General features: G+C 50.2%; 1 protein-coding gene and 1 pseudogene across 3 annotated transcripts; both read right to left on the bottom strand.

Annotated features, from left to right (window-relative positions):
- Window positions 1-56,031: 56,031 nt before the first annotated feature.
- Window positions 56,032-96,344, bottom strand: WSCD1 (WSC domain containing 1). Of its 3 annotated transcripts, none has more exons than XM_037126736.2 (9): window positions 96,065-96,344; window positions 87,510-88,213; window positions 81,665-81,779; window positions 79,920-80,104; window positions 74,845-74,966; window positions 62,204-62,363; window positions 60,982-61,146; window positions 58,376-58,576; window positions 56,032-56,991 (listed from the first exon to the last, which is right to left on the bottom strand). In XM_037126736.2, the coding sequence occupies exons 2-9, from the start codon at window positions 87,934-87,936 to the stop codon at window positions 56,639-56,641; spliced, it is 1,728 nt and encodes a 575-aa protein (XP_036982631.2). In that variant the 5' UTR covers window positions 87,937-88,213; window positions 96,065-96,344; the 3' UTR covers window positions 56,032-56,638. The 3 variants fall into 3 exon arrangements, with proteins under 3 accessions (XP_036982631.2, XP_036982632.2, XP_053528574.1); XM_037126737.2 differs by lacking the exon at window positions 96,065-96,344 and adding an exon at window positions 95,608-95,860; XM_053672599.1 differs by lacking the exon at window positions 96,065-96,344 and adding an exon at window positions 90,464-90,705.
- On the bottom strand, window positions 83,250-83,420 carry LOC119035431 (uncharacterized; annotated as a pseudogene).
- Window positions 96,345-143,453: the final 47,109 nt, after the last annotated feature.

Here is a 143,453-nt window from a genome sequence, read left to right as displayed (position 1 = left end):
ACAGAACCCAGGGGGTCTGGACAGACACAAGGGGCAGGGAGAGTTCTCTGGAGGGGCCCAGAGAAGGTGGCTTGCACTGGGACCTTGTGACAGTGTGTGGTTTACATAAATAGGAACACACCTGCCCCAGTGGGGGAAGGTGGCTTTGCTTCCCAAATAGCCCTAAAGTGGAAGAGGAACTTGGAGCAGGGGGCCGATCAGAGACTAGAGAGGTTCCTCATTCATGGCGGCAGGGTTGGGGGCAGGCAGAAATGAGACCTTTAGGGGAAGGGTGCAGACCCTTAGCTGCTCCAAGAGCAGGAGGGGCAGGCCAAGCCATCCCACTGCATCCTGATACCATTCGGGGTCTGAGCACAGGCTGTGGGCTGTGCTGGGAGCTCGGTCTGGGGCTGAGATCAGTGTTAGCTGGGGGCCAGGCTGGATCTGTATCCATAGATGGGGCGGAGGCTTCACCAAAGACCATGGTTGGCATGTAGTCGGTGAACTGTTTATGGCCAACATCAGTGCCCACCCTGCAGCCAGGTCAAGGTCAATGCCTCCTGAACTTTAGGAAAATCAACAGGCTTAGTAGGGTAGGCACAGGGTTTGGCCATTGGACTCCAGCCTGTTTGGCCCTGGTGCTACCTCTGCACATGAGACTAAGGAAAAGGACAATTTTGAGAAGTTGAGGACTCAGAGCCAAACCCTCCACAGTTTGGTGCCCTGGCCTCCTCCTTGCCCCATCTCCCAGTCCAGCCTCCCTTGCATGACACGCTGTGAGCCTGGCAAGTTCATCATGGTGGAGTCCAGTGAGGAGGGTGTCCGGCCCCCACTGTGGGGCAGCTCACAGTTTGGTTTGGAGGGTTGCAACTTGGGGAAATAAGAACAATTCCATAGGCTGTGGCCCCAAGAAGCAGGAGCTCCAGAAGGCTGGGGCACCAGGGGAGACTTCCTGGAGGAGGTGGTACTTGCGCCAAATGGTGAGATTCTGGCAGACTGTGAGGCCAGAACCCAATTTCCTCAAGAGACAACACAGAAAAATCTGGCAAACCTCCCCAGAGCCTTTTCTGGGTGTTACTTTACTTCAGATACAATATTTTGATAGTTTCCACATAAGATGAATCAGAAACATATGCATTAATTTCCCCTTAAAAATATACACTGGTGCTTGGCAAAATGCAGCATGGGATTTGATGAATGTAAGGCAGTCGAAGAATTGTATGGGATCCAAGACGGGGAGGTCTCAGAAGCTGGAGCATCTTGCAGCCTGGACCTGGAAGCTGCTCCACCAATTTGCATATGGCAGGAGCTGAAGCACAGTCACCTGCCCCAGGTGCTCTGCCGGGCACATCCTAAAACCTGAAGCTCAAGTCCATAGATCTCAACGCATTCCTTCTGCAGAGGACCTGACACAAGCTGGCCCCATCCCGGCCAAGGAGCTGGTTTCTCGGAAAAGTCAGTGACATTCTGCTCCTCCGAACCTGTCTGTTAGCATTCATTGTGATCAGACCTCCCCACTCCTCTCAAGCAGTCCTCACATCCGGTGTAGGAATTGCTGCCTGCACCTCCTGATCTATGGACACGGAGCGGTTTGTCACGATCAAGGTCTGGTGTTTCCTAACTCCAGGCTCAAGATGAATCCCAAATCCCCTTTCACAGCTGCGGTGTCACCGCTGAAGACAGTGCACTCAGGCCCTGGTCTCTGAATGAGCTCCCTTCACGACAGGCAGGGTGATGCAGAGGAAAACGGTCGTTTCCGAAGAGCAGTTCTTCAGAACACAAATGCCGCCAAAGTGGACCTGGTGCTGTGGGGCGGGGGGTTTCACACCGGTTAGCAGCCTACTTCTGTGTCACAGATTGTTCCAAAGTAATGGCGAAAAGAACTCCACAGTCACATATTTTCAAGCTCTCATCGTTTCTATGGGTCGGGGTTTTGGAGCAGCTTGGCTGGGGGATTCAGGCTCCGGGTGCCGTCATCTGGAGCCGAACAGGAGCTGGAGGCCCTGTGTCCGAGGTGACTCACCCGCATGGCTGGCAGGCTGGTGCCGCAGTCCGCAGGGGCCTCCTGTCACTCTCCCGGTGGGTCTGGCCACAGGGCTGCTTGAATAGCCTCACAACATGGCAGCTGGCTTCCCCAAGAGAGAGCAGCTGAAGAGAAGCAGGCAGAAGCAATATTTTTTATGACCGAGGTTTAGAAGTCATATGTTCGGTTGATAACACATGCCTGATACAACATACCTGTGTACACGAAGGCATGAAACCAGGCAGGGCTGGTTTCATGGTTCACTGGAAGCTGTCTTGCAGGCTGCAGGTTCTGTTTCCAAGGTAACTCATGCCCATCCAGCTCTCCCAGGGAGGCAGCGAACTACCCCGTTGCTCTCTGTTGCCTGTCCAAGTTGCCAGCAGAGGCTTCTTTGCCCATGAAATGACCCACTGGGATTGGTCTCCCACCCTGGGACCAACCTGTAACTTACAATGTGTCATGTTACAATCAGTAGACTGACCCTTCCTCACTAATGCTTGGAGCCTGATGTTGGTGAAGCTGGAGCACTGAGGAGAAGAGTCCAAGAAGAAGCCAACAGGGGCAGCAGTGATGGACGAGGGGTCAGCAGCCTTGAGTCCCCTGGCAGAAAAGCAGCAGGCATGATGTGCGACAGAGAGGGAAGGGCCCCCTCAGAGGCAGTCCAGCAGGGCGGTTACGCAGGCAGTGCTGGAGTTAGAGAACTGGTCACCTTCTCACTCAGAGATGTAACTTCTCTGAGCCCTGCTCACTCACATGCAAGGGTTGTTGGGATTAAGTGTCCAGCAAGCACCGACTCCAGGGTGTGGGGCAGGGTGAGTGGTGAAGTGCCGTTGTCACTGGGGAGTGTCATCATGACAGGACTAACCCACCACCCAACCCCCCCGCCCCCGGGTCAGACCTTGTGGTTGGTGTTTCAGGGATTATCTCGTTACCTCTCCAACGGACCCCTTGGCGTCCTGCTTTCATTCCTGCCATCACTGCCTGTGGCCACGCCACGGCTGACAGCTGACACAATGCGATCAGATTCACATCTTCCAGAGTGTGGGTGTAGATGCAGGTGGGTTGGAGGAGGATTTGGTGAGGGATAGGGAAGGATGAAGTCTGATCTGGTTGCCTCTGTTTTCTCAGTGAATTAGAAAGCAAGGTCACCAGCTAGGAGAGAGAGAGAGAGCCATCCCTGGCCCTGGCCTGTGTCCCAGGCTGAGATCAGCTCTGCATGTTCTTTGTTCAACAGCCTCTGTGGTACAGCCCAGGCTGGCAGCTTCATGAAGACCACTCCGGAAAGGTGGTTAGGGCACCCCGCCTCCGGAACTGGGCCTGCCGAGTGCTTGGAACCGTGCTCGGTGCGTGGTAGGTGCTGTTTGAGGATGGGCGGCGGTTGCCATCGCCCGTGCCATCGCTCATACTGCTCCTCTGGCCACCTTCGGCCAGGAGACAGGGAGTTGTGGGGCATGGCGGCAGACAGCCCCAATGGCAGTGGGGCTTCGCTGGGGGTTGCTGACCCAACCCTACCAAGCTGCAGCTCGGGAGGCCTGGGAAAGAGCCCCCCTCAGGCTGGTAGTGCAGGGGAGGGCTGAGGAGCCATCCATACAAGCCAGGGTTCACGAATGGGGAAGCCGAAACCTAGCAAGAGGGAGGGACTTGCCTCACACACCACTAAGAGTCTGGTAGAACTGGGATGAAAACCCAGGGCTCCTGACTCCCTTGGTCTGGGGCCCTTCCCCCCACTCTGCTTTGCCTTTTCTTCTGAGCGTGTATCTGGGTTTAGGTCATTCATTCCTTCCACAGACACAAGCACAGTCTGAGAGTTAGGCGTGTTAAGCGTGGGGTGTTCCAAAATGAATGAGGTGCAGGCAGCCCCTACCCGAGAAGGGTCTGGCATGCAGAAGACTAACAAACACGTAAATAGCTAGAAATGAGAGCAGTGAGAAGCACAGAGGAGGTGAGGCACTGAGCCCAGGGTGAGGGTGGGCACTCTGTCTAGACAGAGTCAGGGACGGCTAGGCCAGGAGGTGCACCTGAGCCTTCGAAGAGAAATAGACCAAGTTTGTTAGATCTTTGGCCTGGCCCAGAACAAGTTACCAAAGTCCACAGTGCCTCAGTTTCCCTGGCTATAAAACAGGAAGGTTCAGCATCGTCCTCACGGTGATATTACAAGGATATTAAAAATGGTTATATTAAAAAACACATATAAAATCCTCAGCAAGGGGCTGGCACATAGCAAACACTCAGCAAATTGTGATTGTTGGTCTTCCTGTTATTACTACGAGGGCCCTTGAATGTCAGCTACTGTAGGATCATTTCCTTAGGCCAAAGAGGCCCCCTGGTAGCGTGGGGGTGGGGAGTGGCAGGCATGTTTTAAAGAAGGGGGAGCCCAGTGGGCCTGAACTACAAAGCCAGGACCAATGGAGAAAGAATTCATCTCAGAAAGAGCTGACTTATAATCACAGCTGGCCAGAGAGAGAACAGGGTCTCTCATCAGATAGTGAGCTCCCCGTCACTGAAGGTGTGTAAGTAGATGATGGATAACCACTTGGTAGTGATGTGGAATGTAAATGTCTGAATGTGTGGGGGTCCAGTTTTCTTTCCCGAATCTGGGCTGTATACTATTTCTTGAGGGTCTCTTGAGGGTCTATTGTTCTATTTCTAAAGCCCCTGGGCCTGGGTACCAAAGGGCTAGGTTAAGCTGGGCTTCCAGCTTTCTCACAACCGCACACAAGAGCTAAGCCCCTGCAGATCTCATGGGACAGGTATCTGGGGAAGCAAGGGGCTAAAAACTGCCCCTGGGTAAACCACCATTCTAGTCAACCTGGGGGCAGGTGTTAATTAAAGTGCAGATTAGTTGTCAGTCATGGGTATCAGCACCAGGGCTTAGAATTGCTTAATAAGAGGGTTTGTTACATTGTTTTGCCTTGAAAAAGCAATATTGATCAGGAATCCCTGGCCTGGAACTAATTGAATATTCACCCCCAAGTTGCAAGTGGCTGATTGCTTATAAGGCCATGTCTCTCATTGTTACTCGGGGAAACTGTGGCTAAGGCTGGGGCACAGTGAAAGGGAGGGGGGGAGCAGGAGGGAGGACGTGGTGGGGGGAGGAGACGGAGACGGAGAGGAAGAAGAAGAGATGGAAAAGGAGACAAGACAGGAAAGGAATGAAGGCATTTTTTATTTTTTGCTTCAAAAATCTGATAAGACAAGCCAGATAATGCCTGCATTTTCACAACACTTCTTCCCCCTTGGGGAGAAGCGTGCCCTCCAAGTTTACCGGGATGTGTTGGCAGTACTGCAATTTTAATGAAGGAAGCTTTCAGTATGTTAATCTTGGGAATAAACTAATATGAATTCGCTCCTCTCTGCTCTGTCTCCCTCCCCACTGCAGCCATAGGTTCTGTTATAATGTGCTCACGATGCGGTTCAGGGGGTCCTGCAGCTTCTAGGGGAGAGTGCGATCCTGGGAATGTCTGCTGGAGCTGAGATGGGGGCAAGTGGGATCCGGGAGTCTCAGGGCTCTGCAGGATCCGCTCCCACGATGTGGCTGTGGGAGGATCCCGAGAGTCTGGGAGGGCGGCGTGCTCCCTCTGTCGCCTGCGTTGCCTGTGTGTCGCTCTGGTCACAAGCTGATGGCCTGCTCACCTTCATGCATCAAAGGCAGACACGGCTGGACAGGAACTTCACATGCACACACTTCTTCCATCCATCCCTGGTACATCCGCCCTGGTGCCCGAGGCTCACGGGTGGGGGAGAGGATTAGAAAAGCGACGGCAGGCACACAAGCCACTGTGATGCCCGCACTGGGAAAAGAGGTCCACGGGCTCAGACACGAGAGCCAAAGCTCCATCCATAAGGACTAGCATGAGGTCAAGGCACAGAGAAGGGTGGAGGAGATGCTCTGAGGAAAGGACACAAAGTCAAGGGCACGAGAAACAGCGTGGTGTGTTCCGGAGACACGGAGGATCTTTTGGAATGCAGACGGATGTGGCTGGCACTGGACCATGAAGAGTCTAGAAGTTTAGACTTTGCCCTAAGTGTCATGGGGGTGTCGTGGAGATATTGCCACAGGAGGTGACTAGGCAGAGACAGATTGCAGACAGAGCACGGATCTGGAGGTTGGGGAAGGGGTTGGAAGGCAAGTCCGGCCAAGGAGATCACAGAGAAGGCAATTGCAACAATAGTCCAGGAATGAGCTGCTGAGGATTGGAGCCGGGGAAGCGAGCTGGTAGGGAGAGGAGGGCTGTGAGTGACCCATCGGGCAGGGGGAAAAGAGAGAGGGAGAAGCCCGGGATGACGTCTCTAAGTAGTGCTGCTGAGATGGGAACCAAGGCCTACAAGCGAGTTTTCTAAGGTCATGGTAGATTCATCCTTGGCCGTACTGAATCTGAGGTCATGGGGGCTGCCCAGGGCAGGTGGATTCAGGGCACAGGAGCTCAGGTGGCAGGCACAGGCACATGGGCCAGTGAGCTGGATTCTGCAACTGGGGCCGTGTGAGAAGGCATTTGCTGACCCAGGGGACTGCAGAGAGTGGGAAGTGGGCAGGAGATGAACCTGGAAGGAACAGTTACAGCTTAAGGCCAAGAAAATCCTCCGTGACTGAGAAACCCCTACCCGATGTCTAGGAGTCGGCCTAATGAAAGTCAATCCAGCATTTTAACAAATTCTTGGTCTACAGACAGGAGAGGGGAGGCCTGAGTTATAATAGTAATTTATCTCAATGTAGACTTTAAAACCTCAATTTATCATTGTCACTGACAACACTTGGATTAATCTGTTGTTCAGTGTCTTTGTCGCGGCTGCAAATCCCAGAAGGATAAAAGGGAATTGATACGCATTAAGAACTGAATTTCAATTAATGCAAGCTCGTGCTAATTTTCCAACACATAACCCAGAAACATTCTCATTCATTACAATTTTGTCATTGCTGATCTTCAAGAGGAAACACACCTACTGATTTACTTACTTTTTCTGGTGTCCACTTCATCACCAAGGGCATTATGAAGGGGGAGGGAGCCCACTGAACTCCCGGCTCCTCCCCAGCCATCCACGTTTTGCTGGAGAAAGGAGTACACACAGTTTCAGAATTTTCCAGACGTTTCTGGAGTGCTTTTAACAATTCTTCAACAGCTGGAAGTTTGAGTCCTGTGTGATTCCTTGTGGAAAGGGAGATTACAGAATTAATATGAACTCAGTGCCAGCCACACTGTCCCCAGGCCTAGTTCATGACTTCTCAGGTGGTAGACCCAGGGGAGGGCCACAGTATAGTGACTTCTTTTGGAGCTGGGGCCCTGAGAACCAGGGGCTTTAATTCTTCTGCGGGAGGCGGCCTTTGGTCGCATACACGGAGAGTGCATGAAGCACTGTAGGGGAGAGAAGGGCTTTCTTGCCTGTCCCTCCCCAGCACCCATGGGGGGCTGCTCCCTGTTTGCAGACACACCATCCTTGTGCCGGCCTCTGGGCCTTAGCACCGGAAATTGCTCTCACCAGGTGTGCTCTTTCCCCATCAGCCTGTCAAACCTCATTTGCCAAGACCTGGCTAAGCTCTTTTTCCGAGAGCTCTCACTGTATCCCCGCGAGCTTTTGGTGTCCACCTCAGTCCACAGGGTGCATGTCCCCAAGGAGAGAAACAAGCTGCCTGTGCAGGTGTGCTCTCCAAGTCCTACACAGAGGGGCACCACTGAGGGGCCCAAGGATGCTGTTCTCGGGTGCTCACTCTGCTCACCAAGCAGTGCTGTGGAAGGGGCAGCCCTTTCTCTGACCTAAAGCACCCTGGCAAATGTTGCCCCTAAGAAACTGTGTGTGCCCAGAAGGGCAGCTTTTTCTCCTCTGTCCCTTCTTCCAGTTGCCAAAGGCCCCCTGTGCCTGCCTCCCTGCGCCGCCTCAGCTGAGAATGCTTCCTCCCCACAGCCTCTGGGCATGTTTGGGGGGAGGGCAGCAGTCTCCAAGTTCAGGGCCTCCTGGCCAAGCCCAGATGCAGACACTGTCTAACCAGCTCACCGGAACTCCCCGTCCTAGCTGGGTCTTGCCTGGCCGCATGTGACTGGCAGGAGCAAAGTCCTGTTTAAAGTGGGGAGGAATCGGAAAGCCACCCCCACGTGGCCCTCAGTTGGCCTCCGTCCCTGTGTGCGTGGGAGCCCCTTCCTCCGCCACGGCTTTGATCCAGCTCCGGCCCGGACACTGGCGTGCCCCTGCCCGTGAATCACACATAGCTCGTGTCTGTCTGCCTCCTCCGAGGTCCCCCCACCACTTGTCCCTTTCCACTTGGGACTGTTTGCCCCTTGGCAGAGAAGCAATCTGGTGTTTTCCTCACTGGAATTAAAAAAGCTGTGTTCTAGGCCCGCCTCTTAGTTTTCAAAGGTGACTGAGAGACGACACAGAGGCAACACCATTGAAAGGAAAGCTTCATGTTACTCACAGCCCCCCTAGAAGCGAGAGGTTCTGCCCAGGGCCACGCAGGGTCGGGGGCAGAAGCAGAAGGGAGGGGAGACCTAGGTGAGAGCCTTCATTGGGGTCTCAGCAGGAAAGGTGAGGCAGGGCAGGGGGAAGAGTTTGGGACTGGATAGTGTAAGTTTGGTGCGCTTTGGGCTCCAGGGGTGGTCCCCAGGGCAGTTTAGTGTGGGGGAAACTTTGCCTGGATGTGTGAGTTAAATAAAACGATGGTTGATGACTGTAGACTCTGGATTGGATGGTTTGTATATAAAAGGTGTGCTCACAACCAATTCCTTTCCAATCTCCAAGAACTGGCTGGCCTGGGAGGGACCGTCTTTCCTGAGATTGTGCATCATCTAAATGCCCCAGCATCAAGAATACAGAAAATAAGAAAACAGTTCATCGAATTGGCCCTGGGATGCACAGATGCCAAATAGACGGGAACGAGAATCCAAGAAAGTACAGTCGGTAGGGGCCGCTGCGGTGACCTACGGCTGTGCTGCAACCCACCCCAGCTCAGTGACTTGGAGCAGCAACCCTGTTATCTATGATTCCGGCAAGGTGGGCAGAGACGGCTCATTGCAACACCACCTGGTGTTGCCTGGCCTGAGTCACTGAGGCTTTCTTCCAAGGTGGCTGCCCACTCCTGTGTCTGACCACTGGGGACTGTCTAGACCCCTCCTTCAGGTGTTTTCTGCAGCAGCATAGGCAGACCTCTTTCCAGAGTGGTTTGGGGCTCCAGAGGACAAAAGAGGAAGCTTCAAGGTCTCTGCAGGCTTCTGCCTGGAACTGGCACAGTCTCACTTCTGCAGTATTGGCCAGAGCCAACCCCGGGGGCCAGCGCAAGGGGGAGCAGACCAAGCCCCAGGAGAGGAGGCACTGCAGGTGCAGGCAGGGGTGGGGGCGGTGGATGGGTGGCTGTCTTGGCAAAGCAACACATCAGAACTAGGACCGTGGGTCCGTGGGGGCAGGACCACAGAGGAGAAATAGGTTCTGTCTTAATATGTAGAGGGCACATGTCCCGAGAGGCCACGGACTCCAGTACAGGAAATCGTTTCTGTGTCTCAAGCACCTCAGTAGCCAGCCGCCTGGGGGCAGCGTGGTGTGGCAGCAGGGAAAGCACGGGCTTTGGAAACACGCAGTCTTGAACTTGAACGCATCTCTGCCCTGGGCCTCGCACTTGCCTTCTCTGAGGAGCCCCAGGGCTCCCTCCGCCCATGCAAGCAGGTCTCTGCTCAAGCTCCACGCCCTCTAACTGGCCTTCTCTGACCTTTGGAGAAAAGCACGCCTTCCTGCCCTTGTCCCCCTCGCTCTTATTACCACCTCACGGTGTCATTTGTTGTCTATCTCTACTAGCAGTAAGGGTGCGGAGAGCTGGGTTCTGTTTTGTTTACTGCTGTACTCCCAGAGCCTTTTAGAGTGACTGGCACATAGTAGGTGTTCTGCATCCATGGGAGGAATTGACTCACATGATTGTGGAGACGAGCAAGTCCAAATCTGCAGTGCGGGCCCGCCGGCCGCAGACCCAGGGAGTGGATGGCACAGATGAAGTTCCAAAGGCGTCTGCTGGACAATTCTCTCTTGTTCAGGAAGGCTGGTCTTTGTGTTCCATTCAGGCCTTCGGTGGATTGGATGAGACCCATGCACGTTATGGAGGGCAACCTGCACCCAGAAGCACCCTCGTGGAAGTGCCCAGAAGATTTGACTACCTATCTAGGCACCCCACGGCCTGGCCAGGCTGACACATTAAATTAACCATCACACACATACATGCTGAGGAGTGAGAAGGTGTGTCTGAGCCTCTGATTTCTCACCTGTAAAATGGGGCTACCAATGCCCAGATCTCAAGGTCGTTGGGAGGAATAACTGAGACACTAGGTGGGAAGGCAGCCAGCCCAGCCCCTGTCCCCCAGGGGGGACCCTCAGCAGATGACACTACCATCCCCTCACTGACCCCCTCAGAGAAGAAGAGCTTTGAAGACCCCCACCCCATCCCGAGTGTCTGGGTTCAGCAGAGTGTCCGCTCTGCAGAGGACGCTTGCCTGCTGCTCAGGTGGTGCCACCCCCCAGCAACGACGTTCAACAGGCGCTGCCTCCGTTTGCCTGGAATATGTCAGCTGTGGCGGCAACACTCCACGCGGGAGGAGCACATCGTCTGCCTCCGACGCCAAGTGTGAGCGGGGCTTCCGGATCCTGACCCAGAGAGTGCGCGGTAATTAGTATAATTATTAGGATGGTTAATGAAGCTGGGAACCGCATAGCAAAGGCACATTTACACAAAACCTTCTTTAAACATAGTGGGTGGAGAAGTTTGCCTGCTCGACTTTCTCCTTTACTTAGAATTTCAGGGCTTGAACTCAGCACGTGGGAAAACGCACTCACTGCCTTCCCCACAACCCTTGGTCTGCAGGAGGCTCTTAGTGGCATCTCCGTGCTCAGGGGAACCCAGACGGTCTGGGACTTTCTCGCCAGCCCGTCTGGTTGGCAATCAAGGCCACCTCGCCAGGTGGTGTGCCCGTGTTCTCCCCTAGTGATGGCATCACCTCCTAGCGGCCCCCGCCCCCCAGCCTGCCTCTTCCTGGTCACTTTTTTCTTCGGCTGGGGTTGCCAGAGCAGGTCCCAACGTGAAGACTCCTGTGACGGTGGTGTACTTAGGAAGTGTTCCCAGGAAAAACCAGTGGGGAGCAGAGATGAGACTGGGAAGGGAAAGGAAAGGAAGGGGAGATGGCCGCATCCTATGGAGGGTAACTTTGGTTCAGTCGGCACAGAGGGGGGAGCTGGAGTGTTTATCTCCTACACCGTCTGTCAGAGGTCCGGCTGCGAGACCCATACCGCCTGCCGAGGTAGCCTGGGTGATACCCGAGGGTATCTTAACCTTGAGGGTGACACAGCCACGGCGGTCAGACGACACTCTCGAAATAGTTCACAGTTTCAACGGTAGATCACCCTACATTCCTCTGGATGGCGTCATATCTTTGGGAAACTGGGTGTGAGGTGGCAGCTGGGACTAAAGGCAAATACCGCGTGAAAGTCAAGGTGGGAAAGGACACGAGGGCGCTGTTGTCTCTGCTTCTAGGAGCCACAGAGCCGTGCAGCACCCAACCGGCACACGGGTCCCATATGTAAGAATTGTGCTCACTTATAAATGAAACAGGAATGTTATTTGTTGTTTTAATTCTTATGTATTTTTAAACAGCTGCTAATTCCGTGAGGCTATAAATGCTTGTTACATTGTTTGGACCTCACTACTTAATACCTGGAACTGTTAGGTATTTCTTTTGGCCTTGGAGTAAGTAGTGAGAAAAACATTACTGAGACAGCTTCATACGTGCAAAGTTCCAGAACCTCTGGGTTAAGGGCTGCTGCTGGGAGGACAGACATGTCCAGGTCCTTCTTGGCTTGCTGTGCCACAGGCCCAGGGCCTCATGCAGCCCAAGGGCAGCCCCCCAGCAGCGACCGTGATGTGGGCTCCTGGGATGAAGGCCCTCTAGGAGCCAGGGTCTGTGGCAAATGGCAGAAGGACCAGAGCAGATTCGTGCAGATGAGGGTTCTACCCCGTGAGCACTTCTCAAACCGCAGTGTGCACAGAAATCCCTGGGAGTCTTGTGAGAGGCAGATTCTGGTCAGGAGTCGGGGGCAGGGCCTGAGAGTCTGCATTTTCACACGCTCCCAGGGAGGTGCTGCTGCTGGTCTGTGACTCCCACTTGGAGTAGCAGAGCGACACCGTCTCCCTCTGCCATCACTCGTTAAACTCTCCACGGGTGCACACATTCCCCAGTTTCCCCTGAGGACTCTGTAAGCTAGGACGCTGTGGGTCTCTTGGGGAAGCTCCGGCATTGGGCGGCTCTGAGGCTCTGAGCCCAGCTCAGACTGAGCGATCAGAGGACCTTGAGGGATGGCGAGGGCCTCTCCTCTGAAGCAGGGTGCTTCTCAGCTGCCGTGTGCTCTTCCAGCAGGCCTGGGGGCCCCGGGTATTGACTCACAGGGGGAGATGGAATTGGAGGAGACAAAAAGGCAGATGGAGCTCACTCACCACACACTGTCAAACAGCAGTACCAAGGATGCGGGCCTCCTGGGGCCTGGACACTTGCGGGCTGGGAAGGCTCTCAGACATATGCAGAGGGCCACCCCCTTGTTATATGTGCAGGGAATTTGAGGCCCAGAGACGAGCAAGTCAGCATCAGGGCTGAGGCTGGAACTTCGGACCTCAGCGCCCACACCCAGGACACTGTGTTCTCTATGACTGTGATGTCCAGTTTAGGGACTCTTGAGCTCTAGAAGTTGGAAGTAAAGTGCCCCAGATATTGGTAGCGTTGCCCCTGACTTAGGTTCTATATGTTGGAACCCTGCATGAAATATTGTGAGATACACTGCCCAGAACACATGAGGTGAGATGCGGGGTCACTCATACACAGACCCTGGGGTGAGTGAAGAGTTTTGGTGGGCCCTGGGGCGCAGTGGCTGGTGTGCACTCTGGTGGAGGACGCTGGCTCCTACTCCCTGCCTCCCCCCCTGGTCAAGTTGATGTTTCACACAAGATGCACCAGGCAACCTGGGCCCACTCTCCTCCCGAAGGCTGCTAACTCTTTCGGGCTCCTTCATCCGTGCCCCCACTGCCCATGAGCCTTGAGCTCAGGCTGTACACATGTGGAGGGAACAGAGAAGACTGGGTTTTGGCATCTGAAGGATCTGGGTTTGATCCTGGCTTCACCTCTCAACTAGCTATGTATGCAGATGTTACTATTGCTCCCATTTCTTTATGCCTGCTACTAAATCTATGTATCCACACCCTTTGGCATGAGACCTTGCCATAGCTCCCAGCAGAAGAGATGAAATATATTTCCTCTCCCATGAATGTGGGGCTTGGCCATAAGGCTTAGTTGTGCTAACAGGCTGTTAGGTATTTGCCTGTATTGGCTTGAAATCTTGCTCTTCTACCATCTGCTGTAAGGGGCCTGTGCTCTGGGTAACCACTGGCCCCAGGAGAATGAGAAGACTCCTGAAATAGACTGAGTCCCAGCTTGGAACCAAGCCCAGCAGAACCACGGCTGTCTAGGAGAAGTGAATGGCTGTTGTCATCTACTGAGTTTTTGGATTATTTGTTACATAGCATTATGCCACAATAGCTGACTAATGGAGTATGGGACCTTTGGCTAGTTACTTATGTGAATCTCTGTGGGATACAGTTTCCTCATCTATAAAAAATGGGCAATAACACTTACCTTGCAGCCCTGGTATGATAGTTTAATGGCCTATGACATGAGTAAAGCACATGGCATCGTGCATGCTCCATAGGAGGCTTTCGATATATGGTGATTTTAAAGAGGAAAGGGTCATTCTATAAGAGCTGCATTAGACAAAAGGCTATTGGGTGCATACCGCTGATGGCTCAGGACCAGGCACCATCTGGACGGATTTAAATCCTATTCTTACACAATTCATATCAGGCTCAGATGGGTCTTTGGGTAGAAACCCAGGCCAGGAAGGGGGCAGAGGGGGAGTTTGGAACCTCCTCTCTTAAATCTCAAACATCAACTTTGTAATTGAATCTACATCCTCTCTTCTTGACCACGGATTGACTTTCTCTCTTATGAGTTTCTTGGCAACTAAAGCAACTTCCCCATCTCTTGTCCTTTTAATAGGAGAATAGCTATGGCATCAGTGGAGGGTGTGATACAGGGGACTCAGAGGACTCTCCAGACCTCCTGGTACTCCTGCTTTCCTGCTGGCTTGTCTCTCCAGACCTGGGGCTCTGCTCGGGGGGGCCATGCTGAGTTGAGCTCTGCTCCTGGTAAATTCAGTTGTTCCATGGGTGACTCAGTTCAAGAGTCTGCAGAAACGAGGAGGGTGCTCTTGCAGTGGTCCAGTGACCACTGACACATCTGGACCCTTGCTCTAGCCATTCTTCCAAAGCTTGTGGGCAAAAGGGGTTGGAAGTCAGTTTTAGCTGGACACCTGTTCTTGGCAGGTCTGGGTTTGGCTGCCTGGGACAGGTAGGAGGGTGCTGCTGATATGAGTTGGGTCAGAGGTCAGGAGCGAGGTCTGAGTGATGTCCAGGCTTTTAGGGGGTGGAGTACTAAATGAGGGTGCGTATGGATTTCAGCGGGGGGAGGAGTGGTCAGTGGCACTTGAATCAGATCATCTGTGTCAGATAGAACATTGTTTTCCCAAAAATAAAACTACAAAAATAATATATAAAAAATAAGAGAACAAAAAATTTACTCAATGTATTATTACCCAGAAATGACTACTGTTACCACTTCGGTGAACATGATTCCAAGACATGTTTCTTTATTTGTGCACGTGCGTGTGTGCGTGTGTGTGCAATGTATTGCTACCTATAATCCCAGCTGCTTCCTAAGGACGGTGGCTTTTGTTTTGGGAAAGGCCTATTCTGAGCTATCCCCCAGCTCCTCAATGGGTTTGGATACACACAGGGTGTCCTAGATATGAATTTGGGGGTAGGGGCAGCAAAGGAGTTAATTGCTCTGCTTCATAAAGTGAAAAGACCTTGGCACTCCTGGGGCCAATCAAGAGCTAGTGAGAGCAATAGAACTGAAAATAGAAAAAAAAATAAAGGAGCAAAGCACAGCCTGACAGGAGGCTGGAGCCCTGAGCATGGGAGTGGCTGAGGTGCTTCTGAAAAACAGGGACACCTAATTACTGAGGTTCGGTTGCTTGCTTTGTTGCTGTGAAGAGCCTTCGGTTGGCTTCCTTAAGTCTTACCCACACACTCAGCTCTGGTGTGCATGCCCTGGGGGAGCCAGGAAGGAGAGGGTTGAATCCATGTCTGAGTTGCCTGTGTGGGAACCAAGGAGGATGGTAAGACAATTCCGGCCTTGAGCTAATTCAGCAAAAGGAGGAGAGTAGGGAGGGAGCAAGTGGGTGATGGAGGATCCAGATTTGATTATTCGAACAAACATCCTTTGGAAATTCACAGAAATATTGGGGTATATTGGGATCAGTCATTCCTCAATTCATGGGTGGGGATTCGAGCCAACTTTCTGTAGGTGTGAAGCTGCAGGTTGGCCCTAGACATCTAGGATATATGTTTATGCTTATAGGTTTATTTAAATGAGATTTTTTTGCATTTGTTGTTTCATCTTTTTTTCACTCAGTCCTACCTCCTATGCATTATGGCTTGTCATTAAGTGTATATCTAACTCACTCTACTTGTAATGTATGGATGGTACATTATTGGAGGGAAATCAACAGTGTAAGTAGCTACTCCCTTCTCGATAGGCATTTAGGTTACTTCCGATACTTCTATTTATATCTCTCTATACCTTCATTTGTCTGTTGATGTAGCCACCTACAGAATTCATCCCAGGTTGAATACCAAAAACCAAAAGTCACATCGTTGATTTTTTTTTCCATTTTGAAGGCAATACCAACATTCCTGGCTGACCTCCACTGTTATGGATGGTGGTGACGATTTTAGTAAAAATGACCTGATCCCTTTGGCTGTTGACGGTGCCACGGTCTCTCAGCAATGACACCCCCTTGGCCTGGGAGAATCAAAGAAATGCAGAACCAGTTCTTCCCCTGACTTTGACATTGGAACAGGACCTGTTTGGGTCTTTAGCCCATAGTTCACAGTGCAAACCCGTGACCACCACGGGGAAGAAGGCAAAGTCTACCGAGGAAAATGGGTTTTGTGTCTCTGAAAAACTCACCAATGTGGGTGAGAAGTTGCCACCCTGTGCCATTGTCCATTGAGGGGACGTCAGAGCTGTAAGTCCCCTCCTTAGAGGTTATTTAGTCTGGTGTCTTTATTTTACAGATGGGAAAACTGAGGCCCATGATCACACAGTTTGCAAGAAAATAATAAAACCTAAAGCGATTTTAGTGTTTTTCATACGCATTAAGTCTAACATGTAATAACAACCCTGTGAGGTAGGCATCTTTCTGTCCCCATTTTTCAGTTGCACAAACAGGGTGAGAGGGAGAGAAGAGACCTGACCTCCCCCAATCTGCACATAAAACTGTTGCAAGGTCACTGCCGCTCACAACCGAGGAGCAGCCCGTGTCTCTGAGCCCAGTTCTCTGCTTTGTCTGCTCACCGGCGGCTCTCGGGCAGTGCTTCCCTGTGCGATGGGGCTCTCGGACTCTCTGTCCAAGTGTCTGTCGGTCACAGCCACGTGCTTGAAGGGACGTTGTAGGTGGACTGCACAAATGAATAATTCAATAAAAGCAGATAATTTCCATGGCAACCTTGCCAGCACGTGACCCTCTCCACTGCCTCTAAGGACTGGGTTCTCCCTAATAAAGAGACACATTTGTCAGATGACACAGAGTGGACTGGGAGGACACTTTCTTTTAAGGGAACTGAAATGAAACTGGGTCGACTGATGGCAGCAGGGCCAGGCTTGTAGGAGCCTTGTTTACACACAGCGTGGGCAGGTCAGGGTGTGGAAGGCCCAGTGCACCTGCAGTGCTGGGGGGAGAACTGCCCCGAAGTTCTACCCCAGAAGGGCATGAAGGTCGGGTCTGCAGAGCCCCTGAATCTGGGACAAAGAAAGGCAAAATCCTCTGTTCCTCCACAACTTACCAAGGACAACCAGGCACTAAGTTGCAGAGCCCTTTTAGTATTTTTTGTGGTGAGAAAAACAAACTGAGACTCATAAAATCACCCCTGATAACGTTGGCTAAGGTCACTTAGCTGGTTAGTTGCAAAGCTTGGGCTCCAGTGAGGTAGCCTTTCTGCTGTGCCCTGATGCTCTGTCTAAGCCCAGGGACATGATAGGGTTGCTGAACTCCCAAAGTGGGGGACTAACCTGTGCCATTCACTTTTTCTCTGTCTTCTTATTTAAACCAACAACTTACACTTATGGGCTGCATTAGGTTGGGGACGATTGGGGTCTTGTTTGGGGCTTAACTTGGGAGACCAGTCAGAACTCAGTCAGGAGGAAAGGCACAAATTCGGGGCAGAGTTGAAGGATTAACCTGGGATGAGAGTTGAAATGAGCCTGAGACTCAGACAGAGATCAAGGTCAAGATAAAGACCCGGGCCAGGGTTGGACCTGGGACTGGTAGGGTCAAGGCTCAGCCTGTCCTAGAGGAATTAGAATCTTCTCTATGTAGAATTTGCTGGAAGTACTTGGATAGCCAACTGTGGAGGAGCGAAACCCAGGCTGAAGGTCTGAAGGGCTGGCCAGGGTGGACACACTTCCAGGTGGGACTGGTTGAACAAAGTCACGTGGCAATAAAGTCCTCGGGGGGCCTGCCAGAGTCAGGGGAAAGCAGAAACACACCACCTGGCTGCAAGTGCAGGAGGGAGGTGGTCATGAGATAACACAGAGTTAGGAATAAAGGACAGAAGCAGGATGGGAATGAGGGTAGAAGTTCAAATGAATGTATTTTAGTGGCTTCAGGAGATGGATGGGGTCAGGAGAAGGACAGTTGGAGAGACCTGGACCGGAGACCTTTTTAGGGTTGAGCCTTTCTCCTGGTCCCACAGAGTCAAAGGGGAGGCACTGAAGAGACAGTAGACCTGAGCCTCACACCTCCAAGGCCAAGAGCACTTACCTCTCCCTAAAAAGGTAAAGCATGGGGCTCAATTCCTTCTGGAATTGTGCTCAGCTTCCCCACCCCACTCATTCAAACCAGCACTGCCGCCCCCTCCCTGCTCCAGCAGCCCTGGGACACTCACTCTCTTCCAGAAGTCTGCACTTCTCCCTGACACTTTCCTCTTCTTGGTCAGACCTGTGGATGCTGGGCTGCCTGAGACCCTGATCAAAGAATAAGGCAAACAAGATCCTGTTACCCTGGGCTCTTTGTGAACTGTAAGGGGGCTGTTGAGCTGATGGTTTGCCTCAGATTTTGCAGTGAACAGAGCTGGGTTTAAGGTTTGGTCCCACAAGCCCAATGCCTGTGGGGCTATTGCCAGCCTATAGGAGACATTAATGCAAATTAAAAACAAAAAGCAAAACACCACTGTTTCTTTTTTTAAGGTCTCTTTTATTTAGTTTTAGAGAGAAGAAGGGAAGGAAAAACAGAGGGAGAGAAAAATCAATGTGAGAAAGAAACATAGACTGGTTGCCTCTTAAATGCACCCCATCAGGGGACCAGCAACCCAGGCATGTGTCCTGACCGGAAATTGAACAGGCAACCTTTTGCTTTGTGGTGCGACACCCAGTCGACTGAGCCACACCAGTTGGGACAGCACTGTTTCTTCAAGTTAAAAAATAATGAGGGTAGGGCATTAGGAGGAAGATGGCGATGGAGTAGGATGGAGCAGATTCTACTACCTCCTACACGTGGGAGAAAACCTGGCCAATCTACAGAGGAACAGAGCAAACAGCCAATAGTACCCCAGCATATGTGAAAATAAGAAACTAGAAATTGTAGTGGACACTGAAAAACCGGATGGTAAGGAGACGGCTGCAAGATAGTAGGGTCCCAGGGACCGGAGTGCAGATGGGGGCGGGGGGGGAGGTTGGCAGCCTTGGCCCAGCAAATTTACTGCAGACTCTTTGGGAGCCCAAGGCCTGCCGCAGGGTTCTTGGGAGAGAGCCGGGTCATCTGCTCCATCCCTCCCTGGCCAAGCAAGGTTTGGGCAACACTGGGAGAGACCTGGCTGCTTGAGGTTGTAGAGAGGGGAATAAAAACAAAGGGGCAAACACAAGGTCTGTGACCACCCACAGAGTCTGGGGTCGCCAGCTTGGTGGAATTGAGAGGCGCAGTGTTGGGCTCTGACTCCGATAGTCACCAGTCTGGCTAGAGAATTGGGCTGTACTGAACATCGGGCTTGATTAAGAGGAATTTATCCAAAAGTAAACTGTTTGAAGGATTATCCTGTGACAGCTGCTTGGCCGACTCCCCACCCAGCCTGGCAGTAATCCTGAGGTTGGGTGGAAGGCCTTTCATTCCCCCATAGCACTGGGAAGAGTTCTCGCCCAAACCCGCGAGACCCAGGCAACCTGGCCGGGCACCTGCACCCACACCCGAGTCCACAGTGATGACCCCCAGGAAAAGAGTGCTCTGAAGAAGAACAGGATCCCCTGTGAGGGGCACGGGGGAGAGGCACCAGACTAGCTCTTGGGAGAGTGCTCACAGGACTGCCTGAGTACACATCGGGAAGGGAGGAAGGCCACACCAATTGCCTCTCAGCCTGCTACAGCCAGCAAGACCAGAAAAACCGGTTTGACCAGCTTGAAACCAACAAGAGATTTTTTTTAAAGTAATTTATTTTTAAAATTTTATTATTGTTTTATATTTCAATACCTTTTCCCTCTCTTTCCTTCTTTCTTCTTTTATTCCATCTTCCTTTTGTTCCAAACTTATTGATTCTTCCTCCCTTCTCCTTCCCCCCTTTTTTCTTTTTCTTCTTTTACCCACAAGTGAGACAAACAACTTGGAACTGCAAAAAGACCAGAGCTGGACCCAAAGAGGGGGCGTCCCAACAGGAGAGACAGAGAGACAGATTTCACTTTGCTGTAGCAGAGAAGCTACAAGTTGCTGCATATTTGTATTATTATTATTTTCATTATTCATACATCTTTTATTTTAATAGCATCTTTGTATTCCTCCTCTTTCTGTATCATCTTCTTTGCCTTGGCTGATTATATTATATCATTTGACAGGTTTCCCCTGTTCTCTCTTCCACAGTGTATTGCTAATTTACTATCCTTCACATCACTTGTGTTCCTTTAGCACACTACTCAAAGTTCTATACCCCCTATTCATGTTATCCAGATCACATAGATTCTGTCATATGATTGTTGCTTTAATGTTTTTGTAAATAACAGCTGTTCTATACAACTTTAAATACTTCACAACACCCCTCCCAGATCTTGGCCTGCTTCACAGTTTCCTGAACTTTATTACTGTAGTGGTTAACTCTATTCTCTCACACACTACACCTATTTGCTGTCCTTTACTCTCACCTTACCTCAGAATCTGACCTCTCACAACCTCACTGCTTTCTAGATCCAACTCAAAAACCTTCCCTCCCCAACAAGAGTCTTATCTTCTATCCATCCTTTCTTAAAAGTGGCTAGTTGGGTTGAAAATTATGGTTAACACTATACATAGCCTAAAGATCTCCTATCTCTTCTCTATTGGCTGCTACTGTAAATATCACAGAATACTCTCCTGCTGTCATAAACCATTTTGCCTTCCCCTCCAACTGATCACACAAAAAAAGAGTAGGCAGAAGTGGTAAACACCAGGATACCCACCAGGTTCACACCAAGTGGTGAACACCAGGAAGAGGAAACCCAACAACAAAGGAACCACCAACAGATAACAGCAGAAGAAGGTGAAGGAGGCAGTGGAAACCACACAAACCTCAATCCAGGACCTATCTGGAAATACAGCTAAATAGTGGAGAAACTACCCAGTACAAACAACTGAACAAGAGCAAAAGAGAATCCTCAAAACCTTGTACACACAGAAGAATTAGCTTCAACACAACCTGCTCTCACCAGCACAACAAATTAAAACAGGAGGTGGACAGAGTGACGCTCCGTTAACCAGCTGGTGGGAAGGACCCACCAAAGAAAGACCCCAAAACAATAAACACACAAACACAAACACAGAGCCAACTTAAAGGACAGCTCAAGACCAGTGAGCTTGGGAGATCAAGGAGACTTCACCACTGAATCTCACAGGTGTTATACCACAGAAGTTCACACCATAAACCAGGGAGACAGAACAAATCAATTTAAGATGTTGAAGCTAACAAGAAGAATCTCACAAACAATGGGAAGACAAAGAAACAATCTCCAAATGAAAAGAAAGGAGGAAGCCTCAGAAAGAATGCTAGATGAAATAGAGGCAAGTCAACTATCAGGTATTGAATTCAAAGCACTGGTTATCAGGAAGTTCAAAGAGCTCACAATGAGCTACCAGAAACTACAGGGGAACTACAATGAACTTACTGCAAACTATATCAACATGAAAAAGGAGGTAGAAAGTATCAACAAGGGCCAAGAGAAAAATGAATACTACAATTTCTGAACTGAAGAACACAGTAGAAGGAATCAAAAGCAGGATTGATGAAGCATAAGATTGAATCAGTGAGCTGGAGGACAAAGTAGAAAAAAACACTCAGAAAGAGCAAGAAAAGGAAAGAGACTCAGAAAGAATGAACAGAGATTAAGAGAAATGCAAGACAATATAAAACATAATAATATCTGAATGATAGAAATACCAGAAGAAGAAGAAGAGCAAGGGATAGAAAACCTATTTGAAAAAGTAATAATGGAAAACTTCCCTAATTTGATGAGAGAAAAACTCAAACAAATCCAGGAAACACAGAGTCCCAATCAAGAGGAATCCAAGGAGGCCCACTTCAAGACACATCATGATTAAAATGGCAAAATTCCAAGACAGAGAAAGACTTTTAAAGGCAGCAAGGGAGACACAGGAAGTAACATACAAGGGAGCCCCAATAAGGTTAGCTGCTGATTTCTCAATGGAAACACTCCAAGCAAGAAGAGAATGGCAAGAAATATGCCAAGTAATGAGAAACAGAGGCCTGCAACCAAGGCTACTTTACCCAGCAAGGTTCTCAATCAAGATAGAAGGCCAAATAAAGAGCTTCCAAGACAAAAGTAGTCTAAAAGAATACACCTCCACCAAACCAGCTCTGCGAGAGGTGCTAAAGAAACTGCTTTAAGGAAAGGAAGAAAAAGAGAGACACAGAGAAGAACGAAGGTACAAAAATGGCAATGAATAAGTACCTATCAATAATAATCTTAAATGTAAATGAATTAAATGCTCCAATCCAAAGACATAGAATTGCTGAATATATAAGAAAACATGACCCACACATATGCTGCCTACAAGAGACCCACCTCAGGACAAAAGACCATCACAGACTAAAAGTGAAGAGCTGGAAACAAATTTTCCAGGCAAATGGACAGGAGAAAAAAAAGCCGGGGTAGCAATACTCATATCACAGAAAATAGACTTAAAAAAAAAAGGGTCATAAAGAGAGACCCAGAAGGTCACTTCATAATACTCAAGGGAAGAATCCACCAAGAAGAAATAAACACTGTAAATATATATATGCACCCAACATAGGAGCACCCAAATATATAAAGAAAATCTTAGATGACTTCAAGAAAGATATTGACAGCAAAACAATTATAGTAGAGGATTTTAACACCCCACTATCAAAAATGGACAGATCTTCCAAACAAAATATCAACAAAGATATTGCAGCATTGAACAATGCCCTAGGTGACATGGACTTAACTGATATATATATCTTTACCCCAAATAAGGTAAATACATTCTCTTCAAATGCACATGGAACATTTTCAAAGCTAGACCACATGATAGGACACGAAATGAGCCTCAACAAATTCAAGAAAATTGAAATCATCCCAAGCATCTTCTCTGACCACAAGAAACTGAAACTGGAAGCCAACCCCAAAGGAAAAACCCTGAAACACTCAAAATCATGGAGATTAAATAGCATGCTATTAAATAATGAATGGGTAAAGAATGAATTCAGAAAAGAGATAAAAAAAAGTTTCTGAAAACAAATGAAAATGAACTCACGACAACCCAAAGCTTATGGAATGCAGTAAGTCCTGAGAGGGAAGTTCATAGCAATACAGGCCTACCTAAACAAGATAGAAACATTTCAAACAAACAACCTAATCCTACACCTACAAGAACTTGAGGAACAACAACAAAGACAGCCCAGAGCAAGTAGAAGGAAGGAAATAACCAAGATCAGAGCAGAATTAAATGACATAGAGGCTAAAAGCACAATTCTAGGAATCAATGAGTGAAGGAGCTGTTTTTTTTTTTTTAAAGATAAACAAAATTGACAAGCGTTTAAGCAGGCTCATCAAGAAAAGAAGAGAGAGGACCCAAATAAACACAATCAGAAATGAAAGAGAAGAGATTACAACCGACACCACAGAAATACAAAGGATTGTAGGAAATTACTATGAAGAACTATATGCCAAGAAATTTGAAAACCTAGGTGAAATGGACAAATTTCTAGAAAAATATAATCTTCCAAAACTCAGTGAAGAAGAAAAAGAAAGCTCGAACAGACCAATAACAACAGATAAAATTGAAGCAGTAATAAAAAAAAACTCCCAACACACAAAAGCCCTGGACCAGATGGTTTTGCAGGAGAATTCTACAAAACATTTAAGGAAGAGCTAACCCCTATTCTTCACAGACTATTCCAAAAAATCCAAAATGTTGGAAGACTCCCAAACTCTTTTAATGAAGCCAGCATCATCCTAATTCTAGAACCAGATAAATACACAACGAAGAAAGAAAACTTAAGGCCAATATCACTGATGAACATAGATGCAAAAATCCTCAACAAAATATTGGCAAACTGCATCCAACAATGCATTAAAAAGATCATACACCATGACCAAGTGGGATGTGAGGATGGTTCAATATTCACAAATCAGTAAATGTAATACATCACATAAACAAAAGCAAAGACAAAAGTCACATGATCATATATTGATGTAAAAAAAGCATTTGATAAGGTACAGCACGCATTTATGACAAAAACACTTGGCAAAGTGGGAATAGAGGGAGCATTTCTCAGTATAATAAAGGCCATATATGAGAGACCTACAGCCAACATCATACTCAATGGGCAAAAACTAAAATCTTTTTTACTAAGATCAGGAACAAGACAAGATCGTCCACTTTCACCACTTGCATTCAATCTAGTATTGGAAGTTTTAGCCACAGCGATCAGGCAAGAAAAGGAAATAAAAGGCATCCAAATCAGAAAGGAGGAAACAAAACTGTCATTGTTTGCAGATGACATGATAGTGTACATGGAAAATCCTATAGACTCTACCAAAAAACTGCTTGACTTAATAAATGAATTTGGCAAAACAGAGTGATACAAAGTCAATATCCAGAAATCAAAGGCATTTTTGTATACCAACAATGAAACATCAGAAGCAGAAATCAAGAAAAAAACCCATTTGATATTGCAAAAAGAAAATAAAATACCTAGAAATAAACCTAACCAAGGAGGTAAAAGACCTGTACACAGAGAACTACACAACACTGAAGAAAGAAATCAAGGAAGACACAAACAAATGGAAACATGTAATGTATTCATGGGTTGGAAGAATTAACATCATCAAAATGTCCATATTACCCAGAGCAATTTACAAATTCAATGCAATACCTATTAAAGTACCAATGACATACTTCACAAACATACAACAAACACTTCAAAAATTTATATGGAACCATAAATGACCCTGAATAGCAGCCGAAATTTTGAAAAAGAAGAACAAAGTAGAAGGGATCACAAATCTGATACCAAACTCTATTACAAGACCACCGTAATCAAAACAGCCTGGTACTGGCATAAACACAGGCACGTAGACCAATGGGACAGAACAGAGAGCCCAGAAATAAACCCAAGTCTCTACGGTCAATTAATATTCAACAAAGGGGGGCAGCAACATAAAATGGAGTAAAAATAGCCTCTTCAACAAATGGTGTTGGGAGAACTGGACAGCTACATGCAAAAAACTGAAACTTGAACACCAACTTACACCATACACAAAAATTAATTCAAGGTGGGTAAGACTTAAATATAAGCCGTGACCCCATTAAAGTCCTAGAGGAGAACATTGACAGGGAAATCTCAGCTATTTCATGCAGCAACATTTTTACTGATATGTCCCCTAGAGCAAGGGACATAAAGGAAAGAATAAACAAATGGGATCTCATCAAAATAAAAAGCTTCTGCATGGCTAAAGAAAACAGTATTAAAATAAAAGGAGAACCAACTGTATGAGAAAATATAGTTGCCAATGATACCTCAGACAAGGTATACAAAATATACAAAGAACTTACAGGACTCCACTCTAAGAAGATAAGCAACTCAATTAAAAAGTGGGTGAAAGACTTGAACAGACACCTCTCCAAGGAGAACATACAGAGGATCCAGAGACACATGAAAAGATGCTCAATATCACTAGCTATCAGAGAGATGCAAATTAAAACCACAGTGAGATACTACTTTACCCCAGTCAAAATGGCCATCATAAACAAAGCAACAAACAACAAGTGTTGGAGAGGTTGTGGGGAAAAGGGGACCCTAGTTCACTGTTGGTGGGATTGCAGACTGGTACAACCACTATGGAAAACAGTATGGAATTTTCTAAGATTACTAAAAATGGATCTGCCTTTTGACCCAGTAATTCCACTGCTAGGATTATACCCTAAGAACACTGAAACACCAATCCAAAAGAACTTTTGCACCCCAATGTTCATAGCAGCACAATTTACAATTGCCAAGAGTTGGAAGCAACCTAGGTGATCATCAGTAAATGAATGGATCCAAAAACTATGGTACATTTACACAATGGAATTCTATGCAACAGAAAGAAAGAAGGAGCTCCTACCCTTTGCAATGGCATGGAGAGAACTGGAAAGCAATATGCTTAGTGAAATAAGCCAGGTGGTGAAAGACAAATACCATATGATCTCACCTTTAACAGGAACCTAAACAACAAAACAGACAAGCAAGCAAGATATAACCAAAGACACTGAAATAGAGAACAGGCTGACAGTGACCAGAGGGGAAAGGGGAGGGAATTTCAGGGGAAAAGGGGAGGATTTATGGAAACTAGTATAAAGGACACATGGACAAAAACTAAGGGGGGAGTAGAAATGGGAGGGAGGTGGGGAACCCTGGGGGGAGGGCTGGGGTGGGAGTAAAAGACAGAAAACTGTACTTGAACAATTAAATAAATAAATTAAAAAATAATGAGGGTAGGAACAAATAATTTAAGCCATAACCAGAGCCACCTTGCATGGCAGGAAAGAGGGAGCAGGGGACAGTTCTCTCCAGTTATGTCAGGTGACCAACCGTGGACAGTCCTGCATAAGGACCCTAAACATGTAAGGAGGAGGAGGCAAGGGGAAGTGAGTCAGGGGGTACAGTGGGCACAGGCATGCGCAGGGGTGGGCGAGGATTCTGGGGTTTAAGCTGGCAGCATTGGCTTGAATTCTCAAACAGAGCTCTCTTAGTTCAGATTTATTTTCACACCTGAGGATGGAGCACATGCACCAGTATGGGGCACCTGTTTTGCATCACTTCCAGACCTCCTGGCCTTACCTGTTTGTCATTCCAGCCTCTGCTCTGCTGGGTCACTCCATGCAGTCTCTGGACAGCTTTGTACCTTGCATCTTAACAGGATCTCCCCTCAGTCTACACCCACAAGCCTCATCTCCTTTTCCAGGTGTGGGGAGCCTCAGGATCCACCCGATTACGACCTAGAAGTGAAGGAAGATGCCAGTCCCTACTTTGACCAATAGGGGCCCAGAGCCTTGGAAAAGTGCTTCCTCCTTTCTCATTGCCCCACTCCCCCCAGAGGCAGTTCAGAGATACATCTCACAGCTTCTCTGTGACCCCCTTGAATCAAGCAACTGATCTTCTGAAAGGGTGGCCAAGCATCCTCCTCTTGGCTTTTCCTCCTCCTCTTCATGCCTTGGGTGGGCTGCGTCGTGCCCCCCCGCCAAAGATATTCAGGTCCTGATATCAAAACCTGTGACTGTTCCCTTATGGCAAAAGGGGTTTTGCAGATGTGATCGGGTTAATAATCTTTAGGTGGGGAGATTATCCTGGGTTATCTGGCTCTAAAGGCAATCCTGACATTCTTATAAGAGGGAAGCAGATGGAGAGTTGATTACAGAAGACAAGGTGTGGACTGAAGCAAGATGTTATTCTGATGACAGGAAGGGTTGCAAGCCCGGAGATACATGGGATACAGGTAGACTCTAGAAGCTGGAAAAGGCCAGGAAATGGATTCTTTCCAGAGCCTCTAGAGAGAGCATAGTCTGCCAACATCTTGATTTCGGTTCAGTGGAACTGGCTTTGGTCACCTGGCCCCCAGAACTGCAAGACAACAAATGAGCGTTGTTTTAAGCCCCCAAGTCTGTGGCCACTTGTCACAGTGCCACAGGATCTCTCTAGTTTCCTACTGTGCTCTGTAGCCTCACACTCTTCAATAATAAGCTCACACACAAGGGTAAGACATCATCTGGTTAGGCACCAAACCCGGGCTTCATGCACATAGTTTTGTAAAAACTATGAGTTCTGTTCATAGTTTTGTGGATACTGGTATATACCTGTCCAATCCCCCCAAACGGGCAATTCTAGCTGTCTTACAGTCTGCTATGGGATGGGAATTGGGCCCCCAAGAGCCAGGGCAGTGAGAGAGGTGACCTCAAGGGGATGTCTGGGGCATGGTCAGGACCTGGTGCAGCCACTCTCCTGCATCAGTGGGTGTGTGAGCTCTTGTGCCCCTTCGGGGAAGCCTGGCAGGGTGGCTGGGTGGGCTTATGAAGGACTGGTCATTTGAGGACATGCCTGGGAGGCCTGGAAGCCCTGTTCCCACTGTATGCTCCCATATAAATTAGAACTTGTCAACAATGTAAATGTCATCTTCTTGTTCAAAAATATTTAATTAATTTATTTTTAGAGAGAGGGGAAGGGAGGGAGAAACATCATTGTGTGGTTGCCACTCATGCACCGTCTATGGAGAACCTGGTCCGCAACCCAGGCACGTGCCCTGATTGAGAATCAAACTGGACCTTTCAGTTTTCAGGCCATCACTCAGTCCACTGAGCCACAGCAGCCAGGGCTAGATGTCATCCTCTATGTATAGCTTCACTGTGCAGTATGCAACCTGCCCTCCTGAGCTGTTTAATCTTGGACAAAGCCTCTTACTTCTCTAAACCTCTATTTCTTCTGTAAAATGGGAATAATCAGAGCACCTCCCTCAGAGTATTTGGTGAGATAGTTCATGTGGGCTCTGGAATAAACAATAAATGGTAATACCTGTGGTAGCCATTACTATTATTTTCACAAAGGTGGTGTAGGCACCTCTCAGTGCCCTGCTTTTCAACATTCCTACACAGTTAGTTGGCTCTTTGATGAGAAAAGCTCCCTCAATATCCAAAGCTGCTGGTTGGACATTATAGGCCTCAGGTTTCTCCCTACTCCCAAGACAAAGCTGCAAACCTGGAGTATTATTACTGAAGAGATGACACATGTAACCAACCCTGGGGCCAAGGGGCCAGCAGGAAGCTTTGGGAAAGCAAAGTTAAAAGCATCAGACAAATAAGAGAACGGAATTAGGGTCATTACCACAGAGAATCATCACATGCTCCTTTCAACAGATGAGGGAAGAGGGCCTCAGAAGGTTCGGTGGCTTGCCCACGGTCACCCAGCCAGCTAGTTGCACAGCCACAATTCTAACTGGAACCTCTTGATTCCAAGGCCTTAACCCTCTCCTCCATACTTTACTTGGGCTTTTACGTGGAAGAGGAGGTCTTTTGGTGTTCCGTGACCCAGTTTCCAAGGTGGGAGGGGTTACCTCTCACCACCAACAAGCAATTCTCTGGCACCAGTGAGGTGTCTGAGAAGGCAACTCAGTTTAGGTACTGACTACCCAGAGACAGTGTCAGGTCCCACAGGCTGAGGGGTCCGTCCCACAACACTGGCCCCATTTCAGACACCGGTCTCGAGTCCTGGCTGTTACCTGGGCTTCTGGCCAACTGGTTATAAATCGGAGGTTCCCACGACTCCCTCCTCAGGATTGATTAACTTGCTAGAGCTGCTCACAAAGCTCAGAGAAACATTTTCATTACTAGATCACCAGTTTATTATAAAAGGATATAACTCAGGAGCAGCCAGATGGGAGAGCTGCCTAGGGCAGGGTTCATGGGAAGGGCTCGGATCTTCCCGATGTCTCTCTGAGGGTACCACGCGCCCCAAATCTCTATGTGCTCACCCACCTGCAAGCTCCCTAAACTCCATTTTGGGGGGTTTATAGAGGCTTTATTACTTAGACACTACGGATTAAATCATGGCCCCTCTCTCTTCCCCAGAGGTCAGAGTTCAGAGGTGGGTGGTGGGTAGGGGCTGGTGGGTTGGAAGTTCTAACCCTCTAATCGTACGGTTGGCTCCTTTGGCAATGTGTTCCTATCCTCAGGTAAGGTCCAAAAGTCAGCTTATTAGTGTAACAAGAGACACCTTTATTGATTTCTTTTTTATCTTGTTTTTATTAATGTTCAAATACAGTTGTCTCCATCCTCCCACCACCATTTTCCCCTGCCCCACCCACCCCACCCCCCATCTCCCACCCTCAATCCTACCTCCCTTTGGCTTTATATATGTTCTTCAATTTCATCACTTAGGAAATTCCTAAAGTTTTGGGAGCTGTGATCCAGGAAATGCTGGCACAGACCAAATACATATGAGAAATATATATTTAGTCTTCTGAGTGGCTAAATCTATATCTATATCTCTCTCTATATATATATATATAGATATATGTATAGATATATGTCTATATGCATCTCTCTCTCTCTCTCTCTATATATATATATAGATATATGTATATCTATATATATATATATATATAGAGAGAGAGATGCATATAGACATTATAAATTACAATATCATAGGAGGGAAAGCGGGAGGGGAAGAGGCTGGGAGCTGCCCCCACGGAGGGGCACCCACTTCGGCCTTGCGGATGACAGCCGTGACAGCCGTAAGAGCACAGAACGAGTGTGGCCTTTCGTTTTCCAATTTGACTCTGTCTGCCAACAGTAAACATCACCGTTTGGGGCCATGGGGGAGTTGCTTCTTTCAGGCCCCTTGTCACATCGATGTCAATCTCCCGCAGTTTCCTCCTGCCCCGGCAAAGACATCCCTTTAAATTACATGACACGCCCGCTCCCACGCTCGTCCTGTGCGTGGGTATTTTATTTGGCAGCGGCCATCAAACACACTCTGATTTGATTTGGGGCCTTTGCAGCCATTAAGAATAGATTTTTTCCTCTTGTATCCCTTTATGAGTCAGCTCACCAGCCTGGGGTAATCATAATAATAATGAAAATAGTGATAACCAATATTGTCTGACTGCTGACTCTGTGCCCAGCACTGCTGAACTCACCTAATACTTCATTTAATGACGATAATTGCTCCATAAGGTGGATGCTATTATTATTCCCATCTTGTGGTTGTAGAAATGGAGGCTTGGAAAAGTTCAGTGATAGAACTGGGCCTCCAGTGCAGGCTCTGCAACTTCAAATGCCCATTTGCTTCATATGCTGCCTCTGCTCCTCAGGGACTGGGTTCTTGGAGCCCTTTGCTAAGGTCACCTGGCTGGCAACCTCGGCTCGAACACCAGACCTGCATTCAAAACCCAGCTGCGCTCAGGGCACGTAGTCGAGAGGCCCAAGTCCTGAAGGCCCCACTAGGCCTCGGATGGCAGTTCCCAACCAGGGGGGATTTCGTCTCCCAAATTTGGCAAGAGGGAGATATTTCTCTTTTTTTATGATTTTGGGAGGGGAGCTACTGGGATCTGGTGAGTAGAGGCCAAGGACATTGCTCAAATACTGCAGCTCACAGGGAAGCCCTTACAAGAAAGAACTATAGATTCCAAATGTCAGTGGCATTGAAGTTGGGAAGGCCTGGCCTACTGGCAGTGCAGGAGACAGGGTGCGATCAGGACAGGCACGACCAGATATTCTGCCGACCTGCAACTACAAGTGCTTTTCCTGTGTTTCCTGTCTTCCAGACCCAGCTCTGAGCACTCTCATGGGTCCACTCACCCACCCCTTTAACTCCCAGACAGCTCTGGGAGGAAGGGATTATTTTTAGCATCTTCACTTTACAGAGCAGGACACGGAGGGGTGAGAAGCTAGGCTGTGTGTCCTGAATCACACAGCTCATGAGTCGCAGAGCTGGGGTTAGAACCTGGCAGCCTGGCCCTGGCCCAGCTGCTCCTCTACCTGCCTCTGAGAGTTGCAGAGCCCAGCCTTTGAAGATGTTCTAGACCAAGTTTGTTCAAGCTCCAGCTCTGACACTCAATATCCATATGACTTTGACAAGTTGCCAAATGTTCTGAGACTCCATTTCCTTAACTGTGTACTAGGGATCCTGTGTGTGTTTCCTAGGGCTGCCGTGCAAATGGCCATAAACACGGCAAGTGACGACAACTGACGTATCTTCCCTCATAGTCCTGAAGACCAGAAATCCAAAGTCAAGGTGTTGGGAGGGCTGTGCTTTCTCTGAAGACTTTAGGGGAGAGCCCTCCCTTTTCTCTTTCTGCTTCTGGCTCTGGGCCTTCCTTCGTTTGTGGCTTCATCTCTACAACCTCTGCCTTCGTCTTCCACAAACTTCTCCTTTGTGTGTCTTCTCCTCTTATGTCTCTTATAATAAGAACACTTGCCATTGGATTTAGGGATAACCCAGCATGATCTCATGTTAAGACACTTAATTCAGTTACACATGCCAGAGCCAGTCCCTCCCCCCACCCCCAATAAGGTCACATTCACAGGTTCTGGGGATTAGAATGCAGAAACCTTTCAGGGGCGAGGGGTGGGGGTCACAATTCAACTCACCATACAGATTTCACAATCCAGCCCACCATGCCTCCACCATTGAATGGAATTATAATGTAAAAGCACCAAACACTGCGGATAATAAATCACAGGTGACTCTGGGAGGCCTGTGGTAGGAACCTGGAAATGACTGTGGAAGAAACTGCGAGGATGTTCTAACTACACCCTGCCCCAGTGACGATATTCCTTGTGGTTTTATTCAGTGGATCCTGATTGTTTGATTCTGTTTGTGGTCTCTTGCTTCAGGCTGAGTGTCTAAGGTTCATGTGGCTTCTTCATGGTTTCTTTGGCCCTGTCTACTTATATCTGCCCTAGCCCAGCACTGCACCTCCCTGTGAGTGATTCCAGGACCCCAAGATAGGCATACAGACCCCTCAGAGCCCAGAGTTTACAGACCTGCCTCTCAATACCATCCTTAGCAGTGGTGGTCATCAGTGACATTTACTCAACAGGCCAGTTCTCCACACTTCTGGGCACATGGCGGGGTGGGTTGCACTTCCTGGCTCCCTTTGAATGGGTGCAACTGTGCGACTAGTTCTGACCAATGGGTTTAAATGGACGTAACATGTTTCAGTATGGGGCTGGGGCATTTAAACGCTGCTACACGAACCTGAAGAGGAGTTTTTCATACATGCAGAGCTCCAGAAAGTGGCTGCCCCATCAGCTTACATCTCAGGGGAGGAGGGTGTGAAGCAGGATGGCTAGATGAGCCTGGATGGACGGGATGTGCCAGTGAGGAACACACCCATGTGGTCCTAAGCCATTGGAATTCCCGGGCTGTCTGTAGCTACAGCAGAGCCTAGCTTCTCCAGACGGACACTCCGAGGAAGGGAAAGAAGTACAGGCTGGATGGCGCCCAGGAGTCAGCACACGGGAAACATTGACCGCATCAGGGACTCTGCATGTTCCCCTCCATGCCCTTGGGGGTAAGGGCTCATGGGCGCAATGGAAACCTCTCCTTTGGGTCAGGGTGAGTCTCAGGGGACCTCAGGGAGGGAATGTACAAATCTTGCACTAAGGATGGAATCCAAGACCGGTGTGCTATGGACTTGATTTGACTGTGGGTTTTAAAAATAATCTTTCCAAATGCAATGTGATATCCTGGATTTGACTGGGGGATGGAGAAAGAGAAATTAGTAGAGACCCAGGAGAGATCCAAATGTAAGCCTGTACTTCAGTTTTCTACTCATGTTTAGTTTTCTACCAGTGTCTCAGATTTGATAAATGTACCCTGGTTATGTAAGTAAAATGTTATTAACATCAGAGAAGCTGAGTGAAGGAAACTCTCAGCACTGTGTTTATAATTCTTCTATAAACCTAAAATTATATCCAAATAAAAAGTTTTGAAAATAATCTCTCACTGCTTAATTGGCCTGAGGATTCCTCTGGGGATGATGAAAATGCTCTGGAACTAGACGGAAGTGTAGGTTGTACAATATCATGAAAAGTACTAAGTGCTAGTGAATGGCACTTTAAAATGGTTAATTTTATGTTAGGTAAATTTTACTGCAATTAAAAAAATTAATTATAGGGAGAAAACCAATGATGAGCAGTAATTAATATCACAGGTGCGTGGGATGTGCATGAGCTCAGACTTAGGGAGGGCGCCAGACTCCCCTCTTTCCCATCAGCTCTTCGTTCTGTCCCCCCAGTACCACCTCCCACTCCCTACTCACCTTCCTAACCCCCAGTCTGAAAGCCACCCCCAACCACTTCCTCCTGGCTTCCTTACCGTCCGGCCAGTCTCACCTACAGGACTACTGGTTCTTTTAACAGAGCGAGAAAAATAGCAGCAATAGTGATAATGACTCCACTTAAATGCACCAGTCATGGCGCCAAACTTTTTACTTGTATCAGTTGATCTTCACGAACAACTCTGTATGTTAAATACTCTCATATCTCTATTTTATAGCTGTACAAACAGAGAGTTAGAAAGATTAAGCTCTTCCAGGTCACCCAGATGGTAAGCGGTAGAACTGGGATTTGAACCCGTGTCATCTCACGCCACAGCCTGTGAATAAAACAGTGCAGAGAAAGTCCTTAGGGACCACCAATGGGGATAAAAGTCCTCCTCTTAGAATGGTACAGTTAGGATCAACCAATGATAGCTTCTCTCATTCACTACCTTCATTAATTCATCAAGCATTTCTTATCTGCCTACTATGTTCCAGGCCCTGTGCTACATACTGGGGTTCTAGCAAGAACATGACCTTGCCCCTGACCTTGTAGAGCCTATAGTCAAGTGGGAGAGAGTGCAATAAGTGAACATTGAGCATGTAATGGTAAGTTGAAACATGTGCAATGAAGAAACGAAGCTGGTGCTACTGTGGAGAATGATGGAAGGGATCTGGTTTAGATTGGGAGACCCTAGCAAAGGAAGAGAGTCGGAGTCAGCCAAGTGCACAGCGGGCAGTGGGCGAGGATCTCACGAGAGACAATGGCCTGGGAGAAGGCCCTGTGATGGGCACACTGATCCACACAGGGTCAATGGTATAGCTGGACCTGGAAAGTTCCAGAAAGAGGAAGGCAATGTAGGGGAGAAGAGGCAGACAGAGGCCAAATCCTCAGAGCCTGAGAGACTGAGGTGAGGGGTGGGGATACTCTGAATTTCTGCAGAAAGTTCTGGCAGGAGACTGAAGGAACTTGGAAAATGCCCGAGGACAAGGCAGAGCACCTGAGTTCATGTTCCTGGTGCTTCCTTCCCTCCATCATCTACACATGAAGAGGCTCAGGACAGGGCCCAGGGGAGGGGCCCTTTCAATAGCGGTCTCAGTGGAAGAATAAGGGAGAGGAAGGTAGAACTGGGGAGGCTAAGAAGGCACTCTGGCCTCTCCCCTTTTGCTGGGACAGGTGATATTATCAAGAGGGAGAGACAGATTTGGAAGAGAAATAAGATGACCTCAGTGTGGGGCCTGAAGACTCTGAGATACCAATGAGACACCTGGCCCTGCAGGCCCCCTGGGCTGTGAGACTGGAGCTGGAGAAAGAAGTGAGGGGTAGCAAGAGAGTGGAAAAGTCAGCAGCCTAGAATCATGGCTGAGGCTATGGAATAAAAAGTTTAGAGAAAGAAGGACAATCCTATGAAATAGAAATTTGGGAGCACCTAGTCTTTGGTGCCTTAGGGGAGAAGAAGGAGCTGGTAAAGGAAACTGAGGCAGCCCATGAAGACAGGAAGGAAGTGTGCCAGTCTTTGGTGGTCTAGGATACAAAGGTGATGGCGGTGCCTGGAGCTCTCAGACATCACCAAGGCACGAAGATGGATGAGGGTGCAGAACAGGCCGTTAGACTTGCTCTTGGACATTGGAACACAGATGGAGGAAGTGATTCTCATGCTCTGATGTGGTGGAACCAAGATTTCAAGGAGTGGAGGAGGGAATGGGGTGAGAAGAAATGAGGCAGGGACGGTAAGCACTCTGCAGGAGGGGGTGGCAGTTGGTTGAGAAAAGGACCCTGTGGAGTGGAAGAAATCCGAGAGTGTTTGTCAGTTGAGAGGAGACAGCTGGGGAGAGGGCCAGCCTAGGGGCGAGGGTAGGGTGAGGATAAATATGAGGAGAAGATGGCTGAACAGGCAGAAAGGCAGGGTCTGTAAGGTGCCAAAGGAGAGGCTAGATACATTGTGGGCATTGAAAGGACAGTGAATAAACTACAAAAGGGTCAAAGGCTTTCAGGTCAAGTAGGACGTTTGTTGTAGACAAAATCATCACCAGGCTGTGGCCGGGAGCTGAACATGTAAGTGTGGAGGCGAGAGGCTTGCTCAGTCAGCAGATGGGTAGGTTTGAGGACTGTCCCCAGCACTGCTCTGCCGTTGAGCTGTGGTCCAGAGGTGGCAGAGACAGTGGAGGTTGTGGAGAGCGTGGGGTATGAGGTTAATGTAGTCATCAGGAGTCTGGCTTTGAGTATCTCCACTCCCCAGGACGCAGCTGGCACACGCAGATCCTAGCCCCTGGGTTCTCAGACCCTTCATGCTCCCAAAGGCCAGGGGTGGGAGACCCAGAGTAAGAAGAAATGTTGTGGGTGAGAAGGCAGGGTTAGGAAAACTACATTTGCTAAGTTGGGCCCTGTGCTACATACTTCCTGTGAGTCATTCCATGTAATCCTCATAATGTCTCTGCAGGGGAGATGGGAAAAGCAGTCTTCCTGAGATCAAATGGCACAGCTGGGATTCAAACCCAGGGAAGCCAGAATCCAAAGCTCAGGTGCATTTCCCACCACGCTGCTTCCAGGCCACAAAGGGATCCAGATAATAGAGCACCTTAGAAAACCTCTGTTACCTGAGATGGTGGGACTTTGAATGCCGGTGAGTTCTCTCTGCCTGGACAGGGCCAACTTCCCACTCAGCTGAGGGGCTGGATGAAGGAGCTCATCGTGTTCTTACTGACTGGCTTCTGGTTCCCAGAGACAAAACTGCTTGGGGAAAACTGAGGCAGCATAGTCCTTTGTCCTTCAATCACAAGGCACGTTTGCCTGGAATGTACGCATCAGTGCAGGCCAACGGTGGCATCTGTCTCTCCAGGCTTGAGGGCCGGGTGGACCCAGGGTGCAGCCCGACTTCCAGGTTGAACCAGCAGAAAGGAGTCAATCCCCTTCTGATGGGATGAATGGCATTAAACACTGAGAACCTCATCTTCTAATCACATTACCTCACTCCAGGGGGTGTTTCCTGGCCCATTATCACATGGTGAGGTTGGCTGAATCTCCATTTGTCACAGCAAACATCAGGCATATGGTAATGGTCCCGTAAAACATGCCCTGTTGGGTCTTAATGTCTATTTAATGACACCTGCTATGAAGGCTCCCATAACTGAACTTGTAATGGGAGATAAGGGGATATTAGATTCTGGAGAAGGAGAATTCTCTGAATGACAGGCTGCCTCTCCCCAGGTGGCTGATGCCTTGCTAGGTGGGGTGGGAGTGGCTGGTATGAAATCACAGGGCCTAACCGCAGGAGGGCTCTAATAGATGGGCTGGCCCAAAGCCCTCTCTGTTCCAATGGGAAGAGTGGGGGAAGCTAAGGCCCTGAGGGAGGGGGACCGAAATGGTTCTAGTGGGGAAACTTGGAATATTAGTTTGATTTATGTTTCTTCTTGCCAGCCATTGATCTATGTTCAAAGCGAATGCCAAACACTCTATTTATTATTTGGAGTGGGGAAGACAAACCGAAGTGTGTGAGAGTAGGAAATACCCCAAGGGAGAGAATTTCTTTCTTTCCTTCCCAAGAGTTTGAAATCTTCCTATCCCCTTCCTTCTCTTCCTCTCTTCCTTCCTCTGTTGTTCTTTCAGCATCTCTGGGTTTAACCTCAGGTAGGGAGGGCAGAGTGGAGCCTAGTGGACAGAAGAAGCTTTTTGAAAAGAAAGTAGAGAAAGATTTTACTTCACTTCCATGTCAAAATCTTGTCCTTGGAATGATGGCAGAGCACTTAGATCCCCATTCATTCATTCATTCCTTCATTCATTCATCATAAACTGGGTTAAATGCTGAGATGCTTACTATGGTAGACAATGTTTTCCAAAGATGATTGCATGAAAACTTTCAGCCTACTTGCTCTTCTATGATGTGGACCCATCAAGAAGCAGATCCTAATTCTCCACTCCTTGAATCTCTGTTGGCTTGTGACTAACTTGTAACCAACTAGATGTGGTTCAATGTGACACTGCATGACTTGTGAGGCCATATGCAGCTTCTATCTGGTTTCTTGGGATACTTACTCTAGGGAAACCAGCTACTCTGGAAATCTGACTGGAGACTCCAGTCAACAGCTCCCAGCTGACAGGTGGCATGAACTGCCAGCCACATTCGGGGGCCGTCTTGCACTAGGACATCTGGTCTACTCGAGCCTTCACAGTGACTGCAGCCTCAGCTACAGTGTGTCTGCAAACTGCATGGAGACTCCAGGCAAGCACTGCCCAGCTGAGCCCCTTTGGGAATTCTTGACACACAAAACTGTGAGCAAATAAAATAATTGTTTTAAGCCTCTAAGTTCTGGGGTAATTTGTTACACAACAGTAAATGGAAAACTCAGCCCTTGTACTCGACAGATTTAAATTTAATCAAAGATTGAAGATCCTTAACCACTGCCCAAACTATGACATGGTAGGTGCTTTCACACTGAAGCATACACGGAAGTTTTGCGGGCACCCAGGGTGGAAGGACATTCAGTGGGAAAGGTCTGACTATATGGAAGGGCAAGGAGATATCACAGAGGACCAAATAAGTACCATCTTGAAGCCAGGACAGGGGTTCCTGGCATGGCTCCTGAGCTGGAGAGCAGTATACAATGGGGTGCTCAGAACCATTGCTTTAAGACAGTGGATCATCCTAGAATATGAATTAAGCCTAATAGGAAGTAAGTTAAAATATTTTCATATTAAATCCAGCAAAAAATATATTAGAAAATAAAATGTAAAATTTACATGATTTCTTACAATTAAATTAGAAAATTTATTCTAATCTTGCTGAAGCCTCCGTGAAAGTACAGTTTTAGAGCCTAGGGGCCCTTCAATGGAAACTTTGAGAAACTGTGTAGTTGAGGGGTTGCTCTCATGAAGTTTGCATCTGGGGTTATGATGCAAGAAGATCCATTTTAGGAAGATTTCTCTGGAAACAAGAGTGGAAAATGGTCTGGGCAAGATTTAGAGCAGGAGGCCTGTTCAGTGTTGGAACGTCCAAAATAGAGGTTCCATAGAAAAAGAGGACAGTAAGGATAAGAGGAAGAGTCCACTCGGGAAGACCTTTCAATATTAGAATTGACAGCACTTCCACCCAACCTTCCAGGTCCCTTTATCCAAGAAGTTTTCATCTGGTCTGAAGTGGAACCACCTCCGAAGTGGTCTGACAGCTCCTTCATCATACCACCATCACAGTGCATGGTCATCACATCAACACTGAGGGCATTTATTAAATGCTTTCTGCATGTCAATTACTTGTTTTTAGTTAGGAATATGTTCATATGTAAAAACCAGAAACCTGCAAAGATTGGCTTAATCAAGAACTCTTCCTCCCATATGAGCAGTTTAGAAGTAAATTGAACAAAGTTTATGTAGGTGCCCAAGGATGTCATTTGGAAGCCAAGTTCCTTCCAGTTTCTATATCTGTTACCCCAAGTATATAGTTTTATTCTCATGGTCTCAAGTTGGCTGTATGTTCCAAATATGTGTTCTTGGCAAGAAGATAAACAAAAAATGTCACTCATGAAGTTTCGTTCTTTTTTACCCTTTAATTCAGGAAGGGATCTCCTCACCAAGATTTCCATCTACTTTTTACTGGCCAGAACTGAGGCATGTGGCTATCATAGCTGCAAGGGAGTCTGGGAAGGTGAGTATTTTGTCAGGATGCATTGCCACCCCAACAAAATCAGGATAGTTATTATAATTTTATGAATGAAGAAAGTGAGGGATAGAGAAGTTAAGTAATTTTTTAAATGTTTCATGGTTAATAGATGGAGAAGCTGGGAATGGCCTGTTTAACTGTCTGTATCTCCTAGAAGGCTATAAGTGACCTGAGCACAGGGCCATGTATTTATTCTTTTATGTATATTGGCACATCCTCATCACCTGGCATAATATTAATGGGCTTGTTGACTGATTGGATGTTTTTTGACAACCTAATACAAATCTTTACTCATCTCATAGTTGGCTTTTCTGTCCTCCATCTCTCAACAATAGAAAGAGAAATCAGAAAACGTCTCCACCCTGACAGGGGATTCCTCTTAACCAAGGTCAGCTTGGATTTGGTGTGAGGACTTAGTTTTGCTGACTGCCAGTCCAGCCATGCTTGGCTGAACACACCAGGACTTAACAGGGTCTGAATTGTTTCAAGGAGTGTTTTTAACAAGTTGTAAATGTATTTCACTAAGTCCCATTGCTGTATATAATTGATGCAGCTGATGAAAAGCAATCATGATCCCATGAAACAGTTCTGTCTGTTTACATCTCATTTCCCATCTTCCAGAAGGATGAACAAAACACACTTTAAAGGGAAATGTATTTGATATTGACATATGGTAAGACTGTCTTGGTTCCACTTCCTCACTGGCTCATGTGATGTGTGAAAAAGAAAAAGGCAATTACTATACATTTTATTTTTTTAAATACCCACGGATAATTGCCTTTAAGTATAAACAAGGGCATTCAGAAGAATGATTATTTTGTCTCCACTTGGTTTACTTTAGGATAAGAAACATAACAGACACCTTGAGATGTAATTCTTTGCTTAAATGTCTGTCTCTGTGGAGAGTATGAACAAATGAAAGAACAAAGGAGTAAACCTTCTGGAAAAAAACTAAACAACCTCAGAGTGGAAGTTTTTCTTGTTTGTAATGATGCTTGAGTTCATTTAACAGTCTGTATTGGCAGTTGAACTTAAGGGGTGAGAATAGTGAACCTGAACTAGCAAGGTTGTATCAGTCAGTTTGTTCCGCACTAATGTTACATAACCACCCCCCCTCCACCAAAAAAACCCCTCAATTGCCTAAAACAATAAATATTTATTCTCATAATCAGGTATCTGCTGGTTGACTACAGCATGGCTGACCTAGGCTAGGCTCAGCTGGGTGGCTCTGCTCCAGGCTACAGGTCAGCAGGGCCTGGCTTTAGCCACATTGTACAATTAGATCACTTTCACACGTGTTTCCTCTGGGGCCCAGTCTGAAGTGGAAGCATCTACCTGGAATATAATCTTCTCAGATAGTTCATTGTAGTGAAAAAAAAAAGAAAGAAAGAAAAGAAAAGAAAAGAGCAGCAAACTCAATGGCATAACATTTAATGCCTCAAATTGTGTCGTATCTACCAACATCTAATGACCCAAACCAGTCATGTGGTCAGCCCAAAAGTTGAGGAGTGGGGAGGATCATGTGGCCATGGAAGGTGTATGCAAGTAAAATGTACTACAAAGTACTGAAAGAACTGAGAGGAGAAGTTCAGTCCATCACAACTAACCCATACTGGTAAGGAGGAGGAGACGGGTAAATGAGATAAGCAGAGAGAAGAAGCAGAAGTTGGGAGCAGATCGGTGGACAAAGAAAGGGGAAAACATCTATGATACATTTAGGGTAATGAGTCAGAAATGTAGTCCCGTGAAAGGGTAAGAGCCACCACAGTCGACTCTGGGCACTCCTGGGGGACAGATCTTAAGGCATCTTAAAGATCCTTCAACATAAAACGTCACAGTAACACATAACTGACTCTGTCAATAAATCAGTAAATAAAATTTCTTGAGAGTCATTAGGTCTGTTGATGAGAGTAGAGACCAAGAGTGACGTGGAGCTGTGGATGGCAAGGAGTCGGCTCTCTGGGTGGCGGCAGCACCAGCTGTGTGTGGCACTTTCTCCACGCCAGGCCAGCTCGCCCCTCCCCCAATGCCACCTGGCCTCTGCAGTGTGGGCCCACTTTTCCGACACGGCTCCAGGCACGTCAGCAGTGAGTTTCTCCATGCCAAATCCAATGGACACGTGCCAGCCCTCTTATTTTAATTTTCTGTAGCATGTGACATGGTCAGCCATTTCTTTCCTGAAATTCCCCATGCCCTTGGATTCTGCTTGGTGATTCTCATTTCCATCTTCCTCCTATCTCCCCAAACATTTCTTCTCAGTATCTCTTCTAGGCTTATTTGAATTTGCAAGGAGGAAGATGGTGGCGATGGCATTAGAGGAAAGAAGTGTGTGGTGGTAAATGGTCCCAACAACTTATGCCTTGGAAGCAACTAGAACCTCATGCTATCAGTGCCTGCTGTGGTATGGAACTGGGTGGATGGTGAGCTCATCACAGCCGAGGCCGCATTAGAACAGTGACCAGTCCCCTTGCCTCCAATGATAAATGCGGACAGGAGCTCAAGCCTGTATTGGCCTCACTGTCTTTCTACTTCCTTCTGAAAAAAGTTTCTGGGGTGGGCTTTGTATCCAAATCATCTGTCTCTCCCATGCAGGCCCAGCACAGGGTCTGGCAAGTAGTAGGTATGCTTTCTTAATTGCCTCAAGTTAGTATATCTTGAATATACTGAAAGGTGGGAAGCATAGCCTTGAGACATAAAGTCAAAAAGTAGGTTTCTCCTACTCCACAATGACCTTCAAGCTACCTTTCCACTCCATCTCTCACCCCCCTTCACCTGGCTGCACTCCACTAAAACCGCTCCAATGTTAGTTTGAGCAAGCCCACTTCCACCTTACCTCCTCAGAATGGCTATTTTGTTCCCCACCCTGCCTGCATCCCTTCATTGTTTATGGTTCAGGTCAGATGCCAGTTCTTCCAGGAAGCCCTTACTGATGTCCCAACAGGAAGCTACTACTTTGCCTCTGAACTCCTGCAACCCTATCCCTGAAACTCTTCTGGATCATTTATTACTGTCTACATTGTACCTCTTTCACTTCTGTCTGCTGCTTACACCCACCTGATTGCCAGTCCCTTGCGGTAGGGAGTTTGTTTCAAGTTTGGCTTTTCTCCACCATTTAGCTAATGTTCTGAATAGAGTATATCTTCAACAAATAGCTGAGTAATAAACAAATTGGGGTGGGAGTAGCAATCTGGAAGAAATCTGATACGTTCTTCAAAAAAGAGTAAAATTTGTTTTTATTGAACCCATCTCCTCTTTGCAGAATTATTTTGTGGTCCCTTTCATTGAGCCAATTATGTTTATGAAGATGAATTACAACAGGCGAGAACCCACTTGCACGGATTGCTGTGTGCTAACTATGTAATTAGCAGCCGATGTCTAGGAGGGGATTTGGTTGGTTGGATATTTCCATCAGAAAGAAAACCACATTATGATCCATAAAAAACAATGAGCAATGACAATTTCATTTTTATTGGTCATTTAAAAACATTCACTGATAATTCTCCCATGCTTAATAGGCTCATGTTTGTTTCCTTCAAAATATACCCATAAACTTGTTGCAAAAACCAGTCTTACACAATTGTTCATCCTCACGTCCATCATAATCCCTAAATGGAAGCCTTCTGAAGACAGAAAGTGCGGAGTTCATCGAGGGCATGTGAACAGGAGGTACAAGAGATCCTGAATCAGCAAGTCTCCCTGGGGAAGCCCTAGCCAGGCCCAGAGCGAAGGGCTACATGGTCCTCAAGCCAAGGGAGTTTCCACACCAGAGAGGATTTATCCTCTGGTTTGCATATGAATTAGAGCAGGAGACACCCTTGAGAACAGTATCCCCTTCCCTTTTATAGAAAATCAAAAGGAGGTTTTAGATCCATTTAGGGGACTTGAACCCTAGGGCCAGGTCAAAAGCAAGATGCAAAGCAAGTGATCAGAGAATGACCCTGGCTGGCTCACTGGCTGAATGTTTGCTGGATGGGTAGATGAAGATGGATTGAGTGAGATTTTCCACATCCCACCCCTTGAGGTTCTGGCGGAGATTATGCAACCCACCACCACTGGTTCCCGGTTCTTATGGAAAGAGGACCAGACTCTTGAGCTCCCAGGGAGGTGATTATAGCCTCAGACCTGCTTCTCAAGTTCAGAAAGGGAAATGCTTTCATGTTTTTCCAAAACCACTGTATGGAAATGATTTCAATCTTCCTGCGTGGAAATTAAATCTTCCATATGAAATGGGTTTGCTTTTCCTTCTTGCTCCTTTGGGCTATGCAGCTCGGTCTTCTGGCCCCCAACTGACCCCTGGCCCCAAGGTGTCCTTTCCAATCCTGTGCCAAGGCCAGAAAATCATTAAGGATGAAAATGGAGATTGAGGAGCTCATTGGCAGCCTCCCAGAGGGAGGAACCCAGCTCTCCGGCCTGCAGGACATGCTGGTTTCTCTTCAGAAATCAGATCCATCAGTAGACTAGTGCTTTGAAGTGCTGGGGTGCTTGACAAGTCTGAGTGTGAGTGTGTCTGTGTGCGCACGTGTGACAAATGTCTGTGTGTTCCCATTTCTCCAGAACCCTCCCTGTGTGGGACAGGTGGGGAGAAGGGCAGACAGAGAATACTCCGGGGCTCACCCCCTCTCTCCTTTGGAGCATCAGGCAGGGTGGACACCGGCAGGCAGGTGGGCCACTCCTGACTGAGCCCCAGGTGAAGAGGGCCTCTCCATGAGCTAAGTGTGTCTGCCACCTGCTCACCAGCACCCATGCCTTCTCTGGGCCTGAGAGACAGGTTATTGCTTCTACATTCTTGTACCAGTAACCTCCGCTCTGCCAGCACCCGCAGTTCCCTGCCGGCAAAGCTGCAGCTGCAGCCTGGCATAGCCGGCTCTCCATCTGCCCTTTCTCTCGTTTCTTGTTTCCCACTTGGCTCTCTTCTCCTCTCCAAACATTTCCTGCCTGTGTTGTTCTGACACTATGTAGCAGCCTTGGAACCAGTGATTGTCCCTGTAGGATCATGTGTGGGGGTGTGGATGAGCCAGAGCCATGCACCCCCCTGCTGGCCAGGGATCACCAGAGCACCGTCCTGGACCTGAAGGGATGCGTCGTTCTTCTCTATATACTTTGGGAATGTGTTTGGAATGACACTCCTGCTGTGGCTTCTACAATGTGCGTTGGTGGGATCGTCATGAGTGGGAGGAGGGCAACCATAGACTGAAGAAGAAAATGCTCACTGTCATTGCTAGGATTCTAGAAAACACCTTGCTTTAGTCAATGAGGTGGATAGTTTTTCTATATTTGTGTGACTTTCCCTTATTATTTGTTTGCTCATGAATGTATCTGATTATTCATTTAGCAAACATTTAGTGAGAATCTAAAGAAGCCAATGGGTCAAAGTCTCAGCAACTCAGCACCCTGGTTTTCAAATCCCAGCTCCAGCATTTCCCAATCTCTTTGAACCCTCATTTCCTTATCTATTAAATAGGAGGAGTAAATACAGTATCTGCTTCATGAGACTGTTCTGAGGGATTCAGTAAAATCACACTTTAAGCCCTCCATGAATGTTAGCTACTGTCACTGCTGTCGATGCCGTTGTTACTATTACTCTGAGGCACGTGTCCGGGGAGTGCTGGAGAAACAGTGACGAACAGCACAGCCCCTGCCCTGCAGACAGCACTGTCCAGCTGCCGAGGCAGGAAGGAAGAGCACCAATGCCGGCTAGGAGCAGAATGATGAAAATGGAACTGGAGGTGGGGTCTGCCAGAGAGACCCACTCATCCTGCTTCAGGGAACAAAGAAGCCTCCTTGGAGGAGGCGTGTCCACTTGAGGTGGGCCTTGAAGGACATTTAAGACTTTAATAGTCATAGAGAGGGGAGAAAGATGTTTCACACAGATGGATGAGTATGAGCATGGGCAAAGGACAGGGTGGCCTAATGTAAATGGAAGACAACAGTCACACGAAGGATGGTGCTATGGCCAGACGGCAGAGGGCCTTGACTGTCAAGCCAAGTGGGGCATTTGGGGTTTATTCTATTGGCCATGGGGAGTGATTAAGCATCTTAAGCAAGGGAGCAATGGGATCCAATCATTGCTAAGGGTACAACTTGCCATCGTAAAACTGAATACATTTACCCGAGACTCTGAGAAAATTGGCAAGAATGAGTGGCCAGATTTTCAGCGCTTTGACTGTGTGAGTTTGCTTCCTGCCACAGGCAAGGGGGCCAAGAACAATGATGTCGTGGGGGCCGTGGGATGCCTCATGTGCGGAGCAGGCAGCCAACTTGCACTTGCCGGGCCACGAGGCAGAGGAGGCGAAGAAGGCATTTGGCATGCCCAACTTCCCCCAACCCGGATAGCCTCAGTGGGCTTCTAGAGATCTGGAAAAATTACACATGGGAAACTGAGGCAGGTGAGACCAGTAACAAGGCAAACTGAAGCTGGATGAACTTGAGTCTGAATCTTCATTCTGCCACTTAACTAGCTCTGTGACCCTGGAGTTGGACCACTTTCCCAATGAGGCTATGTGTTCCTCATCCGTATAAGGGGAATTCTACTTCACGGGGCCGTGATGAGGACCCAGGGAGATGTATGAAGGTTTGGGGCATATTGCCAGGTATGCAGCAAGTGCTCGTGAAAGGGCATCAGGGAGGAGGGGCTTCGGAGACTTTGAAAAGGCTCAGCACACCGGCCTTTCCTCCCTCCTTTCCCAGCTCCCTCCCTCAGTCCTCCTCGCCAGCAGCGCCCTGCTCAGGCTGCCATCTCTCCCTCTAAGGTCTGGCCAGACAGGAACAGGAATGACAAGAGAAGCACCCTGCCTTGGAGGCTTTAGAGTCAGATAAAACCAAACCATATCATGCATTTTTTACCCCTTCTCTCCTGAGAGGGTAAAATACATATCATAGATCTTTATTCCCAGGACCTTTGAAATTTTTGCTATGAATGATAAAGCACATCAATGAATTTTCCCATGAATATTTATTGAAGCAGCACTTTTAATACAAAGCCATTTGAAGAGTGAAACTCCACGGAAAATGCATTTTGTGCAGCCATTGATCTTAAAATATTTACTATGAATATGCTCGTCCTAGAAATATTACGCACTGCTTTTTATTATTTGTTCTGGATGAAATTGCATGGATGTGGCCTAGATGGTTTTTACAAGCTGAACAGTATTGGCAGGATGAGCTTCTGGACTGCGCTCAGCTTTCCTTCTTCCCAGCACTTGGTGTGTTGGTTTCTGGCAACTATTCTATAGATGTGTCTGGGATTCATGGCAGATAATGAAGGCGGCCTGAAGATTCACCTGTAGCATGTGAGTTCTAAAAACAGATTATTATAGACTCAGAAAGATGAGCTAGAAGGAGCTCAGAGGTCCCCTTGTCCAATGCCTTCACTTCCACGTGAAGGCACTCTTTAAAGACTGAATACCGTTTCGTAACCCACCCGTTAGACTGGGCAAAGTGGAAGAGTAGGAATGCCCACGGTCCATGAAGGTGCAGGGAGAAAAGCGTTTCATACATTCTGGTGGGACTACGAATGGTTACAGATTTTTGGAGAGCCGGTCACCAATACCAATTCAAATAAAAATGTCACATACCCTTTGAATCAGCACTTCTGCTTCTGGGGCTCTGTCCTCAGAAGCAGGACAGAGCAGGACATGAGAAAGCGCCCACATGCAGTGTACTGCCTGATGCTTGTGGCAGCCTGGTTTGTCATGGCCCTGACAAGAAACAGCCTGGATATCCACCAAAAGGGAAAAGTGAGTGAATCCCTCCCTGATCCTGGAGAATGATCGTCTTCGAGGAGTTTTGACTGCTCGTTTAGTGAGAGCAGGCACCTCCAAAATATGGATATGTATTTGCATCTATGAATATCCCAAGTGTAGAATAAACAAATTCAAAGTGGAAATGGTAACCAGATGAGAACAAAATCAAAGTTAGGGGCTCCTGTGAATTCTGGCCAGGAAGACAAGGTCATGAGGTCAAAGCCGGATGCTGGCTCTGCCACCAGGCCTTGAGCGATGGAGAAGAATCAGAGCCTTCCACAGATGTATGGACAGTTAGCGGCAGAGCCAGTTCTAGAGCCCAAGTGGCCCCAGATGCCTAGGTCTGGTGATCTCTCCTCTCCTCAGAGTTGTCTCGTTTTCCACAACCACAGACCGATGATCCAGGGCACCTGTCACTCGGTGACTCATGGGATTAGGACAGGCAAGAGGTATCAGAAAGGGGTGTTTCTGTGGGAAAATGGCTGAGCAGCACACAGAGCAGATTGTGGATTTTTAAAGGAGTGAGAGTAGATGAAGGTATCTCTGGGTTATTTCATCAGTTGTTCATCTGCAATCAAAAATCTGCCTAAAACAGTTTGTTTATGGAATTCACTGTCCAGTGCAGCTCTTTGATCTGAAGGTTTGCTGGCATTCTGGGCATCAGACATCCTGTCCCTGGCCCAGGGACTTGGCCTGAACCTGTGCAGTGTAGCAAAGCTCGGCCCACTGATTATAGCAAGGGGGTTGAGAGAGAGAGAGAGAGAGAGAGAGAGAGAGAGAGAGAGAGAGAGAGAGAGAGAGAGAACTGCTTCCAGGCAGACAGTCTTGCTGGGACCTGGAAGGACAGGAGATGGAACGAGATCCAGGACAACTCCTTGATCAGGACTCAGTGGCCTCAGAGATGGTCCTACTATCCTTGGCTACTGGGCTATTTGAGGAGAAAATTAAATCATAATCCTAACACACTTTGTACATCTAGAAATTTGTTATAGTAATTAAATGCTAATAAGGTACAAGAGAGTAAATGGATAGTTTCCTTAAAGATTACACGCTACTACCCAAGGTCAGGTGGAAATGATAAGTAATGTAGCGGTATAGTCAGGTCGCTCCAGCTGAATAAATGCCGTGTTGAAAGCGAGGAGTCATTCAGTTCTCTATATTTGAACATCTCATTAGAATCTGTGTCATTCAAAGATGTATTGGGTGGCAAAAAGGTGACATTTAAGGTCTCTCATGGAAAGCCAAGCCTTTAATTATCTGATGGAGGTTAATGTGCTTATGGAACAGGGGAAGCCTGGGCGTAACAGAAAACGATGCATTATGCTAAGAGCAGGTCTCGCGGGTGAGCCTATGGGGTGGGCTGCCCCACCAGGAGGTCTGGCCAGAGTTTTTCTGCCCTGGTTTCCCTGCTAGGATGAATATGGGGATCAGGACAGTTCTCCTTGGTATAAAGGAGTGATGGCCGCGGGGAATGAATCCCTACCCTCAACCGTAACCTAGGCAGGAGCCCAGCCGGCCTACGGGTCCAGAGCCACATTGCGGAGAGGCAGATGGCTGTGACATGGCACACCATTCAGGGGAGAGGCCACAGGCAAGCAGCAGCAGGGAGGACTGTGAGGGCCTCGGCTGGGTGGGATGCGGTGGGCGGCTACCACAGTGGTGTCCGGTGAGCCCACCTTAAGGTATAATCCCCATCCCTGGGCGTGGGCTCAACCTAGTGACTTCCTTCTAACAAATACAATACAGGAAGAATGATGGGATGTGACTTCTAAGATTAGGTTACAAAACTGTAACTTCTATCTTGTGGACTTCTATCTTCTAGCTTGCCTCACCTTCTCACTCTGATGAGGCAAGCTACTACACTGGGAGACACTTTACAGAGAGGCCCACATGGCGCAGAACGCAGGGCCTCAGTCCAACAGCCCTCGCAGACCTGGATGCTGTCAATGATGCTGGGGGTGAGCCTGGACGTGTCTGCTTCTAGTTGAACCACCAAAGTGAGAATTCTCCAAGAACCCAGCACAGTGAGATTGAGAGACAGAAAATATGTAAAAAGGCTGAGATGTGGAAACGAGATTTTGCAGTCCCAGTGTCAGTGTCTGGAAGAAGCCAGAATGAGGGGTTAGAGAGGGAAGGAGATGGTGTTATTCAAATCCACAGTAGTTAATGTCCTCAAATTGAAGGAAGAAGTCCAGATATTGAAAGGCCCACTCTGTGCTGAGCAAGATAAATAAAAAGAGAATATAGAGGTGGCCAACATGCGTTGGGGATATTCCTAATGGGTCTGTTAATGTCAAGGCAGTGAGTGGACTGGACATTAGACCTAATCCTCCTGGATGATTCTTCAAAACATCTACATACAATGCAATCCAGTGCTTAGCGTTGCTCTACAGACCATAAGAAATGCACTAATTTCTGGGCTTGTTCCACACTGGTGTTGTGATGAACAGGCACAAAGATGGTCCCCAGTTCCTGGGGTTCGTATCCTTGTGTAATCTCCTACCCTTGAGCGTGGGCAGGGTTTGTGACTTGCTTCTACCCAGGATACAGCAAACGTGAAGAGATGGCATTCCTGTGATTTTTAATGTACGTAAGACTCTGCCTCACTCTGCAGCCCACCTCGAAGAAGCCCACAGCCATGTTTGAACTACCTAGGAGAGGCCTACTTATGAAGAACTGTGGGTGGGCTGGCAAGACTGAGAACCTCAATCCTCTAACCGCAAGTGAGTTAATTCTGCCAACAATCTGCGTGAGTTGGACTTGGACACTTCCCCAGTCAAACCTCCAGATGAGTCACAGCCTGGCTAACACCTCAGTTGCAGCCCAGCGAGATCCTGAAGCAGATGATTCATTCATCTAAGCTGTGCCCAGACTCCTCATGTGCAGAAGCTGTAGGGTGAAATATGCATTGTTTTTAGTTGCTCAGTCTGTGGTAATTTGTTACGTGGCACTAGAAAACTAATCTAGGTGATTTCGGTGAGTTGTGATTTCAACCTTTGGCATGTCTGATGGTACCATGCAGGTGGCTGAAGGCTGCATAGGGAGGGAAGTGCCTGGTACCACCGCTCTGCACTCCCAGGTATTCTCCCAGACAGGCTAAGTGTGTGCCCTGCCTTCCAAAGTGGGACTGGATTGCTGTGTCATCTGGATGTGACAGCTCTGCCTGTGGGAGGAAGAGTCATCCAGGTGACTTGATGCCAAAGTCAGGTGACCAGGCTCTTGTCGCTCGTAATGCTCAGGTAGGCTGGCATGAAATTCATAGGGGCAGTTGTCAGCAGCTGGAGCTCATGCCTGCCCACACATATACTCATAAAACACATGCACACTGCTGGGCTCAGGACCACCAAAGAGGCTTGTGTATTAATATCATTTGGGATCAGGGCTTTTCTGCTGCCTGAAGTGTTTGTGACTCAGGATGAAAACCCTGGACTCCTTTCCTTTGGCAAGTTATGGTCCATATCTCTGATTGCACTCCTGTGGAAAGGCCTGCACCATCTGAGCAAGTTTTTAAGTACTGGGGATGCTTGATAAATGGTCCTTAAAATTGAATTCAGGTGCCCACGGAAAGTATTCACAGTGAAATTAATGGGGTCGCTTCCAAATGAGCTTAATGGCACACTTGCCTCATTTCCAGCAATTTCTTGAGGAGTTACAGGAATGCAGTGCTAGGGTAATCGGGCGGTTTCATGGAAGAGGCCTCTCCAGCCCCATCTCCACGTCTCACCCTCACAGCACGACCTCGGAGGAGACCCTTTCCCATTTGAATCTCATTGCTGTCATCTGCACAATAACGGATCTGAACTTTGGGCAACAGTCTCAGAAACTATACCTGCCCCTCACCCATCAGGAAAATGATGATGTTCACTTCACTGATGCACAGGTGGAAGTTTGTCAGACTTCAGGACTTGTAAGAACACTGTTTGCTGCTATGAATCATCGTTGGCCACACCATCAAGCCACGCATCTGTCACTGCTGATGTCTGAATCTAAAAAAAGTCTCAAGTACTGAAGGCACCTTGGAAAGTTAATTCATTTAGCTCAAGCTTATGCTTACAGCACCAACTAGAATTGTTTTTATTTTTGTTGCCATCAAGATTCTTCATTTTATATAAGCAACTGTGCTTATTACTTAGGATGGAACTGCTCATATTTCTCATGGCACAGGACCAGGTTTCTGCAATGTTTTTGCATGTTAGAGCTCTGAGGAGGGGTCCAAATCTATCTTCCATCACAAAAGGGAGCACTGGGGGCAAATATATTCACATTGATTTCCTGAATACTTGGCTTTCTTTACTGATTTTATAGACCTCCATCCTGGCACGCTGGTTTGAGTCAGACATCCCAAGGAAAGTTTGAATATAGGGTCCATAACTCCATCTGTCCCTCTAATTTCTATCGCACAGCAGGGTTAAAGAAGAGAGGACAGAAGAGGGTAGCTCTCAGTTTCATCAGTCCACCTCTCCTCCAATGGCAGCAGTTCTGCTCTGCCCCAAGCTTGCGTGTCCCACTCAGCAAAACCAAAGCTGTGTGGCTAACCACACCTACTCTCCTTAGAAGGTAGTTTACTGCCTTTCAGCTGTTACTCAAAGTCGTCTCTTGAATGAGGTGTCACCTTCAATCCAAATAGCTTATCAAAGCATTCCATCCAAGATCACATCACGTTCTTCATGAAGAGTTATGGTAAATGCAACAAGGCCATACTTTTACAATCATTAAAGATGAGATAGTCCTCTCATCTGCACAGTGGAGATAATAACGAAGTATTGGTTAAGGATTAAATGCGACAATAGATGGATTGGGTTGGACAATCAAGAGGGATGATTTTCTAAGGGTATACAGGTGACCTCACGGTGTCCTGACTTAACAATGCTTCTTGTCCTGGCTGAAAAGCACAGCCTCCTAGTGAGCATTTCACACCCAGCCCCATTACTGTAAAAAACAACTTTCTAATTCTACTAGCTCCCTCTGATCTAAATTTTGGTCTTTAACTACATCAGCCAGAGACTGAGAATGTCAGGACCCCAGGGCCTTTCAATCCAAGCCCTTTGGACACTGCTCTGATCTGTAAGTAACAAAAACTCAACTCAACTTAAACAATAAAGGCGCTTTATTGGCTAATGAACAAAAACGGTCCAGAGGTGGGGCCAATCCCATGCAAAGCTTAATGCTGTACTTAAACAACCTCACCAAGGACCTGGCTTCTTTTTGCCTCTTGACTCTCCCTTCAATAGTGTCAGCTTCAGGCTGAGAGTGGTTCTTTTCTTTTATTTAAATATTTTATTTATTTATTTTTAGAGAGAGGGGAAGGAAGAGAGAAAGAGAGAGAGAGGTACATCAACATGAGAGAGAAACATTGACTGGTTGCTTCTCAGATGCCCTCCAACTGGGGACTGAACCCTCAACCCAGGCCTGCGCCCTGACTGGGAATTGAACTGGCAACCTTTTGTTTCGTGGGACGATGCTGGACTAACTGAACCAAACCAGTCAGGGAAAGAGTGACTATTCTCCATGGGCCCAAGATGACCTCCAACAAGACTCAAGATTACCTACTTCCTCTTTCACATCCAGCAGGGTGGATAAAAAGATCCTCTACTCAAGATTCCAAGAAAAAGTCTTGAAATTTCCTCTGGCTGCATTGCCTTAGCTCATATGGCCATACTTGAACCAATTGCTATAGCCAGGGAGCTGGAATGTGCTGTTGACTTAGTTTTAGGTCATGCATGTACCCCTGGAAGTGATGACAGAGTCAGTTCAGCCAGATCATAAAATCCCCAGACAGAAATCAGGGGCTGCTGGGAAAGGAAATGGGGGAATGAACATTGGGAATGCAACCAACAACATCCGTCACATCCCTTGTTTTGTGGATGGAGAACTGAGACCAAGATCACAGCAAAGTGGGGCTGAGACCGCACCCTTGCGCTTCCATCAGCAGACCATGTACTATTTCTACTCTACTTTTACTTGTTAGGCCAACTTGCCCACTCCTGAGTGGTGATCATTGTGGGTTTTTTCCTTAAACCTGAACGAACTGGAGGCATCACATTTCAAACACCTCCAACGAGTTTCTAGTCAAAAGAAAACACCTATGCTCCAAGGATTTTTGCAGCTACAAAGATCAACCCCAGTACTTTGATCTCCTCTCTGGGGGCCCCCTGAGTACCAGTAGCTCCTGCTACTTTTAAGAGAAAAAATGCATTCTGGTGTGCAAACATTATTGCATATTCATGCACTCAAAATCTAATTTTAGCTGCAAAAGACTTCATTACAAGATGCTCACATAATTAAGCAGCTTTCTTCCCAGGGTTTGAAAGCCTGTCTATTCTTCTCTCTCATTTCCACATCACTGGGATTATCAGACTGTGTTTTAGCTTTTTAAAATTATACATTTTGGGTTTTCCAAATTGATCCACAACAGGAGATGAAATCCATGAAAATAACGTTTTAACACAGGCTTGTGTCACTCCACAGTCTTGCTATTAAAGATGGAATCTGTAGACAGTCAGGGTTTCACTTTTCATGGGCTCCTGATGCATTTACCACATTTCTCCCCTAGATACAGATCTGCTTTTATTCCTTGGCTGGCTGGAACAGTATTCTCTTTATGGAGAAGCTGTGCACTATAGACAAGACCTAACCTGGACACAAACAGAGGAAAGGTGTATCCTCTTCCCTGCTGTTCTGTCGCAGAGGCAGGCCCAGGGCTATGGCTGCTGAGAACCAGCAGCAGAGGGTCGGTCCTTTGCATTTCTTCACTCACCTCTTTGCTACGCATCCAGAAGCACCTGCCAAGTGTCAGGTCCCTCACCACGCACAGTGACTCAACGTGACCTGGATGTACCCTGACCTTATTATTCTACTCATCTGCATGCCTAACTAAGGTGCAAGTAAATTATAGTCATTGGAGCAGGCGACACTGCACCTGGAAGGAGAGGTCCCCGAGAAGCTGGTTGCTGGGAATGTACCCACCCATCTACCAGGAGGCATGGGCTGTGCTGCTGCTCCCCTGACTTGTAGGGTGAGGAAGGATGGAGCCCAGGGACTGTGCCTCGGCTGTGGTCCAGGCCATCTGTCCAGCCACACCTCTGCCTTCTCCAGCCCCATGGCTTCTGAGTCTTCTACTTGAAGGTCATCTGGGTGGGTGGCTAGGGAGTGAGGGCCACGGCCATGGAGCCAGTCTTAGGAGGAGGCCAGCTTTCCTTCTCTCCATCAGTTGAAACTGTGTTTCCTCTGAGACTCTGGGCTTGCTCTGGGGTGTAGGCATCCAGGGCAGCGTGGGAACCCGTGGTGGGTCTCAAGTGCTCCTAGAACTCGGGAGACACAGCCTCACGGGGCAGTCCCAGACTTGACTGTGGAGCCATGCTCAGCCAATACACATTTACAAAGCCCTTGGTGTTTCCAATTTTGAGCTGAGCCAGATGATGCTTGGGGGAGGGTCTAGAACAGCCTCAGTATCAACGTGGGTTTGGGGGAACCTCAGGAAGAACTTGGAGGCCACCAGGAGCACAGGTGCTTGAGCCCACTCATTGGCAAAACCAAAGGCTGGGGAGGCTTCCCCCTGAGGATGGGTGGTTTTGCGGGGCCCTGTAGCCCTGCCTTCCTTCACTAGGGGTAGGTAGCTCTCAGCCCCCCACCACTGGCCAGGGGCAGAGGGTCAGGGCCTCCCCACATCCAGCTTCCTTAAGCTTTCTCAAACCTCTCACCCCATTTTCTCCTTGTGATGCAGATTGGCTCAGGCCGAGGAGACATCAGATGAAGGACCCAGCTGGGGTTAGTCCAGGCCTGGACAAGCTGCAGAAGGGCTTGGGGGCTACCCAAGTTCAGGCCCACCCATCCTCTCCCTCTGTTTCCCCATCTCAGGGTTCAGTGTGCAATTAGGTTCTCCACAACTCTCCCGCATCTTGCTGACCTAGGCTATGTTCCTGGGTCCATTCCAATCTCTATACCTTAGCCCCCTGCCCTTCACAGCCTCATTCCTGAGCCCAAGATGTGTAGCAAAGGGTGACCCAGGAAGGTAATTACCATCAGCACCTCTGCCCCTACCAGGCTGAACACTAAGCAGCTGTATAAGGACAGAGTTCTTTTCTAGGTCCCACCTCTGTTCTTGCCCACCCACTCCCCTCCTACTGCTGCAGACTGGGAGAGATACACACAGCCCACGTCCCTTTCACCTCTTCTGTAAAACATACCAGGTTTTCTAAGCCTCTGAGCCTTTGCACATGCTGTTCTTTTTGCCTTAATTATTCTTCCCCTCTGCTCTGCTGGGATAATTCCTACCAATTTCCCAAGATCAGAGCAGAGACGCTGAGGTGCACTCCTGGAAGACCCAGGCACACAGCTGACTGCTGGGAGCCCGCACACAAATGGGGTCCTCTGCTACTGGGCTTCTCGCTCCATTTGTGACAGCCCCTCCCCTGGCCCCACCAGAATGAGCTGGGGGTTCAAAGAGGATGCCCTTCCTATACTCTTCTCCTTTTCCTGGAGGCCAGCGCACAGCAGGTCTCAGCATCTTTGGGTGTCCTCCCCCTCTCGTTGAGGGACTGGATGAACAGTGGGGGGAGGATGACAGCGTAGCAGAAACAGACAAGTGGTATGGCAGAGAGGCCAGTGACAGAAGGTGGTGGGGTGAATTAACAGAGGGACAGAGAGGGCTTGGCCATGGCCACTGGAGGTCAAGCAGAAGCTGCGGCCATGGCCACTGGGGGTCCAGTGTTATACTGTTGATAGACCACGCAGTTTCCCTTCCTCATGACCCAAGGACAGGACCCACAGAAAGCAGGGGCCTGTCAAGATGGGTAGGGAGGTCAGTCACAGTGATCCCCAAGATCTGACCTTCCTGGGATTCCCCAAGCCCCCACCTGATGGCATATGGGCCCTCGGGGCTGGGCCTCAGGGGTGTCCCTGACCCAAGGCCCAGCCCCCTCCCTGCCCCACTGGCCCCTCGCCCTCACACCTTGTATCTGAGGCATGGGGTGAATGAGCAGCTTTCCTGGGGACAGCTGGAGAAAGAAGCCAGGCAAACAGGCCCCATTCCAAGAAGCACTCATGTTGAAAGGGGCAGCAGGGGGTGCACAGAACCTGCCGTGGGTCCTGAGGTGGCTGCGTGTGTTAGGGGCGCTCCACATTGCCCACCCACAGAGAAGAGGGAGGCAGGACCGCAGAGTTCGTGGTGCCCAGTGGTCACACCACACACATTTATAGGGCGTCAGGGCTGCATGGCCCAGCAGCAGCAGAGCGCGAGCCCATCTCCATGCCCCAGTCCTTGCTGCCCACAGCGTGGATGCCCGCCCAGCCCAGCACCCCACAGTCAGAGCCCCGACCAGCAAGTCCATGCCTGGGGCTGGAGACAGGAAGCTGGGGGCCTCCTCAAGCCCTGGAAAACATGTGTCTGTGTGAGAGGGTGACAGACTGACAGCCTCTGGGGACACATAACCTGGCGCCTATCTGTGTTTGCAAGTCTGGGAGCATCTGGCACACACCGCATGGGGTCTTGGGCTTGTCAAAATGGGCACTGTGAGCATGGAGTGGTGTGTCTAAGCATGTCTGGCTAGGTGTGCGTGTCTGTTCCGTGACACCGTGTCTGCCTGAGCGGGCTAAGGGCTTGTGTCTGGTCTCCCTGCAGGGGAGGGAGGCAGCGCTGGGCCAGCCTCCCTGCTGGCGGCACGAGAAGCACTGTGTCCCAGGGAGGCCACCACCTCAGCACCTGAGTGGGTGTGACCCCAGCAGTGGCCGGCTCTCAGCGGGGTGGGAGAGCGGCCGGGTCTATCATCTGGGCACATACTCCCTGGGCAGCCCGGCCCAGTTGTGGTCACGTAGGGCCTTGTCTACTGTCCGGATGTAGCCGTTGATCAAGTCCTTCATCTCCGGGGTGAAGGGCTCGGGGTCGTGAGGGCGCCGGCCGTGCCGCCGAAAGCTGCCTTCCTTGTTGTTCTCCACGCAGAGCAGCCGCTCCTCACTCACGGACACGTTGAGGAAGGCCACCATCTCACGCAGCGTGGGCACCAGGCTGCGCCGCAGCTCCTCGTAGTGCACCACCAGCAGCCGCTTGCCGTACTTGAGCCAGTCCAGGACGTGTGAGGACCACCACGATGCGTAGCTGTTGACGAAGTCCGGCCATTCTGGGGAGGAGAGAGGGGTGCAGTGTCAGGGCCTGGCCTGGGAGGGCTGCTGGCCCTTCCGGATGCCCAGGGAAGCGGCCAGGATCTTCCACCACCCACGGCCCAGGGCCGACCTGCCCAAATGTCCTGCTGAGAAAGGCCTTCTGCATGACTTGGTGTGAACAGGGCTGATATCAGGCTGGGCTCTGAAGAGTCCTAAGCTGGGAAGATGTGACCTTGGCTCTGCCGGTCCCCCAGCAAACACATCAAATTAAAACAAATGTGAACTCTGTGTACCAAGAACTGGTTCTCTCTCTCATGTGCTATGGATTCCTTGACCTTAGGTATGGTACCTGGCCAGGGAGACCTGGGCTGGGCCTCAGTGCATGACATAGCAGTGTTAAAGACAGGTGGGAGACTAAGGCAGGCATCTCTTTTGAGATGACCCTCGTTTATCTTGATCTTGTCTCTGGCCACTGTGCACATCTAATGTGGGTGGTGGGAGCGGCTGCTGGGCCTTCTGGTGAGAGGAGGATGCCACGCAGGCCAGACTCGCCCTTCTGGCCTCTCCTGTGTGTCTGAGTGAGGGTGGTGCCTGGTGCTCACTGAGTCTGGTAGGCATGAGGCTGGCAGGGATGAGGTGGGCTTCACCTGTGGCACAGTGGGGTGGGAGGGCATGTGATGAAGCCATGGACAGGGCACCTGCCAACTTCTGCAGATGACCTACTACATGAGATTTCTCTTCCAGCAAATTAAGAAATTAGGTGTTTTATTGGGGGCTGGGAACGACGTATGCAAATGTTAAGAGTCACCCCAACAAAAAGTTTCCAAAATTGAGCTGTGGGAAGGCGTTTGCTTTCTATCATCTCCAGCACAACCTTATGAGGTGGGGACGGGACCACCTTGTCTGTCCGATGAGGGACCTGAGGCTCAGAGGCCTGCCACTTGCCTGGGGCCCTGGGCTGGTAAGGAGCCCAGGAGGGATCAGAGCTTAGCTGGCCTCCATCCTAAAGGGGAGTCAGCAAGGGGGACAGGGAAGCCTGGGGGGCCGGTCTGGGGAAAGAATGACAGGGGAAGGGGAGGACAAGGTCAGCTTCAGCTAATCCAGAGTCACACGGGGACACTGCCTGGCCTATGGCCCTATATCTCACCGTGCCACCCACCCTGCTGAGCACAGCTTTCTTTCTGACGGCTTAATTTTATATCACTCACCACCCTGACCTACACCTCTGTAATTCATTGCCTACAGGCTGACTGTGAGTACCCTGAGGGCAGAGACTGTGACCCCTTTCCCTGGGCCCCAGAGCCCTGCCCAGTGCATACAGTAGGACTTTAGTAAGTATGTGTCAGCGGGCTGACTCTGAATAAAGCTGCAGTGAGTGCCCACCCCGGACCACTTCTGCACCTTTGCTCTTCCAGTTGCGGTCAGCTGCATAGCCCAGGTGCCCAGCACACTTCCTGTTGAATTCAGCCACCAGGGACCTGTAGGGGTTCCGGATCAGCAGGATGGCCGAGTCGAACATCTCGATCTCCCTCCTGCCACTTTCGTGGGTCTTCACGCAGATGGTGCGCCGGCTCCGCCAGTGGTCCTTCTCACCCTTAAAGCCTGCCTCCGAGAAAAGAGAGCCGCTTTGGAGGAAGGCATGGTGGGGCCCCCACTGCCAGGAAGCAGGCAAATCTGAATGCCAACCTGCATCTCTGAGGGAAAGCTGACAATAGGGGCACAAGGGAGGCCCATGGATGGCAGAGCAAAGGGCACTGGGAGGGCTCACGGATGGTTGACAAGAGTGGCCCCTCAAGACTGACCCTGCCCAAGACAGCAGGAGATGTCTAAGAGTTGGGAAGGATGTTGTCTGCTAGGCAAGGGAGATAAAGCACCTCTTGCAGATCCCCAGGAGTCAGGGGGCCTGACCAGGTCCCATCTTTAAAAATGGGAGATGCGCCCTGGCTGGCGTAGCTCAGTGGATTGAGCGCGGGCCTGCGAACCAGAGTATCGCGGTTCGATTCCCAGTCAGGGCACATGCCTGGGTTGCAGGCCAGTTCCCGGCAGGGGACGCATGAGAGGCAACCACACATTGATGTTTCTCTCCTACTCTTTCTCCTTCCCTTCCCCTCTCTTGAAAAATAAATAAAGAAAATATTTAAAAAAAAATGGGAGATGCACATGTTTGGGCATTTTCTCATGAACATTGCAAATACGCTTGTGAGTCAACTATAGTTCCAGGCACAACTGGATGAAGAGACTGAGGCTCAGAGTGGGTGTGTAACTTGCCCAAGATCACACAGCACCATGGCAACAAAGCCAGGACTCTCTCTACGTGGCTGTGTGTATCCTTGAGAGGCTCGCAGATTCTACCCACCTCCCCACAGGAGTAGCAGGATCCCCATCATTACTTGCCAGGGCTGTAAGCAGCTACTGTCCCTCCCTGTGACCTTAACAGGACACCAACCTTGCATCTATGGAGGTTCTCTACCTGGGACGCCCCTCCCCCGCAACAGATCTGGCCGAGGTCTCATCTATGATGCTTGAGCACAGCCCTGCAGAACCCAGGGAACAGAAACCCAGTTTCTGTGAACCGAGCCCTGCTTCCACGGAACAGTCTCTCCGGGCTGGGGGCCCGCCTTCTCCCTGGTTTCCCTGGACCAGCACTGCGCGCTGGAGCCTGAATGACTTCCGGCTGAGAAGGCTGGACTCTGCCCGTCCATACGCACAGTCACATATTTATCAATTACAGTTATCGTGTGTTCGTTCTGTGTTGGATTTTATATTGGGGGTCAAGACTCAGACCCTGCCTTTACATCTGCAGTCTGGCAGGGAAATAGCCCAACTACACTACAGAGCACAGGGGCTTATGGGAACAAAGATTCGGGGGCACTAAGTAGAGGGTGTCATTGGGATGGCACTGAAGGCTTCCAGCAAAGATGCTCCCTGAACCTTGTCTGCTGACCGTACCCCAGCACAGATACGCCAGCCAGCGTGGGCACGTACTCCACAAATGTGCATGAGCTTATCTTGGGCTCTTAGAAATATAAATAAGACTCCACCTCTTTCATCAATGGCTGGGAATCATTTGTGTCTACAAACGCCTGGAAACTCGCAAGCCTCTTTTGAATTTGAAGTCCAGGTTCACCTACTAAAACGCGACATGTTTCAAACTTGTCTCTGCCAGGGGCCAAATTCCAAAAGGCTTTGACTCATTCTGTCAAACAGCTGGGAGTTTCTAGGAAAGAGGAGTCCAGCCCTGGGCTGAGTGGGCATGAAGTCCATTCCTGGACACCTGAGACCCCGGGGGCTTTTCCTACTTACCAGCCTACTGGTAGCTCTAGTTAAGAAACCCAGCTGCTGTTGGCATTGGCGGTACAGCGGTGAGCAGGGTTGCCTTCCGAGAAACCCAGCTGGCATACACTCGACAACAGAGAAATATATTCCACCAAATTTAAGTGTCACGTGACTTATCTGAGGTTCTTAGTCCTTCGACGGCCCACAGGCTCGAGCCGTTTCTGTTCATTTACTTGGCCTAATAAGGCCTCCTATTTCTGCAAGATTAGAAATCAGAATACTCTCGAAGATTTGGGGGCCTATGTTTAAAAAATAGCACTTTGATAAACTACCCCTTTCCTCCCCCCACCCAAAAGGAGGGAGAGATACAGTCTCACCTAATTATTGAGTACTCTGAAAAGGAAGAAAAATCCAAGAAACGTTTCTAGAGAGTGAATCTGAGCTACTTTGAATCCAGACTAGATCGCGTGACTTCTCACTCAGAGCGTGGTCCCGGGAGGCCTGGCTGCACCACTACCTGGGCGCCTGCCCTGAACGGCAGTTCCTGGGCCCCACATCAGATCAACCGAACCAGGCCCTCCGAGTGCTCGGCCCAGGAATCTGCTGAACCCAGCGAGCCCTCCAGAGGCTCGGGCACACGCTGTGGTGGAGGAGCACCAGGCCAGCGCTCCTCCGAGGGGCCGTCTGGCACAGGAGCCGCCTCTCCCCGCTCTCCCACAGCCTTCGCTCACCTTTGTTGTAGAGGGTCCCGTCGAAGTAATAGCTCCCTGTGTAGAAGCCGGTGGCGTGCTCGATGAGGTGCCGTGCCCAGGTGTTCCCCGCTCCCGGGAAGCTCGACAAGGCCACAAACACTTTGGATTTGGTGGGCAGGAACCTTCTGTCTGTGCACCGAGTGTCTGAAAACCAGAAGCCATCTCGGGGTCACTCACCCCCAGACTCGCCGCCAGACTCGCCTACACAGAAACTGCTGACCCAAGACTCCCACTTAATAGGAGCATGAACTGAGGCCCAGAAAGGGGCAGGGGTTTACCACCTACATGTTGGCTACACGGTTCTGCGGCTCCCCGGGGAAAGGCCCAGTGACAGTGAGGCCTCCAAAGCCCATGCAGAGTGTGGTGCAAATGGGCACCCTGTGGACCCCCAGCCCCTGCTTGTCTCCATGGCCAATGTCATAGCTACCCACTCAGCAGAGAGAACTCCAGGAGAGGTGGCTAGGGTCACGGCTGGGCTGACCAATGCTACACACCCAGGTACAGCCAACAAGGAACCAGTTGGACTAATTTCAGGCAAATGGAATTTGGGTCTGCTCTTCCTCCTGCCCCCCCCACCTCCCCCCTCACTGCTGGGGTGCATGAAATGATCAGGTAAAAGCCCAAAGCCCCATGCTGTGCCGGGTCACAGTAAGTACTCCATAAAGGTGGCAACATGCCCCCCCCCCCCCGCCCCGTCTGTTCTTCCTCCATCAGCTCGAAAGGTCAGCAGGGGCAGACTGGATGCGTGCACACCACAGCCCAGGAACCGTATAGGTCTCCAGGTCCTGTGCTGGCTCAGGGAAGCCTCTGAGGCCCTTGTGGCCACTGAGGTCCCATGGCACCCAACGCCACCCGCCTTACCATTGCTATGTCCTTCTGAACCCTGCCTCTCTGCTCTTCCTTTCTTCATCAAAACACCTTCCTCCCAGAGAAATTAAGATAAAGGTCAGGTGCTCTTCAAACTTAGCCCTGCATCCTGTGTCCACCCTCCAGGAATGGCAGAGGCTTCCTCCATCTCATTATCCCAAGACAAGACCACCCATGAAGATGCTTGGGTTGTTACATGGATGCCCTTCCTTCCCCAGGGCTGCACACTCAGCCATGGGCAGCATCCCAAACCCTCAGACCAAATGCCACAAACAGAGGCAGGCACAGAGGGGATAGCCCTTTATGCCTTGTACACCTAAAGGGGAAAGCTCACCTTGCACGGGAGTCTGGTAGACCATGCAGTACTCCGCCAGCCTCTGTGCCTCGGGGTCCTGGCCACACAGCGAGCTGTCCGCTGCATCCCGCAGGTTAAACTGGGGGGTGGGGTAAGCACAGTAGCACTCCCGGCCTCTGAGGATGGCCAAGGGGAACTCCTGCCAGACAAGGAGTAGAAGAGAAGCATCTGCGGTGAATGCAAGGGCCACGCCTCCTGCAGCTCGGATGCGGGGATGATGAACATGTGGACGTACTGCCAGCTACAGGGGATCAACAGGATGTCCGTCCATCCTTCCAGCGCCAGGCTCTGTGTCCAAGCCCACGGAGACCAACTCAATGAAATGTGACTTCTGCCCTCCAGTAGCTCCCAGCTGGCTGGTGATGGTCAACAGTCACAGCACAGTGACAGTGGTGCTCAGACAGAGGGGTGAACCAAGGGTGGAAGGCAGGGAGCAGGGCCTGGGACTGGACTTTCGAGATGTCTGGGAGGTCGTCAGGAGGGCGGGGGTGGGAACAGGCACTCAGACAGTGGGATCCACGCAAAAACACGTGTAGCTCAGAACAGGACGGATAAGCCCGCGTGGGGCAGTTAGGGCTCAACATGTCCCATGTTTAACCAACAGACTGAGAGCCCCAAACAGCTTCTGAATTCCTGATAGCTCTCCCTGGAGAAAGGCCCTACCCAACCCTTACACCTGGCTCCACTGCAGGGTGGGGTTCAGGGCCAAGGCCAGATCCCCACACACCCATCTCTCCAGGACAGGAAGGGTGAGCAAGAGTTGACTCAATGCACCACGACACTGAGCCCAGTGGGGGCTTCCCGAGGATGAAGGAACCCCGCCAGCGCTGGGCCAAGCCCGCTCCTGGCCTCTCACGGTTTCTTGTCCCCCTGAGGAGGCTGCACTATACCATGAGCAGAGCTGAGGCACTGGCTTCTGGAAGGCCTGGGTGTGAATTTGAGCTCCTGAGCTGGGTAACCTTGGGCAAGGTGCTGAACCTCTCTGAATTTCCCCATCAAACAAAAGTAATCAAATCCGCCTTGCAGGTTTATTAGGAGGACGAGATGAGAAGGGTCCTGACGCCGGCACTGGGCCTGTGCACGCTCCACGCTCCCACACGGGTGGGCGCGGCTCTTCCTCCGCCTCCTCACCCTCGGCATTAGTCACGGCTCACTCAAAAATCCCCCACCCGCCTCTCCCGCAGCTATTTTTGAGCAGCTACCGCGCACCGGGCACTAGGTAGGGCACCTAGCCCCGTCTCATGTCTGCATCTTGAACACAGGAGAGGCAAGCCTGCTGGAGTGTGCAGAGAGGAGTCGGGAGCGTGCGCGGGAGGGGGGCTGTGGGCGGAGGAGCCTTCTCACTGCCAAGGGAAGCGCGGCAAAAACCTCTTTATTTTTTGCCCACAGCGAAATCTCATAAATAAATAAATAAAAGTGAATCAATAGCAGTTTCTGGGCAGAGCCTGGCAACGCGGAGGATCTCAGAGAAGACAATGGAAGTGGAGTCCCCAGCCAAGGGAGGGCCAGGCGTTCCTGGGTGCTGACCCCTGCCCACCGTGCAGGGCCGCCGTTCCAGGCGTAGGCTGAGTTCTCTCCCCAGTGACAGCCTCTGCCTGCCCGCCTTGTCCTTTCCAGGGCCGAGGGGCAGCTTCACCTCTGCCAGGGCTTTGACCAGAGCCCACGCCCACGTCTGTCTCTCAGAGTAGGGACAGGGTGGGGGGAGGGCAGACTCACTTTTCTCATGTTACACACACCTACCCCCTACCCCCTCTCCCCCTCCCCCACACGATATCCTGCTGCACTGGCTGCTTCTTCTCAAGCTTCCAGCTCCTTTTTAAGAGGAAAAACTCTTAAATGTTCTATGTGACCATAAGCAAGTCCCCTCCACTTTGAAACCATTTTCCCATCTGTAAGAGGGACACACTCCATGAATCCACCTGCCTGTGGGAACTGGAGTATCTGGTTTCTCTCCGGCCCCCTCGCTAGTCTCCCCGGCCCACCCTGGATAGACTAGCAGGCTATCCCCAAGTCTTTCCTGGGAGAAGCTTGAACCTGGAATGGGGGGTTGGGGGGGCAGCTGCTCTGGGCATCCGTGGACCTCGATGTCAGGGGGAGGGATCACTGTGCAGCACAGAAAGCATTAGGTTTATAATGAAAAGACCTGGACTCAAGTTCCCATATCATAATTCGGCATCTGTGTGACCTTGGACAGGTTAGCTGCCCTTTCTGAACCTCGATTTCCTGCTCTGTAACATGGGGGTAATCATATCCCCCTCACAGAGTGCTGGGGAATAATGCATGAGAAGGACCCAGTGTCTACTATATAGTACGTGCTCCCCTGTTTTTATCACTTAAGGCCTTTCGCTGTGCCATCTGTCCACCTGACTCTCGCCTGTTTACCAGAGTGCCAAGAGTTTGTTTCCTAAGGCTTCTCAATGGCTCCCCTTCCAAGGCCCCCAAGCTCAGGACCAAGCAAAGGTCAGAAGCCCCTCCCCCACTTAGCACGTATGGTCTTTTACTCCCGATCAGGCACGTAAAACAACGAATGGCTTTCAAGACTCAGTTGCCACAATGAGCCCTTAACTTGGGGACCAGCCGCACCCCCAATGACAGCTGCCCTCCGTGTCAGCTGCGGGGACGGTCCAGCATGAGCAGCACTGGCCACTGGCACAGTGCAGAGCCCAGGTGACTGGACTGGGCAGTGAGTGGACAAAGGCTGACAAACCTTGTCTGCCCGCCCAGCTAGACTCCAGCTACCCAGGGCCCCCAGGCCACTTCTTCATAGGAAGTGAAATGTGAGTCCTGACCCGCAATCAGAACACCACTGGCTTTCTGGAAGTTCTGCTGACCTGAGTCCATGAGAAGCCATCATAGGAATTGTGGCCTCTGGCCTCTCTGGTCACCACCCACCCTCTCCCACAAAGTCCCCGTGCCACCTCCTCCCAGACCAACAGGCTCAGCGCAGCACGCAGCACGCGGGAACAAGCAGCTGGGGCACCCACGGCAGCAACAGGGGGAGCTCTCGGCCCCCGCCTGTGTCACCAGCTGTTACGGGCTGAATCATGTTCCCTATATTTCATACGTTGCAATCCTAACCCCCATACCTCAGAAATGAATTCATTTGGAGATACGGTCTTTAAAGAGGTCATCAAGCGTAAATGGGGCCACTGGGGCAGGCCCCCATCCAATCCGACTGGTGTGGTTATTAGAAGAAGAGATTAGAACACAAACGCACATGAACTGAGGGGCCACCACGTGAAGACACAGGGACAAGGTGCCATCTGCAAGCCCAGGACAGAAGAAACCAACCCTATCCACATGTTGATCTCAGACTTGTGGCCTCTGGAACTGTACGTCTTCATGAAAATACCAGTGCTGTTGTTTAAGCCACCCCTGGTCTGCAGCACTTTGTGACAGCAGCCCTGGTGAACTCACACACCAGCCTCCTTTCACGTCCTGGGCCACCACAGCCACATGCCACCCTCGGGGCCCTTGCACTGGCCGTCCTCGCTGTCTCGAATGCTCTGGCCCCAGGCACCCTCATGGCTTTCCCCCTCCCTTTCTTCACCTTCCCTTCTCTCTGAGCCTTTCTGGCTTCACCGTTTCAGGCCGAAACACTCCTCCCGCCACCTGGATATACACTGTCCCCCGGCCGTGTTTTCTGATTTTGTTTCAGAGGTGAACAGCGATGCAAGGCTCTGACCCCCAGTGTACCAGCCAGCCGGTCTCGATGAATGAAGACACACAGCATTTTCCTCACCCCAGGCTCCTCCATCCCTCCCCAGGCAGCCCTGCCTCCCTCACAGCAACCGCTACCCTGATTTCTACCACCACAGACTCATTTAGCCTATTCTCGAATGTCCTATAAATAGAGTCCTCCAATGTCTATTTTTGTGTGTCTGCCTTCTTTCATTCAGAAACACATTTGTTAAATCCACCCATGTAGTTTTATCTATTAGTACATTGTTCTTTTTATCGCTATTATTCTGTGTGTGAACATACCAATTTGTTAATTCATGCACTTGATGGACACACGGGCTGTTTCTGGTTTTTACCTATTACGAAAAAAGTCACTGTGAGTGTTCACATATAAGACTTTGAGTCAATGAATATTTTCATTTCTCGTGGGTTAATATCGAAGGTTCCTGCTTCATTTTTCTCCACAGAACCTGTCAGCATTCAACATATAATCTGTTTTACTTACCGACCTGTTTATTGCTTGCCTCCATCCCTGAGAACTTGAGCCAGAATCTTTGCGTGTCTGGTGAGCTTTACTGTCTTCTCTAGAACATCGTGGATATTTAATGAACGTTTGATGGACAACCCAATGAACAAAAGAATGAATGAATGAATGACTTCTTCACAGATCCTAACTCTCCCCAAAATTATTGGCAATGAATTTGGGCACGGGCCTTCTTGGTCATTTTTGCCCTGGGCAAGAGGGAGGAGAAGAAAACTGCTGCATCGCAGCCAACCACCCCCTCCCCAAGAGCAGGGACCCCGGGGGCCTGGGCTCCCCTGGGGTCCTGTTTAGAGAAGGTTTCACCACCGTGGTGGCTCTACTAAGGGCGGCTAGCTCTGTCTCCCTCTCCGGCTGCTGATGTGGAAGCCTCGTGGTCCTACATCCCAAGGCCGGGGACAGGCTGCCTCCCACCAGTGACCTGAACCTTTCTGCTTCCTTGAGTGGATTAAACTGTCAAGTTTCTGGGTGTTTGCAGAGCAACGGGAGAGCTGCAGACAGTAATATGGTTTTATTTACAACATAACCGCTTCAGCGACATCACTGGATTCTGAAAACACAGAACAATTTTTAGCCCCTTGAGGATTTCTAGGACACGATTTCCATAAAAATTAAATATTGATGAATCTTATCTCTCTGCCAACTTACCCACTCCCCTCCTCCCCCCGCCATCCCAGACTTCAGTGAGAGAGAAAGAGAATGCAGGGAGAAAGGAGAAAATGATTAGAAAAAGCAAGGCAAAAAAAGGTAGGAAGCGCAAACACAGATGTGGGAGCATATCACTAAAATCGACAGGGGGTTAAAGAGGGAGCCACTGAGCGTGTGTCAGAGAGCAGGATGGATACACATCCTAATCCTGACTCTTCCCCTCTAGCCTAAGCCTGCGTGTCTAGCTTGGAGCTAGGCCATGATGCAGCTGGGCTGGGCTCTCCAGGTGGCGGGGATCCATGTGCACAGGCTTGGTCATGGCCACGGGGTCAAGGAATGGACATTCCAACAGGGGAGGAGTGAGGCCCCAAGTAGGGCCTCTCTGCAATCTGTGTCTCATCTCCACCTTTGTTCCTCCTTGAGCACCTTTCTTGGGATCTCCATATTTACACAGAACTCCAGAAAGTTCACAGATCAGCACTTCAAGTTTCAGAAGGGAAACTGAGGCTTAGAGACTGGCAGTGAGCACCCAAGACCTTAGACCATCAGTGGGAGTGAAACAGAGCCAGCTTCCTGGGGTCCAGTCTGGAGCTTTGCCACACTCGACTCCTTGGAGGCAAACACATGAATGCATGGATTTTTGGAAGAAATCTGCAAACTAGCCAGAGGTTAGGCGTGGCCAGTCTTTTCCTCCAGGGCAGTTGCCTCCACTTCAGAGGCAAGTCTGATATTGAAGGTACAAAAAGGAAATGAAGGCGTCCACACAGGTGGCTGCACGTGGGCCGTGAGGGGCCGACTTCTGCGTTTGGTGCTGTCGGGCAAACGTCAAGTTGACGGAAAACCCATCAGCTGGTACTGTGATTGAGAGCCTGGGGTCTGACCGCAGAGCCGGGGTTGTGTGCTTTGGAAAGGCAGAGCCAGAATGAGGCTTGGTTCAGGCTACACATTGTCGACAAACTACTGAGCATCTCTGAGCCTTGGTCTTATCACCTGTGAAAGGGGCATAGCTTAATGATCATAGGCTGTGGAGTCAGCAAGTGTGGGATTATGGGAAGATGGATTGAATTCTGATTTCTGCATCTGTAAGGCGGGTTTGAGGACGGAGTGAAACACTTGTGAGGTGCCTGTCAGAGGGGAGACACTCAGCCACTAGGTTGGCCTGAGTCCAGGGGGGGCTAAAGGTGTGGGCATGGGGGCAGGGCCTTCCCCATAAGAAGAGCTGACTCACAGTCCCCTTGCATGTGTCCAGCCTCTAAGGGGCTGCTTCAAGATTTGGGGCAAATGTCAGGGTCTCCAAGGGCCTCTATGGGATGTTCTCTTGGGTAATGGCTCTCTGCAGACACCGAGCCCCAGCCAGGAGACCCACTGACCCTCTTCATGCAACATCCTCCCCGTCAGAGCCAAATGCACATCAGAGAGAAGAGCCCGTTAAACACCGTGGCTCAGAACCACCAAACCCGCGGGATCCCAAGGAGCCTGGTTTCCACTGACACGGGAGGGGACAAGTCCCTGGCCTCGGGCAGTTTCCCAAACATCCCCCGCACAGCAGAGGAACCGGGGGAAGCTGAGTAATCACGACCATTATTCCGTCATCTGGAACACTCGCTGTGCACGAGACACATGGATCACAGAACTCTTTCATGTCCACAATGTCACTGAGTCCCCCGCACTGTCTGGTGAGGCATTTCTGCCACTGCCAATCCCACTCAGTGCACGAGGACACTCAGGTCACGCTTCCGCGTGATTGTCCAGGATCACAAAGTGAGAAAGGGGCAGAACAGGGCTCTGTACCCAGGTCACTGTGACTCCAAAGCTGCCTTCCCACCACCTTCAGAATGAGAGGCCAGGTGACTCACTGCTCCAAAGGACCAAAATTCTTAAGTGCACACTGAAAATGCACACATCCTGTGCCCCAGCAATTCCGCATCTGATAACATAGCCCCAGGAAATAATCATGAACATGCTCAAAGGTCTACCCGCAAGGATGTTCGTGCTTGGAAGTACTGTTTATAATAACAAGAGGAAAAAACAAGAAAAAGCCCAAATATCCGACAGTAGAGGATGGAATGAACACCCTATGGCCATGAAGCATGGGCAAAGGAGGTTCATAAAACACTAAATGATAAAAGGAAATAAATGGCGGGAAAGAGTCAATTCATTAAAAACAGACCCACATTTACCCACCTTTCTCTATGTAGACACAGATGTGTGTGTGTGTGTGTGTGTGTGTACCTACAATAAAAGACCAAAAGTGTGCAAAATGTTCTTAGTTGTTTTCTCTGATGTGGCAAAGTTAGAAGCAAGTTTTAATTTATTTCTACATTTCCAAAAATTTCTAAAGCTTCCTAAAATAAAACCCATGTAATCCCCCCCCAAAGAAAACAATACATGTTCATTAAAGACACACAGAATAACATCAACAGGTTTACTATAGAATTTTTATAAGCAATCCGAAGCCACACCCTATCAGGCACCGACTGCAATGACTCTACAGCATGTTGGCAAAGAAAAGAATTCTTAATGTCAAGGTAATAATTCACAAAGCCCAGACTCCTACAGACCCAACCTTGGCCGAGCGTGGGAACGGTGTGCCCCATGGAAGCAGCTCGTCTGCCAGGGCAGACGGTGTCTGTCGGGGTCCAAGTGGATTTAGGCAGAGCGGCCGCCCAGCAGAGAGCAAGCAGGCTCCACAGTAACACGTGCTTTTCCATTTCACAGGCGGCTGGATTAGTGCTGCCATTAAATGGCCAAAGAAAACCCCCTGAAAGAAATGTCAATGGGAAAACATCCAGGAGATAATTATGCTCTAGGAAGAACTTATACACCCGAAGGAGACTGAAAGAGGGCAAAAGGAAAGGCCCTCTCCCCCCTCCCCCCAGCCCCGGTTCCTGTCCCTCCGACTCCCTTCTCGGCAGAACCGCTGGCCATGGCCACTGGCTGTGGCTGGCAGATAAAACCTCAGATCACAAGGCATAACAGCTGGCGAAGCTTTCACGTTAGCAATCTATTTACAGATGGCATTAGACTTCACTCATCAGCCCCACTGTGGGACCGCACACTCCCACAAATGGTCTGTTTGCACACAAATATCAGGCTTCAAAATTAATCACCCCCAGATTGGAACTGGTAATAACACAAATATCTAAGCTCCTCCCTCCTCATCCTCACTTCTGCCCAAATAAGGAGGTGATAGGTCCCTGTGTACTGGGAGGGAGCAGGTTTCCTTCCATCTCCATATGATCACGGACAATTAGACAAGATCATTTCACTGTGTTTAAAAACACCTCACATTGGTCAAGTCCCTCTCGCTGGCAGAGAGAGATCATTAAGATTCTGAGAGTCCTCAAAATGTCCTTTTGCTGTCAAACTATACTCGTGGAGCACCCCAAAACCATTTCCACTAGCTAGCAAAAAACAATAGAGATTTTAATCTGGGGCTTCAAATAAACCCCAGGTGGTTGCAGGGCACTGTGAGGGAAGCGCCCCCTCTTTTCCTGTTTCCAGGCCCCACCTCTCACATCTGGTGCGTGGGAGGGAGGAGGGGCCAGGACCCAGCCAGACCTAAAGAAGCCCTTAGTCCCCTCCCCCAGCTTTAGCGCTGTCCTATTTAAAATTCTTCTGTGAGCATTTTCCATCATAAAAGTCTGTGCAAACATGTTCAATGGTTGCATTATAGTCCAGTGTATGGCTGTGGCTTAATGTAACCATTCCCACATCATAGAACATCTGAGCTTGTCTTTCAGCCAAATTAGGATGAGATGAGGCTTCCACTGGGTCAGCCCTGCAGCCTCAGTGCTACTGGCCTCTCTGGGGGGGAAGCGCTTGGCACTTCAGACAGGAAAGTATAACCAGACATCTCTGACTTCCCCTCTCTCACCCACCCTCCACATCCAGGAAAGAGAGAAAACCACTGCTGCAGAGGTTGGGGCTGGGTCAGCTGGACTTCCAACTGCTCTCTCATCTACCAGACCTCAGCACCAGAGGCAGAACTTCCTCCTGCATCCTCACCAAACAGATGGAAAACACAATCGTCTAGCAGGGTGCAGACTCCTGGCAAATGTAGGCTGTGTTGCTGAGCTGCTCCCTAGGGCCGTGTTCTGACCGGGCATGAGGAGATAATCTTGTCCTGCAGGGGACATTTGGTCTTGTTTGGAGACAGTTTGGGTAAAAATGCTGCTGAACATCCTATAATGCACCAAATGATCCTAAAACAAAGGGATCCACAGAGAACAGCCCCCCCGCCACCCCAGGAGCATCCTACCTGCAGCTGTGAAGTACCACTCAGGGCGCACCACAGTAGCTCCCTGCTACCCACACAGAGAAGTCTGGACTTGGAGGCAGGCATCCAAGGCCCACTGCAGTTTGTCCCCACCCCACCTTCCACACCACACTGTGCAGCCCTCCACTCTGGGCAAGCCGGGATGCTTTCCACCAGCCCCCTCCTGCTCATTAGTTGCCTAGTCTTACGATGCACCCCTCCCACCCTTGTCCGCCTGTTGACACGGTACCACATCTTCCGGCTCCAACCCTTCCCGAAAGGCACAGTCCTCCCTAAGTCTGCCGCCAAGCTTCCCTCACCCCCATCAGGCACTGACTTCATTCTGCCGGGTCCTGTCCTAGGCCCTCCTCACCTCGTGAGTGGGGGCCCGGTCTCCCCCACCTCTGAGCTCTGCTGGCACCCCCATCCCCCCGTAACTGTCAGCACAGGCATTTGGCCACATCTCACTGCATGTGTCCTGCCAAGACTGGCTTTTAGCGTTAAAGCTGGAAACTGCGACTCTGTTCTTGACAGCTGCAAACTTCCGAGGGTCTGAACAATGGACTGGCGGAAACGCCACCCTCCCCTCCCACCAGACAACACACACAGGCAAGGTCAGAAAGAGAAACAAGCCTTGAAGGCAAAGGCTACTTTGGAGAATCTCAGACGCCCTCTCTTCCCGGTTTTGACCTCACAGTTCCCATGAGCACTAACCAGAGCTGAGCGGTAGCTTGTCCTTGAAAGACACAATGAGGAGAGACACACAAGGTGCTAAAGTGCAAAATGGCAGAAGCAATCGAGCGCCTGCAGGTACGTTTGGCACACACTCCAACGTGAAATTGCAGCGATGTGGATTTGTGCCAGTAAAAATGAAGAAAGGCTGAAAATAGCAGGCGAAGAGTTTTAAATCTTCAAGCTGTGTGTCTGTAATCATGAGGCAGAAATCTCTGGGCCCTCGTGGGCTGCCCCGGGGGAGGAGGCACCCCCAGAATACTGGGATATCCACCCGGGAGGCTGCTTTGAAGTCGCTGCCCCTTTACTCACAGGGCGCACCCTCCTTTTCCTCTCCTCCATCGCTGGTGGGGGTGTAACATTAGCATAACCTTGGCCAAGGGCAACATGGCAATGTTTGCCAACACGAGGACAGGCAGTCTGTGACCCAGCGTCTCCCTGGAACTCGGCCTCACAGATCCACCGAAACAAAACGAACCACCCACAAGGAAAGCCATTGCAGCCTTATTTGTAAAAGCAAAAGACTGGAAACAAGCTAAATGTGTAACAGCAGGGGATTGGTTAAATAAATTATAGGACATCCGAGTAATGGAATAAAAGATTGGGAAAGCACTTTCCCTGCCAATAGGGAGCAATCGCTAAGACAGACTGTGGAGGAAAAGGAGTCGGGAACAGGGGGGTGCGAGCAGCCCGTCCCCATCTGTGGGCTTGGGAAGGAGCAATGCCTCTGAAGGAAGCAGTTGCCTGCATACTCGTGGAATCTCCCCGAGAGTGGACACAGGAAGTCAGGGCCATGGGCTGCCTCCAAGGAAGGACAGACTGGCGGGGGTGCCACCCGGGACAAGAGGAAAACTCCCCCCTCTGGACACTCTGGTGTCTTTTTATTGTGTCCCATACGAGCATACTACCTGTTGAAAATATGTCACAACACTGAGGACACGCGGCAGTGATGCCTGTTTCCTGCCGTGTCCTCTTCTTTCCTCTCCTCGCTCCTGTTGCCTGCTTGCTGCTCTCACCCTCTCGGTTGCCCTCCCCACAATGTCACACAAAGACAGCAGCCTGAGAGCACAGGGGCACGGTGTCCAAAGTGGGCTGTACAACCAGTCACTCCACATCCGTGTGTGAACCTGCGCTGCCTCTGTAGCAAGTGGGGGTCAGAGCATCCCCCTCAGGGAGTGCTGGGAGGGTTAAAGCAGAGCGCCCAGGACACAGGACGCCTCTGCAGGCCTGCAGCCTGGTTGGGCCCAGTCGAGCTCCTCGGACTCCAGTGGGGGCTCTCCAGGGACCTGCCCTGACCGCACGTGTGAAGGCGGCCCCGGGAAGCAGCTTGTTTTCTTGCACACACACAAGCAGGTGTCCCCGCTGCCTCTACCCTGGGCTCTGCTCCCAGGAGAAGGAGAGGGGAAGTACGGCTCCTCGGGCCAGATGTCTGCAAATCAACAAACTGTTCATGGCTCACTGCACGTGTCTTGTGATTCCCCGATGCCCAAGACATCCCTGGCAGAGGCTTCGGGAATGCTGGACGTGCAGGAGAGCCACTTCCAAGGCTGCGTGCGTACAAGAGGAAAGTGCCCACGAAAGGCTTTGTCTCCACCCGCCTCCCAGGGAAGCATCTCCAGCTGAGGATGGGTTGCTCCCAGGGAGATGGGGGGAGTACCTGTGGAGGGCAGGTTCCTTCATACCCAACCACATCTGCCTTCCCTGAGGCCCACTTCCTGTGCCCCTCAAACCACCAGTGGGCCACGGAGCTATACTGTGTTCAAACCCTGGCTCCCTCGTTGCTGTCTGTGTGAACCCAGGTGGAAAGCTCAAGCTCTCCCTGCCTCCGTTTCCTCACCTGCAAAATGCAGACAATCACAGCAACTATTCCACAGGGTTGTTACAAGGATTAAATGGATTAACACTTTTGAGCTTGGAACAGTACCTGGCATGGAATAAATGATCAATACATGTTAGCTACTGTTGATAACTACCATCATCTTCATCTTCATCATCATTGTCAAGACTCTCCTCTCTCCTGGCCCCACTCCGGTACAGGCCAGGTGCCACGGCCCCATTAAGGCTGGTGAGCCCTGCACACAGCAGCACCCCGGACCCCAGGCTGCTGCCACAGAGGCCTAGGGCTGCAGCCTCCAGAGCAGCCTGGAGACCACCGCACTGCATCCCAGACCTCAGTGCTCTCTGGACAGCCTGCTGGCCTCAACAGCCTCGCTTAGCAGCTCCTGGGTACTGCCTTTTGCAAGCCCTGCCTGGCCTTGGCCAACGTTCCTGCCCCAGAGCTAACACACGTAGCAAGGGCCATGGCCTCTGGTGCCCTGCCCAGCCCCTTCAGAGTCGGCTCCACTCCTCAGCTCATGCTGAAGCAAAGGTGCCCACCCATATGAACACAGGCCCTGAAGTCAGGTTCATGGGCCAACACTGTCAGCACACAGAACAGAAAATCCACCTGCTGTCCCCAAGTCCCGAGCCAGCATCTTCCTGCTGCCAAACCAAGTCTTAAAATTTAACATCTGACACTGGTGCCAAGAGCTCACATCGAGAAGGGCATGATCCTTTCAGCTTTCGCAACTTTCGCTGACAATTCCCCACCCGGCCTGGGATCGCCGGCCCCGGCAACAGGCTCCCTGTGGGCACCCTCTCTGATGTCCGAGGTGGGGCCCGCGGCTCCGAGAGCAGACGTACGTCTGCAGCCCAGCACTGGCACCTGCCCCCCGAGACCACCTCACATGTTGAACTGTGGTGGATTAAAATTGGTCTTACTTTCTGGGCACAAAATCCAGAACACGTCTCCACTGTCACATTGGCTTGTATCAGGGAGTCAGGGAAGGTGTGTGTGACGTTCTCCGGCAGTCGGAAGCAGCCGCGGTATGTGACTGTCCTCCCTGTGGAAGAAAAGGGGTTCCGGTGAGAAACTGTGCTCACGGCTGTTGGTGCCTGTCCTGAGGGAAGCTGGTGATTTCAGATCCTGGAACAGGTGTAACTGTCCTCAGGAGGGGCAGGATTCACACCAGAGAAGGCAAACCGCCCCGGATGGGGTGTGATCAAGCGGAGCTCCGGAGAGAAAACAGGCATCGGGACCTTGGTCACCAGGGGTCACTGACAAGGGGCCACTTGTCTGAAACTTCAGGTCACACTATTGCCGCCAGCTCTCGGGGGACGGTGTCCCTTCCTGCCTGCCTTTCTGCCTTCCTTCCTCCCTCCTTCCCTAACTCCCTCCTTTCCTGCCTTCCACAGTCTGCATTATACACCTATGATGGGCCAGATTCTGCAAGAAGTGACCCCAGAGGCTGATATTCTGGAAAAGTCTGTGACTTCCCTGTGAATGTGTGGAAAGAAAAGTAGATTTGGAAATCTGAAATCCTGCCATGTTCTCTTTCACTGTGCCACTGAGTCCACCACTGTTTTGCTTCCTCCCTGATCTTGAACTCCCACCAAATTCTAGGAATACTCCTTAAGTCTGTGTTATAGAGGAAGCCTCTGGCCACGGTGTTCTCCAGATGTTCAAGTGCAAAATTGTAGATCCCTAGTCAGCTTCCCTGGTGCTGAACAAACCTTCTGGAATGTTCCAGCACCAACTGCTCATACTTCTTCCAGACTCATCCGATTTTCTCCGATGGCAACCTGATTCTCACACCAGGCTCCTCTGAACACCAGATGTCCTGGTGCCCAGCATCTCTGCCTGCTCCCTCTGCCTGCAGCAGCCCATGACCAGCAGCAGAAACCCTCACCAACCAGCACCCTGGCGGGAGGGCTCTCCATTCAAAACTGCAAAGCAAGATGGAGCCCTGGATCTGGAAGCCCATTTATTTAACCAACCATGTCACTGGTAGTTTTGACGTCAGGACACCAACCTATTTGGGCACAAATGAAGGAAAGCAGCCTGGTGCCAGGAAAACCATCCGGGCTGAGCATCCTAATGACTGGAGGTCAAGTCCTGGCACTGCTGGTGACTCGCTCTGAAACTGGGCCATGTCATGGCCTCTGATTCCTCACCTACATAATGCCTGGCAGCCAGAGCTGTTCTGAGGGGCAACGTGCTCCCATGCGCCAGCCCCTGATGTGGCTGCCCTGGCCTTTGGTGGGAGGGCCTGGGGGCGTGGCTTGTGCTGGGGTCACAGAATTCCTTCCTGTCCTGGAGCATGATTGGGCCCCCAAAGAACAAAATAGGTAGATGGGCCAGCCCATGGCTCTCAGCCAGCTGCTCTGGGGTGGGACGGACAATGAGAGACAGGCTGCAGGGCATGTGACAGAGAGGCTGAGCAGCATGGGCAGGGCACAGACCAGCTGGGGTCATGGGCATCCCAGGCCACAGGGACAGCTCCAGGGGGAGGCTGCAACTGGGTGGCCCCTGTGCTCCCCACCCCCAGCCCTGACCCTGACACACAGCAGGTGCCCAGTGAGGGCTGAGCGGATGAATAAACTCAACACAACAGGGTGTGCGGGGGCCCAGCATACACTGCAATGCCTGAGCTGCTGGGGACGGCAGCCTCGGCTGCCTCTAGACATCATCACTGAGTGACTGTCAGGGAAGAGGCTGTCATCCAGTGCAGTCTATCCATGTTCCCCTCCCTTGCTTCCCAGGTGACAGCCCCAGGGTCACTTAGGGCAGAAGGACCCCTTCAAGATGAAGTCACTGATGAGCTAGCTGCTTGCTCCTATCTCTGATCCCAGCCTGGGGAGCACATTCATGGCTCTTATTCCTGTGAGTGCTCCTTGTTAGGGAGATGCTGAAATTTAACATGGGTGGTCACCTGGCTGCCTCTTCGGCTCATCCCCGTGGCTCATCCTGTTGGGAAAGGAGTGGGCAGGCAAAGCTCCACAGCCCATCCAAAGGGGCAGCTACTAGACCGTTTCCAACATTAACCATGGTGTCAAGTCTAGCCAGCTCAAGATCTGAGGCTGGCTCAAATTACTGGGCCATCTCCCCTTCACCAGTGGGCAACCTCATGCACAACAGTGATCCCCGAGTCAGTGGCTGAGCAGGCGGGAGGGGCTGGCAGGGCAGCCCAGAGCCCACGGACAGGCCTGGTCCTGCTGGGGGGCAGAGGAGAGGCATCGGGGGCTGTTGTTGGAACCCAGGAAAACCAAAGACCCAGGAAACCAGTCTGGAACATTCTGGTCCTCAGGAAGCTCATCAGGATGCCCAGGGGACAGAGCAGAACCTGATGGATCCACGCACCATGGCGACCTCTGCCAGGCCTGGCACAGAGCAGGTGTCCATGACTATCTGTGGAGTTAACGGTCTCCTTAGTGGATTCCCTGCCCCATTCCCCATCTGGAGCCTCTGTGTCCAGATATATCCCATCTGACCAGAAGCATGAAAGTGGGCACAGTTGGCCAGGCCTGAGCACTAAGCCACTCTCCTCGTTACTCTGGCCCCGTGTGCAGTCCCCGTGGTTCTCCGAGCGAGGCTTCTGGGCTGCATGGCAAACGCTCATTGTCAGGAGAGCCCTCCCAGACACCCCTCTGCAGTTCTAGCTTCTGACCTAAGCCCTCTTTCCCTGAGCTTGGCCCAGTCATCCTCAAACTAATCCACTTCCTGTCCCGGAGCCCTGTCACTAGGTGCGTGGCCAGAGGCAGCTGTGTCCACGAGTCAGTGCATGTGGGCGCTGGGCAGTGCCTCCGTCACATACTGCCTCACCCTGGCCAGCAGTGGGGGGTGGTCTCTACATTCTGACTCCTGCCCTGCCCAGCCCCTCCCAATTATGCAAAGGACAGCCCCTGATGTGCACAGTAGTATTTATTTTTTTAAAGGAGGCTTTAATAACGAGATTAAGTGGATCTGGGGACCATCAGCTTGCAATCGGGACAAACCTGAGTTTCAGACACATCTAATCGGCCCCCTCAGTTGTCATCTTTGTGTGAAAGCACTTCCCGTTGAAATCCCGGGGTTCTTGCTGTCGGAAGCGCCGGCTGACTCTCCCTCACGGCTCATTGTTTCCTCCTGAGTTCTGTACTTAATTTCTAAGCTTATCTTCAGAGAGAATTTATCCACGGAAACTCTTTACCACTGGGTTGGTGTGGGTTTGCCTCTGCCAGCATCCCCAGGTGGTCCAGAGCCAGTCTTTATGTTGGAGCTTCCAGGACCTGGCAGATCGTACTAAATCTGAACTCAAAACTCATACAAATACAGGCCCACAATTACAATACAAATGCTTAGGGAGATATTTTTTTACCTGAAGCTCAGGTCAAAAACAGACAAGTTTCTTTCTATCCTCCTGAACTAGTAGGTGATGTTAAAAAAAAACCTACAGAGGACCCAGAGACATATGAAAGGATGCTCAGCATCACTAGCCCTCAAACATGCAAATTAAAACCTCAATGAGATACTACTTCACACTGGTGAGAATGGCCCCATAAACGAAGCAACAAACAACAAGTGCTGGTGAGGTTGCAGAGTAAAGGGAACCCTAGTGCACTGTTGGTGGGATTGCAGACTGGTGCAGCCACTGTGGAAAGCAGTATGGAATTTTCTCAAAAAACTAAAAATGGAACTGCCTTTTGACCCAGTAATTCCACTTCTAGGATTATATCCCACGAACCCTAAAACACCAATCCAAAAGAACTTATGCACCCCAATGTTCATAGCAGCACAATTTACAATAGTCAAGTGCTGGAAGCAACCTAAGTGCCCATCCTAAGTGGCACTGAGCAACCTAAGAGCCTCAGTAAATGAGAGGATCAAAAACTATGGTACATTTACACGATGCAATACTATGCAGCAGAAAGAAAGAAGGAACTACCTTTTGCGGCAGCATGGATGAAACTGGAGAGCATTATGCTAAGTGAAATAAGCTAGACAGTGAGGGACAAATACCATATGATCTCACCTATAAGTGTAACCTCATGAACAAAACAAACAAGCAAGCAAAATATAACCAGAGACATGAAAATAATCTGACAGTAGCCAGAGGGAAGGGTGAAGGGGGATAACAGGGCAGAGAAGGGAAAGGGTCATGAAGGAACATGTATAAAGGACCCATGGACAAAGCCAATGGGGAGGGGAGGATTGAATGTGGGAGGTGGGGGTGGGGAGGGAGGGTGGGGGAGAGTAATGGAGGGAAAATGAGGACGACTGTAATTGCACAACAATAAAAAAATAAAAGCTTCTTTATTATCGCTAAAAAAACTCCTACATTTTATAGATTTAAACTTCAGTGACATTGGGCCCACTTTACGCAGAGGTTTCCATCTGATTTCCTAGCTGATCAGCTCAAAGCCTCTACCTCTGTCCCCTGGGGACAGCAAAACCTCAGCCTGTGGCCACCGACTTCCCTCTGCAGCAACCCAGAGTTGCGTGGCATCGTCTGGCTCTCACCTTGCCATTGTGATTTTCAGTTTCCTCTCTTCTGGAGCAAGGGATTTCCTTATTTTCTCGCTAGTTCAGCTATGCATGGAAAAAGTGTTTGTTCAGCTTTATCCACCATTTCTAGGTATTTAATGGCTAGGAAACTTGTAGATTATCTGGTCCACCCCACTGCTAAAAATCTAGGCCTGCCTCTGCCCTTTACAAAATAGACTGGAACCCAGAGAGGGAAAGGGAGCTGCCTGAGGCCACACAGCATGTCGGAGACACACCTAGGCCTAGGCCCCAAGCCTCCTGACCAGTTTCTCTCTCCTTTCCAGGACAGAGAAAGATGTGCCTCAGTTATGAACTCAAGCAACCTTTGGCACACTCTAAGCCCACTCCCCTCTGTGACAAGCCTGCCCAGGGACGGTGATAAGGAAGGGAGGACAGGGTTTCTGTTCCAAGTGATCTGGACCAGAGGCTACAGGAAGGGGCAGGCAGTTGTAGTGCCGGGGACACAGAGCTTGGGAGGGGGCAGCACACTCACGCTTCCTGGAGCTCGGCTGCAGCTCCTCCACCCGGTAGACAGCGAGCCGGCCGACACCCCCGCACACGGACCCCTTCTCGCCCTTGCACTCGTGTTTACACTCCTCTGGCCCGACGCTCACCCCTGGGAGCCGGTTCCCGCAGTAGCACTCCGTCCCGGCCTCCAGGCCGGCGTAAACATAGGACCTGCGGGGAAAGTGAGGCCTGGGGTGAGCCGCCCTGTGCCCAGAGCTGGGGATGGGGTCCCAAAGGCACTGAGTCTGGATCACAGAATGACGGCTGGGCCTGGAGTGGAGGTCAGGTGGGGGGGAGGGTGGGGCCGGGCCAGGGCCCTCGGCAGGTGGCTGCCCTCAGCTCTTCGTCTTGGCCAGACTTCAGGGTCACCTGCCTCGGTTTAGGGAACAGCCGTTCCTTTGTGATAAGCTAACTGAATCAGCCCCATAAGTTCCTCCTGTCAGCCCTGACCTTTGGCCCCTGAGGTGCTGTCCATGGGAACAGGTCACTGTGTGTCCATAGCTGTGCTGAGTTATTAACCGGTTCTCAGGAATGGAAGGGAAGGAGCCGTAACTGGTGGCATTAGCCAGTTTCTATAGATGATGTCGAGCTACCAATGGTCTAGTAACGGACTTATCACATTTTCTAAAACTTGAACTGTTTGCTCTCGTGAGCCAGCCACGAGCTGGCTCCAGCATATCACTGGTCAAATTTGCCCTCCATGTGTTACAAACAGGGCCCGCGGCAGCCTCCTTCCCACCGGGGCGAGCTTGCCCGCCTCCACCCAGGTGTGATGCTGTAGTAAAGAACGACAGCAAATGGAACCAACGTCGTTTCCCACAGTATTTTAACCACGAAAAGAGGCCAACATTTTCAAACTCCCACCTCAGCGGACCCAGGTACGGAAATCCCAAACTGAAGACCCAAGCGCCAGCTCCTCACCCTCACCGGGCCCCTTGCTAGCTGTGTGACCCCGAATCCCACTTACTGCCTCTGCGTCTCCGATTCCTTAACCATCAGGAGAATGACACGAGACCGTCGGTCTCAGCTGCAGCTTTAGCTGGACTATTAAGCACACCTGTCCTGTCCTTCTCTGTTTCTTCTCAGTTTGCCCACCTATAAAATGGGCATAATTGGTGGTCACCGAGAAGGGGGTAAGGACTTCTGACCCAACAAATATGGAAGAATCTGTGTGACTGAAATAAGAGTATGTCTGCCAACTCTGTTTTCCCCGCCTGCTGTGTGTGAGCCCGTACACACCTGCACACGTATGTGCACATGCGTACAGAGAATGCTGTGAGAGCCTTGAGTGTAGGGACCGTTCCCTGACATACAACCAGTGTCTGGTTATGCCTCTGTGAGCAGAAAGGGCAAATCTTGTTATAAACACAATAACTTTCCCTACAGAGCTAAAAGGTCCTCGGAGAAATCTCTGTTAAAGCCCTGCATTCTATTTTAAACAGACAAGTAAACCGAGGCCCAGGAAAGGAAATGGACTCGGGGCTAAGTCACAGGGTAAGTCCTTGGCACAGCTGGACTAGACCCCTGGTCTTCTGGCATCAAGCCCAGGGTCCCTTCCATAACCCCTGCCACCTCATCAGTAAACTTTCTTCTGGACAATTGGACCTGACCAGTCAAGCCCTGATGAGTTACACTCTACAGTCAACTGGCAGCTAGAGTGTCCCCTCCTTGTGGGGACAGTCTCTTGACCTCACTTCCAGTGGAGTAGAGGGTCTGGGGCCCCAGGCTTACCGCTCAGCACAAGCATCCTGGCAGTGGGAGACGGTCATCTTTCTCAAGTCAAAAAACACAGAGCCCTTCAGCGTTCTCTCCTGGCCATCGTCACTGAAGCATCCAACATAGGTGCCTGTGGGCCGAGAAGCAGAGCAGAGACTTAGAGGCCCAGAGAGAGGCAAGGCTCCTAACTGCAGCCCCCCCCAGGAAATGCCAAGGCAACCCCCAGCCCTTCCTGGCCAAGGGGGCCTCTCAGGGAAGCCAGGGGATGAGGCTGCCGCCCAACTTTCCCAGCAGCAGTGCTGGGTCCTTCATCCCTGTTCCCTTCCTGCCCCTTTTCTTCGCTGATGGCCCTCTGTCCCCTAGACACCCTGCCAGGAACCTGGTGTTCGTCTGAATGACACTTTCTTCCACCCCGACTCAGCGATTCTGGTGGAGTTAAGTAACAAAAAGTTTGTTACATTTTTTCTGTAAAGTACAAGACACATTTTTCATTTTCACCAATAACCTTATTGATTTGGATATTTTGAGTATGTCAACTATCTCCTGCTATTGGCTTCTAGTGGGTAGAGGCCAGGGGTGCTGCTAAACACCTTCCAGGGCACAAGAGACCCCCATAGCAAAGGATTATTTGGCCAAAATCTCAATAGTACAAGAAACGTCGCAAGCCACTTTTGATATGTTCAATCAGTCACAGCGCCTTCTTCCATACACTGCACAAATCTTTTTTGCATTTCAGTTGCTTTTTAAAAATAATAAAGCATAATATACCAAAAATATGGTATATCTTCTTCCATCTTCAATATTAAAATGGCTGCATAAAAATTAACCAATTTTGATACTTTTTAAAAAATGCACGCTGATATGACAGCTGTCACAAAACAATCTACCAAAATTGGGGTTTTGGATGAAGTTAAAAGTCAACTAAGACTTTACTTTCCATACTGGAGCCATTGTATGGAAAAAAAGTAATGGGACTTTTGGCCAGCCCAGTACCTCTCCTGGACACCTCCTTCCCTGACCCCTACCTTTCCTAGGCTTGGAGAGCTCTCCCTGTGTCCACAAATGTCCCAAGGGGCAGGTTCTGTCACCTTCTTGTAATCCAGAGGAAAGAAATTAATTGTGGAAACACTGGTCTTAGCTAATATAAATAATATCTTGCAAACAGATAGAGCTATTTTAAGAAAAAACACCCTGCTCTCTCAGGAGAGAGCAAGCCCCATCACCTGAGGTGTGTGAGTAGTTTGCCAGCGTGTAAGAGAGCCATCCTGTTAGGGGCTCAATAAGACTTAGGACCGCTGGGTGCTCGCCAGTCCAGGCACCTCTGGCACATCCCCGGGGAGGACACGACACCACAAAGCAGGGGCAGTGCTGACCCAACCACGCCCAGGCCAGCGGAACCTGGGACAGCCCTGCCCTGTCACCCTAAGAGAGGGAGATACCTCTCCCCCTTCCAGGCAATGAACCTCCTGTGGTTCCATCTGCACACATGTGGCCACGCCCAGTGTCTGTGCATAGGCACAGGCTGCACCCCTCCACTCGGGATCCCGACCCCCAGGCCCTGAACGCGTTTCACTCTATGTAAAGTCTCGGGACCCGGAGAGCAGCATGGACCACGGCAGAAAGATTCTCCCCAGGTCAGCAAGGATGAACTGCTCGCCTCCTTAGCCTGCCTACATACTATAAGAAAACTAACGTTTCAGAAATGTCTCTTGTGTTGTTCAACGAAGAAAAAATTCTACACATGATCTTAGCCAAAAGGCCGAGAAGCGATGAGAAGAAGAAGAAATTCTATTATAGCTTTCAATTAAACACTCAAGACACAAGCTCGGGGTTTGTTAAACACTTATTCCTGTTGGTGAGAAATTAACTTAAAGGTTGCAAAGGTGCCTGGGCTCAAGACTCCTGAAGGCTGAGAATGGCAAGCGCGTGTATCTGGGGGAGTAGGGAACAGCTCTGGGAATGGGCTGACGTAGGTTCAAATCCAGGCTCCACCGCGACCTGGCTGTGTGAGCTGGCATGTGCAGCTTCCTCGCCCTGAGCCTCCGCTTTCCCGTGTGAGAAATGGGGCTATGCTCCCATGGAATTCACGGAGTGGCGGTGAGAACTCCACTGCACGCGGGAAGTGTCAAACACAAGGTGTGGCATGGAGTGTGTTTTCAGTCTTGACTGTTTTTATTGTCAACATATCATGATTAATAATAAACATTTTTAAATTCCTTTACTTCCTTGAAACTCAAATTCTTCATCATTAAAAGGGTAATAGCACCACATACATACAAGGCAGCTTGAAATTAAACGAGGTAACAGATGTACATCTACACAGAACAACGCTTGGTCATTAACAGACGCTTGAATAAATGACAGCTATTACTGTTCTAACCCTGCACCCTAACCTGGAACCTGGTTAGATGATGGTGCGATGAAGGACCAGTAAATACCAGCTGAAAAATCAACACATCAATAAAAGAGAGAAAGAGACGGTTTCAATCAGTCAGGCTCTGGTTCTTCAGAAAACAGGCAGTGGGTAGCCAGTCAGCAGCTGGCCATTTGTTGGCGCTGGCCAGTCCAGCGGCCAGGAGCCCTTGCCTGGCTGGCCCGGCTCAGTCTGTAGCAGGGGCCTAAGGTGCAGATGGCCCGCCTGTCTGTGAGGAGGTGAGCCCTTTCTTCTGGAAAGACAATGAACGGCCTTTGCAACTCCCTGACAGGGGCGAGAATGTGCAGGAAGAAAAGGACTTCCGAGGGATACATTGGGACACATTCTGAGGCGGATTTATTACTTCGGGCTGAAACGGAGGCAGCGCATTATTGTCTGTGACTCCACATCTGTTCATTTGCACATCAAAATGGACATGCCGTGCGGCTATTAATGATGGCTTTGGAGATATTGGAATGTCTTTGGAAATTACTATCAATAAAAAACAAACTGGCTATGGAGAAGTTACTATTTTTCCCCTAGTAAACTTACTGACATTTTATTCCATTATGGATGTTGTCCAAGGTATAATGAAATGCTCAGTGATTGATGGAGCCTCCTGCAGCTTCCGCGGCTCGCAGGATCCCTTTTCGGAAGGATGGCAGGCTGCCCGTGCCTCAAAGAGACGCCCTCTTTGTGCGCAGCCCCGACAGCTGTCCCAAGGGCTGGGCTGGGGGCTACTCTCCACCAATGAGACTGTGAGGCTGGGCAGCTCATAGAGGCCCCCCTCCCCGACCCAAGGGGAAAGGGGCTCCCAGAGGGTTTTCAGGCCAGTGCCCCACCTCTCCCCTCTTTCTCTGAAGATTTCCAGCCACGGGACACCACTGCTTCTCCCAGAGTACCAATCCTTCCTGAAATCTTGGGGGATGTTTAAAATATTTAGTAACCTATGGGGGCTGGTTACTGACCATTCAGAATTGCCACCATTCAACACTAGACCTGGATCCTGTATGTTCCTGCTGTACCAAGCATTGACCCTTCACTTGCTAGGTTATGGGGAGGTTTGTGGGTCACTGGAGAGGGCAGCCAGAGTGTACGGGGTACCTCAGGGGCTCAGGGCAGTAACCATTCCAATATTTTAACAACTGATAAGGCCATACTGGTATTTAATGGCTGAACTAACCACAGACCTTCAGCCTTCCCCAGGGCCCCTTTCATCACTTTGTTAAGTCACTGGAGATGACTTAAAGCAAGGGAGTACCCACTGGGTCTCCTGGACATATGTACTCTACACCCAGGGCTATAACTAGGTCACCCTGAGCCCTCCCCTCTGCTGGCCAGTCACGGTGAAGTCAGGTTACAAAGAACTAGTTGCTTCTGTTTAATAAACCCAAAGCCCTTTGCACAGGCCTCTACCACTCCCTAGTCATGCTGTACAATAATCACTGGGCTGCATATCTGATTCTGCTACCAGACTGAGATCCTGAAGTGCATGGTGAATAGCATATATGCAGACCCAGACATGAATCCTCAATAAATCTAGATTGAGAGCAATAGAGAGAGGAATTGTGACTAATTTGCCCAAGGTCACAGAGACCAGGACTGGCAATACCAAGAGAGGAATGCAGGTCTGTTTTCAAAACTTGTGCCCTTTCTATGGCTTCCTCTCAGTAAATCTATTTTGACCTTGTCAGTCATTTACACTTTAGTCTAAATAAATTGCACTGGTGCAACCTGCATAGAGACTCAGTTTCTGGGTGTGCTGAGGAGCGTTTACAGAAATCATACCTGTATAAAGTGAGGTGCAGACCCAGTTCCTCATTTCTCTCATGAAAGCTTTGCTGAAAAATCCTGCAATGAGGGCTTTGACCTAGATGATTTTAGAATTAACTTCCTTCCATGCAGACAACAAGACATAGTCTTCCAGTCTACATTTTACTGAGCACCCAGGGTCATCCTCCTAAGGCGAGGGAAGCTTGGGCTCCTTTCCCTTCCCTGGAATCTTCTCAATATCCTCATAATAAAGCCCAATGCCTGGGCTGGGCCTTCACAGCCCTCCCTGACCCAGGCACCAGACCCAAACTCACAGTCCAAGTTCTAAGATGAGCTTCTCGCCTCATCTCTTTCTAGATCCTGTACTGAGGGCTCTATTCTCCAGCCCCACTTTCTATAGTTAAGAGAGCAGTTCCTCCTGTGATACCAGGTACAGGGCCACGTGCGGTGGCGACAGGGATGCTGAGATGCTGACTGAGCTGTCGCCACTCGAACACAGCTGGACTCTTTCTGGGTGCTCCTCCCACGCGGGCTCCGTGACTGGGCCCTGAACAGAGCCTGTAGAACACGGTGCAGAGGGCCTCGACCTGAAGCCAGGCTGTCCCCACGTTCGACTCTCAGCAGTGTGACCACGGCAGGTGTGATCTGTGTCCGCCCGTGTCCCCCAGGCCTTGCTGCTTCCAGCTGCACCGAGATGCACGTCCTCGCCTCGTTCCGACTCCCCACCTGTTCCATAACACCCCTTCTATTGGCTGTCTCCTCTTCCCTCTCTCACTCTCACTCCCTAACAGTGTCCCTGGGGTCACCCCCCAAATATACAATGTGCATTGGAACCCTCGTTTCAAGGTTTGCTTGTAGGAACCCGAACTAAAAGAACGTCATCCTTGGGGATTTCCTTAACTTCGTGGTGCCTCAGTTTCTTCATCTATAATACTGGGATACAATAATTATACCCATAAACAGCACATTTACAGCTACACAGAAAATGTCATATGAGTTAGCTATTTTTGTTAAGTAATAATAGCTACCAGTTACTGAATGCCAAGTAATATACTAGGCCCTCCAGCCTGGGCCTAGGGTCCTTGGCTTAGGTGTGCGACAGAATCTCCTGCAGGGCCTGGGGCCCCTGGCCCAGAGCTCAGGATTCAGCAGGTCTGGGAGAACCTGAGAATCTGCAGTGGTAGCCAGCTCGCTGGTGATGCTGCAGCTGCTGGTCTGGGGCCCCAGTCTGCGAACTACTGCTCCGCATTATCACGTTTAATTCTCACAACAACCCTGGGCTAGGCATCACTTGCTCCATTTCAGAGGGGCCTGGAGAAATTAAATGACATGTTCAAGGTTACTCAACAAATTTGTGGCTAAGCCAAGATTCAAGATGAGAACTGTCTGAACCTAAAGCCTGAGCTCTAAGTGACCTACTCCCACGTGTTGGTCTTGGGCCATGTGGAAGTCCAGCTGGTAAGTGAGCAAACTCCAAAGGGCTTCCCATCACAGGCTCTTCCTGTATCCTGCAAAGCAGGAGGGAAGGAATAATCTGCGAAGGCCATGGGACTATAATGCCTACTTCTCAGATGCCCCAGGGCCAGGGAAAGGGGCCACTGGTTCTGTGACCACAAGCAGGGCTCCTGAGAGCAGCTCCAAAACATACCAGGACACCCAGGGCTGAGCACCTACCTCTGCTGCTGGCGGCTGGCCTGGGGGCCTCAGGGCCCAGGGCGGGCAGCCCCTGGGGGTCGCCCATAAAGTGGTGGAACCAACGGCGCCGCAGCTGACGCAGCTCTGAGTTGCGGCTCCGGAGCCAGCGGGGTCCAGGGCGGGGCCGGGCCAGGGGGCTCTGCAGCATGTCCACGCCGAGCAGCAGCTCCGGGCTGACACGGGGGTCCTGCAGGGCTCTGCTGTCCAGCAGGCCCACGCCCAGTGCCATGGCAGCTACAGGCAAGGTCTGCAGGGAGCCAGGTGCCCGGGGACCCTGTGGCAGGGCCACTCGGGCCCGCTGCAGCAGCAGCAGGCTGCCGGTCATCAAGTAGGCGGCCGTGAGGAAGAACAGCAGAAACTGTGTTCGGCGAAGAAACTTCTGGAGTCGGAAGAAAGGTTTGGCCATGCCCCTGGGAGGCAGGGCTCCTGGCTGGAGCCTGGGGACGGCTCCTAGTGCCCGGGCGGGCGGGAGGCCTGGGCCTCCGGAGGTGTCATCTCGGCATCGCGGAGCCAGCCTGTGCTTTCCTGGGGCTACTGCTCCTTCTCCCCGGTTTGCACCAGGTACTCCACTGACACCATCACTTATCTTTGGCCACTGGGCCCTGCAGCTGCAGCTTCTGCCTAAGCGTCACAGCCTTTGCCATCCCTGAGCTCCATCGACCCTCCTCTCCTGGCTCAGAGATCTGGAAAAGCAGAGAAAAAGCACGTAGATGAAATAGGGTCCACCACTCCCACGGCTCTGGGGTCGCGAGCCCCTCACTGCTGGCTCTGTTTACCCAAGGGGCTGGCTGTGTTCCAGGAGCACTGGACAGAGAGCGGGGTTCAAATCTCAGCTCTGCCCCTGTCCGGCTGTGTGATATCGGGCAAGTTACAGGACTACCTGGCCTCAGCTTCCTCACCTCTTAAGTGGGAATAACACTGTCGCTGAGCAGTAGTGGAGATGCACTAACGACAGGGACGCGGAAGAGGGAGGGCAGCAGCAGCTCTGCAACGAACCCTTACTAAGTGTCAGGAGCTCAGCTAAGTGCATTATGTATTTTCCCACTGAATCCTCCCACTGACCCAGTGAGGCAGATACTGTAATGTCCCAGCACTCCAGATGAAGAGACTGGCAAAAGGCGGCAAAGAAACTTTCGCAGTCACACAGTTGGGAAACAGGAGCCAAGGACTGAAGCAGTCTGCACCGACGTCCGCACTCTGACCTACAGAGACAGCCCAGCCTACAATGAGACACCACCACACAGAAGTGCCCCCAGGCTGGGGATTCAGTACACAGTGGGTGCTCAATACATGTGTGTAAGCTGCCACCTCCCAGGGGCACACTGGCACTGCAGGCTCTGTTTTGGAAACTGCCTTGCAGAGGCTGGTCAGCTTTAGTTCAGGAGTGGGTAAAGGGGAGGGCGAGACTTGCATACTCTTCCCAGACTTCCTGCAGGCGGACGGAACAGGACAGCCCAGGGCCCTGCACCTGCGAACGGAGGCCGCAGCACCTGAGGCAGAGCAGGTGGAAGGGTTCTCAGGGCAGCCCTCCAGGATGACCCTCTGCTCCCAGGACTCAGTGCTCATGCTGCGCTCAGTCCCCATTGGTGGGGCCTCTGAAGTGCACTGTAGGGGTTGGCAGAGGCCTCCGCAGCTGCCTCGAGCCGGGCTGCTGCATGAGGAAGGCCTTAGCACAAGGACACGCTTGTCCCAAGAAGAAAGGCTCTGAGGAGCATGACTAAGCCGCTGCCCGTAACTAACATGGCCCGGGACCCCCGCCAGACCCTCGCGGCCCCTCAATGGCTGCTCTGTGCACTGGGAGCAGCCGGCCGGGTGTGAGAGGAAAGACAATGTTTGGGCTCTGTGGCCTGGCATTCCAGGGGCCAAGATCCCGAGGAGCCCAGGCCAGCATGACCCTTTCTGATTGAACGCTGACAGCTGCCAGGTTCTCAGGGCTCGGGGAGGATGGGGATCTGGGAATACAGGGAGGCTGGTCCTTTAGGCTGGAGTGGGGGCAGCAGGCCGGGTAATCAGCAAATGAAGACGGAATTAAACTCTGAGTCAGAAAGCCATTTCAGACGGGCTTCCAGAGCTTTTATTTTCTCTTGAAGCTGGTGTGTGCCAGGCCCACCCCAGCCAACTCATCAGATTTGTAAAACCACGGAGAAAATCCCGAGAAATCCTGACTGATCTCCCTGTCTCCAGCTTTGGCCCCTCCGATCCACCCTCCACGGGGCTGCCGGGGTGATCCTCCTAAACACGCAAATCTGATCACAGCACTCGCTTGCTTCAAGCCCCTTTCAATAGCTCTCCATGGCTTTTGGGATAAACTCCAAGCTCCTTAGCCCGGCACACAAAGCCCCCTCAGGACTCGATCCGTCCGGTTCATCTGGTGCCAGGCCCTTTCCTTCAGCTTTCCCATCATGCGTCCATGCGTGTGCACACACAAACATGCACAGGCACGCTCACACACTGCGGTCCCGCACAAGTAGCACACCACGTCTGTCCTGGTGCCTTTGTACATTCTGCCTTTTTCCCCTCTCTCTTTGCATAACAAATCCCTGTGTTCCCTCTGAGGCTCAGCCTGGGAGCCACTTCCTCCGAGAAGCTTTCCCTGACCACCATCCAGCCACTGGTATGGCAGATGCTCTGTCTTCCCACAGCCCACAGCTGACCGCACCCCAGCACCCACTTTCTGGAATGATTTTGATTCCCCGTCTACTTGTCAGTCATCCTGGGAGGACTGTGATTGACTCGAGGCTAGAGGTCAAACCCCATTCCATTGGGCAACTCTGGCCCCCCAGGGGGAGGCCTGGCAGTGGAGATGCTCGGCGATGTTTGTTTCTGAATACATTTTAAAAGATGAGTGATAAGATAAATTGACAGGCAAATCGTGATATCGGAAACCCGCTCCTGTGGGGTCTTAGGGCAATGAAATCTCTAGCTGCACTTACCCGGAGCTGTGGGCACTCAGCCTGACAAGCAGGAGACGCCGCGGAGCAATGCAGAAGCACAATTAAATAAGGCAGCTTAACACGGCTGATGTCTTTCAGACACGCGGAAGTTAACAAGGTGCCTGAGGTTTCTCTGTTATCCTTCCTCGACTGTGATTCCATAAGAGGGGTTTCCAGGGCTGCTCACAAAGGGCTTCTGGTCCCAAGACCAGGATTCTGTCAGCGCAAAGTCCTGCACAATTAAATACAAGGGGAGAAGGAAGCACTGCTGCTGTGGGAAGGGAGGCCCTGCTAAGACAGAGCAGAAATGTGGGCAATGGATTAGCAGCTCAGAAGTGTGAGGCGGTGGTGTGGACCCCCAGGCACCTCACGTATGGGACCGGGACACAGCTACGAGCAGGGGCGGGCACAGCCGGTGGGCCATGGTCAGGGCCGCAACAAGGACCATGCTGGTCACACCCAAGTACCCCAAGGCCTTCCAAAGTCTTCTCCGGAGCATCCCCTTTCCCGAGGGGCTGCCCCTGGTCTGGGGAGGGGACCCTGGGCGTGAAGGCAGGGGTCAGCCACTCTCAGGCCAGAGCCCGACAACCCTGGCCTCCCACAGAGCAGGCTGCTACTCTCAACTTCTGAAACCACAAAGCCGATCCCCAGCCCAGAGACTCTGCAGTGGGCTTCGGGGGCTGCCTGCCCAATGCATTAGGACCTTGTCCCCTGCCCTGGACTCCTGCCACACCTCCTACCAACATGACGTTTGCCAGCCGCCCCCCCACTGTCTGCCATGCCACCTCTCCTCCCAGCTGGCCGCCCCTTCAGGGCCCAGGTCACACATGATTTGTTGCCACGTCGCCAGATCCCAGCGACAGGGGGGCTCCAACCCTGCCTGAAGCGCAGGCCTTGTTGGGAGGGGCGCCAGGGCTGAGTACAGCTGAGTCTCAGGCTGGACAAAGCTGGACACCCTGTCCCATGCCCAGCAGCTTTCTAGAGGCCAAGTGTCACCCCAGAGAGGGGCGGGGCCTGAGGGACGGAGACCTTGAGTTCCCTGTTAGGAATGAGAGGAGAATAATAGGGCAAAGGGACTTCTGGGGGTCTCAGGGAGGGAGCAGGAGCCTAGCTCAGGTGGGGATTCAGACAACCTGAGCCTTCTTCTGCTACTTTGTTGTTATCTGGGCCCCAGGTAGGTGCTGAACATGAAGGAGAGGGCATATTGGGCAGATGGTACCTGCCTCTCACCTAGATGTGGGGGTCTGAGGAACTGAGCCGGTGTGGGGTGGCAGCAGCAGGGGGAGGACAGGAGAGGAGAGCAGAGGAGGGGACAGGAGGCAGTCCCAGGGGGCCTGTGGGCTGAAGAAGCTCGGAGCTGACCCAGGCCTGCCCAGTGGCCACTGGGGTCAGTCACGTGACTCTCCGCCTCCCCACCACCCCTAGACAGAGACGAGCAGTGGCAGGTGAGGGGAGAATGACTGCAGACACCCCCCAAAGCATCTCAGCCACGGTAACCACTGCAGTGATAGCTGTGACCCTTAAGGGACTCAGAGCCATGAGCTCTTGGTGAGGTGAGAGCCATGAAGACGAAGGAACAGGGCCCAGCCTGTGGCTCTCCAGGCTGGGGACTGGGTGCTCCAAGCCCCAGCCTCCATGACTGGCAGCCAGGAGGTGGGTGTCGATCTTTGGACCTTACAAAGCCACACCAGGGAGCCCCCGGCTGGGCTCAGCGCTCTGAATTACCAATCCCTGTGTTTTCGTGCCCCACCAAAGCCTGCCTCTGCCCTGCTTAGGCTCAGCACCTGCCTCTGAACCCTACCCACCCCGACAGGCTGGCCGTTCCCAGTAGCCTAAGACAGCAATTTTTCTAATACAAAGAACCAATGCCACAGCCTGCAATGGCCCCCCAGACTCAGATGGCCAAGCCGAAGCTCCTCAGCCTGGCATTCAGCGGCCCTTTCTGGTTCAGTCTCCCAGCCCCTTCCTCTCACCATTGCTTCCTGAATGCAGTCTCCCAGGCAGTGTCCCCTGGCCAGCACGAGGTGCTTTGCACCCCCTCATACCTGTTAATCATTGGCCATGGGTGCCTGAGCCCCGTCTTGTGGCTCTGAAATGCACTGTAGCCATCAATTACTGCAGCATCAGCTCCAATGCCACTTCTTTCACAATGCCTTCCTATCCCCAAAACGGAGCCACTCCCCAGCACTAGAAAGTAAGGGTAGACACCCTGTGAACTGTGCCTGGTCCTGCCTGGAGTCAGGACTCACTGCTACTCTGCCTACTCCCCGCCCCCCCGAGCCTGTGAGTCCCTTGCAGATGAAGTCAGTTCCTGGGATACAGGATAGGCACCCAGGAAATCTGTGCCCGCCTGCCACTCTCCTCTGCCCAGGGCCATGCCACCCTCATACCGAAGTCCCATGCTTCTGGGTCTTGGAGACTCAGAAAGAGAGCAAAGGGCCCACTAAATATAAATCTGCTGGACATGGGTGGGATACAGTCTGGGAAATGGGAATGGGGCGGGGGTCCCTAAATTGGACGAGGCAAATCATTGGTATACGTGCCATTGAAGTGAGCACAAAAGAGGCAAATCTTTGATCTTCCGAACTTCAGAGCTTAAGTGAGAAAGTGCAAAGTAAAAAATGTTGCTAAGAGATACAAAACTTAATAGTAAGGTCGGAACTGCACTCGATGCAAAGACGGGAGGATCCTCCATCAAACCACTGCCGAGGTTCACACAGGTAAGAACAAATGTTTCTGTGCCTCATTAGAGACCGCAAGGTCCTTTCACACACCACCAAGTGTGCTGCATCAATGGGCAGATCGATGCATGAGTGAACACCCATCCCACAAACTCGTGACGTTGCAATCACTGTCATCCCCCTTTGACAGATGCAGAATTTGAGGCAGAAAGAGGGCTGGTTAACTTGACCAAAGACAAACAGTTACTGTTAGACTGAACTCAAATTTTCCGATTCTAAATTCGTGGTATCATCTCCCACATCACACCACCTTTCTTTGCTCAACACCACAAACACAGGTTCTTTCCAGCATCACGCTAGGGGCCAGGGCTGCAAAGAAAGACAGAATAGACTATGGGGACTGGTGTTTTCCCTTTTCGGTTGGTTGATCTGGAGCCCAACCCACTCTTGAAACAGCCAATCACATCCTCTTATGGACTACCTCTGGGTCACCTCTTTCATAGAAGCCTGTTTTGTTCCTATGTTTCTCCTCCTCACTGGAGCACTCTTGCGGGCTGCCTAGACCCCACTGAGCGATGTGGATACACCGGGGGGAGTGAGTGGAGCCCTCAACCAAAGTCAGCCTTGCCCTTCTCTGGCCACTGCCTGCTGTGCCTGCAGTCACTGGGATGAGGCACTCATGCTAGGGCAGGGGATCCAAGACTCCTTTGGCATTCCTATCATCAGAACTTGCCCTCTTGCCCCCCTCAGGCCAAGACAGCCGCCCTCTGATTTCCAGCAGCAAGAGAAGTGGAGGGGAGAGATCTTAACAGCCACCAATAGCTCACAACATTAATCCAGCCCAGGCCTGCCTCTATGTCTCACATCCACACTGGGAGGCAGAGTCCCTCCCTGGCCATGTGCTCCAGAAGCGCCACACTTCTGATAATTTTGCAGGCAGTATGTCAACAGGGATTATGAAAGCCACGTGGAGAGATTAGATGAAATAGTGTGAAAATAAGACAGTGAGCCCCAAGGAGAAGGCAGTCAAAGGCCATGTTCAAGCACTCACTCCCCAGATGAGCAGGGCCTGCCTCCAGCCCAGCTCCACCTCTGCTGGCAGGTCTCATTATCAAGCACATCACACATGTAAAGGAGACCCTGAAGGCCTAAACACTGAGCTGCCCCAAAGCCCTTGGCCTTGACCTCAGTGTAGTGCCAGAGGGAGAGCCAGGGGACTGGGATCTGAGCCAGATTAGAGCACAGAGCAGGAGTGTCCACGAAGAGAAGCACCCATTCCCTGGAGGTGCCGCTCAGACGTGATTCCCCCTGGTCCGGAAGCTCCAGGTTGCCTGTCCAGGAGACTCTACAGGAATCCAGCTCTGAGCCTTACTTACTGCCCAGTGCTGGGCCTCAACTGGCTCGGCTGGAGGCTCAGGCTTTAGCAGCTGACCAACTGGTGGCCCAGCAGATCCACTTCTGCCTGGCTGGACAGACTGGAGGGAAGGGACTGGGGCTGGACTTCTGCCTGATCCATGCTTGCCTTCCAGCCCGATATGCAGCAGGTCACAGGACAGTACCCAACAGGGCTCCAATGCCCACTACCCCGCCGCCCAGTAAGGCATTCTTCCTTCCAGAGGTGCTGTGGAAATGGTCCTGCTGAGGACAGGAGGATGCAGCAGTGGGTGGGGACCAGGGGGCTCCTCCAGGGGAAGATGAAGCGGCCAGGCTTAGCCCACCAGCCCAGCTGCCCAGCTGCCCAGGCTCCTTTCGGCAAGTGCACTTGCGAGGCCAACACACACTCCCGACGGCATATGAGGTTGTGAGAGACATCATTGAGAGACGTCTCCCCCTTGCCCTCTTCTCCCCACCTGCAAGCATCAGGTGAGGCTGCTGCAGGCGGGGCAGGCTGGGCCAGCTTTCCCCTTCCTCTGCTTCACTTCCCGCCGGCCCTCACTTTCTGTGCCCAATAACCTAGGCAGTTCAAAGGAGGAAATAAAAGGCCCCATCTCCTGGTCTCAGCCATGGCATGGTGTCCCAACCTAGGACAACCCAAATGCCTCTGTACACTGAAGCATGCTGTTCCAGCGACAGGAGCGACCACAGGAGGGACGATGACATTTATTGTTAGAAAAGTGCAGTGGAGTTCTGAGTCTGTCTGTCTTGGAGCAGCTGGATCCCAGGGCGGGGCTGTGGGGCTGGAGGGGTTACATCCAGCCTTCCCACGGCTCAGGCTCAGCAAAGGGACAGAGATCCCCTCTGTACTCGCGCCTCGTCAGGGATGAGCCTGCAGTGAGCACGCATCATCCCGGGGCACAGATGCCCAGGAAAAAACAACCCTGAGGTTACCCAGAGACAGGGTACTCCCGAAATCGCCTTCGTAAAAAAGAGAAACGCAATTAGCCGCCCTCAGTCATGAGTTTCCGTCCACACCTGGGAAGATGCGAAGCTCTGCTGGGGTACATTTCGGGACAAAATACGTACGTTTCTCCTTAGCTTCTGCCTCTGCTCAAGTTCACCAAGAGCAACCCTCCGCTGACCGGAAGCCTGGCTCGGCAGCGGAACGAGAGGAGCTGCTGCTGGGTAATCGTCTCCCCTTAGGAGAGGTAGTGTGCACCCCAGACCGTGTCCTGGCCCCCTCCCGGCACCAGATCTGCGGCTCCCTCCGGGGAGACCACGGGCTCTCAGTGTTCCAGGAAGGGGACGCGGCTTCGGCAAGTGCCCGGCGCTCCGGCCCGGCCCGCTCGTGTCGGAGCGGCGCGCGCACTCTCTGCCCCGACTCGCGCCCCGCGCCCGCCCGCCCGGAAGCCGGAGCAGGTGCAGCCCCACCGCGCTCGCGGCCGCGTCTACACAAACTTGTTCGCCCGCGGCCGGCCCGCAGGAACCCTGCCCGCAGCGCGCGCCGGCGTCCCGTTTGGGGCACCCGGGGGACAGGACTCACCGCGATCGCGGCCGGCTGGGGCGCCCGCTCCGCGGGCCACGCTCCTGCCTCCCGGGGCGGCGAGCCCGCAGCCCCGCAGTGCCCAGAGCCGAGCGCCCCCGGCGCCCGCGCGCCCCCGGGCGGTCCGCCGAGAGCGACCTGACGCGGCCGGGGCACAGTGCGCCGCTGCGGGGCTCCCCGGGGCTGCGGACGTCCGGGCGCAGCAGCGGCGGCAGAGCCGGCGGGCGCCGAGCGGGCGGCGGGTCGGCGGGCGGCGGGCTAGCGGGCACCCGGCTCTGCACATGCTCACTCGCGCGGCCTGGGGACAGCGGCCGGCCGCCGCCGGGTCCTAGAGGCGCCTGCGCCGCGCCCTCCTGCCCGCCCGTGGGAGGGGTCGCGGCTTGTCGCGAGCGCCCACCACCTGCCCCGGCCCGCGGGAGGAGCCCACCGCACGGCCGCGTGCCAAGCGAGGACCGGGACTCCCGGTCTCCTACACACACGTACACACACAGCCTCACTGGCTGTGTTACACACACTGCGAGAATGCACTGGCGTTTACACTCAGACACACGTAGACACAAACACACTGAGCACTGCCATCCAAGGGCGCAGGTCGCCACACTCATTCAGACACAGACGGGGCAGGCACACACCGCCTGATACAAACACACTGAACCACTGCTTAACAGACTCTCACACACACTCGGCTCCGTCCCACACACTCAGAAACACCCTGGGACCTCGTGGTGGGCACACACACACACACCGCCACCCTGTTGGCAGCAGTCCGGTACCAACACACAGTCAGACACACGTGGATCTCTGCTCCACGCCAAGCTTGACCCCCATCCTGACAAACGCACCCCTTCTGGAACAGTCCCACACAGAGTCACCACCCCACAGACAGACACGCTGACACTCTCTCCTTGCCCTCACACTCAGGGCTCTGCCACCAGCGACTGCACTGCTCCGTACCCACACTCAGCGACAGACCCATGACTTGATACAGTGGTCCAAAGAGGCAGTGCCACACACCAGTCCACTGACACTCTTAGGTAGAGAGTTACACTGGGCATGGCACACACACACACGCGCGCACACACACACACACACACACACACACACTCTGAGAGGGCCAGGTGCGGGTGCAGACGCACAGGTATACGGCCACTCCCCTTCTTTAAATAAGGGTTGGATCCAAGCCAAAGGATCCCACGTCCATGCTCCAGCCCTGCTCTGCAGAAGTCCCCAAGCCCCAGTGTCACCCCTTCCCTGACAGGTGCATCCGTTGGTCTGGTTCTCACCCAGGGCTGGATGTAAAGATGCTCGTGCAGGCTGAGGACCGGCAGATGCTTTGGGAGCAGGTGGCGTGGCTCTAACCCTGTCTTTCTGAAAGCAAGTTTCATGCCTCTGACTCCCACTAGGGGCAGAGCTGCTTGGCAATGCTCAGAGGAGCTTTTCAACAGGTGCTGGATGGCTGGGAGAGGATTAGCCAGGGGACCAGTCTGAGCCACGCTTTCCTGTAGGTCAGCAAGAGGGCACCCAGAGAGAAAAGAGACTTGGTTAAGTTCACACAGCTGGTCAGGTCAAGTACTAAAATTAAAACAGCTCCTTCAAGGTGAATGTCGGGCGCTCTGGGACTAGTGAGGGCACAGGGTGTAAGAGATACATCCTGTCTCTTACAGCATTCTGGCCCCAGCATCTTGGCTTGCAGGAAAGCCCCGTGCACACTCCTTATAGAATCCATGCACATCCATTATGGAAGGTGGGATGTGTGCATTGCTATTATCGTCAACAAGAATAACCACAGCACGTTTTTGCAATGCATTTGGATTTTCAAAGCCCTCTCCAGGACCTGCTGCATAATTTGCAGAGCCTGGTGCAAAATGAAAATGTGAGCCCCTTGTTCAAGAATTACTAAGAATTTCAAGAGACAAGAGCATAACATTAAACCAAGTGTGTTGCTCTTCTGAGCAGGGGGCCCTGTATGCTGTGCAGACCTCTGCCTGTGAAGCTGGTCCTGACTCTTTCATGCCCATTGTCTCACTTCAGACTCGCAATAGAAGGTGGGTGCCTTCATGGGCCCACTTTACAGATGGGGCTACTGAGGCTCAAAGATGAATGAAGCCTCAGGCTCCCAGCAAGTAAGCCCTGGACAAACTCACACCCATCTACTCTCGGGAGGCCGGGCATTACTCTACAGCTACCACTGGGAGAGAGGACTCAAGCTGAGGACTTTGGAGGCTGCCACAAGGGAGGAAAGTTGCCTCAAGGTAAGAAAAGAGAAGGCCACCAGACATCTGCGCCATTTCTGTGGTCATCCTTCACCAGCTTTGCAAAGCCTGCCAGGGACACACCACACGACCTCAGAGTGGGACACAGGTGTGAAGGAGCGCCTGACACCTGTTGGAAGAGGTACTGAGAAAGGAGGTGCGTAAAAGCATCCAGGAAGTAGTTGAGAAGGGCTTGGGACATGCAGCTCTGGCCACCTAAAGTGTTAACATGGCCAGGAGTATTTGGGATGAGGCCCTCCTCTGTAGCAATGGTGACAGCTAAGGCAATATGAGAAGACCACCTGGACTAGGCCTGATAATGGAACCACTCCCAACCTCAGACCAACTCTCTGCCACAGCTCTTCTCTCTACATAGCTGGGGCTGTTCGATATGTATTTGCATTGCATCTCTGTCTATATCCCAGAAGCAACTGTGGGAAGAAATCTTAGCATCACAGGGGCTTCTGTGGTGGTCCCGTGGTGGTGCTGACATGTGTCCAGTTACTGCTGAGTGATGTACTCTCCCACCTCCCCTGCAAGTCTGGGACTTGGGATCAGAACAGCCTGATCTGCTAATGTTCCTTCTCCCTGTGCTTGGCTCTCGACTCCATCTGCTCTTCTCTTGTGGCTCCCAACGACTGGATCCCAAATATTTACATTGCTTCTCAGCTTCATGTCATATGCTGGTTGGGGAATAAAGTGAGTGCCTTGGGATCAGTTCTGCTACTCTGCTTGGGAAAATTAAATAATTTTTTTTTCTGGTAGATTTTAAATGGGGAAGGTCTTTCTAGTGCACCATTCCTGGCACAGGGTGTATATTTAATGTGATGATTCTTCTGGCTGGTGATAGTTATGTTGATAACTCTGACTGGACCTGGCATGGGGTCTGCTGTGGCAGATGCTAGAACAAGTTTTGTTGGATTGGACCTACAACTTCCTGACCCCACCACCCATCCTATTTGCACAAAGGCAATGACAGGGGTTGGAAGGACAAGTGAGTGCAGATGCCTGTTGGTTGGGTTAGATGCAGAGTTTGTGGGATTATCTGTCGGCTAGAAGTTGTACGGGTGCTGGGGCGGTAAGTATGCCCTGGTGCAAGAGAGCGTCAGAGTGGACACGCTGCTCTGTTCCTCCTGCTGCCTGGTGTGCACCAGCGGGCACACGTGTGTGCTTAGCAGAGGGGGCACCTCACCTTTGTTTTATTTTTATGAACTTCCCTGTAAGTCACTCATTAAAGGCCTTGAACTTGCAAGTAGTTTTCTGAGTTAAGCTACTGGAAGCACCTCAAACTTACAGCATGGATGGGTAGATTTTTGGGTGAATAAATTGGTGTTGTATTTATCAGTTTTCTGTTGCTGCATAAGAAATGACCACAATTTCAGCAGCTTAAAACAACACCTCTTCATCTCCTCGGAGTTCCTGTACACCAGAGTTTGGAGTACAGCTCAGGGTCTCATTAGGCTGCAACCAAGGCTCAGCTGGGCTGTGTTCTCACCTGGAGGCTTGACTGGGGAAGAGTCTGCTTCCAGGTTCATCTGGATTGTTGACAGAACCCGTTTCCTTACAGCTGAATAACCAATGGCCTCAGCTTCTTACTGGCTGGCTGGGGGCTACTTTCAGTTCCTACTGGTCACCCACAATTCCCTGTGACATGGTTGTTTGCTTCCTCAAGGCCACAGGAGAATCTCCAGTCAGCTAAGATGTACGCACACACAAGTATATGTGTGCATCTGTGTGCGTCTGTGAGTGTGGGGGAGTATAGAACTTTTCAGAGCTTTGCTGTCCTAGAAAGTGTATGTCTCCATCCACCTGCTTCCAGCTGAGTGTGACGGGGGGTGGGGGGCTGGTGGTGGTTCTGTTACTTAGGAAGCATACATGGATTGCTGGCTCTTATGCTAGGAATTTTACGTGTGGTGCTTCACGTAATCCTGCTCACAACCCTATGTGCTATGTACTGTTTTAGACCCATTGCAAAGATGAGAAAGCTGAGGCCTACAGGAGTGAGTAACTAGGCCAACATCACAGAACTGCTAAGTGTAGAAGCTCTGCTGAAGCTCAGGTTTGTTTGGCTTCAAGGGACCCCATCCCCATGGGCTCTAACTTCATCACCCATGTCCACCTACCTGTCTATTCCCCCATCCCACCCACAGGGCACACAGGGCCAGTGGCTGCTTCTCTGTCTTGAGAAGGCTCTGGCCTTCGTCCCCTCCCCTATCAAGTCTTCTCAAGGCCAACAGACACATGCTTGTCTTCCTCCTCCAATTATGAAGGGATTTAATGGAAAGGATGCTGCTGGCTCGTCACTAACGAAGGATGTGGCCCATGGCATCGTCAGAGCCCAGGGAATTGTTACTCTCTGAGAGGTAGTTGAGCAGGATCGGGAGATTCTCTAGGGAGACGGAGAGAAAGAGCTGTGCCCGGTACCACATGCCCCACTTGTGGGCACCCGTGGGAGAAAGCTCCTCTGTGACGGGTGACATAGGAATGGAGGAGGGCAAAGCGACTCGGATGCACGAATCGTTCCTCTGCGGCACCTTCTGCTTCCCTCTTCTTTGTGTCCCCCAAGGGGACTGAGGGATGCTGGTGCTGAGAAGCAGAGGCGCAGTGGCTGGAGGAACTCAGCGGACAGTGTGACCGTGTGTCCTTGAGCAGGTCCCTTCTCCTCCCAGAGCCTCAGCTTCCTCTCCAGCGCAGTGGGCATGACGGGACTGAAGGAGACGAGCCCTGCGGGGTCCTCAGCCCCAGCCGCGCACCTCACCTACACCACTTTCTTCCTTTTTTTCCCTCCTTTGGACATGTGACCACAATTTGTACTTATTATGCATTTTCATTAGGGTACCTAGTGGGGTAATGTCCGCCTCTGACACTGGCCTCTGAAACCCATGGTGAGGGGCCACACTCAAGTTCACGTACGCTGCTTTCCCAGAAACTAGGACATAGCCTGCCACTGGGCAGGACCCCCTAAAAAGGTGTGCAGTGAATGGTGTTCGCACTCCCTCCTGCTTCGCCCCCACCACCTGGGACTGCGTGTGAGGCAGAGAGGTGCCCTTGGTGTCTGGGTGGGAGGAGAACTGGAGGAGAGCCAGGGAGAGCAGGTGGGACCTGGGGACATGCAGGGTGTCTGCATCATCCAGGTAGACCCTGAAGATGCCGCGTTCACCAGTTTTGGCAGCTCAGCAGAGCAAGGAATTTGTTTTGGAGGAATAGAAGTGGAGACTGAGGAGAACACTTCAACAAAAAGGCACGGGTCGATGGAATGGGTGAGTGGAGGAGAATATTCCAGGACCAGGAGGGGATGGTGCAAGCCCGTCCAGGCTGCGGTAGCAGACATACTCAGAGTGTTCAGGGAAGGTGAGAAACCCTCTGTGGTTGGCAAGTGGGGGAGAGCATGAGGCTAGAAGTGTATTAGGAAAACCTAAGGAATTTGGCCTTCATTCTGGGGCTGGATGCTGACAGCCACTGAAAGTTTTTCGCCAATTGGTGAAAACAGTGCCATAGGGAAGGGTGACAGGTGGTGGGTCCTGACCATCCTGACCACTGCAGCCAGGCCTGCTGTTACCATGGCAACCAGTAGCACGGAGAGTGAAGCAGGATCTTTGTGTTTCTATATGTATGAACTTGACCCTCAGGATTTTGGCCCGAGTTTAAGACAAATAGCTGAAGCCGCCTGTTCCCCTTGGAGTTCCCAGGCGAGGAAGCTATTTCAGCCCGGTCCCAGCAAAGCTGAGGCCTGGCCTGCAGGCCCAGTGCCCCTCCTGGGCCCTCTGCCTGGGGGATGGCAGAAGTCCGGTGTGGGCCAGGCTCTCCAACCAGACTCTACCCAGTTCTAGTCAAGCTCCCAGGGACGGGGAAATGGGAAGGGACAGCCAGTGCCAGGAGTCACTAAGACTCTGTCACTTGGCTTTCCAGGCAGATGAAGCAGGCTGCAAGTGAATGTGGCACTTCAGAGACACCCTTGCCCCAGCAGGAGGCACCGAGACACGCTACGGCCTCGCCCCACGTTGCATTCCTGCCCCCCGGGCCTGTGCCACGGCCCCCTCCCTCAGCCTGCCTCCTTCCTCCCAGATCAGGCTCCCGAACGCTGCGTCCAGTTGCAGCCTGGCCGCTGCCTCCCAGAGCCACCCTTTGTGCAGACAGGCCAGGCTCCTCCGCACCCTGCCTCAAGCACCTCTTCACTCACCACTAGGACTGTCTCCTGGAAAGGAACGACCCTCTTTGGTGCTTTTTAAAGATAACCTTTAAAAATTTGCTTACAATAACACCCAGCAAACCTGGGGTCAGTCTCCCAGGAATAATTAATTTTTCACCTGTGTTCGATTTCTTTGTGTCCTTTTATTTTTACTGACAGATCAAAGGGTTTGGGGCTACCACATCTTTCCCCAAACAGACCTGCCCTTCAGAACCATCTAGACAGTGTCCTGTGGGTCACATGAGAGACTTTGGAAGGAATCTTTTCTAGATGAAAAGTTGGAGAAAAATAACCTCATCTTATATGTGGACATTTACAGTTTCGAAAATGCAGCTCTGGCTACGTCGCACCCTTCTTTGTGGTCCTTCAATGTTCTGTGAGACAAGCCACCGACTCCTCCCATGGCGGGCCCGACGCAGCCAAACTCATCGTCCACACTTTGCCAGCCTTGCCCAAGACGTGACCCTCGGTTCCTGGGTTAAACCACCTGTCACAGCCGCCTAAGCCAGCTTATTTGCACTGCTTTCAGTTCCAAGAAGACCCGTTTCCAAGCTCCTTTTCAAGATTAAAAACACTTATCTTAAAGTGCAAGTTTGTATCACTGTGGGTGGGTGAGGCCGGGTTTGGTGTCCCAGCCCCCAACACAGACACACCTGTGTATACTTGAGTGTATGCGGGACCACATGCATGCACATGCATGCACACATGCACCTCTGTGAATACTTGGCACAATGTATGCACACACATGAACACACACAAACACACACGTGTATGCATTCATATGGAGGTGTGCATGCACGCACACAAACGCTTTTTGTTACGTGTTTGTTTCAATTGTAACACTGGTAGTTCTTACCAGAGTGTCCCTGAGCCTTCTGCATGGCCTGTCCCTCCTCCACACTGTCCTCTCCTGGTCCTCAGGTGGAGGACAGTCCCGGCACCAGGGAGAGATGAATGGGTACACCAGCAGTCAGAAGGCAGGGCTCTGCTACTGGCTCTGCCACCACCCCCTGCAGGAGCCTGGATGGGCCCCTCCCTGAGGCACGATCTCCCACAGGGACAATGGGTGTGGACTGGCTGGGTGGGGCCTGTGTGGGGCCCACACAGCCCAGGTCGGAGCAGGCCCCCTGCCTGAGGCGGGGACGCTAGAAGCCCAGTCTCTGACTCCCGCCTGCAGCGGGCACAGTCACCCACCCCAGCTTACTTGTGATGCTTTTAGTTCCAAGAGGACCCATTTCCGAACTCCTCTCTGAGATATAAATTATCTTAAAGGGCTGATTTGTATCGCTGCGGTTGGACAAGGCCTAACCAGAAAGCACTCCGGCTTTTCAGCGAGTCCCATCCGAGGAGAGATACGCATTCGTTCACCCTAATTGAGCACTTCAGGAAGGGGGGTTGAAAACCTTCAATAGGTTTCATTTTTAGGGAAAGCAATTTTGACTTATTAGGCGCTGTTGGCTTCAGAAATATGTTCACTAATGACTTCTATTCAAATATTTTCCTCCAGCTGAGACTTAAAAAAAAAAATACTGTGTTAATGGATTCGACGTCCCCTAAATTAGTCTTTTCCCACCTCGGCCTCTGAACTTTCTTGGCCAGATTCTCATAAGAACTCAAGAGGTCCCATGCGGGCTGTGTTAAGAAAACCCCCGTTGGAATTACCTGTGGGAAGGCTGTCCTTGCCCCGCCCCCCGCCCCGGGCAGCACTTACCGCCGTCCGCTGTGTGAACAGCACAGACTCAGATGGAATCACTGGTTTCTGAAAGCCTTTCACTGGACCTCAGCCCAGCTCTGGTTGTCCCTTGTCCATGTGTAAAACCCGGGGGGGGGGGGTCAGTGGGCAGCAGAGCAGCACAGCCCGGAAGCTGAACAAAGCAAGGGTCAGTGTGCAAATCTCAGCTCAGTTCCACGACCTTGGGCACCAGATTTAGCCTCTCCAAGCCTTAGTTTTCCCATCTGAAAAATAGGATCATCACCATGATTCCTACTTCCTGGATTGCTGCACAGGCTAATTTAGAGATAATCACGGAGCACATGGAAGACTATCTGGTACAAGCAACTGTGTAATGATGCGCTTCACTGTTGTTATTCCTTTGTGACTGCGATTTCATTTGGGCCCTCTTATGAAGGCTCCCTGTGGGCCGACTCCCCCACCCAAAGTGGGATGGGCCTCATCTGAGCCTCTGCAACCCCCTCTCTGGTCTGCATGGCAACTAGGCCAGTACATGGCAACCGTCGTAATAGTTTATGAAGACTTGTTGGCAGGTGTCAGGAACTCACTCAAGCTAGGTTAGGTGAGTTATAAGAACAGGGAGCTGTGTCACAAAACCCCAAGGGCAAGAATGCAGCTGGGCCTCAGGAAGGCCTGGAGTATAAACTTGGACAGCCTCTGCAAGCACGGGGAGTGCACATGTGCCCCCCCCACCCCCAGCCCCCGTGCTCTGCTCTCACCTGAGTATGGACTCATGCTTCTCCCTGCCTTTCTATTTCTCTGTCTTTCTGTCTTTCTCTGTCTTGCCCTGTCCCTCCCTCTGTCCCTCTCCCCCATCTCTCTCTCTCTCTCTCTTTCCCTCTCCCTCCCTCCACACCAGCATCTTCCTCAACTCAGCCTCAAGGGAGAAATGTATCACCTCTTGGTAACTTTTCCTGATGGCTCTAGCTGCCAGGATGTTGAGCAGGTTCTGATTCAGTGTCAAAGTTCCACAGACAGAGGTCTGATTGGCTCTCCAGGCCAGGTACTCATCACCAGAGCCCAAATTACAGGATTACCTTATACTCCAAAGTGGCCGAATCCTTTTGTATCTGCCTGCCACACATCTACTTCTCCTAAAGGACCATAAAGGACCCCCAAAGGACCCCCAAAGGACCACACGTTTCTCACCTTTGCCTCCCCCAGTACCCAGTCCACGCCTAGAACATAAAGTGCTTTGGAATAAAGGGGGGCAGGAAGGATGAAGGAGCGGCTTGCATACCTAACCTGGGGCATCAGGCAGTCTCCCAGCTACTCTACTCCCTGCCGGAACCCAGTGAAGGGGCCTCTCCAAGAACCCAAACCTCCAGGAAGCAACTCATCTGTGGGGTGCTGGGGAGCCCACCCCACCCCCATACATCCAGGCAGGACTTGGCCTGGTTCCTCCCCAGTCCTGCTTGCTGCTCCCAAAACAAACCCGGGCTCAGCCTTCCTGAATACGCAATGTGCAGCTTCAGGATTTAAATTGATTTCTGCAGGAGGGAACCTGCTCACTCAATAAACTCCACTCCCAGAAATTATTAAAGAAGCAGAATTAAATTCACTGGGGTCAGAGGTCAGGGAACACTAGAAACAAGGCAATCCCAGCAGAACCTCAGCTAATTGCCGCAGTCCAACATGCTGCAGGGGTGGAAATGCTACTGAATTACGTACCTGGGTCCTGATATCAAAGCCAATGACAGAGAGTCTGCCCCAAGGCCAGTGGCGCTGTGAGCTCAGGGCATCACGGTGGCCAGGGAGCCTGCGTGTGTGTTCCAGACCTGCACCGGTTGACCCCTGCCAGGTCAGATGTGAAGGAAAGAAAAGGGTGTGCCTGCCTGGGCAGGACCCTGCAGGCTAAGCAAACAGTTGAATTCACAGCATCCCCAAGCGCTGGATGCAGGCTCCCTCAGTGACCCCAGCTCAGTGCGCCTCTTCCTGGGCCCTGTCGGGAAGAATGAAGGGAGTCTGAAGGGAATGCCTCCTCCCCTGGCTAGCTTTCCATGAGGACATCTTTTCCCAAACTCCCTCTGGTCTCTCATGGTCTCTTCCCCCTCTGGGGAGTGAGCTGGCTGCGGGGAATGGGACTGTGCTGCTCTCTCTGCTCCTGCAGGGACCTGACCTGCCTGGGTCCAGCTGGCAGACCTAGAGTTGCACCCGCCCATCGTCGCTTTGTTTGCTCCACTTGTCGAAACCCAGGGTTTTTGTTTTTTGGTTTTTACTGGAGGGTGCTCAGAGGCTCCTATTTTGGCTGCATGCATCAAAATTCACCCACCAAAGTCAATGTCCCGTCTGGCCTGGGGCAAAACTTTCCTGCGCACGCGAGAACTGTTAACTGACAACTGCATAGCTGTGAACAAACACCACTATTCAGCCTAATTCAGACTTCTAGAAACCCCCATGATCAGAATGCCCTGCCCAAACCCAGAGGCCCAGGCCACCTGCAGGCTCTGGTTGTCCTCTACATTTGGCCTCCTGAGTTCCAGTCTTTTCTTTTCTTTTCTATTCCCCAATGCTCCAAATTCTGAGGACCTTTGAGGAAACCCCTAATAAATGGTACCCTTCCTGGGTTTTGAGCAAGTTGTGAAATAAAATAAAAAGTAAAGATAGAGGCCCAGATGTCGGGCTTATTACTGCTGGAGATCAGGTGGAAAATGTGGCTTCGAGCCTCCCAGGTGGCTGGCTGGTGGTGAGCTGCCCGAGCGTCCCCCCATCTCAGGTAGTGTCCTGCCTGCAGCGGCTGCCCACATGGAGGGTGCCCCAGTGAGGTTTATGTCTTAAAGGAGCAGAGGAGGTTTTTTTTTTTAAAGTACATTTTATTTTTTAAAGGAGTATTAGGGACACGGAAAAACTGAGGAAAAGATACAGAGAGTCCCCATATACCCGTGGCCCCTGTCCACATACAGATTTGTCACAATGCAGTTCAATCTGTAAAATAAAGCAAGGATTACACTCAAACCAATTCCGTGTACCCAATTGAAAACCAGAATAAAAGACCACAGACAGGGTGGGGAAAGGGTAGGTTTACAGTTACAATACAAATATACAATATAACAAGTAATAATACAACCATGCAAGAAGAAACTCTGTTTTGCATACTCACACTGTGAACCTACTTTTGCCCCACTTGGGTGTCCAAAAGGTTTGAAAGCAGGGACTCAGGCAGATTACTTGCACGCAAATGCCCACAGCACTATTATCCACAATAACCAAAAGATGGGTGTAACTCAAGTGTCCCTCGAGAGAAGAATGGATGAACAAATCTGGCCCATCAATATAAGGGGATATTATCCAGCCTTAAAAAGGAATGCAGCTCCAATACATGCTGCAGCGTGGGTGAGCCTTGAAAGCATGCTGGGTGAGATAAGCCAGACATGCAAAGCAAATTTGGAATGATTTCACTTATATGAGGTGCTCAGGATAAGGCAAGTCCAAGGAGACAGAGATTAGATCAGAGGTTACCAGGGGCTGGGGTGGAGAAGGGGAGGGAACATTATTACTTCATGGGAACAGAGTTTCAATTTGGGAGGATGGAAAAGTTTCAGAAACAGATATTGGTGATGGCTGCCCAATACTGCGAATGTAATTAATGTTATAGAATTGTAAACTTAGACAAAGTTTGAAATATCAAGTTTTATGTCATATGTGTATTTTTGCCATTTCACAAATAAATAAATAAAAAGACCGGGGCTGGACCTCATCAGAGCCTGCACATCCTCTCAGGACATATCCCAGGGTCCCTCCTGGTTCGTTTGACTTCCTGCCTGGCTTGCACATACTAGATGCTCCAAGTTTAGTAAAACAAATAATTAAATGTTTGAAAGAACTACACCAGTCTTCTTTTCTGATGCATCTACAACTTCTAGCAGGGTGATTCATAAATTTGTTGAATCGATGCATTAGCAAAGTCATGCATGAGTGAATCAGTGAAGGGTGGGGGCATCACATCCATTGTTGGGCTCATCACTGTATCCTTGTGCCCAGCCAAGGGCTTGGTACCCGGAAGGATCTTACTGAAGTATCAGCTAAGTGAGCAAATATGTGAGTGAATGAAGAGGTGTCTAAGGTGCAGAGTGAGGGAGGCCAGGGTTCTGTCTACCCGGAGGTGGTCAGAGCTAACTCTGGAGTTAGGTCCACCTGTTAAGAGCAAGTTCGGAAGAAGTGATCATTAGATGAAAGATTTCTGTAAATGTTGGAGGAACTGGAGCCGTGGCCCTCTGTCTTCCAATATCTTTAAACATCTGCCCGGCTGTCGGGGGGAAGAGGAAGCAGATGTGTTCTGGAATCTCCAGGCAACCAGCAGAGGAAGCTTCAATGAGGTAGAATTTGGTACAGCTTAAAACTAGAAAGAGCCTATGTGCTCTGTGCACCAACCATGTATAAGGCATTCTGCAAGTTGTTTCACATACATGCAATTACATTTCACACCTCCTGAAGCAGGTGCAATTTCTGCCACGCTTTATACACAAGAGATGATGTGGCTTGCTCAAAGTCACACTGTTACAACAGGAGAAGCCATGAGGCAAACTCAAGGCCAGATGATTTCATAGCCTGCACTGTGTAGAGCTGACAAAAAAATGTGTAGGCTACCTCAGAAGGTAGTGAGTCCCCTGTCACTGGGGCTGGAGAAATAGAGGCTTGGCCAATCACTTGGTAAAGCTATGAGAACACAAGATGGAGCTGGAAGGACAGGCTGGCTGAAGTCTCTGGTTCCCTGGCTGTGGGTTCCTCCACTCTTGCATTGTGTCCACCCCTAGCATCATAATGACTTTTATACAATGGATTTGGGCTGGTGAGCTTACTTTAAATAAAAGCTACCTGTCTTCTGACCCATACTTAAGAGGCTTATAGAACACACCCAGCATCAAGTGTAAGCATGGCACACAGATTTTATGTTTCAAATGGATTCAGCAGGTAGTGGCTGCCTGGAGTGTCGCTCAGTTCTCAAGCTTTGTTTAGCCTCTGCGGGAAAGGGTGCTTTGATTGATTAGTGATGTCTGCAATGGGTGTGGGATAGTAGCATTTGCCACGTATTTGCCATCCTTGCTCCAGGAAGTGCATTTTAACTCTGAGAGTCCAATTAGATAATAGTGGAAAAGCCACATTCATCTCAGAAAATACCAAAGTACATCGTCTTAGAGCCAGAAAGAGGATTAATTTTTCAACATGGAGATTTGCAGCAGTCCAGACTCCAATTCCTGCACACCACTCAGCTTGCTTCCTTGTGGGCCTGTTCTTTAATTAGGAGGCTCAGCAAACACTTCAAAGCCGAGCAGCTCCTGGGCCATCCCAGCCCAGTGGCTGTCCCTGCCAGCTCCCAAGCCATCCCCTCTCCCCACAGTCTCCCAGAACACCAGACTGGGTTTTGATCACGCAAATAGAAATGAATGTTTCCCACTGTGCAGTAAATAGCCTGGTCCCATGATCAGTCACAGCTCCATCCATGGAGCCAATTAAAGGCACCTCTCCCTGCAGAACTGGGAAAACAACTCGGCTCCTTCAGGTTCCTTCACTTATGGGATGTCTGGGGGATACTGTGCTCCCCCACCCCAGCCTGTCCGGGCCACCAGAAACATATGAGAGCCTTCTTTGGACAAGTGACCTAAGGAGGTCTCTGCCATCCCTGCCTGTTCACGGTACACTCACTCCACGTCGTGCCTCTGTGGTTGAGAATGTGGGGTCTGCAGCCTGACAGTTTGCATTTGGGTTCAAATCTTAGTTCCCTCTGTCATGCACTGGCTGCGTTACTTTGAACAGGCCACTTAACCTCTTGGAGCTTCACCTTCTTCATTTCTAAAGAGGGAACAATACTATGAACTCCACGGTGCTTGTGTCAGGAGGGTTTTCCCTCCTTTATTTATTCCACCATCACTATGAATACCCACCATGCACCTCTGTTCCTTGCCTCGGCCATGGTTGACCTTCAGGCCTCACCAGCTCTGCCCTGCACAGGGACTGTGCCCAGTGAGGCTGGATTTCTCTTAAAGACGGAGGAGCTGCAGTTTGGATGTATCAGCTTTGTCTCCACCTGGGAAGGGACATTAAGTCCCCTAAGAGCAGATTTTTCTCCCTCCTGGAAAGAAATCCCAAAGGGAGCCTCTTAGTAATGGAACGAGGGGCAGCAGGTGCCCAGTCTCCTAGAAGAAAGAAACAGAGACCTCTTCTGAGGTTTGGCCAAGGCTGGACTTCCAATAGTGCAGAGCTGGTGACTGGTAGGGAAGTGGGCACACTTAGGGTCTCTTGGGAAAAAGTTTCAAGAGTCCAACTTCTTCCTCATACCTGAGGTTCAGTGACATGGTTTGAGATTGTCCTGATTCTGTCTATGGGCAGAAAAAAAAACATCAAAAACCCAGAGAAGTCACGTCAAGGGAAGGGAGTGTGCAGGGCTCCTCCCTGGAGCCTGGGCCCAGCGTGTGTTGTGGCTTGAAGCGTGTCTTTCTAAGCCGCAGTTCCCAGAGGATTTGCTCTGAGAATCCTGGAGCAGGGTGAGGTAAATTAAGGGGATTATCCCCAGGAACGGCAGCTATGTGGACAGGTGATCCTTACAGCTCTGGGCTGGCCCGCCCTCTGCGCTGCCAGGCTTCCTGTTATGCACTGCGATGGCGCCCCTGAGGAGGAAGCGCTGCGGCCCGCTGAGAATGTGGGAGTGCTCTGTTCAACAGAGTAGCCATTAGCCACGTGTGACTACATAAGTTTAAAATTAAATTAATTAAAAGGAAATAAACTTGAAACTAGTTCCTCAGCCACAACTAGACACATTTCAAGAGTTCAGTTTCCACATGCGGGTTGGTGGTTATGTTAGATGGTGTAGAATTATACAATGTTTCCAACACTGCAAAGAGTTCCATTGGATGGTGCTAATCCGTGGAAGGGCTTCTCAGGGCCTGATAACTTTGCTGTGGGGCTGTCCTGTACATTGTAGGATGCTGAGCAGCTTCTTTGAGCAGCTACCGGATGCCAGTAGTACCCATTCCACTTCTGGTTGTGACAAGCAAAATGACTCCAGGTGTTGCCAAATGTCTCTTTGCAGAAGGTTGGGAGGAATCCTGCCTCCAGCTGAGAACCACCGGGCTCACCTGTGTGGACCATCATGGACCACCCAGGGATGGGGACAAAGACACCACGGGGCCGGGCCAGTTTCCTTCGGGGCCCTGGGATGGTAGCGGCAGAGTGCACAGCAGAGTGCGTTCTGCTTCACCAGAACACACTGGGCGGTGTCCAGAGTTCCAAGTGTGGAAATGGAGGGGGAGGTCTTGCAAGGAGGTGTAAGGATCACCTGGGTCACAAAGGCTATGTCTGTGTCACCACAGTTGCCTCCTGCTTCCTCCTCCATGATTAACTTATTTCCTCTGAACTTTTCCAGGTGCATCAACATGCCCTACAAGCTCCCATAGACCACACTGTTCCCCTCCCAACCCACACCCTTGCAGGCACCTGTGAACCTGCCTATATTGTTCCCTGTACCTGGAATGCTCACCCTTCTCTCTTCTATCCCCATTAAAGTCTCACTCATCTTTCCTGTTTCAGGAATCTCCAAGACCACCCACATGCTCACTGATTCACCACAAGAACTCATGGGACTCAGCTAGTAGTGGTCCTCAGGGCTATGGTTTATTATAACAAAAAGATGCACAATAAGACCAACAAGGAAAAAGGCATCAGTTGAATGAAGTCTGGAGCAATAGATGCACAGCCTCCTATGCTCACCCTCCTGTAAGTGGCCACACTGGGCAATGCTCACTCTCTGGCAGTGAAAATGCAGCCACGTGTATGCAATGTCTCTGCCCAGGCGTGTTTGGGATTCAAAGTTTAGGGTTTTTATTAGGGGCTGTTCTCATGAGCATTTATTTGCCCAGAAATGACCAACACTTTAGACTCTGAAAAAGAAAGCAAATGTTCCACATAAAACACGTGGTTTGTACTGTCTAGTCATAACATAGCAGCTGTATCAATCCCGCATGCTTCAAAAGCCAAGTTCCAAGACTCCAGCCAAAGACAGATCTTACAAACAAGCTCTTCCAGAGCTAGCTGCTTTCAGCTTGCAATGGTGATTCTTTTCTGCATATTCTTTCCCCAGGTCAGAGGTCACACTCTGTAAATCCTTTCCTGCCTCCAGGGTCAGGTGTCTGGGTCTCCGTGGCTTCCTCCGACCCCTTGTGTCACGAGAGAAACCACGAGGGCCTTGTAATTGCATGTGTGTTTCTCCTCGAGACTACAGCCCCTTGAAGGAGGGACTTGCAATTTTCTTGGTGCTTCCAGGGTGAGCCTAGGGCCTGGCACCCATCAAAGACTTGATATGTGTGTGCTGAATAAATGGATGACTTGAAAAGCATCAACATGCAAGGAACTGAGGATGCTGAGGATACTGGCCGGAGAAGACATGGCCCCTGCACAGGGGACTGTGTGAATGCCCAGGCCCAGTGAGATGGGGTAGGTGAGCACAGTTGGTCAGAGCTCCTATCCACCCACGTCCACCCTGGCCACCACCCCGCAGGCCCCACTGGTGGACCATGGGAGAGGAACACCACCAGCAGCCTCAGCTCACGTTCTCCTCTGCTTCCCTAGGTGGCAGCTCACGGGCTGGGAACATCAGGTTTGGAGCACTGCGATCCCTGCTGGCCGTTTGGCAATCATCTCGTGCCCAGATAGGCCAGGTAAGGGAGGGAGGTGTCACTGGCTAGAGAATAGTGTTGAGTTTCCATCTAAGAGAAGAGCACTAGCAAAATGCTCTGAGGAGGAATGAGGCAGAAGAAGAGGCTACAAGTTCCAGGATCCTTTAGCTGAAAAACAGAGTCCACACCTACCCCCTGGGCTTTGGGGTCCAGTTTCCCCAAGTTGGAATATTCCAGGCCCACTGTTTGCTGCAAGATCTGGCAAGTGCATTAGCTTCCCTAAACCTTAGTTGCCTCATCTGTAACATGGGAATAACCCCTCTTTCCCGAGGCTGTTCTGAGGGTCGAATGAAATAGGTCATGTAAAGCATCTGGCACAGGGCCCGTCCAGAGCCCAGCAATTGGGTCCGGTTGTGACCGCTGCCATCATGGCCACTGCACACTGACCGTGGGCATGGGGGAACTCAGTTTGCCCCGTCCACCCAAGCGCTGAGCGGAGGAAAGCCCCCTGGAGTCTCCAGCCTGGCCTGACCTGGGGGCAGTGACTCCAGCTGCCCAGAGGGTCTTTGGCCCCTGAGCTCACTGCACGCTGCAGTCCATTTTGCTCAGCCAGGCTCGCCCTGGGCAAACATCTACTATCTCTTGCCAAAATGAAAAACAGCCCCAAGACTTTGGGGTAACCATGGCAACTGTCTTCTGAGGGAGAGTATTGTGACTTTATCAGTGAGTTCTCTTTTCCTTCAGCTTTTGGATGCTCCAAAGTTCACTGATTTTCGAAGTGTGGTTTTACTGTATTTTGAAGCCAAACCTTTTTGCAGCAGAAACCCTCCCCTAAGTCAGTAACACGAGCTGATGAGAAAGTCACCCGGAATTCCTCTCCAATGACACCTTTCCTTCCCAAGCTGCCATGACAACCGTTGGTTTTACCCCAGTGAGTCTAGTCGGGAGAGCTGGCACGGGCCACCAGGCTGTCCTGCTGTGGGTGACCAGGTTCGTCTCCTGGGTCTCCTTCAAGCTGCCCCACCCCCGTGACCCAGAGGGAGCCGGGGACTGTGCGATCCTCCACGGTCTGCAGATTTGGGTCTTTGGTGAGCTCCTGGGGCACCACGCAGGGATGAATGAATAAGTTCAAGCTCATCCCAGCGGTCCAGTGATGAGACTGTAGGTGAGAGCTTTTCCCTCTTGGGCCCAGATTCCTGAACAAGGGGTAAGGATACTAAGCCACCAGCCCAGCATCTTGTCTGGCATCTAATAAGTGCCCTATAATGGAATGAATGAACAAACCAATTAATTCCTCACTATGTGTCTTGCAAGGCACAAATGGAAGTTCATTATAAACCACAAAATGCTCTTAAGTGCCCCGATTGCTGTCGTTGTGGTTAACGATGAAAACGCCGGCCGCTCACCCCGCTGCCAGCAGACTCCCCTCCTGCAAGTCCCGCCCGGCTCAGGTCAGCTCCTCCAGGCCTCACAGAGGAGAGACCACGAGTCTGGCCTGGAGCACGAGCACCTCGAGGTCTGGTTCTGCCCCAGGTTTCCAGGAGCATCCCCTTTGGGTCCCCTCTTCCACCTGCTCAGAGTAAACATGAAAACCACAGTGTCACATCTGACCACCTTGTGCTGCTTGCCTGGGGCCCTGTGCAGCTTCGGTCTGTTCCCACGGAGATGCCCACACTGGTGCTTCACCCCTAGAGCTCAGAGTCTACACTGAGGACATTGGTTTCCCATCTGCTTTAAGGGGAGTGAGTGCCTGACGGTCAGGGAGAAAAAGGAGGTCGTCACACTCAGGAGGCTGGTTCCGGCTTCTTCTGCTGTGGGACCCAGCAGTGCTGTGGGTGATGTTGCCCACAGCAGGGCTGGACAGTGTCCATCAAAGTGTCCAGACACCCACTCAATCTGGAGTTGGCACTGGGGAGGGTGAGAGGTCTCCATGACCCACACAGCTGCCCCGGCCCCCATCCCCAGTCGGGCTGGCCTGCTGCGTGTGACAGGCAGGGCTGCCAGGTCAGAGCTGGGCTCTGGGACACCTCGGGCTGCCTCCTGGGGCACTGAGGAGAAGGAGGGGCGGGGCCACGGGGAGCACCCTGCGCTCTCTCACTTTCAGCCTGGGTGGTGACACCCTGCCTGCGGAGACTGAAAGGGCCCACGTCACAGGCCTAGTGTGTGGCTGGGCCAAAGCTGAGCCATGGCATTTGTCTGGTGCCCATGGCCCTGCTCTCTGCTCTGCCCACCCAAGACTGACCCCTGCAGGGCAGTGAGGCTCGGGACGAGGAAAAGAGAGAAGAAAGCAAATGCCTGCCAAGAGCCTACTGCATCCAGGGTCCCAGGCGCCGGTATAGGCTCTTTGTGCCTTACCGGTTACGTAAGTCCTACCCCGTGGCGATTGTGGCCTTTTCAGGGCACTTTGTGTCTGCTGACTAGCCAAGGACAGGCTATTTATACCCACACCATTGATGCCCGGGGGGACCCAAGCAGGCGCCCAATAAACACTTGCTTCACTCATGAGTGACACTGTCTTGGGGAGGGCATCACTTGAGCAGCCCTGGTCAGCTTGCTTTTTACCTGTCAGCGGTGGATGTTAGTGTCTAAAATTAGCTGGTCGATACTGTAAACACTGCCGGAAGGTCAGGCTTCCCGCAGCCCCTGGTGGGGGAACTCTCAGTGCCGACTGACTTTGGCCGACCGAGAAGGCACAGTCATTTAAAATGGGAAAGCTGACCTGGAAGGAGCTCAGGGCTGGAGCGTCCGAGCTCCTCCTGCGACCAGTGTCACCATGTCCTGCTCATTCTGGCCCATGAACAGCCCCTTGTGCCATCTGCCCGGCCCCTGCCTCAGGGGTGGCCTCACCGCCTCCCCACCTGGGTGATCACTCAGCTCCCTTCCTCTCGGATCCCCCGACACTGCAGTCCCCCTCCAAACCTACCCTCAGCAAGGATGCCCTGAGAACTCGAGTTGTGATGGTTAAGCTGTGTTTGCAGTAACCAACGCTTACTGGGGAGCCAAGCCCAGCCCTGTGCCCTTCACAAGTATTTACTCACTTACTCCTCAGAATCACCTTAGGACAAAGCTATTATCGTCCCCATTTTATAGATGGGGAAACTGAGGCTTGGGGTAGTTGAACAAATTGCTTAAGGGCCACAGCTACTGAGTAGCAGATCTGGGATTTCAACCAAGATTTGTTTGACTCTATAGCGCTTATTTTTAAAAAATTGTATCTAATTTTACTTTTTTTCACTGATTTCTCCTTAAAAAAATTTTTTTCTACCCCCCACCCGCTCTGCCCTCTGGCCATCACCACACTGCTGTGCGTGCATGTTCTGATCCCCCCACATTCTTTCACCCCGTCCCCTCCCTCATCCCCTCTGCCAGCGGTTGGTCTGTTCCCCGTGTCCATGCCTCTGTTTCTACTTTGTTAGTTTATTTTGTTCACTAGATTCCACATGTAAGTGAGATCATATGATACTTTTCTTTTTTTCTGACTGGCTTATTTCACTTAGCATAATCATCCCTAGTCCCATTTATGCTGTCTCAAAAGGTAAGACTTCCTTCTTTTCTATGGCTGCACAGTATTCCATGGTGTAAATGTACCACAGCTTTTTTATCCACTCATCTACTGATGATGGGCACTTAGGTTGTTTCCAGATCTTGGCTATTGCAAACAATGCTGCTACGAACGTAGGGGTGTGTATATTCTTTTGGATTGGTGTTTTAGGATCCTCAGGATGTATTCCCAGCAGTGGGATTGCTGGGTGAAAAGGCAGTCCCATGCCACGTTGAGCAGCCAGGAATAAATTAGGCTTGGCTTCTGCAGGGAGCTCAGTGTCTTAGGAAGACGAGCAGGCACAGAGAATGCTTATGAAACAGAGATCAGTGCTATTCAGAATGAATGAAGCACTGTCAGATACTGTGCATGTAGCTGGCTGGGAGAGTGGGAGGGGGTTCACTGCCTTGCTGAGGACTTGGCAGGTGAGCTGGCTGCTGGAGGATGGATGGGTTGGGAAGGTCACTCTGGGCAGAGGAAACAGTATATTGGGGTGCTCGGTAGACTGGGTAAAACAGTACTCTGACCTGGGTAGCAGAAGAAGTAACGGGGAAAGCAGAAGTAACCTGTGTGACTACGACACGTCTTACACTCAATCGGTCCCGGATAGTCCCTGAGGCAGGTCCTGCTGCAGCCGTTCTTATCTCTTTTGAGGGAAGCGTCATTTTTCCAGATGCTCAGACCAAATTTCTTGGTGTCACCCTTGGCTCCTCCCTTTCTCTGGCCCACCAGCAAATTAATTCCACTCTACTTTCAAGCCTTGCCTGGAACGTGATCACTCGCCAAGCCCTCTGCTCCTGCACCTCGCCCAAGCTAAACCACCTTTATTTTGCCTTTGGTTTAATTGCCATCGGCTCTAAACTTGACCTTGCCCATATATGGTCTGTTCTCCGTCTTGGCCACAGTCAGATCGTGTCCCTCTTCTGCTCAAACCCTCCTATGGCTCCCATCAAAGCCAGTCAGAGTGAAGGCCGAAGCCTTGCCGTGGGAAGGGAGGCCACGGCGGCAATGGAATCTGCCCCACCTTGGGTCTCCAACTCCTCCTCTCTGCCCGTGTTCTCTCCTGTAGCTGCCTGGGTCACCAGTGGTTCTGGAAACTGCATCCCTGTGTGGGCTGCCCCCTTCCTCATATGCAGGTGACCCCCCTTCTCCCTCCCTCTCTCCCTCCTGGTATTTACTCAGGCCACCACCTCTCAGGGAGGCCTTTTCTGGCCATGCCCCCATCACTTCATTTGCCCTTTCTCTGATGTATTTATTTCTTTTGAGCAGTGCTAAATGCCACTACTTAACATACAAGGTGTTTGACTTAGCTGGTGACTCGTCTGTTTCCATTGCTAAAATATAAACTGCATGGGGTGGGGGATTTATTTTACTTTATATTTTATTTATAAGCCAGTTGGAGCTGATAGACAGGGAGGAAGAGGAAGGGCCTGAGGGAAAGGCAGGAGAAATAAGCCCGTGGCCGGGAATTTTGAGCCCCGGGCGTGTGCTCTTCCTGCCGGGGAGTCCTTCTGGGGGACGTGGGTCCAGGGAGGTAAGCAGTTCTTGGGATGCAGTGGGTCTGGGAGCAGAGAGCTTCTGTTGTCAGGGGTTTCACCCCCTCAGACACTGAAATCACCCAGGACGCAGGCAGAAGTCAAGGCAAGGAGAAGTGGGTCGAGGGACCGTGGCCACCTGCAGAAGCCATGATGCTAAGCAAATGAGAGATGGGAAGGGGATACTTTGGCCAATGATGTGACCCGGAAGCAGAAGGCCATTGGCCTACAGTCCCATAACTTCCAACCACAAACCCACAGAGGCTCTTTGTCACTGTCAGGCCAAAGTCTAAATGTCCCAGTGGCATCAGATGTCCCTTGACCTGCCTGTCCAGCCTCAGCCCTTCTAACTTAGGATGTTGAAAGTTACAGACTTTGGAACCAGACCATCTGGGTCAGGTCTTCAGTTCTGCTACAGACTCACCTCTCTGAGCCTCAGTGTCCTTGTCTGCAAAATGGCAATTAAAATGGCTAATTTGTAAGGTTCCTGTAGGAATTAAATGAAGTGAGATGCCATATGCAAATAGAATACATGGCCTATACTGAGTGCTCACCAAATGGTAACTGTTGTTTTGACCACTCGCTTCTCTGAGTCAATTTCTTCATCTGTCTGATGGAGCTGGGTTTCCAACATATGGAGTTTTCTTAAGGCTTAAGTGACAGTAGGTGGATATAAACTTTGGCAAACAGTAGATAGAGTCTTGGGCAGTGTGAGTTATACCATACAACACTAATCTAGCTACTCTTTCCTGAACATTCCCTCTCCTCCCACAGCCCTGAGCCTTTGACGGAGCCATTCTCTCATCCTGAACAAGGTTTGTCTCCCCAGAGCACTCTGCCCATGCCTGGCCCTCCCTCAGTGCTCTGGTCGGCCCGTCTGGTACCCGAGCTCCTTGTTAGTCCGTTAGTTTACTTCTGTCTCCCTGTGAGACTGCGGGCTCTTGCTGGCACAGAGCGGGGATTTCCGCACCAGGGCTCTGCAGCTCCTGCCCAAAGCCGCGCCCACGGTGGGCTTTTGATAAATGTTGGTTTAATTGGATTATAATAAAAGAATCAAGGGGAGCAGCCATCTCTTCTTCTATTCCTCTTGCAATCAGATGTAAAACTGCTTCTCCAGGAGGGGAATTAATTGAATCAAGGGCCATTTTCCTGGAGAAAGAAAGCCAATTTAGAATTTTAGAAATAATTGCAGCTCTGTGTTGTGTCCCATTTGGGGAAGGAGAGGGGGCTCCGATAAACAAACTCACAGCACGCCGGCAGAGGTGTCACCGGTCCTTTTAATAAAGGATGCACTTAATCTCTTAAGATCATTTACAAGTGCCCTCCCACCAGCCAAGGTCGTTCCAATGCCTAAATGCCCCCACCCACCGCATGGGGGCCAGCGAGGGAGTTGTGGGCCTCCTGGCTTCTCTTCCAGTTCTGGCTGCCTGCACAGCCGCAGGACAGCGTCTGCCCAGCACCAGCAGGTCTCGCTTCCTTGGCGCCATGGCTCACTGCTGTCTCCCACTGCCTCCCCCACAGCGGGTCTCCCAGGCCTCAGCACCTCCAGCCTGGACCATCGCAGCGGCTGGCTGGCCTGTCTCCTTGCTCTCTCAACCCCCACCTCTGGTCCATCCTTTACCCTGGCTGTCTTGGGGATCTTTCTGGAACACATATCTGATAATGTCCTTCCCTTCTTTTTTTATAATTGGAAAACTCTTACTCTTCCTTCAGAACCCAGTTTAATTTCTAAATCCGTTCACTCTCTGTTCTGAACAGAAGGCTACTCCCTTAACTGTGCATCTTTTTATAACACTTGCCATGTTACATGGGATTATTTTGTTGTCCTTCTTCCCTACCATGAACTCTTTAAGAGCCTGGACAATCTTCAAGAAATTCTCTGTCTTTCTGGTGCCATTGGAGGTGAGAGGACGGAGAAAGGAGGGGAGCCCATCTCTGCACCTGGAGCATGGCCAACATCCCAGAGTCCCCTGCCATGCCCTGCTTGGAGGATGGAGCTGACAAGGGTGGGCAATTCCAGCCAAGTGGACCCGTCCCAGTGAGAGGACTGCAGAGCAAATCAGGAAGCCAGTGCACAGTGTGAGACCTGGGAGATGGCAGTGGCTGCCCGGGCCCTGGCTGCGTGGACAGGGCAGGGCCCAGGGCTCTCTCGGGGAAGGCACCTTGGCCCTGCAGAGCTGTGGAGGGGGTAACCGAGCCTGGCAAGGCAACTGCTCCAAACCCACTGGGATGTGAGATCCTCAGGGGCCAGGAATGGTCTGGGTTCTCTGCGTTCCCAGCATCCCCAGCACAGAGCTGAGTGTGGAGAGTGTTTATGGAACAGAACTGAAGGGATGCTGGCTTGCTGGCCAGGGCGGTGCAGAGAGCAGGGGACAGAGAGCCTACAGGTTGGAAGTATCTGTGCCTGGAGCCGCGCAGAGCTGGAGAAGGCAGGGGCTGGCACACGCGCGCGCCACAGCTCCCAGGAGCCCCGCCGCGCCTCCCCCCTCCCCGACCACTAACCATCCTGTGTTCCGCTCTAGTTAGCTTGGGCTGCCTTTGTCAGAGCCCTGGAGTCCACCCGCCTCCTCACAGTGATTGGGAGGCCCTTTGGGGGCAGGTGATGCAGTGGCCTGTATGCCTACAGGAGGCCCCGAACAGCGGCTCTGTGTGTCCATCTGGGGGCCCCATCTTCCCCAGCCCAGCGGGGGCAGCCGTCCCGGGCAGTGGATTTCCAGAATGTGTCCTCAGGAAACTGCATCAGATTCTGAGCAGTGATCATCTCCGGGTGATGCTTTTCAGGAGAGTTTCACTATTTTCCTTATCCTTTTCAACATCTTCCTAACATTGACTATATACCCATAATATTTTGATAACCAGAAAATGTAACACATGCTATCTTGTAGCATAATGAAAAATATCCGGAGAGTACTGTCTGTGTGCTGCGGGCTGCACACGGCTGAGAGAGTTGGAAACCTAGGAAGGCGTTGAGGATTCCGGAAGGCTGGCGAACGATAAGAGCACTGGGAAGCCACTTGGATTCCTGACTGCAAGGCAGGAACTGCTCAGGTGTGGTGGCAAATGGGTCTGTGACAGACAGAAGGGCGGGGCCAACAGAGAAGAGCTCTGGATACCAGGAGAGACTGCCTCCTGACTGTGCCATGTGCCTCCCTTCCACCCAGCTTCTGAGAACCAGAGGGGCCTTGGTAAAGCGGGGGATGGGGTGCCAGGAGCTCAGGAATGTGGGTCCCGAGCTGATCCAGAGCCCAGGAGCTGGCACCTTTGATCCGATCTTTTCTGAGATCAGCAACACCTCAGCCCACAGCCAAGTGACCACCTGGTCCCTGCTGCCTGCATGCTGCTTGAAGAGTCCGTTGGGGCTTCGGGGTTGGGCTGTGTCATATGTTGTCAGGTCTGGATGGGACTTGATGGCTGGAGTCCTGTTCTCATCACTCACTCAGTCTCCTAGATGACTATCATCTGAGCTCTCCCGAAACACCATGGTACCTCCAGCTGGACTCTCTGGACATCTCCTGGCAGCCAGAGTCACTATCAACCTGACCGGGCTGGAAATCCTCCTTTCATCAATAGCTGGGCGTTTTTCCTGCCATTATCCCATTCCTCAGGTGGAATATCATAAATTATTTCCAGCAGCTTAGATGAGGGCCCATTCTCAGGCCTGTCGTATATTAGGTTGTACGATTTCATTTTCTGTGCATGTGAACACTACCCACTGGAGCTGGGCAAGTGGCGACCCTTCACCCTAACCCTCTGGCCAGGAACCTTCCCAAACAAAGAGCAGGTTAGCATGAGGCTCGGAGACCTCCATGTGAGCACACACACGTCCCTGTGAGTCAACCCTGTGGTCTCAAAGACTCAGATGGCAGGTTACCGAGGAAAAAAGCAACAGGGGCCATTGCACTTGCTTCCTTAAGTCACTGGCTGCTGCAGATTCACATCTTTTTCTGCAACCACAGGCCCCATGCAGATGACCTCTCTTGAGTCTGTGAAGGGCATGGGAAAAGAAGAACCATCATTAGGGACTCTGATGAAGAGCTGATTACTGCTAACCATGCTGGGCTTTCCTTTTAAATTATTCATAAACACAAGTTGAAATGTTTGTGTCCAGGAAGCTATCGAAAAACTAAATAAGCTGACGCAGTTAGGGAAAATCACCGTCAGAAACGCCAACACTGAATTGGACAACTGTTTATTCTGTGAATGAATTTATTCTGTTTTTGGTATCTCAGCCAGACTTTGGGAGCTTGGGATAAAAAGAAGGGGAGGCTGTCTGCACCATGTTGTTGTTTAACCCTGTGCTCTGCCGACCCAAATCAGGGGCCTCTTATCCCTGAGGCTCTGAGTCTAACCCCTTATCTTAGCATTTTCCCGAGGCCTGAAAGTCTGCCCTTTACTCTGGCAGTGGGTTCTCTGGAGTTCTCTTGGTAGAAGGTGCAGGAATCTTGCATGTGGTATATCATAGTACTCCCAGAACCTGTTAGAGAAAACCGAGACTTTCCAGAGAGTCATATTTGGAATCAGCAAATCTCACGTTTGGGAGTTTATCCTAAGGAGATAGATGATCAGTCGTGGTTGTCAGGGGTTTGGAGGGGGAGGGATGAGTAGCGGTAGCACAGAACCTGTATGTAAACTGTGGACTCTGGGTGATTATAATGTGTAATAATACAGGTTCATCATGTAACAAATGTACCATTCCCATGGGAGACGTTGATAATGAGGGAGGTGGTGCCTGGATGAGTATGGAGTATGAAGTATGTCCAGAAAAAGTCCAGCCATTGTTAATATAATGAGAATGGTGTTCACGACATCGATGTAACCTGGCAGCCAAGAAGAGTGGACTGGAATGCACATGTGTGAACAATGACGACTTCACGGTGCTAGTCAGTGGGGGTGGTAGACACCAGTGAGTGAGCACGTGTACTGTGTGGCCATCACATTCAAAATGACTGAGCAAGTGGAGCAACAAATCTGCATCAGATTTTGCATTATGTTTGGACATTCTTTTGTGGAAACTACTCGGATGACTCAGAAGGCTTTCTGGGATGATGCAACGAATGCAGTGCAAATAAAACTATGGCACAAATGCCGCAAAGATGGTCGGGAATCTGTTGACAGTGATCCACATTCTGGAAGGCCTGCAACAAGCAGAGCACCTGAAAATGTTGAACATGTACGGGCTGCAGTCAACAAAGACTGGATAACTGTGTGAGGTCCCAAGGTGCCTACTTTGAAAGGGGACTGAGATGTCATAGCCTTATGTACAATGTTCCTTGTATCTTGTAGCTTCTTTAATAAATGCCTCTATTTTTTCATATTATATGGCTGGATACTCTCTGGACAGACCTCATATATGGGAAATCTCTGAACCCTGTGCTTAATTTTGCTATGAGCCCCTAACGACTCTAAAACACCTAGGTTTTGAAAAAGATAAAAGCAAAAGAAAGCCCATCAAAGCATTGTCTAAAATAGCAAACGCTAGGTTGAGAACTTTCAATGATCTGATAGAGTTTGGGGGACAAAAGTTGAAGTTCAGGTTGCACCAAAGAAAAGGGGTCCTTTTAAATACCCCAGACTTTTAGTCAGAGCCCTGGGGGGCCAGACTGAATGACTAATGGCCAACCAGAAACAAATAGGCCCGACTTTAAATGATTAAAGCCCAGTTTCAAATTGCTACATGAACAGAATACAGGAGAGAAGTTTTATCATCATTTCAATAGATGCAAAATTGCATATAAAATTCAATATGATTATTATTTAAAATGTATAGACAATTAAGAATCAACTGTTTCTTAGTTTTGATAAATCTACAGCAAATACTATAGAAAATAATAGAATATTAGAAGCTTTTCCCCCTAGAGTTTGGGGATAGTTTACCATCAGAAATCTATTCTGCATTATATTAGAGGTCTTACCAGTGTAATAAGAAAAAAAATATTTTAAAATGTATAGGATTAGAAATAAAAATATTAAAGTCATTCTTCATCAATGACATAATTGCACCCATAGAAAAGCCAAAATAATCTACAAATAAATTATTAGGATAAATACTGAACATAAGATCAATAACCAAAATAAATTAAGTTTCTATATGCTAGCCAGGAGCACAAAACACATTTTTTAAAAGTCTATTACTTAGAATAGAATAAAAAATGAAGTACTTAAATATAAATTGAACAGAAGACTTTTTGTGACTTCCACCACCTGGAAAATATAGATATAACACTACTGAGATAAATTAAAGAAGATCTAAGTAAATGAGAGCACACAGCCTGTGTGTGGACTAGAAGAGTCAATATTACAAAGATGTCAGTTTTCTGTAAGTTGATTTAAAGATTCAACATAATATCAATGAAAATCCCAGAAGATGCTGTGAGTATGTGGAAACCAATAACACAATTCCAAAATTTATGTAACATTTAAAAAGCTAAAAGTGTTCAAAACAAAATTCGCACTATGAGATTTCATGATGTTTGAAGTAGAGGTACAGTGATGCAGGGCAGGACCTGCGGATGGTATGGGGCTGTCACAAGGCTCAGCCACAGAGAAGCCCCGGAGGCTCTATCTACGGGTGTGTGCGCGCACACTGACTGACGATGAAGACGGCACCAAAACAGCCCCAGGGAAGGGGCAGCCTTCTCATCAACAACTGACAAGTCAGCTACTGGATGCCACTGGATGTCCTGCCTCACATCATACACAAACATTAACTCCACTTGGGTTACAGATTTAAGTATAAAGGGCAAGACAATAAAGCTTCTAAACACAATAAAGAGAACTGCCTTTATAATCCTGGAATAGATAAAGATTTCTCCAACAGGACACAAAAGTGCTGAACTTAAAAAAGGATCGATAAATTAGAGTACTTTAAAATTAAAAATCGCATTTACTGAATGACTTCGTTAAGAAAGTAAGAGGACAAGCCGATGTGCAAAAAGATGTTTTCAACAATATAACTGAAGAAGGACTAACAGAATATACTAGGCGCATCTACAAATAAGTTAAGAGAAGATGATCATAGAAAACAAGATGATCATAGCAAAATATTTCAACCGGTACTTTACAAAAGAAAAACAAGCCAATAAACTGAAAACTATTCAAGGTCATCGGTAATCACAGAAACACATGAAAACCACCATTTGCCGGACAGGCTGAAGTAAAAAAGATTAAGTGCTGACAAGGATGTGGTCGCTGGGTGCTCCTTCCGGATCAGGGGAATTGGGCTGTGGACAGCGCTTTGGAAAAGGGTTCGGCAACATCCACCAAAGTTGAAAAGCCATGTACACTGTGACCAGCGGTTCCAGTCGGGGGCGCACAACCAGCAGAAGTGCCCATCTATGTCTATAAAAGACGTGTATGAGAACATCCATACCAATATCTCTGGTGACAGGCAAAGATTGGAAACAGCACCAATGTCCATTAGAATAGAATGAGTAAATAAATTACAGTACATGCGTAGCATGAAATATTAAACAGCAATGAAAACATATAAGCAACTGAAACAACAACATGGGTGAATCTTACAAACAATGTTGAACAAGAAGCAAGGCACAGAAAAACACCTACTCCACGATCCAGTTCACATAAAAGTCACAATTAGGCAAAACCAATTTATGATGTTGGCAGTGAGGACAATGACACCCTTCAAGGGAGACTGAGTGGGTTTCTAAGGGGCTGATGCCGTTCTATCTGTCAGCCTGCATAGATCTCAGGTGGAGGTGGTCACTGTGAGAAACTCTAACAAGCTATTTGTAATTCGTGCACTTTTCCACATTGTACCCAATAAAATAGTTTGCATATATATACATATATATAAATATAATTTAAATATACTGAACTTTGGTCTGGAGGTAAAGCAGACAAGGAAGGAGCAGAAAAAGAAGGTGGTAGATGCGTTGCAGACACACCTGTTGGTAGGCACTACTGGGTGCGCAGGAAGGGAAAGGTGATGAGAAGAGGCTGCAGTCTAACGTTCCCTCCTAAATTCTAGGAGATGAAATTGTCAGCCGTGCTCTTACCCAACTGAGAGTTGCAACAGATCTTTAATGACTTGTTCTTGGGTGAGAATAAACGTATGCGTTCTGGCAAATTGATGATGATTTTATTGCCTTGGGAATTGAGAGGATTGCTTCTTGTTTTCCACTTCCTTAGCTAAATGTTTCACCACACTGGAGTCCAAACACAACCACTGCCGAAGAGGAGAAAAAAATCGATAGAGGACTTGAGTTTATTGGATATGATCTTATGGCTTTATCATGAAATAATTTCTAGACTTAGAATCCAGAAAGTGAAACAAATCACTGAGTGCATACAGATGTTGTAATATCTTTGCTTCACCACCTCTGTATGCCCTTGGCCCATCTGTCTGTGATTTTAAATGCTGGGTCTTTCTCAATAGTACATCAAAACTTACCGACACACACACATGCACAGCTGTTCTGGCTCTCAGCCCACACTCTTCCCATTATTTCCTGCATCGTCTTGACACACCCTTGGCCTCAGTTTCCCCACCTGGCATGCAAAGGGCTGGGCAAGATGACTGCTCTGGCCCCAACTCACTCAGACTCCAGGCCCCCGTCCTCTGAATTGCCCTGCCTCTTTTGGAAGCAAAGATGTAGGCATAGGACAGACATGGACAAAGCTGAAAGCCCTTTGATCCTGTTATGGACTCAGTAAACTGAACTCTGGGTGGAGAAAAGTCAGCTTGAGCCCTAGTGTGGCCCCCAGGGGTGGTCGCAGTGTGGCCTCATGGTTTTCGCTTCACCCTCTGCAAATTGTCAGGACTTCCCTCCACTGCAGAAGGGGACTGGGAATGAACCAGCTGGGCGTTTGAAACATCTGCTCCTCCCCTGCTTCACCACAGCTGCCAGAACCATCAAAACAGCCCCCAGAAGAGTCCTCTTGCTGCAACTTGCCGCTCTTCTGCTTCATTCATTCACTCATTCGTCATTTATAATTTAAGTATTTCACACCACAGTGACAAGTTCTGGAGCCTGCAAAGCCCCCAAAGTCATCAGGTCTCTGCTTTAGTATGTCAGGGTCTAGCCATTACTGTTAAAATTTATAATTTCTTTGGCAATGTCACTAGCCAGGACTGCACAGCCCTCCTGAGGAGCAATGTCAAATGTTCTGAGTCAAGAAGCACCCCCAACACTTCTGGTTGTCTAGCTTGAGCACACACTTTTGCTGTTGACAATGGCTTTTTGTGACTCCCACCCACCCAGAAACCAGAGAAACCAGAGTTTAAAGACTTTGCATTTGCGGAGGCCAACCCGTGGACCGATGAAGAGCTCCTCTGGAGCGTGAGGTACCTGTTGCATCCCAGGGGTTGGTCTGGGTGGCAGCTGCCCAGGCCCACGTGGCTTCCATGAGCAGCCGAGTTAATGCTGCTCTTGGACCCAGTTCATCACATTACCTGGCATGCTTTCAGCACAGAGGCTGCTCAGCGAAGGGTGTAATTTCCTGACTCTAATGCATGACAAGGTTTCACTTAAAGGATAAAATAAAATTATGTGGGGAGGCAGACACTGGGAAGCCATAGATATGACCCACAGGGACACTCCGGACTGGGCAGACTGGAGAAAGCACACCTGAGTGCCTGGTGCCGATGACAACGACCCAGCTCTGCTCTGACGGGCAGTTCCTGGTCCCAGGGCCAGGCTCAGGGGGCCGGGGCTGCAGTGCACCCTGGCTGAAGTCAGGACCTGCTTTACAGTCACAGAGCGTGACTGTGCTCAATCAAATGGGCCCTTTCTCGACTGCAGTCCATTACTTTGGTACCTGCCACCCGTGCTCTTCTAACCACTGAGCCCTCGGGCCACCTTTTTCTTTAGTAAGGCTCCCTCACGGAAGTTGGAGGCTTTACCAGTCATACCCGTGGCCTTCCTAGAGCCTCCCACAGTCCACTGATTACAGGAACAAAGTGGAACTGGGGACTGAGGGCCAGACTGAGCCTTGCCTGAGGTTGTTGAAGGAGTCACTGATCTAGAAGGAAGTTCTGAAAGTAAGGAGACAAAGGCACAGCCACAGTGACAAGGAAGGGATCCCACCTTCTACTCTGACACCATCCTGATGGGTGAAGGAAGAAGAAAGACAAAAGTGAAGACACACAAGGGAGGTTACGGCCTGGGCGGTCGCCCTAAGCTGGACCCCAGCCCTCCTGGGAGGCGCAAGTCCAAGGCAGAGCATTCTTTGAAGGGACCTGCAGAACTTTGCTAGACCCTGCTTCCAGGAAGACACGGAGGCATCCGGCCTCTCTGCTCCTGCCCTCCCTCCTGACAGGGTGACTAAAGCAAAATTCATGCTTGGAAGCCCAAGGGCATGCTGGGAGGAGATGAGCCTCCTCCTCGCCTGGCTTCAGGAGCAGCAGACCCTGCCTCAGGCACCCATGCAAGGACCCGCTCCATCAGGGACAGATGAGCTCAGGCTCCCCTCACCCCTCAGCCTGCACCAGGCACTGGGATTTACCTTGGGGCTGGCTTGTCAAGAATCCACCGGTGCCCCAGGTTACAGGCAAAAAGCTCTCATCATCCTCAGAAGGCCACAGAGGGGCTAGGTTCTGGCACCAGCCCTGGGACTCTAGGACAGCACACCTTCTTCTATTTCCGTCTGGTGCTGGAGGGAGCCCAGATTTCTGGAACTGCCTCTGGGGTAGAAGTAAGGGGGTCTTCGTGACCCCAGAGTTGGCCCTCACTGAAGGGCTGCCGCCAAGGGAGCCAGCAGCAGTAGTGAGAGATGCACTGAGCACTTCCTCCCGTCACTGCCTGGACCCTCCCTCAGCCACCAGGCCTGGCACTTAGGTGCAGACAGAAGGAAGCACCCAAGTGCGGGGGAGGGGCTGTGATTCAGAGCAGGGTCTGGGTTTAAGTCTCAGTGCAGTGGAGAATCCCCTGCTTGTTCAACTGAGAGGGGCTGAGCTCTGCAGCAGAGGAGCGACCTGAGGGAGACAGCTCAGAGAGCGGAGGAGGTTCTGAAGACCCCAGCTTGGTCAGAAACTCTCTGGGTGACTATGGACAGTGCCATTCTTCTCTCCAAACCCCCACTGCCTCCAATTTTCAGCCTCCATTTGTAACCTGGGGATGACCTCTGAGGGACTTCGGCCTCTGAGACTCTTGGTGAGAACTCGGGAAGCATGAGGTACACAGTCATATCTGTTGAAAATTCAGTCCAGGCGAAGAGGCCTCCTCTACTCCCTGGCCAATTCACAAAGCCTTAATGAAAGGGCCCACTTGGAGCTGACTGACTGCACTTGAACTTCCTCATCTATAACTCACACGCCTGACAGATCTCTCTGAAGAGGCTGAATCATGGGCAGAGACAGTCTTCAAGGAGGCGACACCAAATCATTGGCTCTTCCTGGAGAGGGCTTCGTTCAGGGGCAGTTTTGGGGCTAAGCCTGGCAGCTGGGCATGCAGGTTGCAAAGACATCTAATTTTAGAGCTGTTTTGACCATTGTCAGGGGTTAGTCATTGGCACCTGGGATAAGAGAAGCCAAGATGGAGGGACCATTGCTTTTGAAAATGTGTGTCTGTCCTGTTACTGCGGAACCACAGAGACATTCCTGTGGGAAGGGCCAGGAGCCACTCCAGCAAACTGACGGTTGGACCTGCTATTTCACTCATCGGTGTTTGTCCAGGAGAAATAAAAACACGTGCCCACAGAAAGGCTTTTACAGGAAACATTCGTAGCTGTTTCATGGTAGTCAAAAACGAGAAACAATCCAGATGTCCACCACAGAGAAATGGTAAACGATGCTATAGCCATGTAATGAACTCTTACCCAGCAATAACTTTAAAGAATCTATTGAGATGTGCTTTAGCATGGATAAGTATCAAAAACAATATGCTCAGTGAAATAAGCCAAACGTAAAAGAGTGCATCCAGTCTGGTGCCACTTATTTGGAATTCTGGACAAGGCAAACTCCTCCACAGTGATCAAAATCAGATCAGAGGTAGCTTTGGGGCAGGAATCGACTGGGAAGGGACACAAAGGAGCTGTGTGGGGTGATGACGACGTCCTGTCTTGGGTCCATCATATGTCTTCCCCTCCGCGCCTTTTGTTCAGGCCCGACAGATCGATTTCCTGTCCGCAGACTCCCAGTCTTCCGTTCATTCTCATGCCATGTCCTCTCCCTGGAAAACTCCCCCTTAGTCAGTCTCTGCAGGCCCAGAGCCTCTCTATCCCCCATGAGCTGGTTAAAATGCCACCTTCTTCAAGAAGCCTTCCACGCTCTTCCCCTACCTAGTGGCACTTAGTCTTTCCTCCCAGCATTGACCCTGTAGTCTGGATCCCACCCCCACCCCATCTTTCTTTTGATCCTCAATACTCTTTGTATTTTTGTTAGCAGCTGGTTGTATCCGTGCTTTACTTTTCTTGCTATGTTGTGACTTTGCTGGCAGCCAGGGCTGGGTGGATTCCAGCCACCTCACCCCTGATAAGGCCCACATAGCGGATATTCATATCTATGGGAATGGAGGAGTGGATGAAATGCGAGTCTTCCTTTTGTTTCTCTCAGTCACTGGCACTGCATTGTGCTCTGACGCCTTTCATGTCTCAGCCACGTAGGATGCAAGCCGCACTGATCTTTGCAGGAGCCTCTTCTGGGCCCTGGAGAGGGCTGGGCTGCCAGCTTCTCGGAGTAATTAAATGACAAATTACCTGCAGGCTCTCAGCTGGAAAACCTGCAGGAATACATCTTTTTCATATTCATAGGATTTAATCAGATCTTAAAGCTTGGAAGACCTTCACAACCTTTGTTCTCAAGGCCTGTGTTTACAGATGGGGAAACTGAGGCTCAGAGCAGGACAGTGAGTCCTTCAAAGACGTCCAGGACCTTTGTGGAATGAGGTGCTTATCATCCTCTCCTCTGGTTTCCATGAAGAGAGGGAGCTTCCATTCCACTCCCCAGGACGGGACGGGACTGGAGGAAAAGTGCTCATCCTTCTCTCCGACCCCTCCCTGAGAGAGGAGGAAAACCACTTCACACTGGAGAGACAAGGGTGAAGGCAGAGCATTGCCCAGTCTTTCTCACAGCCCATATTCTCCTCCAGCTGCTTCCTCCTTGCAGTAGGCACAGGGGCAGGGCTCCCTCCCCACACCCAGGGGAGGCCCAGATGCCCCAGGCATGCCTGGTGGATAAAGAGACTTTAGAGTGATGGACTCATATGTCCCTTGGTGGGCTCAGTCCAAGGTAAGCTCATCAATTCACCTTTATCTGTTTATTTTAATCCTTCTATGCTTCTCGTGTATGTTCTCAGAAGTGGGCTTAATGACCACCTCACTCTCAATGGGGCGGGGTGGGAGGCAGTGGCAGTGCCCAGGGAGAGCCAGGCCTCCTGCCACCCACCCACACTATTCCCCTGGAAATGAGGTAGGAATTGGGGAATAGGAGGTGCCAGGGATGGTGCCTCAGCTTCTCGTCTGGGTGCCCAGAGAGACGGGGAATTGCTCTCTTGGAAAACAAGTGGGTGCTAGTAGGAGGAGCAGGCTCCAGGAGATGAAAGCCAGCTCAGCTTTGGCCATCCAGTCTGAAGAGGCCGTGGAGCAGTCAGGGAAGGTGTCAGGAGGTAGAGGGAGACATGACCTGGAGCTCCTGAGAGCTCGCTGGGCTGGAGATATGGATGGAGGGGCCATGAGGGCATGTGGGCCTGGGTGTGGGTGTGGCCATGGGGAGTGTGCAAAACGATCTGAGGACTGAGGACAGGGCCCTCAGGGGCTCCGAGGTCAAGGAGTGGGTAAAGAATGAGAAAACCAGCAAGACAGTGGTGGTCAAAGTGTGGTCCACTGTCCAACATTGTCAGCGTCACCCCCTCACTCGTTGGAGATACACATTCCCCCACCCACCACGCCAGACCTACTGAGTCAGGAACTCTGGGCTTGAGTTTTGATAACCATTCCAGATCATTCCGATGCACATTAACATTTAAGATTCTGTGGCATTAGAGGTTACCTTCTTAAACACATTAAATTAAATTTATTTTTAGTTATTTTCTAGGCATTTGGTAGGCTTTGAAGTATGATAAACATTATTTGTAAATATATTTTTCTGGTTGTTTATTGCCTGAATATAGAGATGCAGTTTGACTTATGTTGGCCTTGAACCCTGAAGCCTAGAACAGTTGACTTATGAACTCTACTAGTTCACCCATGGATTCATCCCTGTGGATTTCCTATGTGACTGGTGAGTGACATGGGATGATGATAGGAAGGAGGTCATAGTGTGGAGATCAACAGGACATCTGTAAGCTCAATAAAAGCTATTTTATTGAAGAAAAGGAGCCCAAAGTTAGACTGCAGGGCACATTGCTGCCTGCTGTATGGGCACTTGCATGCTTGTGAATGGGCACACAGGCACGGAGTACTCTCCAGATACCATGCAGGTGAAGTAGGGACTGGATTGCAGGCAAGCCAGAGTCTCCTGCTCTGTCCCCCTGTGGCTGTCATACTCCCCCCTAGGGAAGTCAGAGATTGACACAGGCAGACAAAGTGCAATATAATTCCCAGGTAAGGAGAAGTGACTTTCTCAGACCTGAACAGGATTCTGTGCTAATGGGTGTGACCAGCCATCCGGGTTTGCCCTGGGACTGAGGGCTTCTGTGGGATGTGGGACTTTCATGCTACAACCAGGACAGCCTCAGGCAAACTGGGTGGTTAGTCACCCTAACTTCTAACTTGGCTTCCTTGGAGCTGAGCAGCATGTTGGGCCAAAGAAACCCAAAGAGACTGTCATGAAAGTAATGCCTGACCCCAGATGCTTATTAGATAATGATTGATTGGGAGACCCATGGCCATTTCACGACTTTTGTGTTAAAGTCACAGGTCAAGTTTTGATGCCCACAGGCCCGCAGCCCTACCAGACATGCCTGCTTCCTAACTGTCTTCCCTGATCCTGGGCAGAGTGGGAGGGTCCTCCCAGAATCTCTTAGCAGCCAGTTCCCTGGAGACTTATGACCACTGATCATTGGCACCTGGGTACCAATCCACTAATTCACTAAGATGCCAGTTCTTTGTCATGTTTCCCCTTGAGGCTTAAAACAGACAAAATCTCATGTGCGATTTCCATCTCACAGCCAAAACTTTGACCATTTTCTACGCAAGAAGGCATCTCTTTAGTAAGACTACTAAAAGTTAAGTAAGACTACTACAGGGATAACCTGGAATTCTCTTTCATTTTTATTATTTAAAATAAGATAATTTGCAAGTGCCTCATTTGTTATTACTTACAAATCACTCATTTGTTATTAATTACAAAACATTACAAATAGGCATGTCAGTGTATTAAGACCCTTTGTTGAGGACCATCAGGTTGGAAACAAGTCCCTCGAGGTAAAAAAAACACCTGCAGGTGGACAGGAGGCACCGGAGATGTTAGAGGTCACCAGAGTCATTGGTCATGACAAGAAGTTCTGACGCACCAGCCCAGCTGGACTCTCTGTGACTGCAGTCTGCAGACTAGTGTCATGGCCAGCAGCGGGTCATGAACACCACTCACCACCCCCATCCATACTCCTGTTGTTCCTCCTTGTCTCACTTTATCTTGGCATGAGCCCGAGTCCCTGAGGAAGGCTGTATATTTGCAGCCCTGCCCTGACAAAGGATGCTGAAGATCCAGGTGTTCTGCTGTCTGGCCCTTCATGGTCACTGCCATGAGCCATCACTCCCAGGTCAAGGGCTTTCTTAAGAATCAAACACTAGTCACCTAGTAATTCAATAATGCCTGCTTATATTTTCTCTCCAAGGTTTCCCTCTTCCTACCCATCATTCCTGCTTGCTGGGATTTCATTTCACAAACACATGTTCTAAGGCAATTTTCTCAAGATCGCTTTTCAGGGAAACCTGAGCTGAGAGTGACAGTTTGGGGACAGTTGGAGAAATTACATGGATCATACAGTATAGATGACATTAGTATATGAAATATGAATGATAGTTCATTCATTAGGGAATGGCGGCCCGGTTGTATAAGTGAACGTCTTTGTTCTTAGGTGGTGAAGTGTCCTCATGTCTGTAGTTTACTTTAAATAAATCAACAAGAAAAAGTGTGTGTGTGTGTGTGTGTGTGTGTGTGTGTGTGTGTGTGTGTGTGTGTGTGTAGAAGAGAGAGATTAAGGATCAGTTAGTGAATCTAGGGAACCTCACCCCCCAAGGCTGGGCTTAACATCAGAAGACAGTGTCACACACTCCTGGGGAGCAGGTATCGGCCTCAGAACATGTACAGGTGACTCCTCACTTCCCCACAAGGGCCCAGACGGGGGCATGCTGCCTCGTCGCTGATGGCTATGGCTTCTGGACTCAAACTTCTGGGTATTTCCCAGTGAGCTTCAGCTTCTGAGCAGCCCTGTGAGCACAGGAAACCCCTATGGCCCCCAAACCCCATATGTCTCTGACTTAACAAATTGTCCCCAATTCTAGCAGATTTAAACAATGCGTATTTGTTTCCTCACAGTGTCCATGAGTCAGGAGCCTGGCAGCAGCTCAGCAGGTGGTTGTGACCAGGCCTTTTACCTGGCCACCTCCAGCTGGAGCAGCAGTCACCTGGAGTGCCACCGAGGGGGCTGCAGGGTTCACTTCCAAACTCACTCCTGTGGCTGTTGGAAGGAGACTTCAGCTCTTCCTCATATGGGCCTCTCTGTATGAGCTGGCAGCTGGCTTCCCCCAGAATTAGTAATGAGAGAGAGGCAGAGAGAGAGAGAGAGAGAGAGAGCTCAACCTGAAGCCACAATGTCTTTTATAATGTCTTTGGAACCTAGTTTTGGGACTGATATACCAACATCAGCTCCGAAATACTCATACAGACTAACCACTGTACTATGCAGAGGGAACTCTACAGGGCACGGGTACCAAGAGGCAGGGATTCCGGGCACCATCTTGGAGACTGGCTAAGCAGGGTGTCCAAACTTTTGGTGTGTCTGGGCCACACTGGAGGAAGAATTGTCTTGGGCCATACATCAAATACATTGCGACATGTAAACACACACAAAAAAAATCTCATAATATTTTAGGTAAATTTATGATTTTGTGTTGGGCCGTATCCATGGACATCCTGGGCCACATGCAGCCCAAGGGCTGTGTCCCAGAATAATCTATTGTTTTCTTAAATCAGGAGTGACTCCTGAAATCATCCAGGGCACATCTGGCTGTTCCAAAGACACACTAGTGCATGTGCACACTTACACGCACACACACGCACATGCATGTACACACTCCTTAAAGAGATTAATAACCATGCCTTTCCCAGCCATCTCTGAATGATGCTTTTGAGCAATGAGCAATGTCTAGATGCCTAGGTGGGGGCACCTAGGGATGTGTGCTGGTCGGTGATGGCCCAGGTTCCCTTAGACAAGAGGGTGAGGAAGTGAGGCAGGGAGGAGCTGGTTGTTAGGAAAGGAATGGCAGGAGTAGAGTGGGGATGAATGGTTAACAGGAGGGGGTCGTCACCACTGGAACTCTCCCCGGGGCTCCAGAACTGGGACACTTGCAACAGGTTAAGCATTGAGGTGACTGCGACTGCCCTCGAATGCGGGAGCGTGACCGTGACTGTAGTGGAGGTGGCGGAAGGAGACGTCGTTGTAGGAGAGTTGGTCAAGGAAACCAGTTATTTTCACCCTCTCTCCACTGTTATTTCTATACCCTCACTTTATCTTTGGAGATTTCTTTTACTCTTGTTTCTAATTTAGCATATTTGCAGTTTTTCTTTCTTAATTGGGTTAGTGAGTGGTTTACTTACTTTATTGCTTTTTTTCCCCTGAAGCACCAGCCTTTACATTTATTTATTAGTTCTGCTGCTTTTAACTCATTATTTTCTGTCCTTATCTTTGGCAATTCCTTCTTCTGCCTTTATTAAGCTAACTTGGTTCTTGTTTTTCCTAGCTTTGGGAACTAAATTGCATTAATTTTTTTCTTAAGTGAATAATGCAAGTATTTGAGATCATGCCTTTTCTTCTGAGCATTGCTCTCATTGTAGTCCCTGAGTTAGACACACAATATTTTAATTGCTTGGATTTTTAAAGTACTCTGCAATTTTGCTTTGAATTTCCTGACACAACAGTGAGAGTTTTTGAAGTTTGTATGTGACAGATTTTGTTGTGGTTATATTTTATTGTTATAATTCTCTGATGGTATCAAGTTGTAGTCAGGGAGTGCCTTCTTTATGATTTCTACTCTGGAGTTTTAAGGATTATCTGTGACCCAATATTCTATATGAACAATTTGACAAATGTTTCAACAAATATTTCAGGGGTGGGAGTGTGTTAACATTTGTTGTGATGTAGTTATATAGTTTAATTTATTATAATTTGTTCATTTTATTTGATTAATTAATTCTGGGGTATGCTTTTTAAATCTATTTTATCATAGAGTTAGAAATGAAGTTTCCTATTACTGTTGCATTTCTCTATTTTATTTTCGTTGTTTTTATTCTATGAGTTTTATTATCATGTTTTGATTTAAAAATATTTAAAGTAGATCATTGAGGACTGTAATCATTACAGTGTAAAAGGTGCTTTTGTTTAATGCTTTTTGCCTTTAATTCAACCTTATCTGATATTAAGACTTGGGCTTCTGCTTCCCAGTTGCCAGACATGGGCTCAAACACCCTTTCCCTTTTTATCTGTTTGTGGTACTTGGTTTGAGGTGGCCTTTGTCTCCTGCATATAATTTGTCATTGCTTTTGCAGCAATCCGAAATTCAGATGTTTTCTTTAATAGGAGTGTTTGTGCCATTTGCAATTACAAATAAGACATCATGTTTGTTCTTTGTCTTGTCATCTTTTTTATGTTCTTGTGTTTCACATTGAACGCTTCTTCTAGTTTGTTTTTAAAATGTTGGGTTGTATAGACTATTTCATTTATTTTCTTTCAAATGTTTTCCTCCTGCTAATTCAAAAGGTTTGGAACTTGTTTTTATTTCTCTCAGTGGTTGCGTTAGAACTTTCCCAGTATGTGGCCTTGCGGTACAGCCCTTCTAACATTCTCCCTCCCTCCCTTGACTGCTGTCCACCTTGTTTCTCTCCTCCCTGAGGTTTCTTTGCACAGATGCTGGTCCTTTTTGGTTATCACTCCTCTTTCAATGCAGGGGTGTAGTCGCTCAGCTGACTGTGTGAAAGGACAATTTGGGGACTGGAAGTTAGCTGGGTGCTAGTATCAGCTGTCTTTGATGCCCTGCCTCAGGTCTTCTCAGCCTCACCTGTCTCTTGTTCCACAGGCATCGCTGTAATGACCAACTTTATGCAGGTACGAGCTGACAGTGCCTGCACCTCTTGCCTCCCCGGGTCTTTCCTATCGAGGCTGATACATGGGACCAGGAGACTCCTGAGTGGCATCCACACGGGGGCAACATATAAGTGCAGGGATGCAAACATTCTGTGGAGGGAACCATCAACCAGTGAGAGATGGGAGTTTGTGGATAAAGTCTTCTCACTTTTTCTCCCTGGACAGACTGTCCTGAAACACGGTGTGTTAGCCTGCTTGAGCTGCTATAACAAATACCTCAGACTGGGTGGCTTAAAGACAGACATTTATTTTCCCACAGCTCTGGAGGTTGGAAGTCCAAGACCAAGGTACCCGTAGCTTTTGTCCCTGCTGACGCCTTTCTCCTTGGTTTGCAAATGGCTGCATTCTTGCTGTGCACCCACGTGGTCATTCTTGAGTTCTGACTATGTTCTGATCACTTCTTCTTAAGTCTTGTTGGATTAGGGCCCATTTACAGGACTTAATTTTAAGTTTATTACTTTTTAAAAGGCCTCCTCTCTATATACAGTCACATTCTGATGTGCTGAGGGTTAGGACTTTAACAAATGAATTTGGGGTGGTGGGGAGACAATCCGGCTTACACCACAATTTACTTGGCTGGCATACCCGAGTGCTAACGCAGGAGATGGAAGGGTCACTTGTGCTTGGCGGCAGTCAGCTTGATTATAATCCTATTGCTTTCCTTCTTCCCTGTGTCATTCTCTCTGTCCTCCACTCCTATTTCCTGAGACTGAAATCCCTAATAAATTATACTCCATAAGCCTTTTCCTAAAGTTGTGCTTTGTGGGAGGCCAGGACAAGACAGTGTTTGAACCCAAAGTTGTCGTCTTTTGAGGGCACCTGATGAGCCATGAGAAACTGAATATCGTTCATGTCCCCACTTCCTCCCATCTCATCCTATTTATCAATTTTATTGATCATATTGTTATTGCATACTTTTAATAGTCATCTTTATACCTTTCAGGAACACATCTGTACACCACCCATCACTTGCTTTACCTCTGAGCCATTCATGCGGCAGCAGGTTTCAAAGGTGAGGAAATCTGTGTACTTGCCCCCTCCTGCTTTGCTGTCCCTGCTGTGTCTAAATGGTTAAATTCATATTACTGTTACTGCATTGCCACGGTTTTATAACATTTATACTGCCTACCGTTAACTACATTTCTCAGTGCTTCTAGTCTCAGCTCCACAATTTAAATGGAACCATTACTTAACATTTGTCATTTTTTTCTAAAGAACTTATCATAATTACAGTCTTGGAATTATTACATATTTAAAGATAAGTATCTTCTGTCCTTTTCTGGGGTGACAGCTTAGCAAGAAATAAAATTATTCATAGGGGACACCAGGAAGAGATGTTAATATTAGTTGCCAAATAGCAGTTGCCCTCCCTGTAAGAGGACTACACACCCTTGCCTTCGCCAAATGTCATGTGACTTGTGTAGCATAGTCTGTAGGATACTCGTCCTTCTCCCCTCGACCATGTGACTCACGTTAGCAAATCAAATGTGAGTAGAAGAGCCACACACCTGTTCTGAGCAGAAGATTAAAGAGCCGTTGTGTGTGCCTACCAGTTATTTTGTTCTCTTATCTCTTCTGTGAGAATGGAATCTCTTAAGCAGGGGCTGCCCTTCCAGCCTGGATACTAGGATGAACGAAATACTAGAGCGAAGGCAATACATGGAGAGTAGGCAGCTGATCCAGAGATGCCATAGCCAAGATGTGTTCTGAGCAGGAAATAAACTATCCTGGTTATAAGCTCTTGAGATTTGATGGTCCTTGCAGACACAGCAGCTCCCAGTGAAAATTGCCTGATTTCTTTGCCTATGGATTTCGAAGGCCTTCTTTCCCTACTGCTGTTAAGCACTGAAGATGCTGTGCAAAACCTGAGGGCAGCCTGGTTTTCTCTTTTATTGGTGATTTGTTTTTCGGCCTGAGTGCCCATTAAGTTTTTTGTCGGTATCTTTAAAGTCCAGAAACATTGCTGTGATACATCTTCGTTGCAGTCATTTCTTTTTATTTGTTCCTGGGCAGAGTAAATCCTTTCAATTTGCCTATTCAATGGAGTCTTTATGTTAGGCAAGTTTTCTTCGGTAGCTATGGATGCTATTTTCATCATCGATAGCTGTGAAGAAGAAAAAAAGAGTAAGTAGGAGAGAAAAATAAGTTTAGCGATAATCAAAGGTATATATTCTCAAATCCTTTAACATATTTGCCAGGGTTCTTACTCAATTTTTTCAATGTTTTGTCTTTCATAGGTAACATTTTTCTTTCATTTTATTATATTTGCGTTTCTCCCAAGAAAACCCCATGTTTGTGTTTTTGGCAATTCTCTCTTCCTGATTTCTGATTCTAATTTGGCCCTCTTTTTATATAATGAAAAATATAAGGAAAATAACAATAACAATTATGTAACACTCACTAATTGCCAGGAACTATTCTGTTGTTACAAGTCTTTATTATATTCATCCTCATTTATGGCTTGGGTGCTGTCAGCATCTCTGGTTCCAGGTGGGGGATGAGACGCAGACAGGGGAGGTCATTTGCTAAAGGTCACACAGCTACTGAGTAGCAGAGGCAAGATGTGAGCCCAGGCACATGTCCTTCCTCTCTTTTATTCCCCCTACTTCTCGATCGCTATTGTTTTCCTTTTCTTTCAACTTCTTTCCTGGTGTCTTCCACCTCACTTTTGTCCTGCCTTCTTCTCGTCCTTGAGTGTGTGGGTGAAGAACACCTGACATATTTTCACCGGCCTTTTTGCTGCGGTACAGCCCTTCTAACATTCTCCCTCTCTCCCCTGACTGTTGTCCACCTTGCTTCTCTCACTCCTGAGGTTTCTTTGCACAGATGCTGGCTCCTTTTTGGTTATCACTCCTCTTTCAATGCAAGGGTATAGTCACTCAGCCGATTGTGTCAAAGGACAATTTGAGGACTGGAAGTTAGCTGGGTGCAGTCAGGCAGGTTGCATTTCAGTCCACTGTCCCCTCTTCCCACTGATTCTCTGCCCAGGACAGGACTACGCTCAGGGAATCTCCTTGGCTCACAGTGAAGCAGTGCCCTCACCCTCGCCTCACCTCGTACGTCGCGTGTTGGTTTGGATGCCTGATTGAATGTGGGCCCCCTGCACCTGGGCCAGGGGGCTGACCCCACACCTGCCCTGCCGCTCAGACACCTGCTCACTGGCAGGGCGGTGTTTCTCCCATTCCCTGCCGAGCCCCGTCTTGGAGGTCACTCCGTGGTGTGAACCAGAATGCAGGTGGCTTTCGCAGCCTGGCCACAGGTCAGGAATCAGGATCCTTAGGGCCCTACTTGGCCAGATTCTCTGCAAGCTGTGTAGAAGCAGCTCTCACGCCGCCCTCCCACATTCACCGTGCTGGACATCCAATCCCACACATCGCAGTGGAGAGTTATGGGTGCTTTGAGTTTGAGCAATGATATAACTCCCTTTGTTCTTTCAGGGAAGAGAGTGGCCGATGTGCCTCTTCCCCCAGCTTTAACCAAAGCCCCACCCACGTAAGGTCTTGGACCAGGTAGAGAACCTGGATCTCTGATCCAGGAAGGGTAAAGACGCCGGCAACAATGGTCCCAGGCTTTGTCATGTCTGTGGAGAATGAAGTCATCACTCCCAGTCAGAGTTCGTGTCACACCCGGAAGACATTTAGGAGCTGCCTTCATTGCCAACAAAGACATTCCAGCATGATGTGCAGTGGCTGGTGATGAGGTGACTGGAAGGATTCAGATCCTCGGATCCCTTGGGCTGGGGAGACAATGGCAGTCAGCCCCCCTTGGGAAATGGCAGCTGGTGCTGGTGTCCTAGGCTTGACCGCATCCCCTGAGCAGGAGAGAGGTGGGAACAATGGCTCAGCATCTTCCCTTTCTCCCTTTCCCCTTACTTCCTCTCCTTTACCACCCTAATCCCCAGCCCCTGTATGAGATGCCAAAGCACAGGAACCATACGGAGTCAGGCAGAAGTCTCCTGGGAGCCTCACTGGGGGGTGGAGGAAACTGACACTGGCCTGTATTTCCAGACCAAGGAGACAGAGTTATAAGCTGAACAGCATAGAGCGAGAGAGAAAAAATTTTAAATTTAGGCCGCACCTTTGGGTCAGATGTGGGGAGGGTTTTGTAGATTGGAAAGAGTGGGAGAAACCCGAATTTGGGAGACAGGGCTAACTGAATTCAACTCTCAGCTGTATCACTTACTAGGAAGGACCCTAGACAAAGTGATCCCCCTTCCTGACTTTCAATTTCTTAACCGGTTAAATGGGGAAAATAGTACATTTACATCAGAAAGTTGTTGCAAAGATTAATGGGATAGTTATGGTTCTTGGAAGGTGATGGACTTAACATGAAATCTCTCCATCTACAAATATTTAGAAATGCTAGATAAATACAAAATAATTACTTAAAATACAGAATGCAGGTGACAGCAAAGTCCTCAGACACAAGGGCAGTAAGTGGGTGAGATTGGTAACACGGCGGGCCTGCTTACCTACATTCAGCAGAAGACAGGCAAGGTCTGTGCAGAGAAACTGCAGCCATTGTTAGTACAGTGAGAATGGTTTGCGCACTACCGATGTAACCCGGCAGCCGAGGAGAATGGGCTGAAATGCACAGGCATGAACAATGACAACCTTACTGTACTAGTCAGCAGAGGTGGTAGGTGCAGTTGAGTGAGCATGTGTACTGTGTGGCAGTCACATTCAAAATGACTTAGCAAGTAGAGCAATAAATCTGTGTCAGATTTTATGTTAAGCTTGAACATTCTTTTGTGGAAACTATTCAGATGATTCAAAAGGCTTTTGGGGATGATGTAATGAGTGCAGCACAAATAACAGTGGCACAGACACTTCAAAGATAGTTGAGAATCTGTTGGAAATGATCCATGTTCTGGAAGGCCTGCAACAAGAACACCTGAACGTGTTCAGGTGAACGTGTATGGGCTGCAATGAACAAAGATCAGCAACTGACAGTGTGAGAACTAGAAGCTGAAATGGGAATTCCAAAAACTACTGTGTCCGAGATGTTGATGCAGGATCTTGGCATGAAACATGTCACAGGAAAATTTATTCCGTGAATTCTGCTACCAAAGCAGAAAGAACATCATGCTGCAGTTGCTAATGACCTGATTCAAATGGCTACTAATGAGCCATTTCCTCAAGAAGGTTGTAACCAGAGATGAACTGTAGGTCTACAGCTATGATCCAGAAATGAAGGCCCAGTCATCCTCATTGAAGTCCCCTGGTTCTCCACACCTGAAGAAGGTGTGGCAAAATTGCAGAAGATCAAGACCATGTTAACTGTGTTATTTGATGGCAAAGGTGTTGTCCATCATGAGTACACCCCTCCAGGCCAAACAACTAATAAGGAGCACTAACTACCTTAGTGTTCTTCGTCAGTTGACAAACGCAATATGGTGAAAACAGTTGCATCTGTGGGTGACTAGTGATTGGCAGCTTCATCATGACAAGGTGCCCGCTCATGCATCACATCTCGTGCAGAGTTTTTTGGTGAAACATCAAATCACCCAGGTGCCTCAGCCCCCCTACAGCCCAGATTGGGTGCCCCGTGACTTCTGGCTTTTCCAAAACTAAAATAATCTTTGAAAGGGAAGAGATTTTGGACCATTGATGAGATTCAGGAAAATGCAACAGGGCAGCTGATGGAGATTTCAATAAAGGATTTTGCAGAGTGTTTTGAACAGTGGAGGAGATGCTGGGAGGACTGTGTGATGTCCCAAGATGCCTGCTTAGAAGGAGACGGAAGTGCCATTGACCTATGTACAACGATGTTTCTCGTATCTTGTATCTTCTTCAATGAATGTCTCTATTTTTCATATTACATGGATGGGTACTTTCTGGGCGGACTGTGTATATAAGACATGTTTATAGCTGCATATTTTAAGTAGTCCCAAACAGCCACCATAAGTAGAATGGAGAAATAATGATATATTCAAATGGCAAAACATTGTGGAAATTTATAGATAGTAACTATAGTTATATACAATAGCATGGATGAAGTTTATAAGCAATTTTGAATGAGAGAAACAAGACACAAAAGACAACACGTAAGCTGAAGCCCTATATAAATGCAGATACAGATGTAAACAACGATTCTGTCCACAACTGGGGTAGTAGATACATAACTCTGTGCATTTGCCAAAACCCATAAAATGTTTCATCACAAACAATGAACTTCAATGTATGTGAAAAATGTTAAAGTCAACCACAATGTCAGTGGCCCGAGAATCAAATACAGACTGTAGCAAATAAATGCAACCATACTACAAC

The sequence above is a fragment of the Artibeus jamaicensis genome, unplaced genomic scaffold (assembly GCF_021234435.1).
Source record: "Artibeus jamaicensis isolate MK-2021 breed Jamaican fruit bat unplaced genomic scaffold, CSHL_Jam_final contig_777, whole genome shotgun sequence".
NCBI lineage: Eukaryota > Metazoa > Chordata > Mammalia > Chiroptera > Phyllostomidae > Artibeus > Artibeus jamaicensis.
The sequence above is the reverse complement of the archived record's forward strand: the minus strand, read 5'-3'. Positions and strand labels throughout refer to the sequence as shown.

Bases quoted from the DNA above. Each gene is read 5' to 3' on its own strand.
- WSCD1 (XM_037126736.2), bottom strand. From the start codon at position 87,936: ATGGCCAAACCTTTCTTCCGACTCCAGAAGTTTCTTCGCCGAACACAG. The intron at 80,105-81,664 runs GTAAGCCTGGGG...CTTTCCCCGCAG, and splicing joins CAGGATGCTTGTGCTGAGCG to GTCCTATGTTTACGCCGGCC. The intron at 58,577-60,981 runs GTGAGCGAAGGC...TCTCGGAGGCAG, and splicing joins CGGGACCCTCTACAACAAAG to GCTTTAAGGGTGAGAAGGAC.